The sequence below is a fragment of the Zootoca vivipara genome, chromosome 9 (genome assembly GCF_963506605.1).
Source record: "Zootoca vivipara chromosome 9, rZooViv1.1, whole genome shotgun sequence".
Taxonomy (NCBI): Eukaryota; Metazoa; Chordata; class Lepidosauria; order Squamata; family Lacertidae; genus Zootoca; species Zootoca vivipara.
The window spans coordinates 70958545-71102723 of NC_083284.1; the positions used below are offsets into that span (position 1 = coordinate 70958545).

Genomic DNA, 144179 nt, shown 5'->3' on the forward strand with positions numbered 1-144179 from the left:
TAAGACTATATTCTCTCTCTCCCCCCCCCCATTTTTAAAAAACTTTGAAATTGTGGGTCGTCTTATACACGGAATGTTGGAATTAATTCTTTCTTAATTTTGGGCTCAAAAAACAGGGGTCATCTTATACATTGGAGCGTCTTATACATGGAAAAATACGGTAGTTTGCAAATTTAAAGTTGCGACCCTGCACGTGTTCCTGAATGTATGGAGTCTGATCAGGGCTGGCTCTAAGACAAGGCTGTGTGGCGCAGGGCACCGCGTGGCTGCGCCCACTGCAGCGGCGCTGCGCTCGCCAGACAGCCGCGGTGGGAAATGGGGCGGGGGACGGCGCCGGAGCGATCTTTGCACCACGGCGCCAGGGCGCCTGATATGCTTAAGACGGCCCTGAGCCTGATTCCCAATGCCATTGTGCCAGCTGTTTTTGCTCCTTGACCTCCTCATGGAACATCTGAATGGGGAAACCTGTGTACCTGACAGTTGTGTGTGCATTAGCTATTCCATTCACATTCAGGAACCAAGCAGTTGAGGTTCCCAGTTGTGTGGAGCAGCCAGGGCTGGCCCAATGCATATTGGCACAAAATGGTGCTCCCCTCCTTGCCAGGGAAGAAAGGGTGAGAGAAGATCAACCACAGGAACAAGGGAGGAATAAATATCTGCATTGGGATCTGCTGCCTCTGTGGATCTTACCGTCTGAGGCAGTCGCCTCACTTTGCCTCAGGTGTGGGCCGGCCCTGGGAGGAAATTAAATACGTTCATCTGCACATAAGGAAGCTCGCCATCCAGTTCTTTTGCACAAAGCACGGAGGAGCTGGTGGGAAAGTTGATGCTGGTGTGCGGAAAGTGGAAACCACCTCATTTTCCTCTTCACGTGTTCATAAAAAATGTGAAGGGGGATTCTGAAAGGGTCTATAGTAAACAATGACATGACCCTAAGATAACGCCAAGCTTTTAATTCATTCTAGTAATTGAAAGTGCTTTACCAGCTGCACTGGCTCCTGGTGGAGTACAGGGTCAGGTTTAAGGTGCTGGTTTTGACCTTTAAAGCCTTATGCGGCTTAGGACCCTCGTACCTGCGGGACCGCCTCTCCCGGTATGCCCCGCAGAAGACATTAAGGTCCACAAATAATAACATACTGGAGATCCCGAGTCACAAGGTGGTTAGACTGGCCTTCTCAGTACTACGGTAGCCCCGACCTGGTGGAACGCTCTCTCTCAGGGGACAAGGGCCCAGCGGGAGTTGTCATCTTTTTGTAGGGCCTGCAAGATGGAGCTGTTCCGCTTGGCCTTTGGACTGACTCAGTCTGACCCGGGTGTTACCCCCCCCTAAGGTTTTATCCTACAGATATTTAAAAGAGGTTCCACTTGTAGATTCCTAATTTTAAAATTGAATTTTAACATTGTATTTAATCTGTATTTCAGTTGAATTGTTTCTTTTATCCTTGCTTTGATATTCTTGTTGTTAGCCTTGTTAGCTTTGACTGGGAAGGGTGGGGTATAAATAAAATTAATTATTATTATTAATATTAAGTGTAGAAAAAATGAGGTAGGGTGAAGAGGAGTGTTTATTAGTTTACAATTTGCGCAGAATAAGAGTGTTCTTGTGTACATTTATTTATCTGTAGCAACACTGTAACATCTGGCTGAGTACCAATTACAATGTAACTTCCTCTAAAATCAGTTATTTTTACTTTCCTATCTAACTGGTATGTCTCTACCCAGGTATGAAATGTAACGCACATGGGCTATGTTAAGAAGAAAAGGGGGGAACTGAGAGGAAGACAGTAATAAAAGCTGTGCCCCCCAGGAACAAGGAGTGAGGCTGCAGTTCTATACATCTGGCTGCGAATAGGTAAAGGTAAAGGGGCCCCTGACCATCAGGTCCAGTCATGTCCGACTCTGGGGTTGCGGCGCTCATCTCGCTCTATAGGCCAAGGGAGCCAGCGTTTGTCTGCAGACAGCTTCCGGGCCATGTGGCCAGCATGAGAAAGCTGCTTCTGGCAAACCAGAGCAGCGCACCTTCCCGCCGGAGCGGTCCCTATTTATCTACTTGCACTTTGATGTGCTTTCGAACTGCTAGGTGGGCAGGAGCTGGGACCGAGCAACAGGAGCTCACCCCGTCCCAGGGATTCAAACCGCCAACCTTCTGATCTAGACTATGTGGTTTAACCCACAGCGCCACCTGGGTCCACTGAGAATAAGTACCACCTAATTTAATGAGGCTTATGTCTGAGTTGGCATGTAAAAATTGTTTTGTCTCTTATTGCCACTGAACAGGAAACAGTCACGGGCTGTGAAACACGAGGAAGCTCATAATTAAAGTTATAGGGGATCTTAATTGAATAGGAGGGACCCAGGTGGCGCTGTGGTTAAACCACTGAGCCTAGGGCTTGCTGATCAGAAGGTCGGCGGTTTGAATCCCTGTGACGGGGTGAGCTCCCGTTGCTCGGTCCCAGCTCCTGCCAACCTAGCAGTTCGAAAGCACGTCAAAATGCAAGTAGATAAATAGGAACCGCTACAGCGGGAAGGTAAACGGCGTTTCCATGTGCTGCTCTGGTTTGCCAGAAGCGGCTTTGTCATGCTGGCCACATGACCTGGAAGCTATACGCCGGCTCCCTTGGCCAATAATGCGAGATGAGCGCGCAACCCCAGAGTCGGTCACGACTGGACCTAATGGTCAGGGGTCCCTTTACCTTTTTAATTGAATAGGACTTCTTTCTGACTAGTGATAGACTGAAACGTGAAACGTATCATTTTTTATGTCAAGCCTAGTATCTTTCTATTTCTTAAATGTATAACAAGCATTGGCTACAATCCAACAAAAGTTAATATTTTCGTAATACAAACTGAGATTGCAAATTAATCTAAATTTTCTATGCCTTTGAGCTCTGCATGTGTGTTCTTAGAATTTATCATTACAATGATATTTATAACTTGCCTACCTGAAGCTACAGTTGGTGAAAATGGCATTTTAGTTTGCTGCTGACCTATTGGCAGCTCTCACTACAATGCTTTTCAACCCCTGTCACACTTGTAAAGCTACAATGCACACTAAGCTACTGTATTCCATGCAGGGCTCTGGTATAAAAGTAAAATGCATATTTGGAGAAAGGTCTATGTGGTGGGACTAGAGAGGGGTTAAACTATGCTGTTTTTGGTAGTAGGGAAGGTTGGTAAAATTCAGTATGAATTTTAATTGCATCGTGCTTTTATGTATGTGTTCAGGGACAGATCCTAACCCAATTCTGTTGAACAACAGGGGGAAAGCGTGCCTCTGCACATCACAGTTCAAATTACATACAATTCCTTGAGTTTCCCCAAAGCTTTCCCAGTCCCAGAAGCAAATATTCTCAAAAGAATATTCAACTAAAATGCATTACGTTTTGCTGTGTATCAGATTTAGGCAGCTCACTCCAGGAGCCTCACACGGCTGCTAAAGTTAATCATAGAAACTGATGCTCAGAGGGGCCCCGTCAGGTTAATCCTACGATATGTCAGCCAATCTTAAGTTACTTCTTGTATCAGTAAATCTGCTCTGCGTGGGCCACAGAGGGAATCCATGGGAGACTTTATTCCCCTGCACTCTTCAAAGATAGTGAATAAATTACGCCAGTTGTTTGCCTTTATGTATTAGGCTTCTGGCTTCTAAACCTTTGAGGACTTGTTTGTATATGGCACAATGCAGCATGAATCACATTCTGAGTCCTGTCATGTATAACATGTAACATAATGTTACTGACCACCCCAATCTCTGCTGCATTAGATTCCAGGTTTCTTGGTACTTAACCAGGCTTGGGGTTTCCTTCGGGAATGAGGCACAACAGAGGCTTTAGTGTCTTTATGGCATATGGTTTAGTTACACATATTAAAAGACGCCTGCTTCTTGGGAGAAAAGCAATGACAAACAGCAACGACTAAACAACAACATGATTAATTAGGCAGCTGGAATTGAGGGCACTAGGAGAAGGGGACGACAGAGGACGAGATGGCTGGACGGTGTTCTTTTAGCTATGAACATGAGTTTGACCAAACTGTGGGATTAACAACAACATGATTAATTAGGCAGCTGGAATTGAGGGCACTAGGAGAAGGGGACGACAGAGGACGAGATGGCTGGACAGTGTTCTTTTAGCTACGAACATGAGTTTGACCAAACTGCGGGAGGCAGTGCAAGACAGGAGTGCCTGGTGTGCTCTGGTCCATGGGGTCACGAAGAGTCGGACATGACTAAACGACTAAACAACAACATATACAACCTGAGTCTGCTTATGGAAGGGCTGACAGCAGCACCTCAAAACGCAGCAGCTTTCTCCACAGTGTAACAGCACTGTCAGGCATGTAATGTCCAGAGCAGGCACCCCCAAACTGCGGCCCTCCAGATGTTTTGGCCTACAACTCCCATGATCCCTAGCTAACAGGACCAGTGGGTCAGGGAAGATGGGAATTGTAGTCCAAAATATCTGGAGGGCCAAAGTTTGGGGATGCCTGGTCCAGAGTGAGGAATTAATGCTTTATTTTCGAAAGTACACTAACAAGTTAGGTTTGGCATGTCTATCAGTCCTACATCTCTCGGCTACTACTAGGTTGGCACCCAATGAGGCAGTTGTGGACAGAAAAGGTGTTGAGTTTTGTTTTGCTTTTTGCAAAATCGCAAAAAGCAAACAAACCATTTTTGAGCTGTTTTTATGGGGAAACGGCACTAGCGACATGGCTTGCCATATGTCTGGATTTTTCCAATACTCGCTGAGACACTGCTGCCAACTGCAGTATTCTGGATATGTCCAGGAAAATCTGGCCAACCCTAGAGGTGGGGGGCAGGAGGTAAAAATATAAAGGTAAAGGACCCCTAGACGGTTAAGTCCAGTCAAAGGCGACTATGCGGTGCAGCGCTCATCTTGTTTCCAGGCCAAGGGAGCCACTGTTTGTCCACAGATGCCTTTCTGGGTCATGTGGCCAGCATAACTAAACCGCTTCTGGTGCAACGGAACACCATGATGTAAAGCAGAGCGCACGGAAACGCCATTTACCTCCCCGCCTCCGCAGTACCTATTTATCTACTTGCACTGGTGTGCTTTCCAACTGCTAGATTGGCAGGAGCTGGGACAGAGCAACGGGAGTCGTGGGGATTCAAACTGCCAACCTCCCAATTGGCAAGCCTAAGAGGCTCAGTCGTTTAGACCACAGCGCCACCTGCATCCCAGGGGCAGGAGGAGGAGGTGTGGGAGCTCTTGGCCCTACACCAGCCTGACTTATCTCTCCCTGCTCCTGCAGCATCTCCTGTCTTTGTCTCTCATCTCCTGGCTGCTACCGGTTCCCTCAGTTCACTGATCCGAGTCAGACTCCAACCCCCTTTCTCCTTATACCTACTGCTCAGTATCCAGCCACCCCCTCTAGCTAATCCCTGACAGCCAGCATCCTTTTTCTGCAGCCTCCCTTGCTCTGCAGGCCACATCCCATCTCAAATGTCCCTCTCAGCTTCCTTGTTACAACACTGCACCCACCTTGCACTTACAGAGGGCGGGAGGGCTCCATTCATTTCAATTCTAACACCTATTTCCTTTCCTCTTCCCCCCCCCCATTTTCACAAGGTCTGAGGGACAGTGAACCGGCCCCCTGCTGAAAAAGTTTGCTGACCTCTGCTCAGGAGGAACCAGATTCATCTGCAAGGCCACCTCAGCTATGCCACAGGAGATCCAGCTGAAGGGACACTCCGCTCAGAGGAGCTCCCCCCCCCATTATTTAAATGTTGCAAATTGTCCTGAGGTCTCTCTGGAGTCAGGAGTCAGGGCACACATTTGAAAACAAAATAAATCTGACAGGCATAAAGAGGCCAGAAGAACTTTCAAATCTGCTTTGAAATACGGTTAAATGTTTTTGAGATGTAGGAAAATGAGAATGTCAGGAAGAGGGGGCTTTTGAGGGGCTACTTTGTTTCAAATGGCTTGGCCACAGAGGTCCTTATCACTCCTCACATGAGCATTACGAAATAGGATGGTTCGGTTTTTTCCATTTGGGTCTTGTTGTTCCTGCAGAAACCAAATCTAGCCCTGGTTGCTTCCTACATCTCCTCTCTTGCATCACAAGAGGACATCCCTGCACTGAGAGGGTTTCAGGTCATATGCTGAAGAAATATGCTTGTTATGGCATGATTGGACCACCAGGTTGGCACTAATAAGGCTAAGTTCTACATTATTAAAATATCCATCCTTTTTCATCTCTTCCAGCTGCCCAGCTAGCAAAAACAGACCTTAGAGGACATTGACATCTGGTTTGTTTGCTGCAGATATGCATGCTCCCCCTTATTTAATTCCTATTTTCTCTGTTTCTGATGTACCAATACGTCAGGATGTCAAATCCTGCCGGTAGAAATAAAAACACAAATTACCGAAAATCACGAGGGGAGAACAACTCACAAGAGCGTACATGCGCCATGTAATCACTTGTCATTTCACATCTTTATTTAGCTGGGAAGCCTGAAGAACAAGCTGCGGCTTTCACCGAATATGAAAAACAATGGGTATCATTTTAAATCTTCCATGATGAGTTGTCATTTTTATCTTGCCTGGCTCTGAGAGGGCAAAGAGAGCCCAGCCTAAAAACAAGGCCCAAGTGGGATGACACACTTCCCAAGGGATTGCAAAGTGATATTCAGCTGGGTCAATTTCACTCAACTTGAAATCATTCCTTGTTTGTGTGCGTGTGTTTTGACACAAAGTGGACAAATGAAATGCCTACAGCCAAATGCTGTGTTCATTTCTCCGTCTGAGGTCAAATGAGAAGCTGACCTCTTTTCTTCTGCAAGTTTCCCTTTCCCACCCATTTTGCACTTATTGAATTTTCCATTTTTAACGAAAAGGAATAGGATTAGAAAGCTGGAGTTGTCTAAATAGAATATACCTATATTCATTCTGCTACAGTACTTCAGTTTATTTAGTTTATATATTATTTCATTTATATTCTGTAGACTCTAGACCAAGGATGCAAGTTCATTCAGATGGTCCAGGGCACATCTGTAAAAAAAAAAAACAATTTAAAATCATACAGCATCTAGCACAGTTCATTACAACTTCTACAACAGGCAAAAAAAAAAATCATCGTTGTCTGGTTTATCATGCGTGGTGGACATGTAAAAAAGCCACACACAAAATTGTCCAATAAGCCTTTAGATTGGCTAGCCTGGGAATACTGAGGGAGTCTGCATTCTGCCCTTGAGATACAACAGAAGCACAATATACACAGTAAGTCAATCATCAATATTTTTGTCAAAATAATACAGTGGTACCTTGGTTCTCAAACTTAATCCGTTCCGGAAGTCCATTCCAAAACCAGTGTTCCAAAACCAAGGCATGCTTTCCCATAGAAAGTAATGCAAAATGGATTAATCCATTCCAGACTTTTAAAAACAACCCCTGAAACAGCAATTTAACATGAATTTTACTGTATAACAAGACCATTGATCCATAAAACGAAAGCAATGAACAATGTACTGCAGTCACACCAGGGCCGTCTTACGCATATCAGGTGCCCTGGTGCTGTGGTCACTCTAGCACACACACACCCCGGTTTCTTACCACTGCGGGCGGGCGGGCGCAGCCACGCGGCGCCCCCCTGGTGGCCCGGCACCACCCGGGCTTGTCTTAGAGCCGGTCCTGAGTCACACAGTCAATCAATCAGTGGCTGAACTGGGTTCCACACAGTCACACACAAAAAAATGAGAGCCTCAAAAACAAAAATGCAAAATAAATAGCAAAAACAGACAGACCTCAGTGTAACGCTCAAATCGGAAGTGTGACACTCAAATCGGAAGCATCATACTAAAAACGGAGCACGTTCGGCTTCCGAAAAAAGTTCGCAAACCATAACACTCACTTCCTGGTTTGCAGTGTTTGGGTTCCAAGTTGTTTAAGTACCAGGGCACTTGAGAACCAAGGTACCACTGTTTAGCAAAATAAAGTATCCAAGAGGCAGTACCAACACAGTGAACCCGCCAAAATGTGATAGGCTGTTTCGCCCAACCCAGGCACCACATTTTACCCCAGCGTTCAGCTCTGTAGTCTAAATTCCCCTCTCACTACATCAGGGCTAACAAACAGTGAGCCATCGCTGGTACCCCCTGCCCAACCAAAGGATCTTTACAATGCAGTTATCTCAATAACAGGATGCAGGAGCTTGCTTATTTTTACAAAATAAAAACGAAAACCTCTAATGCCGCTCACCAATGATGCTAGGTGAGTGTTTGTGAGCGGCATTTGTGCTCTCATCCCAGGTGCAATTCCCCAGCATCCCACCTCTCACCTGGAAGCCAGGTTGGCTCAGTGGAGCAGCACCTCTGTTTCCTGCCACTAAGTCCCCAGCTTTCATTCCAGAAGCAGGCACAAGGGGCTCTGGGTTCGAATACACCCATTCTGTGTTTCGATGTTTCTGAGTTTGGGCCGTTCTCTCTTTCCCTCTCTCTCATGAGTAAAGATAAATATATGGATGTCTTAAGCACTCAGATACTATGGCAACCAGTTCATAGAAAAGCCCATGAGGAATCTAATAATTTTTGTATTTAGAGCAGTGTCAGGGTAGCATTTGCAGTACAGAAGACATGGAAGTGAGGACAGGCTCACAATGGGAAAAAGCAATGTTCAGTTGATGGGCACTGGTGATGATTTTTATTTTAGCAAGTAAGAACATCTGTGGAAATAATAGCAATGTTACACTTTGTGCTGGATTACTAAATTTAAAAAAAACTGAATTCAAATTTCAATTTGACACCTTCCCTCGATAGCTTTCAGCTACTGTCTTGAAATTAATTACGCTCAGTCTTTTGTTCCTAATGTGAATCAAGGTTTTCAATGAATGGGTTATTGCTGAGTTTATTCCAATAAATTAACAATGAGCGTTTTAAACATTATTTCTCAGACAGCTGCAAAGTCTGCTCCCTAAGGTTCTTTCTGCTGATATTCATTACATGATAAATGCTAACCCCTTATTCAAGAGTCAAGGAGAATGTAATGTAAACCTATGAAATGATTGTGTAAATTGGCATATTGCTGAAAGCTTAGAGGCCTGGTTTTTATGAATTATTGACTGAGATTCCAATCCGAAGCACACTTGCTTGGGAGCAAGCCCCAGTGAACTCAGAGGAATTTATTTCTGAGTAATGCTCATGGCTGGGCTGTGAGGCTACAACCTTAAGCACACTTTCTAGGGTGCAAGTCTAACTGAACGCAGTGAGTCCCAAGCAAACTCAGAAATGCAGTGTAAAAACCTTAAAATGGAAGATTTGTGACATTATTTATCCAGAATATAATAATAATAATTAAATAATAATTTATTATTTATACCCCGCCCATCTGGCTGAGTTTCCCCAGCCGCTCTGGGCGGCTGCCCAGTATGTCCTCTGCCACAACATCCATCTGTCATGGATGCTTTAGCTGAGATTCCTGCATCACAGGAGGTGACTAGAACACCTTTGCGCCCCCACAATGATATAAAGGATAAGTTAAGAACCCAGCATTCTGTTCCCACAGCAGCCACCCAGATTATCTACCCCAAGCCCACAAGTAGGTCATCATGAGCTCAATAGTATTCCACATTGTTGCTCCACAGTGACAGGTAAAAATTATTTTGTATTTTTTTATAAATAAATAAAAAGATAATGGACCTTAGTCAAATTTACCAACAACAGATTTTATTATCCGCTTGGTAAAAGAAATAAACCAATTACTCAGAAAGTAACCTATATGTATTCCTTAGCCAAAGCCCGTGCGAGTTAAAATGTTTTGGATTGTGCACCATATCAATGTACATTTTTATTCGCAAACTGTTTATAGGGATAAGACTGACTTCCCTTACAATATAGGTAACACTGACCTAGCTTATAGTAATTGTGCAATGTATGTAAAGCACTCTGGACATTTAAAAGCAGCATCAAACTATTAATTTTACCAAAACCACATTGTGATCGTCCTTTGCCTCAAATGTAAGACCTAGCCTACTCAGATGTAACACCAGCTCCCTAAAAATCACTGTGCATAGATTCATGTAATGTATACAAACTTCCTCCCTTCCTGACCACTTCCTTTCAAGGGTTTCAGCTTTAGCCCATAGCTGCCAAGTTCTCCCTTTTTTAAGGGAAATTCCTTTATGCTGAATAGGCTTCCTCGCGAGAAAAGGGAAAACTTGGCAGCTATGTTAGCCTGGATTTTAAATTGATGTTTGAAGTGGAGTTGAAGAAAGAACCTGATTAGCATTATCCATTGTCGGCATCAGTGAATGGAGAATTTTGTAGTGGGGAGGGGGACAGCCAGAAGAGAGGGCTGGCTCAGTATGTTCCTATGGCTTGTTTCCAATTTGCAAACCAGGCTATATGTCCGCACGGGCAGCTGAGTGGATCTATGCAGATTTTGTTATGTACAATTACAAGTGCACGCATGTGCCAGCTTGAGCCACAGTCTGCGCATCTCAGTTTAGCAATGATGCAGCAGGCAAGAGTTTGCTACGATGCTGAAAACTAGTGAAGTTGGGAAAAGGAGCAGCATGTTTTAATACAATGTTATTAAAATTTAACTTGCAACTCAATGCTATGCAAAGTTAAGCATGCCTAAACGTATTGAAATCAATGGTCTTAGGCAGGCCTAACCCCACATAGAGTTAAGACTAGGTATGCATTTGCACTTTAGGAAACGGGGGGGGAGGGGGAAACATGCCACAAACTCTTCTGGGTATATGTAGTATTTTATTTTTATTTTTAATGCCATTGTTTAAGGTTTAAAGAAGCACCTTTGTATGCTGGCTTTCAGACCTGAGCAACTTATTTCAAAGTAACTCTGTGAAAGCAACTATCATGTTTGGTTTACAAGAAAAGGACTAGCTGCTCTGATTACCTGTCAAGATTACAGCTGCAAAACTCCCCTGGCTGCTGTTCCCATTTATATAATCATTACTTGAGTTTGGAAATCAGTGTGACTGCCTATAAGGTTGAACAAACAGCCAGGCAGAGATGAACAACTCGCCTCTTCCTTTTCCTGGGATACCTTTGTGTGAAGGACTGTAAAAACACATATTTGTAGCTCCTCATCCATGCTCTGATTGTTCTTTCCCGCGTTTTTTTAAGCTTGGCTGCCTAATAATAATAATAATAATAATAATAATAATAATAATAATAATTTATTTGTACCCCGCCCATCTGGCTGGGTTTCCCCAGCCACTCTGGGCGGCTTCCAACAAAGATTAAAAATACGTTACAATGTCACACATTAAAAACTTCCCTGAACAGGACTGCCTTCAAATGTCTTCTAAATGTCAGGTAGTTATTAATCTCTTTGACATAAAAGAGGGCGTTCCACAGGGTGGGTGCCACTACCAAGAAGGCCGTCTGTCTGGTTCCATGTAACCTCACTTCTCGCCATGAGAGAACCGCTGGACTTCAGTGTCCTAACCTTTACTGGTGTTTGACTCAGGGTTAATCCTGTGACTTAGGTGTTAAAGGAGGTGCAGCCTTTTTAAATTTTATTTTAAGCAGGGCCATCTTAAGCGGCCCTGGCGCCGTGGAGCAACGGATCCCTCCAGCGCCCCCCCCCGGCCCGTTTCCCAGCGCGGTGGGAGGGCGGGCGCGCAGCACGGCTGCCACAGTCACAGCTGCACGTCGGACCGTTGGACCGGCCTGCCAGCGGGCGGGCGCAGCTCGCGGCGCCCTCCTGGCAGGCCGGCGCCGTGGTGCCCTGCGCCACCGGGGGTCTACCTAGAGCCGGCCCTGATTTTAAGGACACATCGTAGTGGTCTTTGGGAGGTTACAAACATCTTTTGGAATCGCAGCATGGAAACCATGGCAGTGGCCAGTAAAAAAGAGTTTGGTTTTTTAATACTATTTTTTTTAAAAAAAATGGCAAATTGCTGTGGGGCAGAGGAGTCATCGGAAAACTTTTGGCACCACCGTATCACAGCAGGGAACATATAGAGGAGCAGGCAGTAAAAAAAAAAGTTTTTAAAATAATAATTTGAGGCGTCTTGGGGGCCAACAAAAAACTTTTGGCATTATGACATCACAGAGGTGAAGAGAGAGAGAGAGAGAGAGAGAGGGGGGGGATACAAATTGAGTGGGGGTTTGTGTGGCCTTCAGTTTGAAAGACCTTGGCTGCACATACAATGGAATGTGGAGGGAGAGGTCAGACACTCTAGGCAGTGTAGTAGTTAGACTGGGACCTGGGAGAGCAGGGTCCGGATCCCCACCTGGCCATGAAGCTCACTGGGTGACCTTGGGCCAGTCACTGCCTCTCAGCCTAACCTACCTCACAGGGTTGTTGTGGAGATTAATTGAGGATGGGGAGAACTATGTACACCACCTTGAGCTTCTTGAAGATGCAAGGTGGGCTACAAATGCAATAGTTACATATTTGGACATCCAAACCTCTCCCATCAGCTTCCCCAACCTGGTGCTCTCCAGATAGTCCAGCTGGTTAGAGCGTGATGCTGATAATGCCAAGGTTGCAGGTTTGATCCCTGTAAGGCAGTGGTCCTCAACCTTGGTCCTCCAGGTGTTTTGAGACTACAATTCCCATCATCCCTGACCACTGGTCCTGCTAGCTAGGGATCATGGGAGTTGTAGGCCAAAAACATCTGGAGGCCCAAGGTTGAAGACCACTGCTGTAAGGGACCGCTGCATATTCCTGCACTGCAGGGGGTGGACTAGATGATTCTCGGGGTCTATGATTCGATGAAGATTATATTCAATCTCTGAATAGCAGGGTGTGCCTATTGCAGAATTTCTGGGCATTTGAGAAGATGAGAATGTCAGTTTTCATTTCTTAGTGCAGAAACTATTGATCCGATGTGTAGAGATCTTTCCTGTTCTGCTTAGTTCAAGAGGGTTCTGGAAGGTTTCTTTTCTATGTGAAAGAAGTTTATTGTTTGGGTTATTCCTTCTGAGAAGCTGAGTACAGCTGGCTTAAACTGGTTCTGTTATCTCTTTCTGTCAAGGTCACACTGACTATAATAGCAAGGCCAAAAGAAACCTGGGTCTTCACTTATTTCTCTTTCTATCTCTTTGTTCTGGTGTGATGCTTTGTTCTGTATATAGTGTTTTAAGGTTTAGTCTTATTATAAGTTATTGCAAGTTTAACTTAAGTCTGCTGCAACTGGATTTCTTATGGACAGTGCTAATCCTGAATGTATTGGATTTGTGACCATGATGCTCATTTGCCTTCAGTAGCAGTAAAGCTCTGTGGGTTAAGTGCAATTGCCTCAGGTCTATTTTTGGGAACTCTACAATGCGGCTTTGTCATGCTGGCCGCATGACCTGGAAGCCGTATGCCGGCTCCCTTGGCCACTAATGCGAGATGAGCGTGCAACCCCAGAGTTGGTCACGACTGGACCTAATGGTCAGGGGTCCCTTTACCTTTACCTACAATGTGTTTAAGATTTTCCTCCACATGCACGGCAGAGAACCCACTCTTCAGATGTTTGGGAGCATAACTTCCATTAGCCCCAGCCAGTGTCTTTGGTCGAAAACACATCTGGGGGCATCAGGTTGGGGAAGGGTGCTGCACATGGTTTAAGACTGTATAAGGAGAAGAGCCAGTTGTGAACATGCTACCTCTATCCCCTCCGCAGCTGCCCTCAGTGAGTTGGGAGGCCTGGAGCATCAGCAGTGGGAAGCAAGCTCTGCTCATGGAGCTTTCCTGATGTGCAGCCTTCCTCTTTGTAAAGTTGCTTCATAGAATCAAAGAATTGTGGCATCGGAAGGGACCCCAAGGGCCATCTAGTTCAATGCCCTGCAATGCAGGAATCTTTTGCCCAATGTGTGGCTCTAACCCATGGCCCTGAGATTAAGAATCTCATGCTTTCTGATTCCTGGAAGGTGGTGAAGCTACCAACGGGGTCACACCGGAGGGAGGCAGCAGCTCTATGGACTTGTCCCAGCTCTCCCCCTCACCCTGTAAGGCTCAAACCACCATCACTTCATCCCGCAGAATAGGGATACCATTTGTGCATTCTCATAGAACTGTAGAGGTGGAAGGGACCCTGACGATCATCTAGTCCAACCCCCCTGCAATGCAGGAATACGCAGCTGTCCTGTATGCGGATCGAACCTGCAAGCTTGGTGTCATCACCACCACGCTCTAACCAATGGAACTCTAAGTGTCTGTTAAAGCGCCCCCCCAAAAAAACAATGCAACTGGAAAACTCTGGGAATTATGTAGATACCGGGAGAGGATATATTGATTTAATAGTATCCTTCCTAACTCACGCTTGTGAGTCATCAGCAGAGTGACATCGCTCAATATATAGCAGGAAGCTAGCTTGGTATATTCGCTTGAATCTCTTTACCTAAGCAATCCAATCTGGCTTTGTTCAGATTGGAGTATATTCCTGGTAAGACCCCTTTTATCCCTCCTAAAAAAGAATAAAGACACGAGAAGCTACTTTTAAAAGTAATAAGAAGTTTACTCACATTCAGTTCACAGTTGGATCCCTGAAGGCAGGCTTTAGCTTGTAGTTACAGATACAGTGTGACTTACATCCTTGTAAAGATGGGCCCATGTGCTGCTGGCAGAGAGCCAGCAGTGCAGTACAGTATAAGAGAATAAAAGGCATCAAAAGAGGAAGGTGGTTGCGTGACTGGACCTTTTGTTGTGTCTGCAAGGGTCACATGCAGGGGGAAGGATGCTCCAGACCAGGTGTAACAGGAAGTTCAAGTGGCTGGATCAACATCCCCCATCTGTGTCCACTCTAGGCAAACAAGAAGTGATGTACTTGACTGCTTATGTTACAACCCACAAAAAACGAGGACTAAAAAGCAGCACATTGGATCAAGTGGTTTCTGGTGCTTCTGTTGAGATCTTTCAAGAGGTCTGTGAGACCTCGCTAGACCCTGCAGTTGCTTCTCCCCCTGCCAAGGAAGAAGTGAGAAGAGCTGGCAGTGAAATATACAGCATTCAAGGGTAAATACAGAAACCAAGGAAGGGCAAGGACAGGAAATCGATGGATAAATTAATTTACGCTCTATGTTAACATCTGCTCCCCCTCCCAGGTTGAGCGCACAATAAATGAACTATTTATTGCCTTTTGCAGTTAGCCATCGTCCTTTGTGCAGATCTCCAGGGGGATCAATCCTCTGAACTGCTCCTTGCTTGCTTTTAAGCTTGCATTCCTGGCTGGGGTTTGGGACTGGACTCCCGCAGGGCTAGGGCTCCCTTCTGAGCAAACGCACACAGACGCAGCCTGCCACAGACCCATCCCCTTGCAACCAGTAACGGACCTACATTTTAGGAGCCCAGAAATGATATGGGGCTTCCCTTCGCAACCAGCAGCAAGGTCTGGGGAACCCCTGGGGTTGTTCCACGACAGATTGCCACATTTATTTTTTAAAGTAAAAAATTAGCTACTACGTCTCAGATTTTGATTAAAATGGCTGCACTGGATTATCTCACATGTCAAAGTCACTGGTGTTAATAAAAATGTCCCATGCATTATAGTTGTTGAGTTATGGGGATGGATGAAAATTATGGAAAATTAGCGAAAGGTAATATACATGCATGAGGCATTTTCTAAAGCAATTTTTTTAAAGCAATGTGGCTAAAATTAATCTGGGGCCCCTCTGGGATCAGGGGCCCTGAAGTTTAAGTTTCTGCCTATACTAGCAAACCCCATGCACACTTGGGAAATGTTTGGACTCACCTCTTCCCAAGAGAAGCACATATAGGAGCCAACTCCTAGGGACTAAGGCCCCTTCAGCCCCCCCCTAAAATATTTGAGGTGGTCACCTCCCCCCCCCAAAAAAATTGATGGGTATTGCCATTCAAATGGTGTGTGGTCGAGTATGCAGGGGCCGGAAGTTGGCACCCTTGATAGGAGGCCGTGGCGGCTTCACCCCCCACAAGAAAATATTTGAGGGGGCCTGGCCCCCACAAAGTTGATGGGCATTCCCATTCAAATGGCGTGTGTGCATTGCATCATGTGGTCCATTATGTGGGGCGGGGCTTACCTGGGTCCCGACAATATTTTATTCAAGTTGGCACCCCTGGCATAGGCGTAGCCAGGGGGGCAGGGAGGAGCATCTCCCCCCCATCAATAAAAATACTGTACATAGCTAACTGAGCTTCTCCCCCACCAACAAAAGGCCTGGTGATGTAAAGAAACACTTAGAATTTGGTTTCAGGGCCCCAAAGGTGTCTGCTAGGGTTGGAGAAGACGGGTGATGTCCAACCAAGAAGAGAAAGAAGCAAGTGGCTTTTCAAAAGCACAGATCCATAGCTGTCAAGTTTTCCCTTTTCTCATGAGGAAACCGGTTCAGCATAAGGGAATTTCCCTTTAAAAAAGGGAGAACTTGGCAGCTATGCACAGATCCTTTATTCGGTTGCAACTGGGTTCCCTACACAAAGATGAAAAATGGTATGAGGGACCCCATCCAAAGTTAAGTTCAGAATACTCGGATACAATTATAAAAATAGAGATAGGGTAAATTGAGGAAATAGGGTAATAGGCAGCGCAGGGAGGAAAGAAAAATGCTTTCTTTGACAGAAAGGGAGGGAAAGGATTGGAAGGAGGGGAATAACAGGAGAAGCGAATTAAAAGGAGAGCAGACTTAAGGCAAAATTGAGGAAAAGGTTTATATATCTCCTTCTTAGGTTGTCTTCATTTGGTTTATTTAGCGTCTTTCTACATCACTGGCTACTCCCACGACCCCTGGTATGCAGCCTGCGCCCGCAGGGGCCCCAATCCCGCTAATTTCCCACGAAGCTCCTGCTCCCTACCCAGGAAAGCTGCCCGCTTTGCGCCAGGACTTGCGCCCCACGGGCTTTAACTACCAAGCCTGCCCGGCTCTCGCTTCCCATCCCTCGAACACCCCCTCCCACCACCCCCAGCTCGACCCACCCGCTTTCCCAGGCGCGCTCCCTGCGCAGGTGGTTCGAGCCCGCAACGCATCGGAGAGGGGCGGGATCGCGCTGAGGCGAGCGCGCGAGCGCGTAGCGGGGAAGGGAGGCCCGGAGGCGAGCAGATGCCGCGCGCAGGGGGTGGAGAAGCAGCAGCAGCACCAACGCGGGCGCGGCAAGAGCGAGTTTTTTACGCGGCTGGAGCCTCTCTCGCAGCGAAGGGGCGGGTGCCTGCGGTCCGGGTGAGTAGCCTGCGCCGCGCCCACCCTCCGCTCCGGATTGCGCGCTCGGGTTGGCTGGGGGACACCCCCCCATACCCAAGCACGGGCCGGTCCCGGGGTTCCTAGGGCGGTAGATCCTCTCCTGGGGGAAAAGGCGCAATCCTCGGGACTTTGCGCACGCACACACACCCCGAAAGAAAAGCGAAGCTGTGCAGCCCCGTGGGAAGCCTCGAACTCGGCGGGGCTTACTCCCGAGTAAATGCATGCGAGGCTCGTGCTGCAAAGGCACGCTTCTTCTTGGGAGATGGAAACAGGCGCAAGAGCGCGCTGCACGGCACCCCGAGGCTGCCAGGGCGCTTCTTTTCTTCCAAGGTGTGCAGCAAAGGGGTCCCGGCGGGAGTTAATGTCCCCGGGCAGGGCGCGCGCCGCGTTGCAACCCGAACCGCTGCTCCGTTTGCTTTAAGGCGAGGATTCCCGCAGGGCTCGCTTGCCCAGGAGGTGCTGCTGCGCTCTTAGGGGGGCTTGCGCTGCGCAAGTGGGCGCCGCCGTCGAGGGAAGGACAGGGACCCAGGTGGAAAGCTCCATGGCGAGGCTCCCATTTCCCCTTGCGGGCTGAAGCCTCGCTCAGAGCCTACCCTGGGCATTGCGGTAAGAAGGGAGCTGTTTGACAGCGCAACTGACTGGTAGTCCTTCCTTGGCGGCTTTTAAACAGAGGTTGGATGGCCATCTGTCACGGATGCTTTAGTTGAGATTCCTGCAATCCAGGGGGTTGGACTAGATGACCCTTGGGGTGCCTTCCAATTCGACACTTCTATGATAATTTCCTTTCACAGCACCTTTTGTACCGCATGGCAAATGTGTGACCGCATGCCTTTCCGTGCATATTTAGAAGATTGCTGTAGGTTGCGATCCACCAGCAGTGCATGCGTGGTGTTAAATTAATTCAAAAGGTTGGGACTCGCTGCCTGATAAGGGTTAGATTTGAGCTGCTATCACTTAGTACTGGAACAAGCTCAGGAGTGAAAGGGAGAAGGGAAGGGACTTTGAGATCTGGCCTCCCTTTCTGCTCTGCAAATTGTTGCCTCTAGTGAGCTAGTCAAGAATATTTGGGTTTCATAAATTCTCCTAGGTGAACTCCCCCCCCCCCCATCAACCTTTACCTATAAACACAACTTTTCACTGGCTGCTTCCAGGTGACCTGTTTATTGAGCCTTCCTGAAATGCTGGCAGGGAGATTAGAGGGCAACTGCTGTTTAATGATCATTCACTCTCATTTGTTTGTGGGGAGGTTAAACAATGTTGCATCAAAGCAAGTCCATTCCCTTCACTTTCCTTACTGCAAAAAGTTCGATCTTTTGAGGAAGTGGGTTTGTTCCGCGGGGCATTCAAAGCCACTTTAATTGCACAACCTGAATTTGCCAGTATGTGATTGAATCTCTCCCCCAAATTGTGACAGTCACACTACTCGGTTCACATAATTTTTAATCCGGACACTCTTGAGTGGCATGCAGCAAGGTTGCTTGTGGGAAAGGAATTTTGAAGTTGAGCAATCTCCAAGGCTAGTTTAGGTGAGTGTCTTAAATGCATAAGCCGGAGATAAGGTTAGTAGGGTGCTAGTCTGTATATGGAGTAACTTTCGGGAAGCTGTTGTTATTTAGATGGGATATTTTCAGTTATGGCTTCCACTCAGATAGTTTTTGGAATTGAAAAACTGGGTGTAGGAGCACTGGGTCAATCTGAAATTTAGTAAGTACACATGAAGTAGCTTTAGATCAGGCATCCCCAAACATACAACCTGAGTCTGCTTATGGAAGGGCCGACAGCAGCACCTCAAAACGCAGCAGCTTACTCCACGGTAACAGCATCAGTGTAACAGCACTGTCAGGCATGAAATGTCCAGAGCAGGCAACCCCAAACTGCAGCCCTCCAGATGTTTTGGCCTACAACTCCCATGATCCCTAGCTAACAGGATCAGTGGTCAGGGATGATGGGAATTGTAGTCCAAAACATCTGGAGGGCCGAAGTTTGGGGGATGCCTGCTTTAGATCATATGTAAAGGTAAAGGTAAAGGGGCCCCTGACCATTAGGTCCAGTCGTGACCGACTCTGGGGTTGCGCGCTCATCTTGCATTATTGGCCGAGGGAGCCGGCGTATAGCTTCCAGGTCATGTGGCCAGCATGACAAAGCCGCTTCTGGCAAACCAGAGCAGCACATGGAAACGCCGTTTACCTTCCCGCTGTAGCAGTTCCTATTTATCTACTTGCAATTTGACGTGCTTTCGAACTATTAGGTTGGCAGGAGCTGGGACCGAGCAACAGGAGCTCACCCCATCACAGGGATTCGAACTGCCGACCTTCTGATCAGCAAGCCCTAGGCTCAGTGGTTTAACTCACAGCGCCACCTGGGTCCCTAGATCATATGTAGTCCTCTGCAATAGATTGACACTGTTTCAGCACCACTGTTATAGGGTAGGAGGACTGGCTTTGGAATACAGTGGTACCTCTGGTTACGTACTTAATTCATTCTGGAGGTCCGTTCTTAACCTGATACCGTTCTTAACCTGAGATACCACTTTAGCTAATGGGGGTCTCCCGCGCTGCCGGCGCACGATTTCTGTTCTCATCCTGGGGTAAAGTTCTTAACTTGAGGTGCTACTTTGAGTCTGTAACCCGAGCTGTTTGTAACCCGAGGTACCACTGTAGATTTGTCTGCTTTACGGGAGCTGCCAGCCACCCCTAGCTCTCTGTGGGATGTGAACATTTACCATGTTCACAAATATGGTAAAGCTCTTGGAAGCGGACATGAACTGGTTAATACATAATGGGCAGTTACATCTATTGCTTTTCCTTGGCACCAAGGAAGACTCTCCCACCCCTACCCACCTACTCTGTGTACAGGCAGGGCCGGCCCTACGGCCAGGCTGGGTGGCGCAGGGCACCACGGCGCTGGCCCGCCAGGAGGGCGGCGCAAGCTGCGCCCGCCCGCTGGCCAGCCGGTCCGCCGCGCAGCTGCGCCCACGACAACCGCACTGTGCCTGCCCGCCCGCCGCGCAGCAGCGCCTGTGGCAGCCGTGCTGCGCCCGCCCGCCCACCCACCACGCTGGGAAATGGGGCGGGGAGGCGCCGGAGGGATCCGTCGCTCCACGGCGCCAGGGGCGCTTAAGACGGCCCTGTGTACAGGTGTGTGGTGTCCCTTCTGATCTTGGTGGAAAGAGTGAAGAGATAAGCCTTTTCATTCCCTGGTGCTGCCTGCACAGTGAATGTTAAGCTTCCTTGCCCTTGTTAGCAGTTACGAAAAAGTAGATAGGCAGTTGCCTGCTCCTTATCTTAAGCTTATGCCTTTTTGGCTCTTAGAAGATGGATCCAGTGTATAGGTCAGCCACTCTAGCATCTATTTTCTATTCTCGGTCTATTCCAGCTGCCCAATTAATCATACCAGTGATCAAATCTGGGGCCCAGGGCTTGCAGATAAGTGCTGACCCTCTTAGACAGGCATCCCCCAACTGCGGCCCTCCAGATGTTTTGGCCTACAACTCCCATGATCCCTAGCTAACAGGACCAGTGGTCGGGGAAGATGGGAATTGTAGTCCAAAACATCTGGAGGGCCGAAGTTTGGGGATGCCTGCTCTGAGCTATGGTCTCTCCTAAGTACCGTTATCCAGTTTGGGACTTGATAACAAAGAACATCTGCTTTCCATGTACAACCTCATGCTGGATTTCTCAAGTTTGCACCTCACTTGTTATGAAGGAGCTAACCTTTTAGCCCAGCCACTTGTTTTTATTAAAGGACTGTATCCTTTCTCTCCTTGTTAAATGTATATTTATTAGAGTGTTCTCACCACCTTAAGTGTTCCCATTTCTCCCCAGCTCCAAGGTTATTGAACTTGGTACTTTTCCTGCTCTTTACCCACCATAATTGTATAAACAAAAGTCTGGGTTAAGCTTAAGTGATAATAACTAATTTAAGTTCTTAGTTAGAAGCACAGTTAAAAATGTTTCCTAGTTTAAAAGATAAACTACATAACATTTATGTTAACCACCCCTCTTACCTGTGGTACAAAAGAAAACAAAGATTTCTTTTTTACTAGCTCTAGAGAACTAGTGGAATACTTATTACTGCTACCAATGTAGTTGCTTAGTCTCGGTGATATATTTAATTTTAATTTTGTTATGTTTATGGTGAGGGCTGTGACTTTGTTACAACTTGATTATTTCATTGAACTGTCAGAGATGTAGCTTTGGGTCTTTGTTTTATTTCGTTTGTTTGTTGAAAAGCTCTATTTAATACCGCTTAGGCTTAGCATACTTACAGCAACCAAATTTGTGTCATTGTGAGAGCGCTATTGAACTTTTGTTTTGCCTATAATTCCAAAAATTAAATTAAAATTGTGATTTTTATTTTATTTTTTAAGTGAGGTGGCAGTTGCTGTGCTGCTGACTGGCCAAAAGTACTGTAGTCCATAAGAAACGCCAGATCTTCTCTCCACTCTTCTGAATTGAATTGTATGCATGTTACTTCATTATCCAGCTTCAGTGCCATCTCAGCTTGTCGGACTGTAAGATACTTGCAGGGCAATGACCTCTCTATTTTTGCCTGAGATTAGCACACTGCCTAATTGACCAGGCAAGTGTTGTCAATTGGCCACCTGTTATTTAACCATTGTCACATATTCCACAATGCCAAGAATGCTGCAGTCTTAATGGCAGATCCCCCCCCCCTTGTAATGCCACACGATAGCAAGAGCGAGGGCTGATCCCCCATAGTCCTACAGCAGTCATGCGAGAGCAAACTTAGCAGCCAAACTATCCGCAATAACAGCAGTCTTCTCCAAGCAGAAACAGAAACTTTGAACGACCAATTCTTTATAAATTCAATTAAAACCATTTCATACTTTTCCAATATGTTAGGCTAACTGCAAGCATACGTGTGTGTTTCTGTTTGTGCTAATAAAATTAATACTTGACCAAATCTTTCTTCACAAGTCACTTGAACAAAACCCTATTTTGACTGATGAAATGCCCACTCCCAGGGCTCCCCCCCCCAGGTGGAACTCAGTTCTGGCACCTCTCAGGTGGGCACCATTGCCATTATAAGAGAACAAGGGAGGCGTTCATGGTGAGCTCTGGCACCTCTTTTTTCTAGAAAAATAGCACTACACAATACTATTGTCTCTTTTCATCCGTCAGACCCTGAGTTTAAAGTGGCCCATGCAATGCAATTCCTTCATGACACCTAAGTCAAGCAGAAACTGAAGCAGGAAAGTGGAGGGTGCCCTCAAATTGCAAGGCCAAATTGGGGGTAATAAAGTGTTGTAAATTCCCCAAAGTTACTAGCCTATGATTTTGCTTTTTCTAGCCAGCCTGCCACCCAGTCCATATAAAAAATGGTAGGTCTGCCTGGCTGCCTGGAGGCATTTTTTTTCTTTTCTTTTTAAAAAGTTTTTATATTTATTTTTAAAAGCAGGATAAGCAACAACAATGCCTGGAGGCATTTCTTACCGCCAATTAGCACTGGGCACCTTGAGAAAGAGGAGGAATGATTCACACAACTGAATTTGTTTTCTCCTCGAAATCTTTATAGTCATACCTCGGGTTACAGCCACTTCAGGTTGCATCTTTTTGGGTAGCGCTCCTTGTCGAACCCGGAAGTACCAGAACAGGTTACTTCTGGGTTTCGGTGCACGCGCAGAAGCACTAAATCATGCTTTCCGCATGCGCAGAAGCACGAAATCATGCTTTGCGCATGCACAGATGCGCAGATGCGGGTTGCGAACGCTGCGGGTTGCGAACATGCCTCCCGCACGGATCACGTTTGCAACCTGAGCATCCTCTGTCGTTTATTTTCTCTCTCTCTCCGCCCCATCCCTGCCCCCCCCAAGTGAGTTGAAAGCCCTCCTCCTGTTTTTCCTCTTGGCATTTTCTAGGGGTGGTATTATGTTGCTTATTAATGTTTCCTCACTTGCTTTGCAGGGCCCTCATGGGGTGTGCTTTATAAATAATAATTGACTTTATACCAATTAGCAAAACTATAATCCCAAGAATTTTGGAAGCTGACTGCAATTCAAACCAGCTGCCAGTCTGGAGATGGCTGAATCTTGCTTCTGGAGATTATCACTCTTTTGATGCTTTTACTGTGCTTTAATAAGCCAATTATAGCGCAGCTCATGTTTTACAAAGAGGGGCTTCCAGTCTTAACAGAGACTTGAAAACCATTTTTTAAAATGTCACCCAACTCATAATCATTGTGTTAATTCTTCTAAAGTGATCTCCAGCAATGCTTGATCACTCACGTACCCTTGATTATTGTTTGTCATTTATTTACTTACTAGCTGGCCCGGCCACGTGTTGCTGTGGCTCATCCCTGTGTTTCTCCCCTACCCTGTCCCGATCCATGACGCATCCCATCTCCTCCCCCACCCCCACCTCGGGTCATCCTTGTGATTTCCCCCACCCTGACCCATGACCTATCCCGTCTCCTTCCCCCCCCACCCCCCGGTTCATCCCTGTGATTCCCCCAACCCTGTCCCAACCCATGACCTATTCCGTCCCGTCCTCCTCCCAACACCCACCCAGGCGAGTCCCCACCTCCGTTCGGCTTAGTCTGTAAAGGCGAATCGAGCTGCTGTGGAGAGGAAAGGTTTTCTAGCTGCAGTACCAGAGTAACAGAGTGCTGTTTTGCAACCTCTTCTGGCTTCTTTTACCCAGCGTGCACTTTTGGGTGAGTTGTGTGTTCTGAAACACGGGGTTTTGGGGTTTTACATTGCGCAGGTGTGACATCTGTCTACGCAAACTTTCCTATAGCCTTCAGACTTCCGAATGTGATGTTGTGTCAAAATTTCACCTCAATCGGTCAAGCGGTTTTGGTGAAAAGTGGAAACACACCCACATGCCCAGTTTACATTTTTATATACCATATATAGATTTGATTTGTATTCCTCTCTCTTGATAAATTCCCCATGGCCCAGGCTGATGTCAAAAAGTTAAAGTTAAACCACCACAATACGAAAGAGCAGTAAAAAAAACAAAAAACCCAGTGCTACTGTGCACCCCCCTACACACATTCTTGCATTGTTTTCAAGGCTAAATTCTCCTTGTATTCAACAAGTTGCAGCTTCTTGAATCTTGGGCAATCCCAGGAAGAGGTTCCGTTAGTTCAAGATGCATGTGTGTGTGTGTGTGTGTGTGTGTGTGGTGATTTCCCAGTCTACATATTTATTTTACTTCTTTATTATAAATGAGTGCATAGTAACAAGTAAATGGAGTTGTAAAGCCCCAATTCTTCAAATTGCTGATTTCGTGGTGTTGTTACTATATCGTCCAAAACCGGTTTTAAGTCCATATCATGATATTGGCTTCATAATTTTTGACCTGGCAATATATTGTGAATCTTGGTGTGTGTGTGTGTTTGTGTTTGTGTGTTTGTGTGTGCATATGTTTGTGTTTGTGTTTGTGTGTGCAAAAAACACAATGTGGGGAAAACCATGAAGCCAGCCAATGTTTCTCTCGATTCCTCCAGCCCCCGCTAATTCTGCCTACTCAGCTCTCCCCTGCCTCATGCAAGGGGGGTAGCCAATCACAAGAGCAGGCACCGGCAAAAAGAAGGATGCAAGGAAAATCGTGAAGCCAGCCAATGCCTCCGTCCTTATTTCAGACATTTTGATGCTATCAATATACCACTGTTTAGCTGGTGGTGTATCACGATGTTGAAAACCAGCTATCATCCAGCCCAATTGTGATGCAAACCAGGAAGCCCCTGGTTCAAATCTTGCCTCTGCCATGAACTCACTAGGTAGCCTTAAGCAAGCTGCTCTCTTTCTGCTGCCCCCTTCCATGTAATATGTTGAAAGCTATGTGAATGTTAAGTGTGCCTCAGTCTGGAAGGGAAGGCAGTGTGGTCCTGTGTGGTGTGTTAAGATTATTTACATGCTTTAATATTTCAGAGGACTTGTCTGATATTATGGAATTTAAAATTGGCAACTTAACCTTTGCTCTATAGCTCTGTTATTAAGACTCAGTGTGACTCTGCAGCTGCTAACTTTATTCTTAGGTAGGGTTTCTCAGTTTGTAAAACAGTGTACCTGCTATGCCCTCAGATCTTTTGAAGGTCAGTTAATGCCTGCTGGTATGGATCGAATGTGCTATGCATCTAGAAATGAGTAAACAGGAAGTGTTATCAGCATGATGTATAAAGAGCAGTGGAATGTAGGTGGAATGTTTGTAGCGGAGACACAGGCCCTCCAAGTGTCCCTATTTTCCAAGGACAGTCCCAAATTTACAAAAGTCGTCACAGTTTCTGAGTTGATCTCAGATCCTTTTCCTTAGGACGTCCCTATTTTCATCTGATAAATGTTGTAGGGTATGGTAGGATGTCCCTACCATGTTTCTCCGAAAATAAGACACCGTCTAATATTTATTTTTCCTCCAAAAAAACCCCACGGTGGCTTATTTTCAGGGGATGTCTTATTTTTTATTACGTGTCCAGCCTTGCCTCTTCCTTGGTGCCCTCCAGATCTGCGCCTATCACTATGTCTTATTTTCGGGGTATGGCTTATATTGCGCAAATGCTTAGAAATCCTGCTATGGCTTATTTGATGGGTATGTCTTATTTTCGGAGAAACAGGGTATATTCATCAAATAAATGTCAGAGGGTATGGAGTTATATGACACACACACCCCAAACCAAGGAGATAAGTAGCTATACAACCTTTAGAAGACACCTGAAGGCAGCCCTGCATAGGAAAGTTTTTTTTAATGTTTTATGTTTTATTATGTTTTTATATCTGTTGGAAGCTGCCCAGAGTGGCTGTGGCAAGACCACAGTCAGATAGCCGGGGTATAAATAACAAAATTATTATTATTATGAAATAGGATGTCCCTATTTTCAATGGAGAAATGTTGGAGGGTATGGAGACAATGTAATTCTTTTAAAATACAGTCATACCTCATGTTGCGTCCACTGCAGGTTGCGTCTTTTCAGATTACGGACGCGCTGAACCAGGAAGGCCCGGAATGGGTTACTTCCGGGTTCGGCGCAGCCATAACCTGTGCGCATGTGCAGAAGTGCCCAATTGCATCGCGCACATGCGCAGACGCAGTGCTTCAGAATGTGGCCTTTTCAGGTTGCAAACGGGCCTCCGGAACGGATCTCATTCACAACCAGATGTACCACTGTAATGGAAAAGAATCATTGGAAAACTGCAAGCCAATCCTGTTCACAATGGCATACTTTACTTTTAAAGATTCTAGACGCTTGGTTGCATTTACACATAATACTAAGCCACAACATGTTGTGTAAGTCAGCTGTATTAGGCATTCCCTTCCACTTTTTTCTACTTTTCACATTAGCAGGTTAAACAAACTATGTCTGAGCCGCGGTTCATGGTTTGTTCACCGTAAGAGACCATGATAGTTAGCCAGTCTTAAATAATAAACCATGGCTTGATGTTGACTTGGCAATTGTGGTTTGCTGGGGCGAAACAAACCATGACCATGAGTTTGAATTTCATGATGAACAAGCCCTGCTGTGCTTAGCTTACCCGTTCACATGACGAGAGGAGCAAAGTACTGTAGCTGTTTTGGGAATGTATGCACAGACATGGAAGTAGTGAGCAGTATTTTATGGCTTAGCTTTGCATGCTGAGTTGCTAACTATTCTTGAGGATAATCATAGAATCATAGAGTTGGAAGAGACCACAAGGGCCATCCAGTCCAACCCCCTGCCAAGCAGGAAACACCATCAAAGCATTCTTGACATATGCCTGTCAAGCCTCTGCTTAAAGACCTCCAAAGAAGGAGACTCCACCACACTCCTTGGTAGCAAATTCCACTGCCGAACAGCTCTTACTGTCAGGAAGTTCTTCCTAATGTTTAGGTGGAATCTTCTTTCTTGTAGTTTGAATCCATTGCTCCATGTCCGCTTCTCTGGAGCAGCAGAAAACAATCTTTCTCCCTCCTCCATATCCTTTCATATATTTGAACATGGCTATCATATCACCCCTTAACCTTCTCTTCTCCAGGCTAAACATACCCAGCTCCCTAAGCCATTCCTCATAAGGCATCGTTTCCAGGCCTTTGCCCATTTTGGTTGCCCTCTTCTGGACCCGTTCCAGCTTGTCAGTATCCTTCTTGAACTGTGGTGCCCAGAACTGGACACAGTACTCCAGGTGAGGTCTGACCAGAGCAGAGTACAGTGGTACTATTACTTCCCTAGATCTAGATGCTATACTCCTATTGATGCAGCCCAGAATTGCATTGTCTTTTTTAGCTGCTGCATCACACTGCTGACTCATGTCAAGTTTGTGGTCTACCAAGACTCCTAGATCCTTTTCACATGTACTGCTCTCAAGCCAGGTGTCTCCCATCCTGTATTTGTGCCTTTCATTTTTTTTGCCCAAGTGTAGTACCTTACATTTCTCCTTGTTAAAATTCATCTTGTTTGCTTTGGCCCAGTTGTCTAATCTGTTAAGGTCAATAAGTTTGATACTATTACACTGGCTGTAGCAAAATTCCTCTCAGAGGCAGTAAAAATCAGAAATCAGTATGTACAGACTAAAGCTCCTCTGTTGGCTACCAAGGCCGATCTTATACCTTAGTAATTGTTGATATTTCCTATTGTTGTACTGTGTATTTTGCGTCTACAGACCACAATAAAGCTCTGTGTGTGAACTAAATACATTGTCAGTTAAAAACATTATTTATATAGCAGAACTACCCGCTTTATTTTTGCTGTGATGAAGTAGGCATGCTGCTATTTTCTGCTTCTAAGAATTGTTTACTCTTTGTGCATTGGTCAGACACATTAGAGGAATATGCTCTTTTTATTACAGGTTTATCTTTACGCTTGGGAAAAGAAAGTACAAATTTAATGGCTCAAAAACCTTATTATCCAAGTAACTGGAGAGGCTGGGTAAGTAGGATGTTTATATAAGAAATTAAATGCCCCAAATTGAAGCTCAAAATTACTCTTCTGTTGTGTGGAGGTTAGGTACTGAATATGCTGAGTAGATAACCTTTTCATATGTAATCAAGTTTAAATTCCATTTGAAAATAGTCTGGGCTATGACTATCTTGCATTATATACTGTACATATAAAAAGGTAAAGGTAAGGGTCCCCTGACAATTAAGTCCAGTAGAGGACGACTGTGGGGTTGCGGCGCTCATCTCGCTTTACTGGAGTCGGCGGTTTGAATGAGCTCCCGTTACTTGGTCCCTGCTCCTGCCAACCTAGCAGTTCGAAAGCACATCAAAGTGCAAGTAGATAAATAGGTACCGCTCTGGCGGGTAGGTAAACGGCGTTTCCGTGCGCTGCTCTGGTTCCCCAGAAGCGGCTTAGTCATGCTGGCCACATGACCCAGAATCTGTACGCCGGGACCATATAACACCGGTCCTAAAGGATCTACATTGGCTCCCATTATGTTTCTGACCACAATTCAAAGTGTTGGTGCTGACCTTTAAAGCCCTAAACCGCCTTGGCCCAGTGTACCTGAAGGAGGGTCTCCACCCCCATCACTCAGCCTGGACACTGAGATTTAACTCTGAGGGCCTTCTGGCAATTCCCTCACAGTGAGAAATAAAGTTACAGGGAACAAGACAGAGGGCCTTCTCGATAGCGGCACCCATCTTGTGGAACACCCTCCCATCAGATGTCTAGGAGATAAACAGCTATATGACATTTAGAAGACATCTGAAGGCAGCCCTCTATAGGAAAGTTTAAATGTTTTGATGTTTTACTGTATTTTTATAATCTTTACCCTCTCTCTTTAGTGGAAAGCCCCGTCTTTCAATGTTGAACAGGATCACATCTATCTGTTTAGCTTTCCAACATGGCAATGTGTTAAAACCTTACAGGTGACTGCATGTGTTTCACACTGTTAGGCTTTCTTGTGGGTTGAAATGCCACTTAATAATAAACAGCTGTTTTCTTTCATTGCCAGAGATGGAGCCCTAACCAAGTCCTGTGAAGAGCTGCCAAAAAAGCCTTCGGAAGCAAGAGCACATTCTGGATTGAGGAAAGAGCCGAGGAAAGACTCCAGTTTTGCTTGACAGATCTGTGCAGAATATTTGAGCCCCGCTCCCCCCAACTTCTACCTCATTTTTATGCATTTTGGTCAGTCATGGCTGGGGAACTGTGTCTACTGCTCCTGTTGCTGTTTTGTGGAAGAACGATTTCAGAAGTGCAGCCTTTATACCAACCGCCTTCTGAAACTCTGGATTTTGGGTTTGTTCCTGCAAAGACTTACGACACCGCAGCGTACCACGAACCTGGAGCAATAGGGATTTTGTTTCGATTAGTCCACACTTTCCTCTATTTAGTGCAACCAAATTATTTCCCTCAAGGTAAGTCATTAGTATTGAACTGTCCTAAAGCATGTCTGTTGGTTTGGCATGGCAGCTCTTATCACAGACTATAGTTTGTGAGTTTGTGAGACTTCAGAAAAATAATAATAATAATAATAATAATAATAATAATAATAATAATTTATTACATTTGTATAGCACCCGATACCTGCAGCTCTGAATGGGCTGGAACTGCAATTGCCTAATAATAATAATAATAATAATAATAATAATAATAATAATAATAATAATAATATATTAGTTACCATAGATCAGGTGAAAAAAACTGCAAAGGGAATGTAGACAGACCTAGAAGTCAGCAATTTAGAATCGACACGGGATGGGCAGTCCATTAAACAGGACGAGTGTGGAAGTTTCTTTAGTCTGCTGCAGTTTTTTTTTTCTTGTGGACTTCTAAATATGTAGATGAGAGGGCAGTGTGCTTTAAACTTCCTAAACTGGGGGAGCCCTTAAAATTTATCAGAATGACTCCACCCTCCCCTATGGAGTGGCTACCTTCTTGTCCATAGGTGTAGATCTTTTAAAATAAAAATATATTACACTAATGATAGACTTACTGTATGTATTGTGAAATTAATTGGTCACCTGAAAGCCCATTCTAGAGTACAGACTGTAACTTCTTTTGCCATACTTCAGATGTTACACTTGTCTGTACCATTATATTCTCCTACATGGGTTCTCAGTGATCTCTGCAGCAGGATTGCACTATATAGCAGTAGTGTGAGAATCTTTTGGACTGCAGTTAATAGATACAGAAGATCACTAGTGATGTCTCTTCCTCCAGCTGATTAAGGCTCAGACAAGTGAGAGAGGAACAATTAGATCTCTTTTGATTTCTCTTAAAAGCAATTGTAGGGGTCATGGAATTTGAACAGGATTGTGGTACTAAGGAAATAGTGCTGTACCCTTTTTACCCTTCATTGTTCACCCCCTGCCCTGCCCTGCTTTTTGTTCCACTGGGGGAAATCATGTCCATATGTTTTCCATAAAGGAGCAGCTGGAATTGGAGTTAGATTGTGAAATTGTGGAGAAATGATAACCACCACACAGGCACATTCCTGATCCAGTTTGAGAGGTCCATGTTTCTGCTTTTAAGAGATATCTTGGCATCTCGGCTAACTTGAACCTTAGGTAGTGTACAGCAGCAGCAACAACAACCCAGAAGTTGAGTTTCCCCTCAAGAGTTAGGGGGATCAATATGGCTGATGTTCATCTTCTAACAATGTCAGACCTTCCCAGAGTTGTGTTGGCAGCTCTTTTAAGGTATTGTGCAACCTCCTTCTTCTGCCTGTCCCCCCGCCCAGATTCTGATCCATAGTATGAGAACCATCACATTGGCTTAAAACATAGTTCTGTGCAAAAGAGTCTCTTTGCTGTTTTGGACTGCAATCTCCTCCTCCCACCCATTGCTGGTCAATGGGGCAAGGGACAGGGGCTGCTGTCTGCCACAGATGGAGTGACACTTGGTGTCACTCTGTTGATACAGACCTCGATGGATGGAGCTGAGCTGGATCCCAGGCCACTCTCTCAGCCAACTCTGGCTGACAGAGGGCCAGGGACCAGCTGCTATAGCAGCCTGAAGCTGGTGTTGGGAACTATCCTGATGTGCCTGCCCCACCTGACCTTCCATAGCTGCTGCCAGATTGTGGACGCTACAATAATTCCACTGCTCTGCAGAGTCTTGTTGGTGGTGGCAGCAGCAGGTTAGCATTGCTTTGCCCATTCTTGTGAAAGTGCTTGGCACAGAGCATTCTCAAATTATAGAGCGGGCCCTAGGGATGTTGACATGTTGATAGTGGCACAGGCTGCCAAGGACAGATAGGATCTCACAGCAGGACAGCGCTTGTTGTTGTTTAGTCATTTGGTCGTGTCCGACTCTTCGTGACCCCATGGACCATAGCACGCCAGGCATTCCTGTCTTCCACTGCCTCCCGCAGTTTGGTCAGACTCATGTTCGTAGCTTCGAGAACACTGTCCAACCATCTCATCCTCTGTCGTCCCCTTCTCCTTGTGCCCTCAATCTTTCCCAACATCAGGGTCTTTTCCAGGGAGTCTTCAGCAGGACAGCGCTAGAGACTTCCTAGCAGCAGAGGACTGACGCTGCACCAGTTTGGGTGGCCAACTAGCTAAGCGAATCACGGGAGCAGAAGAGAGGCAGAGAACATATGGGAGGATCTGCCAACCCCGTTCCTTGGCTGGCAGACTTTAGCAGGGAATCTGGGGTGCCCTGTTCCCCTTCCTATGGGATTAGTGCTCCAAGCCAGGATCCTGGACTGCGCGGGGCATTTTCTTGGTGTTTTGCCTGCAAAAGAAATGACTACCAGGAAGTTGAGTTGATGGGTTCATAGGGTAGCATGACTTTTAAGAAAGGGGAGGGGGAATTGAAAACATTTGAGCAGGAAGTACAGCAGGAAGTCGGGGTGAACAAGCTGCGTCCCTCTATTAGAAGTTGGACTCCAGAGTCCCATTAGTTTCGACCATCATAGCTGGTGTTTGAGGATTACAAGAATTGCGGTCTAGCAACATCTGCCAAAGGGAGAGGTTCACCAACCCTAGCATAAAAGGGGGCCTGCCATTCTTGCATTCCATTTGCTGCTTTAATTTGTTTTCCTTTGGGTTTAATTCTCCTTGGCTGATTCAGCTAATATTTAAGATTTCTCCTTGAACGATTTCCCTTGCATGCTAATTACTTGAGCAAGATTTTAATTCATTTGCATCTCTTTGAAGACTTCTATATAATGAGCCATGCAAATATTGCGCAGAGGGCTCCCATTCATTTTTGCTGGTCTTGATCCCGGGCGTTTAGCTCGGCAGCGTGTTGTGTAGAATGTTAGCAGGTGACACTTTTCTAAGGGGGGGATATTAGAGGTGAGGAAAGCTTCTCCCAAATGGCCAAGCTAGGGTTAAGGACATAGGCAGGGTTAGTTAAGATCTGGCCATCTTTACTGCAGAAAGCAAATAATGGCGATTAGTTGTTTTAGCTAGCATCGGCGGCAAACACAATACCTTGCTGCATGTTCCATCTCCCTCGATTTTAGCAGTCACATTGGAAGTAGTGGACAAGTGTTCCCATAAGTAGGTGGCTTCCGCAGCCCTTCCACTTTAACAAACTTCGGGTGCTACGGGAATACAACTGCCACCTGCTCTGATGGCAATTGGGCTACAACAATATCTGGAGTGCGCCATTGTTAGCTTTCTCTAGTGTAGACACAATACTGAGCCAGCAGGACAAATGGTCCGACAGCTGGCCTATTTGATCAGATTTTGTGCATGGTGGCATTCTCAATGTGCCCTTAAATCACAGGAGGCCTTAACTGGCCGTACAAAACACTTGCGATGCATCCTTTCTGTTTTAAAGTGCTTCCTTGAATTATTGGGTTGCTTTTCAGTAAATCATATAAGACTGACTTTAACGCATTCAAAGTGTATGCCTGGATCACCTGCAAATGTTTTCAATACAAACAAGAGGATTTGAAAATATGAGCACTCAAGTTTATTGTGCTTTCAGTGTGACTTGAAGCTGACTTTGTAAATTGTTAATTGAGTGCTTTAATTGCGGTGCAGGCAGATCTCGTCATTCATGGTTCTCAACCTTTTAAACATATTAAGACGTTTATGGTAAAAGGGTTAAAAATGGAAAACCTTCAACTGTGATTTTAAGACCACAAGTAGAGGCATTTATTTGGCAAGGGAGGGGTACCGATGATGAGGTGTGCTTTCTGTCTGCTTCTGTTTAGCTATGCATAACTTTGTAAGAGAATTGAAGTATAATCAACAGAATACGTGGAGTTCTGTGTCTTTATTTTCATTTATCTAAGGTGTTTGTATAAATGTTTTGCAGCATTTTTGTTGTTGTTGTTGTTTAGTCGTGTCCGACTCTTGGTTTTTTCTTTTTAAAAAAACCAAGCAATTCAAGAAGGATGCCTCCCTGAGTTAAGGGCGGGTGTGGAGAAGCTGCTCAACTCTTTCCTCAATGGTCATTTTCCAGTTCAAAAGCTCCTCTTTCATGGCTTTCTTGTATCCTTTCTGCAGTGGGTGAAAAGCAAGTTCAGTAGCGTTTGAATTGAGAAATGACTACAGTAGTGCGTAATCTTTTTTTAAATAGATTTTTGGATATCACAACATTTGCAGGATGAATCCAAGAGTCAGCTGTAACAGCAAGTTGCTAAGTAAGAATTTGACAGACTTCCTTAGGTTTGAGGTTCCAATAACTGAAAGTAGTAAACGTACTAAAAATATGTCATATTTACATCATTCCTTATAGCAAATTTGGTGTGTGAGTCCTGACAGGACAGAAAGAAGAGGGAGGTAATAGTATGCCTAGGTGTGAACTATGAGGTATGCAGTAGTATAAACACAAACAGGGCCGGCTCTAGGTAGACCCCCAGTGGCGCGGTGTGCCAGGGCACCGGGCCAGTAGGCTGGGTGCCGCGCAGCAAAGCCGGGCGGAAACCATGCTACGCCCTGCGAGGGCGGGGGCGCCAGAGTGATCTCCGCCCCTCAGCACCAGGGCGTGTGACCTGCTCGAGACTGCCCTGAACACACACACACAAAATAACAATTCAGTGGTGACTGAGCATGCTCACTGGGCTCTAGAAGCCACAACACGTTGTGTCAGCTGGCAAGCAAACAGAAAACCTGGTTGGGTTGATCAGATTGGCTTTCTTGAGACTTACATATCTAACTGTATTCTGGAGAAGGACCTAGCTGGTTAAAACTCTGAACAGGAACTCTCTTGTTTGTGGGTGAGATATGCTGTAAGTCAGGCATAGGCAAACTCGGCCCTCCAGATGTTTTGGGACTACAACTCCCATGATCCCTTGCTAACAGGACCAGTGGTCAGGGCTGATGGGAATTGTAGTCCCAAAACATCTGGAGGGCCGAGTTTGCCTATGCCTGCTGTAAGTCTTCAGGTTTCATCATCTTGTAGTGGGATCATGAAGTGGGTGAAATTCATACCAAGGTAGCATGGAATTATGCATGGTTGTTCCCAACCGTAATCTCTTCATCTTTAAATTCCTGGCCATGTAGTATTTAGCACCAGATGAGCTTTGTAAGGCACGTTAAGGCATTCTATGTTGGAAGAGATGAGTTTATGTTGGCATGTGACGGCCATGCAAGGTTTAGAGAAGGTAGTAAGTAGGTGGTATTAAAAATATCATTGGTTACAAAATACTATTCAACTATTTTGAACCTTGAACAATCTTTGTATTAAAAAGTCCAGTTATTAATAGCTGTCAGATACAAGTAAGTTGCAAAAGCATTGCAATGTGGAAATGATTCAGGGCTGGTAGGAGCAATTATGGGAAGTCATTATGCAGAAAACTTCTCTAGTTAAAGGGAATCACAATGAATGGTGCAAAGTTTTATTTCATTTTTAAGGAGTGGGTTCTTACTGATCTCCATAGACTCTTCAAAATCCTTATGTAAGTGACTGGCAAACCTTCAGCTCATTTCAGTGTAACAGTGGATAATGTTTCTTCTCCAAAGATCAAGATGTCTCCTATTTATTGTAGCAATTTTGAAAGCAAAGTTTCAATTTTGAGTTACCTTTTGTGTGTGTGTATTTCTTCGTTTTTCGCTTCACTTTTTTTGAGAAACGTGTAAAAAATTGCAGGATGTAAAAGGTTTCAAAACATATTACAGTACTGTTTCAAACTCAGCTAACCGTTATGCAGCTTAGAGCAGAATTATTACAGCAAGCGGTTGAACAGTTGAAAGCTGGGGATGATTGCCTTTGTGCCAGGCTTGCTCTTTCAAAGGCCTTGAGCAGTGAAAAGAGCTTCACCTGGTGCTGAAAAGACAAGCACTGGAATCAGGTGAGCATTATAAAGGCTTGTGTATGGGGAGCAGGTGATAGTGCAGAGTGCAGGCAGGTTCCTGTGAGAGACGGCAACCCCTCAGGTGCCCAGCTTTCAAGCTCCAATAGAGGTTTTATTTTGTAAAGGCAAGCACCTGCCCTCTGAGTTTTTATCAGAGATGGATGAGCCACCAATGTAGTTGTTTTAAGAACCAGCACAATCTGTTCCCACCACCAGTTTGCAGCCAGCAGCCTAGTAGCTACGTTTTGGAAGAGTTTAAGCCAGGCACCCCCAAAGTTTGGCCCTCCAGATGTTTTGGACTACAATTCCCATCATCCCTGACCACTGATCCTGTCAGCTAGGGATCATGGGAGTTGTAGGCCAAAACATCTGGAGGGCCGCAGTTTGGGGATGCCTGGTTTAAGCTGCCTGTGCCTTTCTGCTTCCCAGTTGTACCTCAGAAGTTGAACAGAATCCATTCCAGAAGCCCATTCGACTTCCGAAATGTTCAACTTCCAAAGCGCGGCTTCTGATTGGCTGCAGGAAGCTCCTGCAGCCAATCGGAAGCTGTGGAAGCCCCGTCAGATGTTGGGCTTCCAAAAGAACATTCAAAAACCTGAACGCTCACTTCCGGTTTTCGATCGTTTGGGAGCCGAGGTACGACGATAGTCCATCTAGGCTGCTTTATATTAAGAAAGAATCACGTTTTCTGATGACAGAATTAACAAACCCCATGGAACATATAGTTTTAGCCTTAGGCTTCTATTCTGAATAAAACATTAGAGACCAGGCTTGCTTCCATAGAATTTTCATTCAAAACGAACTTGGAAATACAGGCAATGAATAAGAACTCATATTACAATGCAACAAGATCCCTAAAACCCACTGATTCCGAGGCTTAGTGTATCATGGATATGCTAATTGCTAGTGGGAAAACTAGAGTAAAATGGCGCAAGGAGAAGCTTGCTGTTTATTGAAAAATTTCAAGTAAGTCTTCAAAAGGTTTTATTCATGTAATGATAGTACTTGGTACACTCTGACCATTAAAACATTGCTGATGAAGAATTAGCGAAACAGGGCCTTGTCCTGGGATTTTTCCACTGGAATTCATTTTTATTTGCCTCACTATCATATTGGAATTGATTCCTATTTGAATTCATCCTATCATTACATAAATAAAACCTTTTGAAGACTTACTTGAAATTCATCTTCCTCCTGGCCTGAGTTCTTGCAATTTACTGTTTATTGAAAAATTGGCATATGTAAATTTTATATTTACATATAATATATGTAATATATGGCGCTGTGGGTTAAACCACAGAGTCTAGGGCTTGCTGATTAGAAGATCGGCGGTTCGAATCCCTGCAATGGGGTGAGCTCCCGTTGCTCGGTCCCAGCTCCTGCCCACCTAGCATTTCAAAAGCACATCAAAGTGCAAGTAGATAAATAGGGACCGCTCCGGCGGGAAAATAAACGGCGTTTCCGTGTGCTGCTCTGGTTCGCCAGAAGCAGCTTTGTCATGCTGGCCACATGACCCAGAAGCTGTCTGCAGACAAACGCCGGCTCCCTCGGCCTATAGAACGAGATGAGCGCTGCAACCCCAGAGTCGGACACGACTGGTCAGGGACCCCTTTTTAAATTTTATATATGCCGGAGGCAGTGTTAGAAAATCTACCGTAGGTGCCAAATGACTCCTTAAACCAGGGCTACAGTCGCCAAATCGGAATGCCTAGTTGCCGTTTTTGGTTCCTGAAATTCATTTTGAATGTGCAGATAAACTATAACTGATAGAATTCTACAGGATGTGTTGCTAGTGTGTGAAAACAGTCAAGATCCAAGGATCTCCAGGCATAGCACCACCAGATGATATAGACAACAAGCTCCATCCTTGGTTGCAAGTGTGAAGGTGAAGGGCTTAAACATTTGGGGGCAGGGTAGAGGAGAAATCCAAACTATAGTGTGTGTGTGTGTGTGTGTGTGTGTGTGTGTAAGTAAGTAAAAGGTTCCTTGCTTGCTGCACTTGCATGAATAAGTTAACTTGCCATCTTGAATCCCTTGATATGCTAGCATCTGCAGCCCAAGGCTCCTTCAGGAGGAAGAGTGGGGTATATATTTTTATATAGAATAAATTAATTAATTAAAAATTGATACCAGGCCCTGCAGTTCCTTCCAGTCTATGAGTAGTCCAATTAATAATTTTGATGGCAATGAATAAGACGAGAGCCCAATAAATATTGATTTTTGGAGTGAAGCTTGAAAGTGCTTCACTCCAAAATATCTATTGAATATAGAGCTGGCAGCTCATTCAATAAATTATGTGCTTAATGGCTCGTGGGGAGTAGCAGGAAAGAGAAGTGAATGAGACTTAGAGCTTTTCTTGGCATGTTTTAACATATTTAACTCTTTTAGAGGGAACTACTGGAGTTCTCAGTGGCTTCTGCCTTCCCTTCCCACCCCAGCCCGGATCATGTGGATTTGAGCAACATCACTTAATTGGCTAATCCATAATCTCTCTTGCCATATGTTCCTCTGTTTTTCTTTCTAAGTGTGTTAGTGACACACAGGTATTTTTGGACTGCTTTCTAAACAAAGTCTGATGTCCAACTGGGTTTGAGCAGAATAATGGAGGTCTATTATTGAACTCCCCAATAATAGAGCAATAGACCATGTCGGAGCAAGCAGGTTTCCTCAGCGGCAATGTGAAAGGAGAGCAATCTGAGATTCTGCATGCATTCTTCGGCTGTTAGGTGTGCCCTGCATTTCAGGCTTCTGTGCCAGACTTGGGCTGCATTCTTAACCATGTCTACTCAGAAGTAAATCCCACTGAACTACATGGGACTTAATCCCATGTAGATTAGCAGATCATCGTTCATTTATCAATGTGCTGCTTTTCTAGTAATCAACAAAAGCGGTTTCCAATAGAATACAGCATGGTAAACAAAAATACTGTAAAACATTAAGAAGAAATCAGCAACAGTAGTGGTGCAGCAATAAAACCGCTAGCACATTTGCAAAGCTAAGCAGGGTCTGGTATGACTTCAAATTGGATGGGGAACCACATGTTGAGATTCCTCCATTGCAGGGGGTTGGACTAGATGACCCCCAAGGTCTCTTCAAACTCTACAGTTTCATTTTCAGAATTCTTCCTGATGCTTCTCAGAGTGGCAGGTAGCATTGGCCAAAGGTGTTCTGGATCATGGCAGTGATGAAGCAAATGTATTTGTATGCATGTGACAATTTCAGTAGCCTTCCTGTCTCCTCATTGCAATTTCATTTGCCACGATATAGAGTTGGTACATAAGACAATTGACTTAAATAATTATTATTTGACCATTGCCAAATATTCCAAGAATGCCAAATTTCCTTTTATAAAATGTCATTAGCTCTCAAGGGCTGCTTTGTATGGCCCTGGGGCAGGGTCAAACCTAGCTCAGTTGAGACTCTTAATCTCTGGGTTGTGGGTTCGAATCCTACGTTGGGCAAAAGATTTCTGCATTGCAGTGGGTTGGACTTGGTGGGTCACAATGCCTCTCGATGGGGACATCCACATAAAGCAGGGGTCCCCAAACTAAGGCCCGGGGGCCGGATGTGGCTCAATCACCTTCTAAATCCGGCCCACTGACGGTCTGGGAATCAGCATGTTTTTACATGAGTAGATGTGTCCTTTTATTTAAAATGCATCTCTGGGTTATTTGTGGGGCCTGTCTGGTGTTTTTACATGAGTAGAATGTGTCCTTTTATTTAAAATGCATCTCTGGATTGTTTGTGGGGCATAGGAATTTGTTCATATTTTTTTTCAAAATATAGTCCGGCCCCCCACAAGGTCTGAGGGACAGTGGAACAGCCCCCTGCTGAAAAAGTTTGCTGACCCCTGACATAAAGTATGTGAAGAAATTTCCAAAGTTTGCATTGCAACTCTGTGGGAACTTCTTTGAAGTGATAAACTAATACCTCTGGCATGAGATGTGTTGGAAATTGTCCGTAGGAACATGGGAAGAAAAGTGTGGCATAGGGCACAGAAAGAAGACAGGGATACTGAACAATGTTTCTAGGTTTGTGGGGTGGGGCTTGCTGTGGGTCTTTTGTGGTTGGAAAGGATTTGTGGTTTCATAAAACTTGAGAAACACTATCCAAGCACTTTTAAGAGAATAGCATTTCAGAAAGTGTGGTTTAATCTTCATCAGAGTTGTCATTGGTAAAAGCAGGAGAAGACCTAGATCCAGTGCTTTTTTTCCTTTTAAAAAAGATGTTTAGGGGTACTCTCGCTTCTGTCTGAGATTGAGGAAACACCAGGAAAGGAAATGAAGCCGCCATCAGAAGTAACAATGGAACTGATGATTCACCGTGCTAAAGATGAAACTTTTTTTAAAAAAATTTTTTAGTTTCTTCTCCCATTAGATTCACAAAATGTTTAGGGGTATGCGTACCCCTGCGTACCCCCAGAAAAAAGTACTGCCTAGACCTAAATCTAAAGCAACATCATTAACTAGCGGAACTGAGTGGAATTATTTTGGAACTGGAAATACTTAAAAGGGTACAAGACTGACACTGCTACCGTTTCAGAAAAACTCTTTAATAATGGCTTCCATTTACACTTATGCCTTGGATTGGTTCCACCTCTTCCAGCATCCAGGTGCCAACGGAGGTAGAAGCAGAATCTCTCTGCTAAGTAAATGGTCTCTTTAGTATCCCGTTGCCTCCTGACTGAGATATCAGAGCAGTTGAGCCATGCTGGAAGTGTGCCATGCTGAAAATGTACCAGCCATTTCTTGCCACGTGAGTTGTATTCAGGAAGAGCCACCCTATCTGTAACTCCAGACGATACAGAAATCATAGTTCTTGAATTTACATTCTCAAGATGAAGGATTGCAAAGCTGTTGCCTAAGAGTTGCTGAAATGAATGCGTGCCTTTATACTGGCAAGTTGGCTGTAAGAGTGAGCACCCGAAATCCCTGGTTCAAACCACACCATAGTGGGCCATGAACTCCCTGGAGGCTAATTCATGAGCTATATACAGGTGAAACTCGGAAAATTAGAATATCGTCAAAAAGTGCATTTATTTCAGTAATGCAACTTATTATTTTTATTTTTACAAATGCTTTCTTTTGGAAATTCCGCAGTAATAAAACAAATAGTTACAATAATACAAAAATAAACATCGCTATTACATTTCATTAATTACATTCCATTTATAATTGACCCGCCTGACGACAAATAATTACAACAAATAAAGGCTCGACATATCTTGCTTTGCATGTCATGCATCTATCTCATATATTGGTTTCACCTTTTAAGTTGCGGTTACAGGTAGGTAGCCGTGTTGGTCTGGATCGAAGTAAAATAAAAAAATTCCTTCAGTAGCACCTTAAAGACCAACTAAGTTTTTATTTTGGTATGAGCTTTCGTGTGCATGCACACTTCTTCAGATACTTTTAAGTTGCGTTACTGAAATCAATGCACTTTTGGACGATATTCTAATTTTCCGAGTTTCACCTGTATGTCAACCCAAATTTTTATTGTGTCCCCTCCCCCGGTCATTGATAGTGCTTTAACCTCCCCACCCCCCATTTTCTGCACTACTGGTCACTATTTGCTTTCTTTAGCTTTATGCTTTGGCTGTTCTTTGGAACAATTGGGAGATGTTGTATCTCTGTTAACTCTCACACCCCTTGACCAAAGAACTGAGCACAGCAGGAGAGTGTATAGTGCTGGGGTGGAAGGAAAGGAGGAAAACAGAGGCTGCAGTTGTTTGCTGGTACCACTGTGGGGTAGGAAAGGCAATTGTGTCCAGGGCAGCTGTCTACGCAGGCTGAGACCCTCCCTGCCCACAGACTGTCTCACCAGAGTAGTGCATGCTCTGGTTATCTCTTGCTTGGACTACTGCAATGCGCTCTACGTGGGGCTACCTTTGAAGGTGACCCGGAAACTACAATTAATCCAGAATGCGGCAGCTAGACTGGTGACTGGAAGTGACCGCCGAGACCATAACACTGGTCCTGAAAGACCTACATTGGCTCCCAGTATGTTTCCGGGCAAAATTCGAAGTGTTGGTGCTGACCTTTAAAGCCCTAAACAGCCTCAACCCAGTATACCTGAAGGAGAGTCTCCACCCCCATGAGGTCCAACTCCGAGGGTCTTCTGGTGGTTCCCTAGCGAAGTTACAGGGAAGCAGGCAGAGGGCCTTCTCGGTAGCGGCGCCTGCCCTGTGGAACGCCCTCCCATCCTGTAGCATTATACCCATTCTATTTTATCTACAGAATGAATTTCAGGAACCGAAAAGTCATATTGGAAAACAGGACTTTCGAGCCGTCTGGCTCAAAAATGGCAACTAGGCGTTGTGTTTTGGGGACTCTAACCCTGGTTTAAGGAGTCATTTAAGAAGTTTATGAAACTGAGATACCTTGGTTTTAAGAAGCCTGGTTTAAGGAGTTTATATACAGTGGTACCTCTACTTACGGATAAGTCTACTTACGAATGTTTCTACTTATGAATGGAGCTCCGTCCGCCATCTTGGATGCGGTTTAGGATTTTTTCTACTTACGAATTTTTAGATAGGGTTGCTTCGACTTACGATTCCCCCCCCCAATGCATTCCTATGGGATTAGTCTTACAATTTTTTTCGACTTACGAATGTGCGTTCGGAACGCATTAAATTCATAAGTAGAGGTACCACTGTACCTGAGATTCTAACACTGCGTGAAGCTGAAGTGACCTGCTTTCCTGGAAAGGGGAGGATTTGGTTGGGAATGTGGGGCAAACTTAGAGCTGGATTTGAGTGGGATGAATGCCTGGAAACTGTCCTACAGGGTACACATGGTGGGGTGGGTGTTTGTTTGTGTGGAAGATATGAATACTATAGCCCAGCCCCCTACCTTTTGAGGAATTCCCATTGCAAACTCTCTTGCTGCTAGGGAGAACAGCCAGGACCCTGGCAAACTGTGCATTGATGGTTGGAGCTGGTCATCTCTTTCACAAAAAGCAAAAGCCCATGGGGTACTGGGAGCCTCCCTTCCACAGAAGTGCTTGCTTCTCCTGACTGTATCAGAGGGGCTTTGATGAATCCGTGGGGGTGGGCAGCTAGTGGCGACTGTTGGTGGCATGTGGGAACAAATGCATGTGGAGTCTCTTGTCGCTCTCACTACCCAGCTCTCTCTGTTTGTCTTTGTCAGGGGTCAACAGACTTTTTCAGCAGGGGGCCGGTCCACTGTCCCTGAGACCATGTGGGGGGCCGGACTGTATTTTGGGAAAAATAATAATGAACAAATTCCTATGCCCCACAAATAACCCAGGGATGCATTTTAAATAAAAGGACACATTCTACTCGTGTAAAAACACGCTGATTCCTGGACTGTCCATGGGCCAGATTGAGAAGGCGATTGGGCTGCATCCGGCCCCCGGGCCTTAGGTTGCCTATCCATGGTCTTTGTGGTCAACACACCTGCTGATGGTTTTCAGCCCCCAGAAGGGTTGCATTTGGGCAGTGCAACCCTTAAGCTGAGAAAGGTTAATCACCCTTAGGCTCTATGCCAGTGGTCTCCAAACTAAGGCCCGGGGGCTGGATGTGGCCCAATTGCCTTCTAATTCCTGCCCGCGGATGGTCTGGGAATCAGCATGTTTTTACATGAGTAGAATGTGTCCTTTTATTTAAAATGCATCTCCGAGCTGCATATTCCTGCACTGCAGGAGGTTGGACTAGATGATCCTGAGGGTCCCTTCCACCTCTACAATTCTATGATTCCCTTCTGATTGGTAGAGGAGCTAAGGATGCTTTTAGACAACAGCATGATTGATGAAAAGCACAATAGCTGTGGCAAGAGATACTTCTTATAAATTGCATTTGTTAAAAGGCTTTGCCATATAGAGCCAAATTCACATGTTTGTCATTCCAAGGCTTGACTACTACAGTGTGATCAACATGGGGCTGCCCCTTGAAGTCCTGGTACAAAACGCTGTTCATCTTCCGAAGGCATGCTGAGAGATGCTCATACTTACCTGTGTGAGGCAGATTTCACGAGCTGTGTGTGATATTCTAGGCCTAATTAAATGCTGGTTTTGACATTTTTATTTTTAATGGTTTGGCACCCCGACGTAGGGGGTGTATTTTCATATAAACCAGTATAGCTCTGCTCTAATAATGTTGTGTCAGCTAGGAGCAGGGCCTCTACTGCTCTTAGGCACCAGGTTAGGGAATAATTTCTCTATTGTGTAGAGATTTATTTAATTACGTATAGCCACCCAGGAATAAATATTCCCTGGGCTGTTTACAGAAAAAGATCCTTGTAACAGTAAAGTGTAAAACAATTTTCAGCCTGGATTTAAAATGCAAAACAGTGGTACCTTGGTTCTCAAACTTAATCCGTTCCTGAAGTCCGTTCCGAAACCAAAGCATTCCCAACACCACGGCACGCTTTCCCATAGAAAGTAATGTGAAATGGATTAATCTGTTCCAGACTTTTAAAAACAATGCCTAAAGCAGCAATTTAACATGAATTTTACTACCTATTGAGACCATTGATCCATAAAATGAAAGCAATAAACAATGAACTGCAGTCACACAATCAATCAATCAGTGGCTGAACTGAGTTCCACACAGTCACAAAAACAAAACAAAAAAGCCGCAAAAACCAAAACCAAAATAAATAGCAAAAACAGACAGACATCAGTGTAACACTCAAAACGGAAGGGTGGCACTCAAAACGGAGCACATTCATCTTCCCAAAAAAGTTCGCAAAGCAGAACATGTTCAGGTTTGTAGTGTTTGGGTTCCAAGTTGTTTGAGTACCAAGGCATTTGAGAACCGAGGTACCACTGTATAAAAGCATAGGTGAATGAAAAAGTATTCACCTGGCACTTCAAAAGTCCACAGAGAAGCACCAGGTGAGGCTTTATGTGTGGAACCTATTGTATTACCTGGGTACAATACCAGAAAAGTCTTCTCTATGGTGGTGAACCATAACAGTTCACTTGGGGTGGGGAACGGAGAGCAGGCTCCCCAAAGAGGATATTAGAGTTTGAGTGTGCATATATGGGAAGGTAAACGGTGTTTCTGTGCGCTGTTCTGGTTTGCCAGAAGCGGCTTAGTCATGCTGGCCACATGACCTGGAAGCTGTACGCCAGCTCCCTCGGCCAATAATGCGAGATGAGCGCTGCAACCCCAGAGTCGGTCACGACTGGACCTAATGGCCAGGGGTCCCTTTACCTTTTACCTTTATGAGTTGAAATAATTGTTTAAGAAGTGAGGCAAACTTCATCTGATCTTAGCTTGCTTGGAATGTCTTAGTGGCTTCTGCTTGGTCACTATGGAAACCAGGTGCTCTTCCAAATAAGATGATGTTAATCTGGGATTATTATTTTTTTACAGTAGGATTTGCACAGCAAGTCCTCAGCTTTACTTCATTTCCTGTAGCTGAAGTGTGAAGCATTGTTAAGGGGAGCATGTGACAGAGTGAATGCTATATTCCAAATAGTGATCTCTCTGTTTAATATGTTCCCCCATAATATAATTAAGCCTTCTAGGTCATACATCTGCAGAATCTTGAAGTCAACATTCAGGAGAATTTGCCTGTGTAATCCAACATTAGTTGAACCTTTAAAGGTAAAGGACCCCTGACAGTTAAGTCCAGTCACGAACAACTCTGGGGTTGCGGTGCTCATCTCGCTTTACAGGCCGAGGGAGCCGGCATTTGTCCGCAGACAGCTTCCGGGTCATGTGGCCAGCATGACAAAGCCGCTTCTGGTGAACCAGAGCAGCGCATGGAAACACCGTTTACCTTCCCGCCGGAGCAGTACCTATTTATCTACTCGCACTTTGAGGTGCTTTCAAACTGCTAGGTTGGCAGGAGCAGGGACCGAGCAACAGGAGCTCACCCTTTCGCGGGGATTCAAACCGCCTTCTTTCAAAATAAATGACAAAATAAATTAAAATTCTTCGAGTCAACTAAGGGTGATGATTCGAAATAATGAAGTGTTTGTTTTAGTCAGTGTAGTTTACACATTAGTATTAGGAATGCCGTTTTAAAAAGTTGTAATAAGACTTGCATTAGAAAATATCGTTAGCCTAAGACAGGGGTCCCCAGACTTACCGAGCGGCGGGCCGGTGCCCGCCGCGCCGCCCGCGCGGTGGGTCGGACGGCAGGGGAGTGCGCGCGCAGCGGGCCGGAGGGCGGGGGAGTGCGCGCCCGTGCGCATGCGCACACGCACACGGGCGGAAAAATATAGCCGAAAATCGCTTGTGCGCATGCGTATGGGCCTCCCCCGACCCGGAAGTGCACCAGAAATGACCTCTTCCGGGTCGGGAGAGGCCTGTACGCATGCGCACAAAGGATTTTCGGCGATTTTTTGCCGATTTTTTTGATTGTCGCTGCGCCGCGCGCCGTGAGAGCGGGCGGCGGCAGCGGGCGGCGGGGGTCGTCGCGGGCCGGATTGGAAGGCCGAGTGGGCCGCATCCGGCCCGGGGGCCGTAGTTTGGGGACCCCTGGCCTAAGACTTTGAAGACTTATTTAAACAATCAGTATTCAACTGCTGTTGCCTCCAGCATCTTAACAAGGGATATTTCCCTAGCTGTTCAACATTATTGAAGGGAACACAGTCATCAAATTTACAGGTGATAAATATCTTGAAAGGAATGACAAATACTGAGTATGGTGCAATTTTAGCATTAAGATTAAAATTCTGAAACGATACCCAACTCAGAAGATAAATCACAATGAAACTTAATCAGAACAAAAATACCATTTGGCATGCAGGAAAGAAGGGGCAAAAACAGAAACACCACATGCAAAGCAAGATAGTTACAGGTACACTCGGAGCGGGGGAGGGGAACATATCTTCCCCAGGGGCTTTCATTCTACACAGGTGAGATAATAATCTCTTCACTTCATTGGAGGATACTGGGGGCCTGCCAGGAGTATTCTTAATGTTGGGGCATTGAATAGGTGAGAGTGCTCTTGACATCACGAATGACAAAATTTAAATGTGAACCTACATTGCCAGGGCAAGAATCGCCGGTGTTGCTTTGGGTTATATTAATAGATTTATCATATCTGAAACTTAGAAGCATTGACTCAAAGAATTGTGGAGTTGGAAGGGATCCCAAGGGTCATCTAGTCCAACCCCCTGCAATGCAGGAATCTTTTGCCCAATGTAGGGCTTGAACCCATGACCCTGAGATGAAGAGTCTCCTGCTCTACCGATGGAAAAAGAAAACCTACATTTATATACAGTAAGCCCGCAACTTGCGCACATTTAACTTGTGCACATTCAGCTTTGCGAATGTGGCAAAAAAAAGTAATGGAAAGGGGGCCGAAAGGGGGCGGGGTTCCAGGAAAATTGGCGTTGGCAATCCCACCCACCATGGAACCCAATGGGTTTTGACTATACGTGATTTTGGGTTTAGAACACAACCCCCGCATAAGTTACGAGCCTGCTGTACCAGCCTTAATCAAAAAGCTGCAGGGTGCTTTATAGAAAAATAGTGTAATAATAACAGAATGTAAATACATGGCAGAATATACACACATATATAAAAAATTAAAACAGTTGTATCAATGGAGTTCACAATAATATGCAATGCACAGTAATACATAATACAGTGGATGTGATCTGTGTGGGAAGCACATTTGCAACCCTCAATGTTTGCAACCCGTGTCTGCGCACGCACGGGTTGCGATTAGGCGCTTCTGCACATGCGCAAAGCGCAATTTAGCACTTCTGCAAATGTGCGCATGCCAAAACCCGGAAGTAACCCGTTCCGGTACTTCCAGGTTCGGTGCAGGACGCAAGATGAAAAGACGCAACCTGAAGCAGCTGTAACCCAAGTATGACTGTACAGTGGTACCTTTGTTGTCAAACTTAATCGTTTGACTCCCAAAACCATTCGAAAACCAAGGTGCGGCTTCCAATTGACTGAAGGAGCTTCCTGCACTCAATTGTAAGCCGCGTAAGCTGTTTCAGATGTTCGGCTTCCAACAATCGTTCACAAACCGGAATACTCATTTCCAGGTTTGCCGTGTTCAGGAGCCAAAACATCCGAGTACCAAGGCATTTGAGAACCAAGGTCCGACTGTATTAGATATTACGTAATGAGAAACAGTGTCATGTTACCTTGATCTTCTGTGAAATACAGCAGTCAGTTATTATATACTCATCTCAGGTACAGCTATAAAACATTATTATTATTATTTATTGAATTTATATACCGCCCTATACCTGGAGGTCTCAGGGCAGTTCACAGAAAAGATCAACATAAATAACACCCCCCCCCAAAAGAGCCACATTTTAAAAGGGTATAGGATGTCAATCAGATCAACTAAAGGCCTGGTTAAAATATAATACTGCTTCAGCATTATGAAAATTAGGGGGGTGGGGAAATAGGCAGCAGTATAAGCTACATAAGCAGCAGAAACCACATGCAAAATGCACATTCCTCTCTGTGTACAAGATTAGCCCTTAATCACACCCTCCCCTCCACAAAATGTCAGGCGCTTCCAGTTCTCAAGGGAGCCGATTCCCGTCTCCCAGTCTGTCACCTCGGGAGATCTCCACTTCCCTGCTCCTTTCCCTATCGATTTTCAGCCCCTGCCCCCTAATGACTTCCAGAAGGTAGGACACCAAAGTCCTTCCCCACCCAACATTGGCCGGCAACTGGGTGGCCTGCTGCCTGAAGCATGCCTCGCTGATCTCTCCTGATCCTGAACCATGCGCTCAGGGTCCAGTGGGCTCACAGCTTCAAAGGCGTTAACTGCTACTGCCCTACATACCAAATTAAACTGTCTCACGCTGGCGTCGCACTTGTGAAGGCCAAGGAGTTCTAGCCTGAGCAAAGAGATGGACACCTCTCTGCTCCCATCAGCATGGGGATTGGGCCCCAACACCCCCACCTGCTTGCCATTGTTGTTTTAAGTGGGACACGGCAGCCAAATTTTCTGGGAGGCTTTGGGGGTTGCCAGAAATCACTTGGGGGGGGCAGATGTGGCCTGTGGGCATTGAATTGGCCACTCCTGCTTTCGCGAAAGTGCAAACATCTCCAGAATAGGTTCACCCCATCTTCTTGAATGAGAGTAACCACCAACACAAAAAACTCTATTTTGACAGAATGGAGTTTTAGTTTATTGGGAGGGTAGGGAACTGCTGGCTGTATCGATTAAAAATCGTTTTGTGGTTCTGGAGAGAGGACCCAGGGCAATGAATAGTGAAAAATATGCTTTTTGAAACTTTAACCAGTTGAGACTGGGCATCCGGAGACTGGGTACCCTCATTTGAACTCTTGCCCTTAATCTATTGCAAATCCCTACCAGATGGTGGCTTGCAGAAAGAACTCTGGATAGCCATGATAAGCAAAATATAATGATGGGGGAAACTTATAGAAGTGTAAACAATATGGAGTGGCTATTTCTAAATATGCGTTGGCTGTCTTCTTCAAAATAACTCTTGAAAAAGAGGATGGTAAGGACCTTGTATTTAATGCTATACTTAATTTTTAGCTAAGCAAGCCTATTGTAGAATACAGTGGTACCTCGGTTTATGAACACAATTGGTTCCGGAAGTCTGTCCATAAACTGAAGCGTTCATAAACTGAAGTGAACTTTCCCATTGAAAGTAATGGAAAGTGAATTAAGCCGTTCCACATGGGTCCATGGCATTCGTAAACCGAAAATTCATAAAGTGAGGTGTTCATAAACCGAGGTTCCACTGTACTGGGACAAGCTTTGTCTGTTCTCAGCTTCAGTGGCAGTGGAAAAATAACCTGGGCAGGCAGAAAAGCTTTCACTTTCCACATAGGTGCCAGCTCTGTGACACCTCAGCCCCCTCAAAGTATGTGGGGTTGGGACTGAGCGCCCCCTCCCCAATCTTGAGGGACTGGGCTTCCCTCCGGTGGCAGGCCCCACGGGGCCTCCTTCTGACACACATGACATCACACGTGTGACATCACGCACACACGACAAGGCCCCTCTCCCAATATCGGGAAGGACTTATGTCTTTCAATCAAAGTAAAACACTGAACCATTTGAAGCAGTCTCTCCCCCCCAAAAAAATTTGTAGCTGTCCTACAGTATATTCCTCTAGTACCAAGCTGACACATATTTGCAAGTTCCCCTTTTGCTTTGAAAATTGCTTTGATAACTTTTTATTGAAATGTGGTACAGTGGTGCCTCACTTAACGAATGCCCTGCTTAACGAAAGGATTTTTCGAGCGGAGGTTGCCTCGCTAGACAAAGTCATTTTATGAAAAATTCGTCTAGCGAATCACGGTTTCCCATAGGAATGCATTGAAATTCAATTAATGCGTTCCTATGGGCAAAAAAAATTCAAAAAAAATTCAATGCATTCCTATGGGTTTCGCTAGACGAATTTTTCGTTATAAGAAAAGACCCGTGGAACGAATTAAATTCGTCTAGCGAGGCACCACTGTATATAAATATTGCATCTCAATGAAGGGAGAGGCCTCATGGAAGAAGTGTGGGAGGATACTAGGCTTGGATGTATTCAAGGCCTGAGACGGTTAACCTACATGCAAAAACAGTTGCCCACACCCAGAGAAGTTAGCATGTTAAGAAGAGATCTGTGTTCCAATTCTCCTCCATGTGGTAGCTTTCTACTTGCAGGGGATTATCTGCATAGAGTAGTGTTCAACTCAATGTGAGCCCTCACCTGTACATTCCCAATTTAGTTTTATCATGTAAGAAGTTGGCAAAATTTAAAGTGCAGACATTCTATTGGCTGTTTCACACGTTATATGGTTTGCCATCGAGTGTACGCTCATCAAGGAGCTGAAGGCAATCCCGATGTATCCCAATTACACGCTGAAGTATCCAACAGGTTTGCCATTTTAAACTCATTTTAGATATGTAAAAAGGTAAAGGACCCCTGACAGTTAAGTCCAGTCACGAACGACTCTGGGGTTGCGGTGCTCATCTCGCTTTACTGGCCGAGGGAGCCGGCGTTTGTCCACAGACAGTTTTTTCAGGTCATGTGGCCAGCATGTCTAAGCCACTTCTGGCGAAACCAGAGCAGTGCACGGAAACGCCGTTTACCTTCCCACTGTAGCGGTTCCTATTTATCTACTTGCACTTTGATGTGCTTTCAAACTGCTGGGTGGGCAGGAGCTGGGACCGAGCAACGGGAGCTCACCCAGTCGCGGGGATTTGAACCGCCGACCTTCTGATCGGCAAGCCCTAGGCTCAGTCGTTTAGACCGCAGCGCCATATTAAATATATGAACTGGACCTTTTACCAACCCTTTTGAAATTTTCAGTTATAAAGGCAAAAGGCTCTGCAGGATTATGGGCTGTCCAGTACTCCTGATGACTTGAGGCTGTGCTGATGAGCATTCAAGGGTCTTGTTTATCCTGGACTCTTGCTTTCACAGTAGTGAGTTGTTTGAAGTTTCCACTTCTTCCTGATAAGGTTGAGTGTGCAATTTCAGTTCCATATTTACTGGCCTACCCTTATAAGAATGACTATGTATAGGAAATGCTCCAAACTCTCTAAACCAGCGGTCAGCAAACTTTTTCAGCAGGGGGCCAGTCCACTGTCCCTCAGACCTTGTGGGGGGCCAGACTATATTTTGAAAAAATAAAAAGAAATAAATGAACGAATTCCTATGCCCCACAAATAACCCAGAGATGCATTTTAAATAAAAGGACACATTCTACTCATGTGAAAACATGTTGATTCGTGGACCATCTGCGGGCCGGATTTAGAAAGCGATTGGGCCTGTTCCGGCCCACGGGCCTTAGGTTGCCTACCCATGCTCTAAACTGTAGCATCCCTGTGGGTTTGATAAAGGAATCCATGAAATAATCTGGTCAGTGGATTAATCAAGCAGGATACTCCTGGATTCAAATCTGGTCGAGTAGGGTATCCAGTTTAGATACATGAGTTCTGGCATCTAATTCTACAGGCTCTGCAACATGGTCACTGTTTATAATTTCGCAATTTGCTGTAAGCAGGCACAAGTCATTTGTCTAAGCCAATTGGTGCAAATCAAGCAAAGAGGCATTTTGCATTTCTCCCCCTTTGTAAACATCCTTTGAAGTAGATCCTAGAGGTGGTAAACCTGTTTCCTGATGTTCCCCCTGCCTAATCCTTTCAGGAATTCCTACTGCTCTTCCCGTCCTGTTTATTGTTGTTGTTGTTTAGTCGTTTAGTCGTGTCCGACTCTTCGTGACCCCATGGACCAGAGCACGCCAGGCACTCCTGTCTTCCACTGCCTCCCGCAGTTTGGTCAAGCTCATGTTTGTAGTTTCGAGAACACTGTCCAACCATCTCATCCTCTGTCGTCCCCTTCTCCTAGTGCCCTCAATCTTTCCCAACATCAGGGTCTTTTCCAGGGAGGCTTCTCTTCTCATGAGGTGGCCAAAGTATTGGAGCCTCAGCTTCAGGATCTGTCCTTCCAGTGAGTGCTCAGGGCTGTTTATTGTAGCTTCAGTTTATTACATGCTTTGTAGTGCAGATAGATCTGTAGCCTAGGAAAGGCCTTCCTGGTTTTTCCTCACGTATTCTCTGCTACCTGATCCTCTCCCATGTGATACCCTTTTGGGATGTGCTGATGCGTTTGATTGGTTGTTTTGAATTCTATGACGCAATTCTTTTGTGTGATTAAAGTAGCCTGGGCGGAGGGTCGAGAGGTCCCTTCTCTCTCTCGCTCCCTTTTCGAACCAGAGCTTTGCAGGTCAAAGTGTCTGTCTTTCTTTTCCCCTTTCCCTACTCTTCCCTACACTCATGAGTAAACCCCACGCTAAACAGTGCTGCATAAATGCTAAGATGGTTGCTACTTTTAATTATTATTTTTTTAACGCTTATTCCTGGTTTCATGTCATCCTGGCCATTTTCCTCCTTCAGTTGGTCCATGAGAATCAAAAGTGCAGTGCATCTTAATGCCTCTTCCCAACCCCCAGCTTAGAAGTATCTTGGAATAGAGGATCCTGTTTCAAAAGGGTGACGTAACCTTAAACTCCAGGGCAAGAGGGGTTTAAAAAGCTGCTTTGCTGATGTAAGCCCATTCGACATCCAGATGGGAGAATTTGTATACCCTGAGAAGACATTGTTTATTAGCTAAACTGTTTACCTGTCATCCATTCCTGTAAAGCTCTTTTGGCAGAGGAATGACAAACCAATTTTTTGTTGGTGCTTAATGTCTAGAGAGATTATTGCTAAGCCCTTGCTCTTTCTTCCTATCTCTTAGTCTGTGAGCGATGTGGTGTGGCAACGCAAACCTTTTTTTATTTATTGCTGTCCCAGTTCTTCTGAGTGTTCGAACACTGAGCTGATACTTGAAAGTGCAATTGTTAGTTAAAGTTTTCTTTAGCACTTTATCAAAGAGATTCACACACACGTATGCATATATGTATTCAAAAAGAATAATGTATCTGATCGGGCAGATGGCATCCTTGAAAACGCAAGGATACCAGGAAAGCAACTGAGTAAAGAATTAATGTAATTAGTCCTTCCAGTAAGCTTTAGAAGATAAATCCCCTTTAACCTCTGTTATAAGACATGTGCTGTGTCAAAGCCTTGGATTATTAGTCTTTCAAAACAAGCTCCTGCATCTGCTGTGGCATAGTGCAAAAGTAATTTAGTAAATATATGATGTCATCGTCCTCACAATAAAGCCATTTTTGGTTTCCAGTTTTTCCGACAGACCTGGTTTGATCTGGTTCTGACCTGGTTTGTGCATATAGCAGAATGAGATAGTAAGTAGATTGCAGGTGGAGGGTTATAATACTCTCTGTATAAACACCCTGCTAGGAGAAAAGTAGCTTAACAGGGAGACATTTTAAGCATTTCTCTCTCTGATGAGATAGTTATTTCAGAGAGTCTTTTTCATGTTTACAACCATTCAGAAATGTAGTCTTCTACACATTCCAGCTCAGTCCAAAGGGTTTTTTCCACCTCATTCTGCTACATGTATATTATCTAGCTTCTATCATTATCACCCAGTCAAGTAGTTGGTATTGGCTTCTACCTTGGGGCAATATTATTTATTGTCCTATTCTTCCTTTCTTTTTTGAGTTGCCATGCTAACAGTTAACACTGTTTATTAGCAAATTCAAAAAATTGTGCTTGCAATAGCTAAAGAGCTCTTAACGCCACCAACAACAATAAAAGTTGGGCTGAATCTTTGTACTAGCCAAACTGTAGGGGTTGCTTTTGGATCAGTTGTGATGGGTATGAACTTAGTCGATTCTTCAGGTTAGCCTGCTTCTAGTCACTTAGACCTGGTCTACATATGTGACAAAATGAGCTGGTAAAATCCTGAAGTGAAGTGATAAAACAGATTGTACCATTCTAGATGTCAGGAGCTTATCATCTTTTTGAATGCTCTCCAAGAAACAAAAGGCCTCCCTGCCAATAGAAACTGGCATAGCAGGGAGTGAGTTGAGCCACAGCTTATCTCCGTGATATTTTAATTCTTTCTTCCAGTGTATGTGTGTGCGCACCTTGGGCCAGTCACTGTCTCTTAGCTTAGCCTTTAAATGGAATAAATAAATAATAAATAATGCCTATCTATATATTTCATAAATACAACACACACCTCTATGGTCTGAGTGCTACAGTCCACTCTAGCACTGTAGCCTTTTCTGCTGTAAATAGGAAGTTTCTTTCTCTAGAAAGACCTCCTCCCAAATTTCGACCAAGTCAAACTGATAAAGGCTGGGTAACATGTCCCATAAAGTGCTTAGCTTTGACCTCTAAACATTTTAGCAAAATGTATTTCCCTCCAAGTGTAAAACAACTGCATATGTAAACAGAGACTCTTGTATTTTATCAATAACCACCAACGATATTTGATCAGCATATTTTGTGTGAATGGTTTTTAAATTTACAAAAAAATGATGAGTTTATTCTCTAAAATTTGGAAGTGTTCTTGCTTTTTTCAGATCTTATCAAAAAACTAGCACAGCAATCGTTTGGCAAAACCGCTGGTGATTATCAAAAGGTAACTCTTTCACGTGTATTTATTATGGTTTGCATATGACTGTGTGTCTGTATTTGTGGAGCTGATTCTTTTAAAACAACAACAACAACAACAACAACAACAACAACAACAACAACAACAGAAGAGCACAGTATGTTAACTTGCCCATATCTGCTTCTTGTTTATCTTTTAAATAGTAAGTTTCCAGATGCAAGTGTGTCAAAACTGCATGATAAGGTTTCACAAATGTTTCATTTTGCTTAGCTTCCGCATCAAATATTTTCCAAGAAGATTGGGGGATATTTTTGATCGGTGTAAATAGAAACTTTTGCTTCCTTTGCATAGGGCTTTTTTTTTAATGACATTTCATCCGAATTGCTGATTAAGATACTGATGAGTAAATATTTTTAGGCAAACTGAAATATATGAACACGTTAGTATTTCCCTTCGTAGCATAGATTTTTTTTATGCAGCCCATGTCTTCCAATTCTGGAGACTGGATATTATTAAGCATCTGATATTGGTCCCTATATTGTTCCCCATTGCATTATCAGCTCCAGAAGACACACACTACACATTGCACTTCCCATTTTAAAACAACCACTCTTTTTCAGGGAGCATATTCCAAGTAGGGGGGGGAGAGGTGTGTGCCATAGGCACAGGGAAAGATAGGATAAACTTCACTGAATGGGTTTCAAACTGTGTTTCTTAATTATACATTCAGGAAGGGTAGACGACTGTCTTTGAAAGACAGCTTGCTCACTAACCTTCAATCTTTTCCTGCGATTGCTGGCTACTGGGTGCGTTCCTGAGTCCATGCTCAGTTCATGAAGGGTGATGGCTGTGCACTCTAAAACCTGTCCCTCCATCCTTTGCAATATTCAGGATTGGAATGGAAGATTGCAAAAAAGTGTTCCCTGAAGATGAAAACCCACTGGTGTGATTTATTTAAAAGATTAGTTGATTCTAACTTGGTGATTGGAATAAGTGCTGTGGGTTTATGCACCTCCTTCAGTTTCTAGTTTGTAGACAGTCTTTAGCTAGCAAACCATTGTTTGTTCAATTTTGCCTTCGCAGCAAACTATGGTTATCTCACAGGGCGGTAGGGAGGGGAGGTGCACACAGAGATGGTTCTAATTGCCAAACTATGGTTTTTTTGATTGGCACAGTGACTTCTGAACTGAACCAGTCCTTTTAACTTTTCAAAGAGCATTTAAATGCTTGTTTCAGGTGGAAAACTACCTGTAGAGAGCCAGTGTGGTGTAGTGGTTAAGAGCGGTAGACTCCTAATCTGGGGAACCGGGTTCGTATCTCCGCTCCTCCACATGCAGCTGCTGGGTTACCTTGGGCTAATCACACTTCTCTGAAGTCTCTCAGCCCCACTCACCTCACAGGATGTCTGTTGTGGGGGTGGGGGAAGAGAAAGGAGATTGTTAGCTGCTTTGAGACTCCTTCGGGTAGTGATAAAGCGGGATATCAAATCCAAACTCTTCTTCTTCTTCTTCTTCTTCTTCTTCTTCTTCTTCTTCTTCTTCTTCTTCTTCTTCTTCTTCTTCTTCTTCTGTAATTTTGGAAGCCCAGAGCTGTGGATATATTCACCCATTCTGACTAATCAGAACATAGTAATTATGACTGCAGAAAGGCATGGTCATGAGGAGTGGCTGCAGCTTGCAAACCTTTGAGGGCTCTTTTTTGTGTGTTAATTTGGAAAGAAGGAAACTCGAATTGCGTCATGCAAAACAAAGAGAGAAAATCACTTGATGTACTTAATAATGCTGGTTGTATCAATCACAGCATCATTCAGGTGTTTTTAACCATCAGTGTTTGAGTCAGTAAATCATGGGCTCCTTTTCAAATGTTTTATAGGAAATAGTAATAGTTGTGATTTCTTAGGGTTGCCGTCTTTTTTAAAAAAAAGTATAAAGCAGGAGATTTTTTTAAAAAAAATACAAAAAAATGTGAATTTTCAATTGACTTGCCTAAGATCCAGGACAAAGCACCGCCTTTTGGAAACCCCCCCTGGGCGTCAATTCCACCTTTGAAATCCTGGTAGTGTCCGGACTTAGGGCAGACCTAGAGTTCTCCTTCTTTTGACAGACTATCTCCTGATGAACTCTTTGCTCAAATGGTGTTGGGGTTTGTGCAGCTGGCCAGCAGCAAGCAGTGCAGTGGGACAGAGAGGCTTATCTGACCCCCGGGCAAATGAGTTGCTGCTGCTTACCAAGAGACACAAGGTGGTGGGCAGGCTGACGCAGTATAAACATGCCACCAGGAGCACCAGATTGGCCCTGCTGCTGTGTTTGCACCATGCTGACCCACTGGCTTGCCCCTGCCGCTCCCAGTAAGCAGCAGTAGTTCACCTGCTGGAAAGTCAGGTAAGAACCTCTGTCCCATTGCAGTGTATGCTACTGCAAATAGCTATAATATACTTGTGATGGCTGTGAGCCAGTGTGGTGTAGTGGTTAAGAGCGGTAGACTCGTAATCTGGGGAACCGGGTTCGCGTCTCCGCTCCTCCACATGCAGCTGCTGGGTGGCCTTGGGCTAGTCACACTTCTCTGAAGTCTCTCAGCCTCACTCACCTCACAGAGTGTTTGTTGTGGAGGAGGAAGGGAAAGGAGAATGTTAGCTGCTTTGAGACTCTTTCGGGTAGTGATAAAGCGGGATATCAAATCCAAACTCCTCTTCTTCTCTTCTTCTTGTGTCCTGTGTGGATGTGCTTTGTGGAAAAGAAACCATTATTGAAAGTTTTCCCAAGCCCAGGCTTGATACAGACTTCAGAAATTTGTAAAAGCCTGCATTAAATGATAAGTGAGCTTGTGAAGTCATTGAATTCTTCCTAACTTGGATAAACAAATAGAAGAGGAAAGCTTGTCCCTTTGCTCCTCCCTTTTCTTTTTTCCTGATGCCCTGGGTATCAGTGCTGTGCAGTTTAAAACTCAAGGAACCACGGGAGAGCAACATCTCGCCTGGTGTCCAGGCTTTGTGCCCTGATGCACTATTCCAGAGATAAAAGGGGACAAATTGCCCTTTGTGCCATCATCGCTACCACCACAACAACTGGGAAGGGAAGGGGGAGATTGCCCCAAGCCAGACAATAGGGTCAAACACAAAAGATGCCCTTGATAAAGAGTGACTTTCTCAGAACATGTTGGGAACATCAAGACGTGTGCACATGTGCTCTTGTGTAGGCGCCATGCTGCTTGCACAGCCGAACATCACCCTCATTTCAAATTCTGACTCTTCCTCCTACTTAACACCTCTCCTCATGCAAGGTGATTCCTTCCCTGGTTTGAGGCAAACAGCATTTTTCTGCTCCATTTGCCCAGCTGCTTGGATTAAATACCACAGGGAACTCAATTCCCTAGATATGGTTGTGCAGTTTTGAACGTGGTAAACAACACGTCTTACGTAACCATGTCTATTCAGAAGCAAGTCCTGTTGAATTCAGTGGGACTTGCTCCCAGATAAATGGGGTTAGGATTACAGACTTAAGTGTAATGTTCTTCAGGGTGTTAAAATAAATAAATTCCACCACTTTTATGATGGAAGGCAGTAATCCAAACAGTAATAGAAATTACAGTGATGCCTCACAAGACAAATTTAATTCGTTCCGCGAGTCAATTCATTTTGCAAAAAATTCGTCTTGCGAATCGCGGTTTCCCATAGGAATGCATTGAAATTTCTTTTTTTGCCCATAGGAACGCATTAATTAAATTTCAATGCATTCCTATGGGAAACTGCGATTCGCAAGATGAATTTTTCGCAAAACGAATTCGTCTTGCGAGTCACCATCAGATCGCAAGATGCATTTGTCTTGCGAAAAATTCGTCTTGCAGGGCATTCATCTTGCGAGCTACTACTGTAGTTTTTCTGTAGTGTTCAAGTCAATTGGGAAGAAAATGCAAGCTGTTCTGCAACTGGCCCTCTTTATTCTGGCAAGTGTTAACAGTACACAAATTGAATACAAATAAGTAAAAGCCATGAAAATCCTAAAGCATTTGATTTTGCAAAATTGGCAAGATGCCTCTGGACCCACACTGCATCATGGTTTTGTGTGTGAATACCTGATGTGCTAAATCGCTTACTGCCCTTGTGCATTTTTATTTTTATTTACTTTGATGGGCATCATAAACATTATCTTTGGGTGCTTAATTCATTGCTCATCTGCATTCTTTTTATGCATGCTGCCTCTGCATCATATACATTTTCCATCTGCCTTGACTTCCACAGCCAGAAAATGTTGTCCTGACCCTTCAGGTAAAACCTCTTATTGTTTCTGATGCACACTTTGTTTGGAAATATATATATATTCTCAACTAGGGTTGCCATATTTCAAAAAGTAAAATTCCTGACACCCGCAGTTGTTGAGCTTTTTCTAGGAGACCACCAAAATTTTGGGAGAACAAACCCAAATTGTTGAGCTTTTGAGGGGAAACCTACGCCCCCTAATAGTGATTTTCAGCTTTTTGAGCTGTTTCCGCTGCTTTTTCCATCGCGTTGACACATATCCGGGTTTTCCCAGACATTTCACCAATTCGGCAAAATTCCCCCCCGACACCATTTTTAGATCCGAAAACCAGGACATGTCAGGAATTTTCCAGATGTCTGGCAAGCCTATCTTAACTAACATGTAACCTCTTCTGATCATGGGTTCTAACATTTTAGTTGGAGTATTTTCAGAATTGTAAATTTAGTTAGTTAATATATTTTGTTGTGGTTTTCAAAAGGAACCTAACATTCCCATTTCCCATTATCTAACAAAAATTCTTAACTCTCCTTGTAACTGTAATTAGGTCACTGGTATAAATGGCCATGTGTTGCAATTGTTTTCACTTAGAGCTATTTTCATTGAGGAAATGGGGGAATCTGAAGCAGATTCATTGAGAGTACAACTGGAGCATGAGGGAATATAGCTGGTGAGAAACTGGCTTGCAACGAGCCCTGGAGGAAGGTGTCCGACTGCTCTTCTCCCTCTGTGCTTGTAATAGGCTGGCACTCACAAATGTGTAATAGCAGTGGGAGAGAAGCCACATAATCTACAAAACAAAAATATTTCCCAAGTTGGTAAATTAAAGCAATAAACAGAATGGTCACGAGAGACAAAAAAATGCAGTGCCCAGCTAGCATCAAAAAAGGTACAATCAAGGAACGGTCTTCAGAACATGCAGGTCTCCTGCTGGATCAAAGGTTTGTCTAGACCAGAGGTCAGCAAACTTTTTCAGCAGGGGGCCAGACTATATTTTGAAAAATATACATGAATGAATTCCTATGCCCCACAAATAACCCAGAGATGCATTTTAAATAAAAGCACACATTCTACTCATGTAAAAATGCACTGATTCCTGGACCATCCATGGGCCGAATAGAGAAGGTGATTGGGCCGGCTCCGGCTCCTGGGTCTTAGTTTGCCTATCCATGGTCTAGACCAGCTTCAAGGTTTTCAGCTGTGACCAGCCAGATGCTTCCACAAAGTCTACAAGTAGCATATGAAGGCACTGGCTTCCCCCTGAATTTTGTTTGGTCCCAAATTTTGTTTCGTTCAAGGAAAAATAGGTATATAAAAAGAAGAATTCAGGAGAATAGGTATATAAAAAGGAGAATTCAGGAAAAGTATTCAGCAAAGTGTGAAAATATAGGCCCTTTAAAGTGAGTTCCAAAGCTTCCCTCTCCAAAGGTCAGATTCACATGCTTCAAAACGTTGCACAGGCAGTAAAACTAGGTTTAGTTAGATTGGTGAAAATTCCTAAATTATTGGTATAGGAACTCAAGAGTGGCTTGTGAGAGCCATGCAGTGTGAGCTTGGAGCAACCAGCTCAGACCTCCTCACATGCTGAGCTGGTCAGGTAGACTGAAGGTTGGAAAAATAGGTCTGATTGCCCATTTCCTCCCAAGGCCAGGGGAAGTGACCTCATTAAACCGGGCAGGACAGCTTACTCTATGGTATGAGCTCCTTCATGCATTATTTAGACACAACCATGTTGGTTGTAAGAGGCTGGTTATCCCACAAATTGTATAGTGCTGTCATGGCTGACAGCAAACAATGTCTAGCCCCTTTTGTAAAGCTACCTAAGGCAGAGGTCAGAGCACATCTTCCAGTTGCAAATTCCCCCAGCTAATTGCATCGTGTGAAGTTTATTCTCTTCTGACCTTAAGATGAGTTTCTTCTGTGAACCCCAAGTTCTTCCCAGGCATTCTTATTTATGTGTGCAAGAAGTGCACACCAGTGCTTGGCTTCAAGGCATCCAGGGATATTTCCATTCCTAGTGCTTAAACTGCAGTACTCTTGAGTTCCTATTTCTGTCTCTTACTTGAAATCCCTTCACGCACAGCTGAGCTGTACTAGTGTGGCTCTTGCTACCTCGACAGTTGCTTTCATGCTGTTTTAGGTATTTCTAAAAGTGCTGATCTGGATCCTGTATTTACACACCACATAAGCAGTGGTAAGGTAAATGCCAAAGAACGAGCCGTGTGGGTGGATCCATTTACACCTGAACTGATGTGGGGGGAAACTGCAGAGGTAGCAACACCCATGCTGGCTTAAGTTTATGTTGAACTACATTATTGCAATTATGATTTCAGAGTGGTTTCAGTGTGCAGTTCTGCTCTGTAGCGCTTTTCCTTTCTGGAGCTAATTTACCCTTAACATTTTGCTAATTAACTCCTCAATCACATGTGTGCATGTGGGGTTGCTTCAGAGAAAACAGGCTTGAAGGAGCAAGGGAATGTCCACAAGTATGAAATAAAGCAGCCCTATGTCTTGCATTGGTCCTCATAACCTGGGAGGGTTGCTGACCAGGGTCTCCAGTGGCCAAGGATGGTGCCGCAGTGTGTCTTCCTACAACTAGTGGAAGCAGAATAAATTAGGTGAAATAAGAGAAGTTGTGTTAACTTGAGTAGAGTTGAAAGGCACCCAAGCATCATCTAGTCCAGGCATCCCCAAACTTCGGCCCTCCAGATGTTTTGGACTACAATTCCCATCTTCCCCAACCACTGGTCCTGTTAGCTAGGGATCATGGGAGTTGTAGGCCAAAACATCCGGAGGGCCGCAGTTTGGGGGTGCCTGATCTAGTCCAACCCCCTGCAATGTAGGAATCTCAGCTAAAGCACCCATGGCAGATGACCATCCAACCTCTGTTTAAAAACTTGCAAAACTCAGGCCTTAAATGGAAAGTCTGGACTTTGAAGTCATCTTATTTTACTTGTTATTTTGTATTATATTTACTGTTTTTAATTAGGTTTTGTAATTTTGGATTATGCGGAATGCTTTATCTGAGTGGACGTAGCAACTGAGTAATTTCGTTGTTCCCGCAAGGGGACAATGACAATAAAGATATCTTATCTATCTCTTTTTTTAGTGCAGTATTTTTCCATGTATAAGACTATTGTCCCCCCCCCCTAAAAATAATGTCAAAAATTAGGGGGGCATCTTATACAAGGGGCCATCTGCCCCATTTTCTTAAATCTGAGTCCCCCAACATAGGAGGTGTCTTATACATGGGGGCATCTTATGAATGGAAAAATACGGTAGTCTTGTATCAGTCTACCATAGAAAGCCTTTAGGCATGACTCCCTCTGAGAACTGTTGGTTTAATGTAGGAATTTCCAGACTTTGTCCCTTTTTGCAGCACTACAGTGTGCACTACAAGAACTCCTAACACAGGCGACTTTTCAAAGTGTATTTCGGGAGGGGGGGACGACCACTTAGCCATACTGCCTGGGTGTCCTTCCTCGCCTCCAAATTAGAGCTGCCAGCTCGCTTCTTTCTTGGACTAACAAATGTATTGTTTTTATCATTTTCCAGAACAATGGCCAGGATTCTTCTTTGCAACTCCAGGATATCCTAGTTAATAATTTTCTAGTACCCCGCGTTCCAGTTTGTACAGTTGGAGCTCAAGGATGGGACTATACTGCTAGAGTTTTCCCGCCCCTCTCCTCTGTAGCGTGGGCGGCATCGGGGAATGTGCATGATTCATCCCTTGGGGTGCTGTCGGTTCCTTTAGCTGAGAAAGCCGGATCAATTCTGCACGGTGCCTCTCCAACTGGGCAAAAGTTGTACTTCCATCCAGTGTGCTGACTTAGTTAATCAAGGCACCCTTCAGCCCCTTTCACCGCGCAATACGTTTCCTCCAGCATGTAGTCTTTGAGTTTGGTTTGGAAACTATGTCTTCCATGTGAATCTCAGTTATAATATATCTGCTCTCGCTATTGTTTCCGTCCGCATTGCAGGCAGTTTACTATGAAATCGGGTTTATAGTCTCTGCTGCTCTGGGAGTGCTGTTTCTTCTATTGCTGCCTCTAGTGGGGCTTTGCTTCTGCATGTGTCGTTGCTGTGACAACTGTGGCGGGGAGCTGCACCAAAGACAGAAGAAAAATGCTGACTGTCAGAGGGGCTGCTTTGCTACAGTACTTTTCGTTGCTGCTTTAATAATCAGGCAAGTATAGCCAAGCTGCTCACCGTGTGAATTTTGCTTTGCCATGTAAGCAAGGTGGGTTAAGTCTGGTTTATCATTTACGGGGTTTTTTATAAGGCTGGGAATAATGTGCACAAGTTTAAGGAAGATAAAAGTCACTAGTTAAAAGAGAGCCACTCTGTTTGATGCCCACAGGCTTAACTGCATAACTAGACTGAAAGATTTGCAGCCAAGCTACGTGATCAGCCGGCGCTTCGGATGTATTGAGAATGTACCACTTTGTACTTGTCAGAATGTACCACTTTGTACTAAGGATAGTTTAGGATATAGAATATTCTTACAAAAGTTGGGTGCCACCCCCCACTCTCTGCCAGATTCCAGGGGGTTCCAGGTACTCACCCAGGGTCTGTGTTCCTTTGGAGAATTGAGACGCGGCATAAACTTTCATAGCTTTAAGAAATATGGTTTATTCACTTATTTACACCTTCAGTCTGGATGGAGGGAGTCCAGGTATTACAGCAAGCTCATTTCAAAAGGAGCTTGTCTCCCACAACAGTGAAGCCCTGGAGCATAGCTTCCAAGTCTCCCGTATTCCCCGGGAAACCCCCGTTTTTCCAGCCGTTCCCAGCTGGAAAAACAGATTTATTTATTTCCCCCCCCCGGTTTACTTACCGGCCGGTGGCGGCTCCTTCTGCGCATGTCTGGAGTCTCTGGACATGCGCAGAAGCGATTTCTGGCACGGCGGTCATTTTGGAACTGGGCGGAGCATGCTCAGAAGCGACTTCCGATGCTGCTCTGCCCAGTTCCAAAATGGCCGCAGCGCGACTTCCGGCGCAGCGGCCATTTTGGAACTGGGCAGAGCATGCTCAGAAGTGACTTCCGGTGCTGCTCTACCCAGTTCCAAAATGGCGGCAGCGCTACGTCCGGTCTGCCGATCCCTTATTTTTCCAGCAGGAACTTGGCAGGTATGCCCTGGAGTCCAAGCCATCTTGGAGTCCCAGCCAGCCTTCAGCCAGCCTGCCCAAGATGGATCCCATTCTTTCTTCTTCCCAGAATACCTTACTGAAAGACTCCCCTCTCCTGTCACCTCACACCCAGTTACCCTCGCCCCATCAGTCTCCCCAAGCCAGAGGATTCCTCTCAGATGGCCCATCAACACCTTTTGTCATGTTAAGAGATTTGCTCTTGAGTAGGCCAGCCAGGCTGGTTTGCATAAGTCAGCCCTGGGATTCCTTGTCTGACACAGCTTTAGAGCTTGAACTTTCACCCATATCCTAATTAATCAAAATCCTACAATTTATTAATTTCCAGGGTTTAGTGGGGTCCCCCTCAAATCTATCTTTTTAATACATTCCCACTCTGCAATAGCAAAACTAGCATGCCGAGGAAAAGGTTCTAGGATAGCTAATGTTGTTTATGTAGGATTTGAATGTGAGGAGATGGTAATTCAGTCAGTCCCCCAGGTACAGCCTAGAGTGGTACAATACAGAAGAGAAGAACATCATGTGAGACTGCTGATCGTTCAGCTTCTCTCTGTGATTATTGTTCTGGAACTGAGTACGCAAGGCTTTTGCCATTTTTTAAATAAGAACTGCCTGTGCTAGCTTTTCCACTGCAAAATCAATGTATCATACCTGCGTCATTTTTAATTTTGTATGGCTGCTTCCATTTTCACTCTGAATGTACCCGTTTTGTTGCTGAGGATGGGTAATGCAAAATTTGATCCTGCTTTTTCCTTATGAGCTAGAAGCGGTCAGAACCCCTGGCCCCTTCATGACTAGACTGTACTCTCTAACATAACAAAACATGTTTCCTAAGTGTGGGCATATATAGTGGAAGATTAGGAATATAAAGTGCTTTAGGGTTGATGGAGCTGACTCAGGATTCCAGAATTAAACCCTGGTTTGAACTTGCAGTCACCTTGAGTCATATGGGCAGAAAGTAGATTGTGGTCCACAGGCCATATTCTGTTGGTTCACCTAGCATCCTGTTCGGTGCTGGACTTTTTGTGATGAACCAAACTGTTTACCAGTTTTGGGGTAATGGTCTTGACTCATTTCTCAGCCAGTCCAATAAGAACCAAGGGCAGCCTGGCTGCCTCTAACCGGAATGAGCAGCTCTGCTCATTTTGTCTCTTAAACACAACTGATTTCCATTAATAATGATAATAATAATAATAATAATTTATTGTTTATACCCCGCCCATCTGGCCGGGTTCCCCCAGCCACTCTGGGCGGCTTCCAACAAAACATTAAAATACAGAAATCAAACATTAAAAGCTTCCCTAAACAGGCCTTGAGATGCCTTCTAAAGGTCTGGTAATTGTTGTTTTCTTGGACCTCTGTCCAGAACTACATTCGGGAATATTCCTAAAATGTCCTCTGTTCTTGTCCTTTTGTTCACCAGAGTTTTGGAAACAGATATCAAGAGTTATGCATGTATATGCACACAATCCTCAACGTTTTGTCTAGTTGTAGCTCTTTGTTTTCACCTAAAAGAAGCAAGCGATTTCCATTACCTTGTATGGAAGAGAATAAATGGTACATTTGTGGTTGCATGGACCTATGGAAAGGGGGTCTTTCCAATTGTAGCCCCATAGCCTGCTGTCTTTGAGTGAGTAAACACTCATGTAGGAGCCTTTGGCTTCTGGTGGAAGGGAGGAAACCAGAACCCTTGAACATTAAGCAGGCATATCTAAAATCTTTGGTTCCCCTTCCGCGAGGGCAATTGTTGCCCGAAAAGAGGCTTCTGGGTATATCTTTCCTTCTGAATCCTGCACTTGTGCTGATTTGCGGCAGAGGCAGGATTTCTGTCTCCCCACCCCCCAAGTAATTGGCACCCACCTCTTTGCTGAACATGTACTGTATAGGGAAACATTTTATATATTTAAAGAAATCTTGTGCTTGTGCATGGGCCAGTTGGCTTCTCAAAGTGTGATTGAGTAGCATACTCTCCTCATTTCTGGGAAACCAAGGTCTCTGGCCATCGCTTTATTAAAGAACGTTAAGCCAAAGTTTGTTTTTCATATCACTAAACATGAAGGAGAACTCGGTTTAATAGTCTTCACAAATGTGATCAGTGGGGTGACTGGTTTTCCTCTTTTTTTGTAAAGTGTTTTTCCCACTCTGTTGGAGAGGCTCAAAATGAGAAATTATCAAAGTTTTGCAAACAGAAAACCTTCATGGTGCATTGAGCTACTGACCTTTTTGTAGTGTGAGCAGAAAGACCGAAACAATAGCCTCCAAAGAACATAGTTGTTACTGTAATTCTAGCCATGTGAATTGGAAATACACTTTTCATCTGACTGTCCATTGTGAAATGTTTTCCTTTTTACAGGCAGCCAAGAATAGATAATAACACCCAGTACAGACTGTACAGGCAGGGAAACGGGAAAGCATTGCTTACCCTTGTAGGTGTCCAGTTCTGTGCCCAAGTCTCTGCCTTCTGCCAAATCATCTTGCGATATTGGCATCTGCAGAGCAAAAGCCCCACATAAGAGTCTTTGCTGAATCATACCAAAGTCTGTCTATTTCACCATCATTTCCAGCCACTAGAAGCCCACAAATGGGATAGGACAGGCATCCCCAAACTTCGGCCCTCCAGATGTTTTGGACTACAATTCCCACCTTCCCCAACCACTGGTCCTGTTAACTAGGGATCATGGGAGTTGTAGGCCAAAACATCTGGAGGGCCACAGTTTGGGGATGCCTGGGATAGGAAGTTACATGAAACACTGTGGGGCAGGGCTAAGCAGCTGATGCCACGCAAGCCAATTGGACAGCTTAAAATAAAATAAAACCCTGGGCCCATCCGTGGGCTTTAGTTCATAGCAAGTTGTACCCTGTTAGATTCAAAGTACATATGAGAAGCTATGAAATTATGCCAAGGCTTTTTCCAGAGGTGACTTCTTCTTGCAACTCTAGATCAGAACGTAAGACATGTCTTCATTCCCATCCTGCCAGGCTATATCAGAGAAAGGGGTCATTTCTGTTCATTTCTTGTACCCCTTGACCTATGGACACAATTTTTCCTCTCACCTGAAGATGGGAAGAATCGTCATGATTAAAAATGAATGGGTTGAGTTGGCCTAAGGGCACAGGCTTCTCTGCTGTTCTGTACCTTGAGGGCTTACAAAGGAATTATTAAACTGAATTTGTGGACCACTACAAGTCCATATTATAAGTCCCTATGTCCTTAAAAAAAAATAAGCTTACTTATTACGGATAGCCAATAGTTGAACATTTTCCTCTAATTTTGTTGCTGTTTATGTATAGCTCTCAAGCTTTCCATTTGAGTGAATGCTTTAGTGTGTGCCCAGATTGTGACAAAAGACATCATGGAAAACAATTTTGCAAAATCTTGTTAAATAAATCTGGATATGTGCATGTTGAGCCCATGTTGTGATATTGAGAAGTGACAGTTCATGTTGACTTAGCACAATGAGGGTTGTTATGAGAATCATGGCAACTTCCCAGTTGTCTTAACATCCTCTTTTAGTTTGCTAGTCTTCAGCCCAAGCTTCCTCAACCTTGGCCCTCCAGATGTTTTTGGCCTACAACTCCCATGATCCCTAGCTAGCAGGACCAGTGGTCAGGGGTGGTGGGAATTGTAGTCTCAAAACATCTGGAGGGCAAGGTTGGGGAAGCCTGCTTTAGCCTATGAATTCTTGGGAACTGGAAATATACACATATGTCGGAAAGGTTGAAGTTAAAACTATTCTGGTTAAATAATTGGCACGAATGTCCAGTTAGCTCTTTCTCAGTTACTTCTCTGACACCACATAATAGTTAATAATGGATTGTGTCTTGGAAGTTAGAGTAGGCTATGCATTTTTATGTTCTTCATCAGATGTTGTTCTTTTTGTAGATTGTTAATAGTTTTACTCTGACTTGAAACTAGATTAAGATCTGTTTGGCAAACAGTAAAGTAAAATCTTCGCTTTCCCTCCCCTTTTACACATAGTATTGGTGTGCTTTTTGCTTATGCTGCTAACCAGCACCTCACAAGTCAAGTCAGAGGAGCAAGGAAGCTGGTGAACAGTAATTTCAAAGACCTGAGGATTTTCCTGAATGAGACACCTGGGGTAAAGTAATACCTTTTTTTGTTACAGCAAGTAAGAAAGAAAGTGGGCACAGCAGTAATGCACAGATCAAAATTGCAGATTTCGGACATTATATCAAACAATGGCTTGTGCTCATGGTATGGTAGAACCCAAGCCATTGTGAGTCAGTTTGCAAGTAACACCCCAAGCCAACTGTTTTTCTCCTCCTCCTGGTTCTGCTGCTGGTGCTCTTTTGTGAGCCAAGTCATGGTTTGCCTTAGTGTTCTGTCTGAACCTGGGTTCCCAGTTTGTCTCACACCAGGCAAGCTGTGAGCTCCCTGTGGAAGAACAAACCTTATTTACAGCTCGCAAAAGGGCCCGAGGGAATGTGTGGGTTGGCTTCACCCTCCTGATGCTGCTGAACACACTGACAACAACCCCAAGCCAACAGGTGTACCACTTCGTTTCAACATAAGGATGGGAGCCTGGCCAGTCCTTCACAGAATGGAGGCCACCCTCCTTCAGACAGAGCTTGGGACCATTTCTGGTGTCCACAGGATCATGAAAGGGGTTGAGTTCACCCTGCACAATCCAGGGGAATCTTTGCCAGCAAACACCAGATGCAGAAAAAAGATCAAGCTTTTATTTACCTTTCTAAAAGATTGTACATGATCCTGGCAACTGGAAACCCAATACAGTTTGTTTTGGTGTGGTGTACATATGTTGGATAGAACTATATCGATAATTGAAGCTTACTGCATAAAGCAGTTTTTCTTGGATGTGTTTTAGATTGCAGAATGACCGTTCCCCACACAAAGGGGAGGTGCATTTTGCGCAGTCGCGCACAGCCCCCTGGGATCCTTGAGGCAGCCCTGGAGGTTTGGAAGCCGGCACTGCGTAACCTGGGGCTGCATACTGGTGTTCTCCACCCACGCAGTTAGCCATCCAGTCCAGCTCAGGGAGGCGTGCCGGGGAGATGGGCCAGGTAGGAACAGGTAGCCTTACCTTGCACACAGTGAAGTGGAGACATTCTTGGGAAGCAGTCAATGGCTCCAGAGCTTTCCCACCCTCCACTCCCCAAAAATAAAAAATTAATTAATGATTGCATTACAGGTTATTTTATTCCACAGGCATACACGCACGCAGGCGCTGCTACGACAAGGCTGCTGTTGAAGGGCCAGAAAGGAATTTCCCTGCATTGGCAGGTTTCGCCTTTCCCGTAGCAATTTGCCACAAGTTTGGCGGGTGCAGGCCTTGGGCGGAATCCTTTAGTCATTTGCATAAATGGGCGGGGCATGGGGCGGTAACCCCCCCACCCCATTGCGGCGGCGGTAACAGGGTTCCTGTAAATGGGGCATAAGGGAGGGGCATTGACCATATGCATAGGCTGCCATTGCCCTCCCCCTCCAGCAGCTGTGATCGAGGGGGGGCGGGCTATCTGCTTGAACATATGTTCTCCAGAGTTAGCCCAACCCCCACACATGCTGGACAACCCTGAAAATTACCCCACCCCCGGCTGGGGGCTGGGAGGGATATACGCCCAATGCCTGCGCCAAGGTCTTCCTACATCTGAATTTTAATAAAGTTGTGGCCAATTTTAATCCCATCAAACGTGGTCTTGTGTCATTATTCCGCTCGGGGGCTGCCCAGGGTTTTGGGGGACTCCGCCTGACTGCGCAATGCATTTCCAAGATCAGACTGGTTGTTTTGTGGTACAACATTTTTATAGAAGCCAAACCTATAGTTGTACTTGATTTCTTCCCTCCTCTTCAGGTTTTCAGAAAGCCACTCAACAGAATAATCAAGGCTGTCTAATTAGTACATACATTAGAGAACACCTTGTCCCAAAATGGAATGAAGTGTAGGAAGGAGCTTGCTGCTTATATGTATTGGTGTGTTCTTCTTTATGTTTAAGAGTAACATTTAAACTATTAATCATTTTATCTTGCAGCAAATTGACTATTTGGTGAGTCAGTATGACACTACCAAGAAGAAAGCACTTTCTGACCTTAATAGTAAGTATAATCAACAGCATTTCATTGGAGTACATAAAACTTTCCTTAGGGATACCACTGTTCTCTCAGTCTCAGCTCCCTGAATGAAATATGGAAGCATTACAGCTAAAATACATCGTATAAATTCTAAATACAGTGGAACCTCTATTTGCGACCATAATCCATTCCAGAGGTTCGCCTGGAGGTCAAAACAGGTTGCTGGGAGAGGCACCGTTGTGCGAAGGCACGGGCAGCGATTGCCCGCTTCTGCGCATGCGTGGACGGCGGCAAACCCGCCGGTTACTTCCGGGTTTGCCGCGGTCACGACTTGGAACGACCATAAGAAGAGGCGATGGTAAGTAGAGGTTCGACTGTACAAGTTATACAGTGGAACCTCGGTTTATGAACACCTCGGTTTATGAATTTTCGGTTTATGAACGCTGCGGACCCATCTGGAACGGATTAATTCATTTTCCATTACTTTCAATGGGAAAGTTTGCTTCAGTTTATGAACGCTTCAGTTTATGAACAGACTTCCGGAACCAATTACACCCATGCTTCAGTTTATGAACGCTTCAGTTTAAGTACTCCGCGGACCCATCTGGAACGGATTAATCCACTTTCCATTACTTTCAATGGGAAAGTTTGCTTCAGTTTATGAACGCTTACTCCGCAGACCATCTGGAACGGATTAATTCACTTTCCATTACTTTCAATTGGAAAGTTCGCTTCAGTTTATGAACGCTTCAGTTTATGAACAGACTTCCGGAACCAATTGTGTTCATAAACCGAGGTACCACTGTAATAACTAAGAAATGTTGTTGTTTAGTCGTTTCGTCGTGTCCGACTCTTCGTGACCCCATGGACCAGAGCACGCCAGGCACTCCTGTCTTCCACTGCCTCCCGCAGTTTGGTCAGACTCATGTTCGTAGCTTCGAGAACACTGTCCAACCATCTCGTCCTCTGACGTCCCCTTCTCCTAAGAAATACTATTTCTTCTCCTAAGAAATACTGAAGTATTAAATAGCAGGTTTATGTGTTAACAAAATGAACCTAAGTTATTACCAAGATCTGAAACAAACTTGTGGTTGTAAGTGGATTATGTTAAACACCAAGAAAAATTATTTGGGTAATGTCCAGCTGAGTTACCTGGAGTAAACCCATTGAAAACAAATTGGACATAAAGTGACTTGAGTCCATCGATTCCCGTCAGTCTGTTCTGCCTATGACTAACATTGAATACCACCAATTATAATGAAACAACATTAGCATAGCTTTGCTCTAGTCATGCTCAGGTTCAGCTAGAAATGTACATTCTTAGCTGCTTTTTAAAGAAGGGATTCTCTGTGTGTTCCTTGGGGAATTCTCTAGCACAGCATGAAAGTCATACCTGAGCTCTTGGAATGGAGTGTATGCATGGATATTTTTCATGCTAGATAACAAGCAGAAGAGAACCACTAGCTACTGTATTTTTTATCATTTATTAGAATTTAGAATGCAAACCCTTTGCCATTTTATATGAGCATCTTCAAGGTGACTTGCAAGCGTTAAAAAACACCTATTAAAATAAACAACAATAAAACCGTTGGGATAAAAGCAGCAAAAAACTGCTAGAAACTAGTAAAGAGATTTTCTTAAAACCATTAAAATCACACAGGGAAATCGGGTTAACTCTGACTGATGCCAGGTAAACATCTTTAGGGAGGGAGTTTGGGTTATATACCATGGACAAGAGCCTCATAGTTTGCATCCACATTGCAGGATAAAACAATGGTTCTCCAAATAAAGACATTCTTCCCTAAAGTGGAACATGCAGTTGCCGGAGGAGAAATGAGATCTCCCCCAAATTTCAAGGTGGCAAAGACCTCAGGACAGGGAGGAGGTGTCTGTCTTTATTCCTTTTGATCTTCATGATCTCAAACCTAAAAATAGGGTGACCATGAGCAACTGAACTGCCATGCTTCAATAATATGAGGTCTGTTTGTATAGTTTCTCTTTAGAGCAAAGGCTCTTTTGGACATAACACTAAAAGGAAAATTTGCCTTTGCAACCTACTGTTCCTTGAAAGTCCTAATGTACTGGCAGTTATCATATTCTAGGTGGGTCATTTTAGCTTAGGAGGTCTCTTCAGAAAGAGGAGGAAGAAATGCTTTTCAATGATTTCTATCTCAAAAAGCATGAGGACGATACGAAGGCACCCAGCACTCAACTATCTATCGACTGCAAAATTGTGTCATGGTTACAAATAGCACTGCAACTTTTAAATCCAGTGCAATCAAAGGACAGCGCTCTTCCTGCTTCCAGTTTTTATTCTTGGATTTTTAGGGGGGGGGATATAAAAGACACCAGCTCTATGCAGTGTAAAATGTGTTAGTCCAGTCCACTAGCATTTAATCCTTGCATGCCATGTTGGTGATGCCCAACTGTATCAAGGAGCCATTTCGATCGGATTATTTCTCCCTGTGTCCTTTTCTAACAGATGTTGGGCCATTGCTTGGCAGAAGAGTCCAAGAGCAGCTGGCAAAGGAGGTGCGCCCTGCACTCGATGGAGCCCTAACCATGGCAGGAGGTAAAGAGACCACTGTCATTGCCAATCCATTTGTCCACTTCATAAGTTCTGATGGATGCTTCTGCAGTACAGCAGGGATCAACTCATTTCATGCTCCCCAGGCTCCCAAGTTGGTTGAATGGCAGCCCATGCATGCACTTCGAAATATTTCTTTATGTGTTCGTAATGTAGTCCCTTAGGATTAAAAATCCACAAGGCGGCCATTTATTTATTTTAATAAATTAAACTTTTAATAATAATAATAATTTATTATTTATACCCCGCCCATCTGGCCGGGTTTCCCCAGCCACTCTGGGCGGCTTCCAACAAAACAGAAATTCTAAAATACAGAAATCCATCAAACATTAAAAGCTTCCCTAAACAGGGCTGCCTTGAGATGCCTTCTAAAGGTCTGGTAATTGTTGTTCTCTTTGGCCTCTAGTCAAAGTGTGTGGCTGCTTAACCTTTCCTCACTTCCCCCCCCCCAATGGGATTCTGGAGGTGTGACTGTCACATCATGGGTTAAACCAGGCATCCCAAAACTTCGGCCCTCCAGATGTTTTGGACTACAATTCCCATCATCTCCGACCACTGGTCCTGTTAGCTAGGGATCATGGGAGTTGTAGGCCAAAACATCTGGAGGGCCGCAGTTTGGGGGTGCCTGGGTTAAACCCAGTGCTTTTTTTTCCCCTAAAAATTTTTTTGGGGGTACTCTCATTTTGACTCAAGAAAATCACCATTTTATAGTTCAAATCTGGAAAAGAATATGGACAAAAGTACAGAGATTCACAAAATGTTTAGGCGTATGCAAACACCTGCATGCCCCCACAGGAAAAAAAGCACTGGGTAAAGCGCTCTGAAACCTCTGGGTTTAGGGTGGTATATAAATTCAAAGAACAATAACAATAATGGCAGTTTTGGGGTGGGTGGAGGAAAAGTTAGGGCTGGGCGACATCTGGTTTTCAACACTGCGATTTATCACCAGCTAAACGTTACCATATATTGATATATCACAATGTCTGAAATAAGGATGGAGCTATGAAGAGGCATTGGCTGGCTTCACGGGTTTTCCCACACCGTCATTTTTGCGCAACACACACACACACACAATCATGACTTGTGATATATTGCCAGGTAAAAAATTATGAAACCAATATCACAATACAGACTTCAAAATGGTTTTGGACAATACGCTTTCAAGGTGTTTGGATGCTTATGTTCCTAGACCTGGTTCTGCTGCCAAAAACATAGTTCCAAACATGGTCTGTAATAATAATAATATTATTATTTATACCCCGCCCATCTGGCTGGTTTCCCCAGCCACTCTGGACGGCTTCCAATAAAATATTAAAATACAATAGTCCTTCAGATATTAAAAGCTTCCCTAAACAGGGGTGCCTTCAGATGTCTTCTAAAAGTCTGGTAGTTGTTTTTTCCTTTGACATCTGGTGGGAGGGCGTTCCACAGGGCAGGTGCCACTACCGAGAAGGCCCTCTGCCTGGTTCCCTGTAACTTGGCTTCTCGCAGCGAGGAAACCGCCAGAAGGCCCTCGGCGCTGAACCTCAGTGTCCGGGCAGAACGATGGGGGGTGGAAACGCTCCTTTGGGTATACTGGACCGAGGCTGAAATTAACCTCTTTTCTGTATGAAGGTAATGTCCTGGTACAAGATACCTTAAATGGTTCTGTGTCAATGGAGAGGCATCTCTTTCTCTTTATGATTATTATTATTTTGCTGTGTGTTGGCAACTGTGTTTGCATACCTCACAAAAACCTTTTCTCATCCTCCACTCTTTGCTTTATTTCTCTGTTTGTCTTGAAGTCAAAGTGGAAAGGGCCATTAAAGGTAAAATATCACAAATGACTCGTGTTAAATGTCTTCCTTGCTTAATCCCCCTTGTGCAGTTGCTTCGTGGTCATCTTTCCATTGTGTTCAACCCTTTATTGTTTTGGGTCCATAGGATGGATCCCAGAAGCAAAGGCTAACCAGTTATCAGCTGCAAACTATAGCTAATATACTCTGCGAAATAACTCTGATCTGGAGTAAGCAGGCTGTGGATTGAAGCTATAGGACTTGTATTCTGTGGATAATAACTTGTACACCAGAGCTTTCCAAACTGTATGTCGCGACACTTTTGTGTGTCAGCTGCAGTGTGTGGGTGTGTCGTGTGAATGTTCCTTGCACTCCTCACAGGGCTGGAAAGAGGTTAGTTTAACCTCTGATTTGCTAGTAAAACTGCATTACTGTGTCGCAAAATGATGCATCTCATTAACGTGAAAAGTTTGGAAAGTTCTGTTTTACAGCGTCAGTTCAGCATAGCAGATACAGTAGTACTTTGTTTTTTGAACAGCTTAGTTCTCAAACATTTTGGCTCCCAAACGCCGCAAACCCAGAAGTGTTCCAGTTTGTGAACTCTTTTTGGAAGCCGAACATCCGACGGGGCTTCCACGGCTTCCGATCGGCTGCAGGAGCTTCCTGCAGCCAATCAGAAGCCACGCTTTGGTTTCCAAACATTTTGGAAGTCGAATGGACTTCCGAAACGGATTCCGTTTGACTTCCAAGGTACGACTCTATATGGATAATGAGAGTACCGGAAATGGCAAGCTAGCTAGTAGGCAAGAGTGCTGGTTGTGTTTCTCTTGCAGTAGGAAAGTTGGGTTTTGGCTGGCAATAAATTGTATGAACAGGAATGGGAGGGGGGAAATAATTTTAGGGTAACAAAAAATCGGGGGGAGGGGGGGTGTTGTTTCCCTGCTTCACGTTTTTCCTGGTGCAGACAATAGACGACGCTTAACAATGGTTGATGGCAATCATGGCTTCTTGCTGCTTTAACCCCGATTAATATTGTGAAATGTCCAGTGAAACCATTTCTTTTTGGACGAATCCCAGAGGGCATGCAAAGGAAGTGAGACTTGCCTGTCACTTTGCAACCAGAGAGGCTAGAATGGTTTATGGTGATTAACACAACCATAGTTTATAAACACACTTCAAACCATTGTTTCATGTGTTCAGTGAGTGGTTAATTATGGAATAGATATTAGATATGGATATAAAGGGGTTGTTCATGTTTCTGATTCCAATAAACGTAGCTTGTAATAATATGTTTATTTCAGCGGAAGTAGACATTGTAGCTTGTTTGGCATTTAGAGGCTCTTGAACTTGTTCAACTGCCCTTGAAAAGAGCTTGCTTGGCCCCACTTGGCAAGCAACCAAGAAGCAGAAAACTGCAGGGCAAGTATTCTTGCCAGCAGACAAATTCAGGCGAGGGTCTCGAGGCTCCAGTCTACTATCCCTTACAGTGGTACCTCGGTTTATGAACACAATTGGTTCCAGAAGTCTGTTCATAAACTGAAGCGTTCATAAACTGAAGCGAACTTTTCCATTGAAAGTAATGGAAACTGGATTAATCCGTTCCAGACGGTCCGCAGAGTACTTAAACTGAAGCGTTCATAAACTGAAGCGAACTTTTCCATTGAAAGTAATGGAAAGTGGATTAATCCGTTCCAGACGGGTCTGCGGAGTACTTAAACTGAAGCGTTCATAAACTGAAGCATGTGTGTAATTGGTTCCGGAAGTCTGTTCATAAACTGAAGCGTTCATAAACTGAAGCGAACTTTCCCATTGAAAGTAATGGGAAATGAATTAATCCGTTCCAGATGGGTCCACGGTGTTCATAAACCGAAAATTCATAAACCGAGGTGTTCATAAACCGAGGTTCCACTGTACTTGCTTTGTAAATGGCCGTCCTGGAGAAGCTGGTGCTAAGCGGGGCTCTAGTGATAGAACATGATTAGAGGACTTTGGTAACAAATGTGGCCTGTGAATTTCAAGCTCCTCCTTTTAGAACTGTATTGTCCTCTTAATTGCAGTATTGGTACCTTGATCTGGTAGTAGTCCTTTCTGTGTTGCTAGATGATGCACAAAGCTGGTGCCTAAGCCATCTGGTAGGGTTGCCATATCTTGGAGAGCAAAGAAGAGGACAGCCTGAGTTGGGGGAAAGAGATTTGCAGGCGCGCGGAGCCGCTGCATCTGCGTGCCTCTTTCCCCAGCTCGGGCTGGCAACGGCTGTGCCATGTGGAGCAGCCCCAGCCCAAACTGCCCAAGCCTGAGCCAACACCCCCCCCCCCAATTAAAAAAACCCCAACCCTTACATTTCCTTTAAAATGTAAAAATCCACCCGGATGGGAATGTTGGCCCCCCCAAAAGAGGACATGTCCAGGTTTCCCCGGACGTACGGCAACCCTACCATACCGCTAAAGTTCTTGGGTGTTGTTTTGTTTTGTTTTTAATTCAATCATGACAGCTATTCGTGAAACAAAGGAGGCTCTGGAGAACGTGAGTGTGTCTGTGGAGGTCCTGCAGGAGGGCACCGAGAAGCTGCATGCCAACCTGACGGATGTTAAAGAGCACCTGATCAACACACTCGGGGATTCAGCTTGCACAGCTGCCCAAGCGTCATCCACCTGCAACGTCATCAGGAATTCCTTAGATCAGCTAAACATCAATGCCAACTTCAGCAAGGTAAGGGAGATATTCCATCAACATTCCACCAGTTCTTCTCAGTGGCCGAATTCTCACTCAGAAGTCAGCCTTTTTTCTGGCCATTGAATGAATGAATGAATTTGCACATCACCCTTCGGCATCAAAGTACAAAATAAAAACACAAAATGCTTAATAAAAAATTGGAACAACAAAACAATCCCACCTCCCACAAACACATTTATAAGGCCATAGAATATCAATCAGCCCAAAGGCAAGGCTATAAACATTTTCACCTGGCACCTAAAGATGTATAATGGAGGCATAGGGCAAGAGATGAGCCTTCCACAAGTGCGGAGCCACTGCAGAAAAGGCCCATTCTCATGTTGCTGCTCTCCGGACCTCTCATGGGGCAGGCACATGAAGAAGGGCTTCTGATGATGGTTACAGAGTTCAGGTCAGTTCACTCAGTCTATTCAGACTGAAGGTAGGGCCTCATGTGACCAAGCACCTTTCCAAACAAAAATGCTCATTGGGACGTGGAAAATAAGGTGCTGATGAGTAGGGGTGGTTCTTGTCTAACCTTCTCTCTGGTTACAGGTAGGTAGCCGTGTTGGTCTGATGCAGTCAAAACAAAATAAAAAAATCCTTCCAGTAGCACCTTAGAGACCAACTAAGTTTGTCATAGGTATGAGCTTTCTGAAGAAGTGTGCTTGCACATGAAAGCTCATACCTATGACAAACTTAGTTGGTCTCTAAGGTGCTACTGGAAGGATTTTTTTTATTTTGTCTTCTCTCTGATGTGCAAGTTTTTCCTTGACTGGGGAATGTTTTCTATGTGCAGGAAAACCATAGCTGCCAAGTTTTCCCTTTTCTCGCGAGGAAGCCTATTCAGCATAAGGGAATTTCCCTTAAAAAAAGGGAGAACTTGGCAGCTATGGAAAACTCATGTGAGCCCCTATTTGCAATCTGATGTGGTACACCCCAGACATGGGTTTACCAAATCAGTGAGACCTAGGCCAGCATAGTACCTCCTTAAAAACACTACACCCTTTAGAAACCTCTTCCATGTTGATTTGCCTGCTGAGGAGCCTTTCTTCCTGGATAGCTCAGTCGGTAGAGCATGAGTCTCTTGATCTCAGGGTTGTGGGTTTGAGCCCCATGTTGGGCAAAAGATTCCTGCAAAAGATTCCTCGTGGTCCCTTTCAACTCTAAAATTCTGTGATTCCATGTTGCAGCAGACTTGGGATCGTATTTTAGAATGTATTCTCAGCACATGCAGCACATGAATGTATTCTCAGCTGCCAAGTACACAACATGCCCAATGATAATCAGGGCCTGGATATTGTAGGGGAAGGTTGGTTGTTGTTTGCCATTATTTAACCATTTTTTGCGGGAGAGGAAAGCCCACAGGATGATATTGGGAATTACAGTGAAGCTGAACAAATGATGCAAAGAACAAAGGAAGACTTGACTTTAAACAAATGATGCACAGACTAAAACAAACTTTAACATCTCTTTTCTTCCCTTCAGTTGCCGGGAGTGAATGCTCAACTTGTCAAAGTCAATGAGGTCCTTAAAACAGACCTCTCTAGTCTTGTTCAAAAGGTATGTTACTAGAAGGTATAAATCCATTTACTCTAATTTCAGGATCACACCTGGTGCTCAAGAAGCTGTCGAATTTTGCGCCTTAAGAAAATGTGTCAGCAAATAGATGCTCCGAGTATCTTTGTGTACCAAGGCACATAAGACAAGAGGGGGTGCGCAGCCTTTGTGCCAATGTTACACTTTCCTAAAGTGAAATTGGAGGCATGCCTTATTTATTAAATTTCTATCCCACCTGTTGGTTCAGAAGGACTCCCATGGCGGCGTACATAAAATAATAAAATAAAACTACATTGGGGCTGTTTTACCTGCTCTGATACATAGCATCAGTCCTGAAGTCTGATGCATTTAGATCTCCCACCCTCAGACAAGGGATGTGCAGGGCAGGGCAGACACAATTGTGGATGCCTTTCTCTTGATGTTTAGAGCGTCAGTGCAATTGCTAGGCCTCTTAAGTTATCTCTGAAATCCCCCCATGGGTTGCAACAAGGCATGCCAGCTTGACGGACATTTCCATAATACATATAAGCAAAAATATGCATTCCCAATTGTAAGAGAGAGGGCTTGTAGAGAGCAGCCCACTCTGCTTACTTCTACCAGCTGGGAGAGCAGCAGCGAGAGCAGCAAGTCTGGGAGGGAAAACCAGGAACAGGAAGTGGTCAAGAAGGGTCCAGGGCTCTGCAGAGTCCTGGAGGCTCAGCTCCAGGCTGGGAGCAGGGAAGCAGGGGTGGAGCTAGCTTCAGCAGGGACTGGAAGGGAGGAGGTAGGTAGAAAGGCACCCCAGGAGCCTGGTTTGGGACCACGGAGGACCCATAGAGCAAGGAGGAGGGACGTTTGGATGCCCAGTCTTAAAAGGGGGGTCAGAGCTCGCGAGACGCCATTGTGGGCTTCTGCCCCACGCAGAGCAGACATGATTTGAGACATCTCACCACTGTATATAGCATGCACAACAATAAAACTCTGAAAATCCAGAGGATGTGTGGAGTGCTTACTCGGGAGTAGCCCACCCCCTTCTGTGACACATATAATACACAGGCAGTTCAGGGGAATGAAGCTCATAGATTCTTCAAAGAAGCATGATCCCAGTTCACATGCGGTGGGGAAGAGTGGGCATCTTTGCACACCTCCAAGAATCATAGCTGCCAAGTACCCCGTTTTCTCCGGGAAAACCCCGTTTTTACTTACCTTTTCCCAGTGGTCCCCCGTATCACTTCGTCTCCCATTTTTCTCCGTTATTTTCTCCTGTCGGCGGCCATTTTTTTCCCCGATTTGCCCTTCTATGGGCACCAAAAATGGCCGCCGCCGGCTTCAAAAGCCGCATCTACACATGTCTGGAAGTATAGACGTGACTTCCGGTGTCGGCGGCGGCCATTTTTTGGTGCCCATAGATGGGTGGAGCGACATCGGAAGTTGCGTCGACGCACTTCCTGACATGCGTACAAGCGACTTTCGAAGCCGGCGGCGGCCATTTTTGGTGCCCATAGAAGGGCAAAGCGACACCGGAAGTTACGTCGACGCAACTTCCAGTGTCACACGGCTGCCGGTCCCGGATTCTGCAGTCCGGGACTTGGAAGGTAAGCCAAGAATGTGTAAGCCAAGTATTCCATAATGATGTCTACTCATGTGATACCACCCACGCGACTGTGAAAACGTGCTGGGAGAGCAAGCATGCACATGTCATTTGTGTGATTAGGCATCTGTGTGAGAACTGAGGTCTCCACATGGTTTGAAGTGTCTGATAGGAGAGAGAGGTGTTCTCTCCACCGTGGAAAGGCTGTCACTGGTAGCGTGAACCAGGCATATAGTGAATGTGCATCAGCGCTATGAAAGCTCATGGTACAGTCTAATAGAATAAACCCAGCTTGCAGGTTAGCCCAACTTCCTTTGTAACAAGCTAACTTTAAAATGTGGTGCTATAAACCTTTTGGGTGTGGCCCTTTTAAAGGTAGAAATAAGCATACTGGTCTTTTGTTGTCAAGACACTGTTGGACATCTCAGTTTTTTTATTCCAGGGTTATGCAGCATTTAATGATACACCTGATTTGGTGCTCAATCAGACAAGGAACATTTTATCAGGTAAGGAGGATGAGATAATTGGTTCTCCAACTGGATTGGTTAAAATTATTGACGTGAGCTATCATTTTAGTATCATCTATTTTTTACTTAGGGAAGTAAATCAGAACTATTAAAGAGAAGCCATTAAAATATAGGTTGCTCATCTCCATTTCTAAATACCTAGTGACATTCCAAGGCAGTATCCCAGTTGATTTGGGGTAATGCTTAATCATAATATTGACTACAGTACTTTTTTATTGAATAAGAGCATTTCCTTGATTGCGGTGGGTTGAGGGAGATCTCCACTGCATCAAGGCTATGGCAAAGGCTTCATTCCAGGGGAAGAAGAAGGAAGAGATGGATGGGTGGTTTGTGGAGGAGTCCCTAATCCAGCCATGACTTCTTAGTAGCTGACCCAGGAGCAGTGGAATGCCATGACCTAAAACACTCTCCCAGCTAGGAGAGGAAATCGTAGTCTAATCTACTCACAAGTGAGGCTCTGTTGATAAGATGAAGGGAAGGGGGACCAAAATGTGGCTTAAGAGTGTTGACTGTGTCCATACAATGTAGGGAGAGACCAAGGAACTCTTTGGGTGAAGGCAATTCACCCAATTGGGTGCCAAGTAGCAGAAGGAACATGGGTAATGTGAGAGGGGAGAGAGGGAAGGTTGGAAGAAGAGTACAGTAGTACCTTGGTTTACAAACTTAATCCTTTCCGGAAGTCCATTCTTAAACCGTTCTTAAACCGAGGCGCGCTTTCCCTAATGAGGCCTCCCGGTGCCCTTCCACCATTCGGCTTCCATTCGTAGACCGAGGTAAAGTTCACTAACCGGAACACTACTTCCAGTTTTGCAGAGTTCATATACCGAATAGTTCGTAAACAGGGCTGTTCTTAAACCGAGGTACCACTGTACAGTATAAGGATCTTACTGCGGTGTGGCAGTGGTGAGGTATACTCCCCCCATCTTTATACACTGACATAAGACCCCCCCAAAAAACCCACAATGGCTTAGCACTGGTATTCAGTCTTAGTGTAGGATCCCTTAAATTATGGGTAGCAAGTTTCTACATTTTCACTGGCCATTCTGATTTCTAGATAGTGGTCCAGGGGCCAGAGGTCAACCTTCATAATAAAAATAGCATAAGCTAACCATGAATGTAGATGGGAGGAGAACTCAAAAGTTCTTAATGTGGGGGTACTCAAATGGTTGGGAGTGTAATACGGGCAGACATAGCCCATTTCCAGGAGGTTCCTTGCCTCAATTCTTCTTGCACCCCATGCTGTCTAGCGGCTGCTACCTCTCCTCCAGCCCTCACTTTGGAGAAAATGGGAAGGCGGCAACCCCAGGATTTCACAGGAGAAAAATGGCACTCTGTGCAAAATGGGTAGCCTGCTGGGGACATGCCAATCTTTGTTGGAGCCTCTCTGACACCTCCTATTCTGTTTCTCTTCCCCAAGGCCTAGGGACTTCTTTATTGCTTTGCTCTGGAGAGGAGAGGCTGCCTCAGCAGCAAAAGAGGGCTGGCATTAGCACTCTCTGAGAGTTGAACTGGTGGCAAATGTTCTTTAGGACACAAATGCAAGACTGTTTGTCCATTTCTAGCAAGAGGGGGCTCATAGCTTAGGAACATGGGTGCCATAGGCATAACACTGTTTACAAGTAGGCACGTTTAGAAATGATATACATGTCACAGATAAAACCTGAAGAAATGTAGACTATCTCTTAATAATTGCAGGTGTCTTCCTTTTGAGTTAAGCTCTGCACTAAGCCATAAATGTTCCAGAACTAAGCCCTCAAGCACATTTAAAATAGCTAACATGCTAGCATTTTCCAGATGGGCAAGTGTTGGTGTACCCAGAGTGAGAAAATATTTATTAATCTCTCTCAATTTTTATTCTTGCATTGTGGACCTGTTCTACCCATATAACCAGCTGTACCTTGTAAGTTTGCAAAAAGCAATCCACAGTATGTAACTCATCAAGAAATGCCAAGTGTTTTTTTCAAAATGTCATGTTCTTCCTTAATTTTTCAACCTGGGGGACTTTCAAAGCAAGATCGTTATTTCTCAGTTACTATTAATATGCATCAAGCTTTAAAAAAATCTTCATGCTCCTGTACCTGAGTAGGGGAGTAAAAGCAAAGGGCAGAATTATAACAAAACTAAGCTTGTGAAGCTCCATTGTTTTCATTCTTCCCATTGAAATTATTGGGACTCGAAACTGTTCAGTTCTGGGTGAAGACAGACATAACATGTATAGAACAGTGGGAACAACGTTGGAAGTAGAAAGACCTACATTGGCTCCCAGTGCATTTCCGAACACAATTCAAAGTGTTGGTGCTGACCTTTAAAGCCCTAAACGGCCTCGGGCCAGTATACCTGAAGGAGTGTCTCCACTCCCATCGTTCAACCCAGACACTGAGATCCAGCGCCGAGGGCCTTCTGGCGGTTCCCTCACTGCGAGAAGCAAAGTTACAGGGAACCAGGCAGAGGGCCTTCTCGGTAGTGGCACCCACCCTGTGGAACGCCCTCCTGTCAGAGGTTGACTCCTTGCGAACCCAGACCCAGCACCCCCTGCCCCAGGAGGTGAAAGGAAAAGACACAACAACATATATGTGGGATTAAAATGGCCACAGCTTTGTTGAATTCAGGTGCCTTGTGAGAGGTATTGGGCTGGGGGTCTGAGGCATGACAGGGTCAGTTAGCATTTGATGGGACCAACGCAAAACGCGAGTTTATGCAGCTGGTCCCTCCCAAATCGCTGAGGGTAGCTCTGTGGCCCCTCCACCGTGTGCTCATGGACAGAGACTACCCTCATGACCCCTCTAACGGGGTACCCCGTTATCGCCGCCACAGGAAGCAGGTGAGTCACCACTTCACCCCTTCTTCAGGTGTTTGACTAAAGGATTCCGCCCAAGGTCTAAACCCCAAAGTTCTGATAATTGCTATGGGAGGCAAAACCTGCAGAGCAGGGGAAATTCCTTCCCGGCTCTGAAGACAGCAACCATCGTACGACCATAGCAACGCCCACGTGCCTGGAAAGCAAAGGTTAGCCTGCAAAAAAATAAGATTAGAGGGTGGACTGGGTGATGCTCTGGGGCCAAGTGTGCAGCTGAGAGTGGCTCTGCCCCCCTTTTGTACTCTTGGAGCAGAGTGAATCCTCTTCCAACGCAGTCTGCTCCGATGGGGCCGTCCCCCAAGGCCGCCATGGCATAGCTGCCAAGTCTCCCATTTTCCCCGGGAAATCCCAGTTTTTCCAGCTTTTTTTGTTTTTTCCCGGTTTATTCTGGCGTGGTGGCCATTTTGGAACTGGGCGGAGCATGCTCAGAAGCGACTTTTGATGCTGCTCTGCCCAGTTCGAAAATGGCTGCAGTGCGACTTCTGCTGCGGTGGCCATTTTGAAACTGGGCAAAGCAGCATCAAAAGTCACTTCTGATCATGCTCCGCCCAGTTCCAAAATGGTGGCAGCACTACTTCCGGTCTGCTATTTCCGGCCCGGTCCCTTATTTCTCTGACAGCAACTTGGCAGGTATGCGCCATGGATTGGCCAGAAATTTCAAAACTGGATTTGGTGGGAACCCAGCAGGCACTGTGGCGGCCCGGGGAGAGGTGCCAATGGTCGGGGCAAATATGGCGTGGGTTCAGGAGGAGGGGAAACCCCCATGCTGGGTTGCAACTGCCCCCCACCCCTTTACTGGGTAAGTGGCCGTTTCTGAAAAACATACATTGTGTGCCATTTTCCAGGTGGTTGATTTTTAAAAGGGGGAAACCAGTTGTAGTTGATATGAATATAACTCAGTCCCTAAAGCAGTTTCCCAGTTATTTATGTTGGTTTTTTCATTAAAAGTGACAAATTGAATGCATGTCACAGGTGCACACGCACACACGTGTGTTATACAAAAATATTGGAAGACAGGTGGATTTTGATTGACTGGTGTTCATCTTCTACACTTCTCCTTAAATATGTCTGTCTGTCTTCACACTTGGTCTGACTTGTGTCCCACGCTTACAACAGTTTCAATGCAGTTGAATAAAATAGGCGAGAGCTGTCCCAGGTACTTTACTTCTCAAACAGAATGATTATGGCATGTTATTTCAGTGAAAAGAGATATACCTCGATTTGGGGGGGATGTGTACTCTAAGATTTCATGTAGAGACACTAAATTTTTGAACGGGGTTCATTTTGGCATAGGTTGACACAATGGTTGGATTTTAAAATTCAAAATTACTTTTAATGCATATTGAAAGTCACTGTTGCCCATTCTTTCCATCCTAGGAACTTTAAACAGTGTGCTTATACTCCTTTTGCATGATATTGTTTTCCCAACAAAGTGGCATTAGATAGCTTTAAAAATATCTGCTGCTGCTGTGTAGGCATTAGGGATGAAATTGATCATGTTTGTTGCACAGACCAACTGAAATTGTTAGGAATTTAAAAGCAGCCAGTGTTCATTATTTCCGTTTTCTGAGGTGGGGCTTAATGCAGCGCTCCCTCTATGGGTCCTGATTACTTGTTACTTCCAGATACAAATCTCAGCCCACAGTGAATCTCCCTGTTTTGCGGTCCCACCCAATGCTGGGTAGAGAAAGAAAGCGGTAAACTGGGCTATGCAGTGTTTGCATATGTTAACTGTTTTTATTACTATTAAAGGGTAAAGGGACCCCTGACCATTAGGTCCAGTCGTGACCGACTCTGGGGTTGCGCGCTCATCTCGCATTATTGGCCGAGGGAGCCGGCGTATAGCTTCCAGGTCATGTGGCCAGCATGACAAAGCCGCTTCTGGCGAACCAGAGCAGCACACGGAAACACCGTTTACCTTCCCGCTGTAGCGGTTCCTATTTATCTACTTGCATTTTTGACGTGCTTTCAAACTGCTAGGTTGGCAGGAGCTGGGACCGAGCAACGGGAGCTCACCCTGTCACAGGGATTCGAACCGCTGACCTTCTGATCGGCAAGCCCTAGGCTCAGTGGTTTAACCCACAGATGCTTAATCAGAGATTGTGTGCAAATAAACATGGTACAACCCAGTTCATGTATTACATTCTAGATTGGGTGAGGTTTGCATGCATATCCAGGATGCAGACCAGATAGAGATTTCTCTCTAGAAAATAAGAGGCTTATGGTAAATTGGGATTCAAGTTTTTAACCCGGTGATTGTAATACTGAAACTGCCTAGAGAAGACACTCTAATCTTTGGTCTGGTCTCACTGAAGTGAGAAATCTGTGTCTGGGCTGTACAACCTCAGGAGATACACACACACACACACACACACACACACACACACACACAGCAATCTGACACAGCTTTAACATTAGACCACAATTTCAGTACACAGAAGCAGAAAACTGTGGCTTGCATCAACATGCGTTACATTTAGCACTCGATTTGTATGTATGTATGTTTGTGTGTGTGTGTGTGTGTGTGTGTGTGAGAGAGAGAGAGAGAGAGAGAGAGAGAGAGAAAACATTAAAATGCCATTTTTCATTGAAATTGTATTTGTAGCTTGCTTTTTTCAGTTTCATGCTTCTCTTCATGCCTTATTCTGCTGCCTAGAGCTGCAATCCAACAAGCTTTTTTTTATTTTTAGTATGTGATAAATCGTTTTATCTTGTGCAGTATTATAATAATCATCATAAACACACTCATTTATTTCAGATATTAAAAATGTACTGGAAGCTGTTGGTTCAAATATCACAAGCTTTACTAAAATGCTTCCCATCCACAAGATAATAGCAGACTTCACCCTATATCTAACTCAGGGTGAGACATACGTTCAAGAATATTTTCCAGTAGTGGAGCAGTATGATTTCTACAGGTACGTAATTCATCTGGGTATTGATGCGCAAAGGGCCACACTGCAGTTAGTGTGCCAGCTCACATCCACATCATACATTAAAACACTATTGTACCGCTTAGCAGGAACACACAACCTCCCTCCACCCCTCACTTTCCCCTTTTCTTTTCTGACAAATGAAACCTAGGTGAATGGGAAATGCACATATCTCAATGAGGGTGTGGGAATCTTATTTTGGTGGATTTTTCCAGTGCAATCCAATCACAGTGATTAAGAAGTAGGGGGTGCTGAAGTAAATAAACAAAGTAGGTTCTGTCACCTTGTATATATTTTTCTTCTTCCCATCTCATTTTAGGGTGTGTGACTCCAATATAGGATTTCTAAAGCTGGTTTGTACTAGAAATTCAAGGATGTACCAGTGACATGGCTTTTGAATGTTTAAATATTTGCATGCCTTTCTTCTCCAACACACAACTGCTTTCTAGCCCAGGGGGTCAGCAAACTTTTTCAGCAGGGGGCCGGTCCACTGTCCCTCAGACCTTGTGGGGGGCCGGACTACATTTTGGAAAAAAAATATCAACAAATTCCTATGCCCCACAAATAACCCAGAGATGCATTTTAAATAAAAGGACACTTTCTACTCATGTAAAAACACCAGGCAGACCCCACAAATAACCCAGAGGTGCATTTTAAATAAAAGGACACATTCTACTCATGTTAAAAACATGCTGATTCCCGGATTTAGAAGGCGATTGGACCACATCCGGCCCCCGGGCCTTAGTTTGGGGACCCCTGTTCTAGCCTGGAGGTTTTCTTGTCTTGGATCTGTGTTTAAATTGCCCACTGCCATGCATGTTAATGTTACATTTGTCTTTTTATTGATTTGTCTAGGTGGCTGGGTTGCTTAATTCTCTGCTGCATGGTGATACTGATCCTTGTATTTTATTACCTGGGATTGTTATGTGGTACCTGTGGTTATGACAAAAATGCCACTCCAACAACGAGAGGCTGTATCTCAAACACTGGAGGAAACTTCCTGATGGCGTGAGTCATCTTATTCTTTGTTTCAGAATCTTCCCCAGCCTTACACTGTCTATAACATTAGTGTCTCACATCAACTATAACTAATCTGTAGCAAAGATTCTATGGACGGAAAACAGAGACAGCACATGTACTTTTGTAATAACAAGAACAATCTTTAATGAAAACATAAAAAAACAAAGAATGTCACCAGGTTAAGAGGGCTGCATTGACAAAATTGAGAGCTGGACCATAAAGAAGGCTGATCGACGAAGAATTGATGCTTTTGAATTGTGGTGCTGGAGGAGACTCTTGAGAGTCCCTTGGACTGCAAGAAGATCAAACTTATCCATTCTGAAGGAAATCAGCCCTGAGTGCTCACTGGAAGGACAGATCCTGAAGCTGAGGCTCCAATACTTTGGCCACCTCATGAGAAGAGAAGAATCCTTGGAAAAGACCCTGATGTTGGGAAAGATTGAGGGCACTAGGAGAAGGGGATGACAGAGGATGAAATGGTTGGACAGTGTTCTCGAAGCTACGAACATGAGTTTGACCAAACTGTGGGAGGCAGTGCAAGACAGGAGTGCCTGGCGTGCTCTGGTCCATGGGGTAACGAAGAGTCAGACACGACTAAACGACTAAACAACAACAACATTGACAAAATAAGTTTGGAGACCAAAAAACAAAACAAAAACCAGAAACAAAACAAAAGAAATCCTTTTTTGCACCAATGGATGTTCTCAATGTGGGGTGTGAGCTTTTGAATTCCTTCCTGAGGCAGGATATTAAATTATATATATATAAATTAAAGGTCTTTTAAGCAAACACTGTTGATGCTTTAGAGAGCTGACTGAATTCCTAAAAAGATGGTGAGGGAGCCCTCTGCAGTCTAATGACATTAAAACTTGAGCCTTTCTAAAATATCTGATCTTTGTACAGAGCAATGGAGGATACATTGGAGAAAGTTACAGAAGTGTGGGTTCATGTGTCACAAATGATATTGTTTAGACCTAAACATGTCACATGTAAATGTGACCAATATTTCCTTGCAGGCACTTGTACCAGACAGGTATGCTTGTCTGCAAACTCCAGGTGACTGCTCCATGTACACCTGGTGAGAAAACCAAGTTTGCTGTCATGTGATGTATGAAGGGGCCCTTAATTAAACGTGAAGAATTAGAAGAACGGGGGGGGGGTATTAGAAAAAGCTCTATAGTGTCTGATCTGGCTAATTTCTTTAATAGAGAAAAGAATATTGAATCCTATCGCTGTGATGAAACTGCTTTTGGCAGCAAGCAACTATTTTTAAACCATCCTGGGAATTGAAGACTTCAAAAAAGCTAATGCTAATTAGGGTATAAAAGGAGTGTTTCCCTGCAGTCTCTAAAGCAAACCTGTTTGAAGCAGGCATTTCAAAATCCATCTGAAGTCTCAAAGGAGGAAATCGAAAAGTGGATGGAGGAGAGAACTTTTAAGCTGTTCCTCAAAGTTTATTCTAATGCTTCCCCCCACCCCGAGGGGTCCACTTATGGGAAAGTACTAAGGCTGCAATCCTAACCCCATTTACCTGGGATTAAGCCCCACTGAATTGAGTGGGGCTTACTTCTCAGTAGACATGGCTAGAATTGCACCGTAATGCTGTCTTCTTCACTTGAAAGGATAGATTGTCGCCGATTCCAACACATAGTCTGGAAGTTCTTGGTTCCTATTACTTGAAAGCTACGCTTGCCCCCAACGTTCTGATTTGCCTCCTTGTTCTCACAAATTCTCATTACAGTTGACACTCTTCCCCAAACTGGAATGGGTCTCTGTGTGTGATAGATACAACAAATACTTGCTCATGTGAGCTTATATGACAGCAATCTTTGCTAGGAATGCTATGGTATATACGGTATTTGTGTGCCGTGCTTGTTTGATTAAAAATCACTTTGCTTGTCTTTGTTTTCCTTGTCACGATTCTCTTTCAGTAAGTTGATTTTAGTTGGTCCTTTTCACTTGCCTCTTAAACCAACTCATAAGATGTATTATTATTTCCCCCCTCGTTTTGTTTCAGCGGAGTTGGATTCAGTTTTCTTTTCTCCTGGGTTCTGATGCTAATAGTAGTGGTCACTTTCATTACGGGAGGAAATGTGGAGAAGCTTGTTTGTGAACCATTTGAAGACAGGAGTCTATTCAAAGTAAGGTTCCTCATTTCAAGGCCATTAAGTGATCCACAACAATGAGAAAATACACTGAAGTCAGTATTGCCTTAGAAAGCATAACTTCACTGTTTACCTACACTAGATAATCATTTACATTTACATAGTGCTGTTTTTTTGCTTAAAGCACTTCCTCTACATCTTGTTATCCCATCAGCAGCTCTATAGGGTAGGTTAGTAGTACAATGGTACCTCTACTTACGAATTTAATGCGTTCCGAACACACATTTGTAAGTCGAAAAAAATTGTAAGTCGAATCCCATAGGAATGCATTGGGAGAAAAAAATCGTAAGTAGAAGCAACCCTATCTAAAAATTCATAAGTAGAAAAAATCCTATCTAAACTGCATCCAAGATGGCAGATGGAGCTCCATTCGTAAGTAGAAACATTTGTAAGTAGAGTTATTCGTAAGTAGAGGTACCACTGTATAATCCCCCTGTTGCAGTTTGGTGAATGGACCTGAGAATGAGAGAGAGAGAGAGAGAGAGAGAGAGAGAGAGAGAGAGAGAGAGAGAGAGAGAGAGAGAGAGAGAGAGATTTGTTCTTACCGGTAGCAGAGGTGAGATCTGAACTTGGACTTCCAGGTTCCTACCGGTAGTTCAGTCTCTTTACAGCACCCCTCAGCCACTGTCAACTCAGAAGTTAGACTCATTGAATTCAGTGGAGCTTACTCCCAGGTAAGTGGGTATAGGATTGCAGCCTCGTCAATTTATGCCATCATCATAGTGTAATCTGGTATAAGATGCTTCCTGTTTCCCTAATTGGCCTCAATGCACCTCTTAGTGGCTATAATCTAGTCACTGTCAATTCTAGGTTACACTTAGGATACATAACCGTGAAGTCTGGGCTACAAAATAAATCTAGATTAATAACACATTCCAGAAGAGTTGTTATGGACCATGTCCAAAAGGTGCATTGTTTAAAAGTGCCAGTACAGATCAGATGACTGGTTATAAATTTAAATGGGGCCAAATACAACCGAAACTGAATTTCAAAAGAAGTCTTCTTTCAGGTCAGCAAAATTGCATCTCTCTAGCTCTCCAAGTCCATTCTGTCATTTGTAGATCAACAGCAAAGAATAAATTTGACTTACCAGACTTTTCACCTAAGCTGAGGCTTTTCTCTTTCTTAAATTGTTAAATTTCCTAAGCAACAATAAAATGTGTCTCACTTGGACACAGCAAAGTCTTGCTGGTCTCACGGCCTTCATATCATCTAAAACTTCTCATATCCTAAGACATTATTTTTAATGAGTTCCTAATCAGTCTAAATTAGGTGATCAGATTATAGAAAAGGAGTGTGTTACCTATTTATTTATAAAAGTTTGCAGCCTCAGGTGCTAAAACCAAATTCAGGATTGGTTTAAGTCTATAACCATAACCTTAAGACATGAGTAGATTGTGCGTGATTTCTCTAACCTTAAGGTCCATGGTTTTCCTTGAAACCAAATTAGACTCAAGAAGTCACATGAGATGCTCTCAGAATTGTGATGTGCAGAAAAAGAACATTGCTTATTTCTTTGTGTTCCAGGTTTTGGATACGCCATATTTGCTGAATCAGCAGCTGAAATACTATCTTTCTGCAATCATTTTAAAAAATCCAAACATTAACTTGACATTTGAAAAAGTTTACAGGTAACTCTGCATGTATGATGATATAAGCAAATGCAGTTATGGCTTATTTGAAATTTTGCACTGCTACATGATTGAAGCTAATTGACAAAACTCGTATTTCTCTGGCTTCAGACATAGACATTAACCTCTTTTGCAAGTCTGGACTCGCAAAACCCACCTGACCTCCCTACAATTGTTGGCTACTTGTGTATTCTCTTCCATGATCTTCCATCTCTTATAGATGCCCCCTTTAAATCTCTGCTCTCTCTCTCACACACACACACAAAAGGAAGAAAAACCAGTCAAGTACATATAAGTCAGAAGAGTGTATCAATAATAAAAAATAGATTTATTGCCGAATCTGATTTCCTCGTATTATTTCAATATAAATTAGTAGGACTCCTCCAGGTTTAGATGGGAATAAGCAAAGACAGAAACATGGGGGGGGGGTCTGTAGTGGACTGAAAGCCAGTCTAAGAAAATTATGATTTTTCCCATAATGACTGCTTCTGTGGTTGTTGTTTTTTTTAAAAAAAAAGTTGAATTCATTATTATTATTATTATTATTTTGTGTGCCCCTGCTTTGTGGTGCCCTAAGCTCATGCGTAACCTGCCTCTTTGGTAATCCAGTACCGCTGGCAGACCTCCACAACATATTGCAAACTGATTTACTCCTTTCTGTTTCAAAAAGAGGTGGTATGTGGATTTTCCAGGAGGCCTGGTTGGGTATGTTTGCGATACACAAGTGTTCCTTGGCCACCTGGAAATAGTTCTCAAGGACACTATTATTTCTCACAAGTGAATTTGGCTATTTGGCATCCTTATCTAAAAAGGGGGATTTTTGATGGCAAATGTTGCCAGCTATTTTTGTTAACCTGTTGGTGTTTATTTTACATGTGTCTTTAGTGATTGCAAGGAAAACAAAGGCATTTATACTTCCCTGCACCTGGAAAACCTTTTCAACATCCATGAAATTCTGAATGTTAGAATGGTAAGTTAATACCGGTTGTGAGCATAACCTATAGTATAATGTAGTCTAGTATAATGTTTGCAATCTTCTTTTAAAAATAAATAAATTATGTCTTGCCTGGATTTAGTTTATTTGTTCAGCCTGCCCATCCACTCCTCAGCTGACTTGTTACTTTTGCTGCCCCTCTGGTTGAGCTGAGTGCCTGCCATTTGCATATTGATGAAAAATCAGCCCTATTATTATTATTATTATTATTTATACACCGCCCATCTGGCTGGGTTTCCCCAGCCACTCTGGGCGGCTTCCAACAAATACCAAAATACATTAAAATGTCACAGATTAAAAACTTCCCTAAACAGGGCTGCCTTTAGGTGTTTTCGAAATGTCAGGTAGTTGTTTATCTCTCCGACCTCTGATGGGAGGGTGTTCCACAGGGCGGGTGCCACTACCGAGAAGGCCCTCTGCCTGGTTCCCTGTAGCTTTGCTTCTCGCAGTGAGGGAACTGCCAGAAGGCCCTCGGTGCTGGACCTCAGTGTCCGGGCTGAGCAATGGGGGTGGAGACGCTCCTTCAGGTATATAGGACCGAGGCCGTTTAGGGCTTTAAAGGTCAGCACCAACACTATGAATTGTGCTCGGAAACGTACTGGGAGCCAATTTGCCCAAGCCAGCAGATCAGGCACAGAAACCTCTTTCAGCCCAAGGCCTTCCTTCCTTCCTTCCTTCCTTCCTTCCTTCCTTCCTTCCTTCCTTCCTTCCTTCCTTCCTGGACAGCTTTCCAGGGGCTGCAAGCCTGTAGCAGATGTGGCCAGAGCCAAAAGTGGGTGAGTCAATGGATGTGACTTTTACTGTCCTTCAGGACAAACGATGCATCATCTCAGTCCAAGGGCACAATTGAGCCGGGCAAAATCACTCAAAGGTTGAGAGGTGTGGGCAAGGGAAATAAGAGGCCAGAGACAGACCCGACGGCTCGCAGGAGAGGTTCCCTACTAGAGGACCTCTAGAGCAGGGGTCAGCAAACTTTTTCAGCAGGGGCCGGTCCACTGTCCCTCAGACCTTGTTGGGGGGGGAGGCAGACTATATTTTGGGGGGGGGAATGAACTATTTCCTATGCCCCACAAATAACTCAGAGATGCATTTTAAATAAAAGCACACATTCTACTCATGTAAAAACACGCTGATTCCCGGACCGTCTGTGGGCCGGATTTAGAAGGTGATTGGGCGGATCCAGCTTTGCCTACCCATGCTCTAGAGGACCTAATTCAGTGGTTTCCTGCATGTATAGAAAATAATGGAAGACAAGCTGGAACTCTGTGTTACTCTACAGCCCAGAGGCCAGTATCCTCCCAGAACACCCCCCCTTTTCTTGAGACCAGCCTTCCAGGCAGCAGGGGAACCACTAAAATACAGGGTTCTTCAAGCACAACCCCTTCAAATAACTCAACAGGACACCCATAAATCCAGCAGGGTCGCATTTCCCCACTGTCCACCATCCTGTGTTAGTCGCCCACCAGAGGAAGTCCAAAGCAAACACATTTCCTTCTTTCACCCGTCCCACACTTTTCCTCTGCAGTGCGAATGCACATGCGGTGTTGTTCCTGGATTACCAGACCAAAGAGGAGGGAGGGGGGAAAGCCTAAGGGGTGCAATAGACTGCTCATTCAAGCACCACTCTCTTCCCAGCTGCTGCATCTTCGCCAGAAAGCAAGCTGATTCCCAGACTTCTCTGCCTTGCCGAGAGTCTTCCTCTGCCTTGTGGCGGTTGCCTGTTAGTCTACTGAGTGCAAAATAGGGGGCAACACAGTGCTGTTAAAAAAATGCTGTGCACAGAATCTATTGGACCATGTGGCTTACTGCATCAAGGCAGCTATAATGGAGCACCATTTAAAGCAGGCATGTTTTAAGTCCCCGTTTCGGGGATTTAATCCGGCCCCCATGGCAGTATATGTCCTGGGGTAAAATCCTTTAAAAAGCCCAACAACTTTTTTTAGGATTTAAAGTTCAATCCTAAAAAAAATCCTAAAAAAAGCTCAACAACTTTGGGGTAACTGTGATCAGCTCTCAATGCATGTTTACTTCATCAAATCTGGCCCTCTTTGAAAAAAGTTTGGGCACCCCTGAATTTTAAAATGATGGTCATTTCTGGCCATTTCTGTAAACTGGTTACTCACTGAAATTTGTCCGGATGAGGCAGTAGAGTCCTGATTTAATAGAATAGGATCTGGGTACTTCATAGCACGTAGAGGAGAATACATTTTTACATACAGTAAAGAAATATTCGTTAATAGAAAAGAAGCATAACAGAAGGCCTAGCACAGCACTTTCCTGCAGGAAAAATTTAAAAATAATATAAAATGAAAAGGTCCATTCAGAAAAGATATTTCCTATCTGCAGTCTCGAGTGGTGATACTCTGTTTATTCTTTTCAGAATGTTTTGTCCTGTCTTTCTTCTATGAAACACTCAAGGCAGTTTTTAAAAAAATCCATAGAGCAGAAAATGACAAACAATAACTTTACCACACTAGTTCTGCTGCACGTCAAGATGAAAGCTGTGTGTGTCTCAAATGAGAAGCTGGCAGTAGGGATTGTTCCACTTGCTGTTGTAAATGTTCTAACTTTTGGTGAGAGCTGCTTCCTCCTGCTTTTGTCTCCTATAGTATGCAGAAGATGTATCACTGAAAATCAAGCATATTAATATAAATCTAAGCAATATAGTTTTGCTTGATGAGAGGGGAAAGGAGAATTTGATGAATTTCAGTTCCTCGGGAATAAATGAGATAAACTTTGCAGCGTATCTGTCAGAGGTAAGACACTGGGGAGGTAACTTCTGTTTTCATGTGATTTAGAGAGTTTTTTTCCCACCCACCCCCACCCCAGTAAATACAGGTATTTGACACCAAGGCATGCCTTTTAAAGATATAAGCACTCACCTGTATATACTCATCTCAAACTGCAATGAAATCACCATAAACCTTTGAAGCAGTTGATTTAAGCTCTGTGTACTAGTGCTCCCTAGTGTGGCTTGAGAGAATGGCTAGTGCTCCGTGAGAAATAAATTCAGTATTGAATACACCTATAGGGCTTTGGGTGTGCACCTTTTAGCCGCCTGCAAGGTCACATCTCTCTCACACTGGGAGACCAAAACTTCATGCCCTCTGAGGAGGTCATCCACTGTGTGTTTGCATGCAAGGTGTTGCATGCTTTCTTTCAGCCTTTTCAGTTGTAAGACTCAAGTGTGCCTCCAGTTTAAATTCAGAGAGACAATATTGCTCAGCTACCAGAAGCCCAACAATCCTCATTCTCTCAGTGCTACAATGATGTGATTTTTGCTTCTGTCTTGTGCAGATCAATAAGAGTGTTACCAGAGTGGATCTCTTGTCCTTTGCTAATGATTTGGAAGCACGAGCAGACCAACTGGTGAGTTTTAATTTGATCGAAATGAAACTTTGACGAGAACGTGTTTATTCCATTTTCCATTGTTGAGACACAGCTGTAAATGGAAGAATATACAGCCATCCCTCGGTTTAAGCATGCCTCGGTTTGAGTACTTTCAGTTTAAGTACTCCGCAGACCCATCTGGAACGGATTAATCCACTTTCCATTACTTTCAATGGGAAAGTTCGCTTCAGGTTAAGTACGCTTCAGGTTAAGTACAGACTTCCGGAACCAATTGTGTACTTAAACCGAGGTACCACTGTATTTTTAAAGTAGATATCCACTTAGCCAAGCTCACCTAAAGCATCTTGATGACTTCCCTGGAAGACAGGATTAATACAAGATACTGTGTATGTCCTTACAGTGGGCCATATGAGCTAGCGAAGTAGGATGCCTGCGAAAGCAGAACTTGGGTGAATTTATCTGTAGTTTATTTTGGCATATAAATAATTGCTGGCAGTGGGCATTAATGCGAGTCAGCTTTGCATGTTCCACCTGGCCAGTGTTGCTAACATGAGGCATAACATCTTCCTGCTTGTCACACACAGAGAGTTCTCCCTCCAACAACTCATCCAGGAAAAAGGGGCAAGAAGCAAAAATTTGCTTCCAATAAGTATTTGTCCATAATTAAATACCTCAGTGGAGGGCGCCATTGCACCTTTTGGTCTACTGGAAAAATCATTGTCCTTTATCTTAAAGGAAAATGTGTTTATCCCAATAACTGAATAAAAAATAAAGTTTACCAAAACATATTTTTCAGTATTTGAACTTCGTTTTTTCAGTATTGCAAAGAGAAACAGCCATGTAGGGAAAGCATCTAAATAAAAACGCATAAGAATTGGTAGAAGGGCATACATTTTCTTAGAACTTTAATGGCATTTTGCTGTTTCTGACACAAAATGAGAAATGACTCACTTCTTTGGAAAATAAGACTTATTTATCTAGAATTAGTCACCACACCTACCAGCCAATCACCCATTCCCACCACCCTTCTGAGTAATACCCCTCTCCACCCTCTCACTATATATAAGGGTCTGGTGACTTCTGTTTCAGTGTATCTGAAGAAGTGTGCATGCACACGAAAGCTCATACCAATGACAAACTTAGTTGGTCTCTAAGGTGCTACCAGAAGGATTTTATTTTTATTTTTATCTGGAATTGTAAGCTGTTTAGTAACTTGTTTGTTTGTCTTTGCAGCCTAAAGGAGCATTAGAAAATGCATTAAAAGGACATGCAAATAGTATTCGCGTGATACATAACCAACAAGTTGTTCCATTGGAGCAAGCAATGGTAAAAAAAAAAAACTTTGCAGTTGTTGGGCTAGGACTTGATTGGGAAAGTGTATTCAACAAGCTACAAATCAGTTTGGGAGGCCAGTCAAGATTACCTCCATTCATGCAATTTCTAGATATGGTCCAGCTTCTTACACAAGGATGCTTCTTGTACAAAGATTTTCTGGAGTAAAGTTTTAGTGTCCTTGTTTGTGTGTAAGCTAAACTATGGTTTTGTGTTTAGTGCACTCCCCTCTTGTTCCCTGGCACAGCTATGAGGAAGAAATCTGAAGCTTTCTCTCCCGTTTCTGCTTTTAAAACTAAGCAGAGTTTCTTGTAACATCCAGCATACAAGCTGTGTAAAGCTGAGTTGAGCTGGGGAGGGGCCAGTTGTAGCATTTCATATCTTTCTACATGTTAGGCTTTAATTTGGCTTTTCTTGTGATTTTACTACTGCTTCAGGATGCTATATTTTGTTTTGAAATAATTTCCTTGCTGAAAAGTACTTGTGTTCTTGTTTGCTTGTTTCCTCCCTCCCCCCTCACTCTTCTAATTAACTCTTAATCATTCTCAATATTTCTTTTTCCAAAAACTGACTGTCAAGAAATATGTTAGAGCTAGGGTAAGTGCTTTTCCTTTCTTACACTGCAAGTGGGAGCTTTAGACACATTTCAGATCAGGGACTCCGCATCATTCAACCTCAGTGTGATACTTTGATCAACCTGGTGATGTTATAGCAGGCACCCCCAAACTGCGGCCCTCCAGATGTTTTGGTCGACAACTCCCATGATCCCTAGCTAACAGGACCAGTGGTCGGGGAAGATGGGAATTGTAGTCCAAAACATCTGGAGGGCCGAAGTTTGGGGATGCCTGTGTTATACGGTACAGAGAAACCTAAGCAGAAAACCAGAACAGTGGGGACAGGGAGAGTATAAGACAGCAGTCCTCTTGGTTGTAGACAGATGCTGGTCCTTGCATATGGGTCCATAATAACATCTTGCAGCTGCTCCATTAAATGCATATAGCATGTTACAAGCCAACATTGTAGTACAAAGCTGAGTTGGGTGTAATTACATGTTCCAATAAATTAGGGCTGACTCCATAAACACCAGCCCAGTCCAAGTTTCTCCCCTTCCCCTCAACATGTTGTACAAGCTAAGTACATGCATTGATGAAGGCACCCCCAAACTCGGCCCTCCAGATGTTTTGGAACTACAACTCCCATCATCCCTAGCTAACAGGACCAGTGGTCAGGGATGATGGGAATTGTAGTCTCACAACATCTGGAGGCCCAAGTTTGCCTATGCCTGCATTAATGTCACTAGGTTATTTTTCTTCACCAGTGACAGCCCATGACATAGAGCAGGCACTGTGGAAACCCATAGGGTGTTGATATTGGGCAGCCCATCTTTCTCATGACATGTAATTCTCACCTTGGACTTGGAAAGCCTGGGTTTAAATTGGTGTGGCATCCGTGACACTGAATGACCTCTCCCATAGAGATCTTGAAGTGGGCATGTAATCTTAACAGTGGACACTTGTCCACACTGCAGATTCATGGAACTGTAGGACCACCGAGATAAGGGATGAGGAAGCTTGCGATCCTCATGTGCTGTTGACTACAATCTCTACCATTGGCTGTTGGTCTTTCTAGCTAGGGCAGGTGGAAATTGCAGTTCAATAATACCCACAAGTCCAAAGATTAGCAGCTCCTGGCCTAGAGCTTTGTAGTCTATAAAATGGGAGGGATTTCTTAATTTTTATGCACTCTCGTTTTCCATTGCCTGAACTTTGTAGCATTGAAAACAAGCAGACACCGTAAATTCATGCTCCAGATGTAGGTATTTCAAACTACAGTGGTACCTCTACTTACGAATTTAATGTGTTCTGAATGCACATAGGAATGCACTGGGAGAAAAAATTCGTAAGTTGAAGCAACCCTATCTAAAAATTCGTAAGTAGAAAAAATCCTATCTAAACCGCATCCAAGATGGCGGATGGAGCTCTGCTCGTAAGTAGAAACATTCGTAAGTAGAGTTATTCATAAGTAGAGGTACCACTGTATATAAAACTACACCACAAGAATGGTTTCCATTCTACTTAAAATAGATATATATTTACAAGGCTTTACGTTCAGGAAATATGGCTTTACAGATCAAGCTTTTTCTCTGGAATATGGTATAAGAGGTTTGTGTGATAGACTTCCTTTTGTTTTGTGTCTTTAACCAGAGCACTTTAAACCAGAGCATAAGGTTACTGCAGAAAACATCATCAGAGCTTCCAGTAAGTTTTTGCTCATTTGTTTCTCCTGAAATAAAACCCCTGTTAGGGTTGTTTCTTTAAAACATTAACTACCTATTTTGCGACGCATTTGCTAGGCAGTATTTTGTGTTCATTTTACTCTAGTGAAGAGATGGAATGTTGTACATTAAATTCAGCTGATAACCGAGTTCAAACATTATCAGTTCCATTCAGACAATGCTGAGTACTTGAAAGTCCACCAGAGAAAATAATCTCCACATAGGAAACTACATGTTAGGGGGAAGTGTTAAAATTTAGTGAACTCTCTGATATGCTAGCTTGTTACACAAAGGGAAATTGTTAATACTTAGAAGTATTCAGACTACAGATTAGTGAAAATTAGGCCTCCAGTAGTGATTGGATGATCCTCCAGATTATAGTTTAGAGGACTGGAAATCATCCCTGTGCTCAAGTGCTCCCAACTCCCCTTGTGTGTGCAGTTTATGGAATTGCTTATCTGAAGTTGTGGTTGAATGTAGCAAACCATGTTTTGCTCAAACCAGGAAGCAATTAATAAAGCTGCACAAAGGGAGGGACAGGAAGGGACCATGTGAGCACAGGGCCCATTCCCAACCCTCCAACTGTGGTTTGTCTGCATGCAGCCTTCAAATTTTTAAGTGTACACTTAAAGGGGTAAAGGGGCCCCTGACCATCAGGTCCAGTCGTGTCAGACTCTGGGGTTGCGGCGCTCATCTCGCTCTATAGGCCGAGGGAGCCGGCGTTTGTCCACAGACAGCTTCCGGGTCATGTGGCCAGCATGACAAAGCTGCTTCTGGCGAACCAGAGCAACGCACGGAAACGCCGTTTACCTTCCCGCCGGAGCGGTCCCTATTTATCTACTTGCACTTTGATGTGCTTTCGAACTGCTAGGTGGGCAGGAGCTGTGACCGAGCAACAGGAGCTCACCCCATTGCAGGGATTCGAACCACCGACCTTCTGATCAGCAAGCCCTAGGCTCTGTGGTTTAACCCACAGCGCCACCGGGGTACACTTAAATATCTTCAAAAACACCTAAAAATGTATAGCATGAAGCTTTTGCAACTGGCTTGTTTATCTCATGGTAAGGAACAATCATAGCATTTTGGCAGCCACACACAGAGTTTTCATAACTTTTTGGATGTAATATTATAATGTCATAAGTGTAGTCATTTGCCTGTCTCTCAGGACCATGAGTGATATGGGGAAAATCTATGGTCTTTGGTTAAAAGCAGCTATGGAGGATGGAAGAATTTGAATCAGGGCTGTAACGCTTTCGCTAGCATTGTAGACGCCTGCTTCTTGGGATAAAAGCAATGACAAACCTAGACAGCATCTTAAAAAGCAGATAAATCACCTTGCTGACAAAGGTCCGTATAGTTAAAGCTATGTTTTTCCCAGTAGTGATGTATGGAAGTGAGAGCTGGACCATAAAGAAGGCTGATTGCCAAAGAATTGATGCTTTTGAATTATGGTGCTGGAGGAGACTCTTGAGAGTCCCATGGACTGCAAGAAGACCCTGAAGCTGAGGCTGCAATACTTGGGCCACCTCATGAGAAGAGAAGACTCCTTGGAAAAGACCCTGATGTTGGGAAAGATTGAAGGCACAAGGAGAAGGGGACAACAGAGGAAGAGATGGTTGGCCAGTGTTTTTGAAGCTACCAACTTGAGTCTGACCAAACTGCGGGAGGCAGTGGAAGACGGGAATGCCTGGCGTGCTCTGGTCCATGGGGTCACGAAGAGTCAGACACGACTAAATGACTAAATAACAACAATCCACAAGCTGCTATTAGCTGTGGAGATGGAAAAGACTGCTGCATTCTCCCTTCTTTTGACTTACAGCTCCTGGACAGGAGGTGTTTAAGTCAGGGAAACAGTGCTAGGGAGTTCCTCCCCTGCGGCAGTCCAAATTTTCCTGTCCCTCACAGCTGCTTTCACCCAAAGAAAAACATACTGGGAGACTGAGTTGCAGACCTCCCACATCACATGTAGTTTGACCTACATTAAGGTCTGAATAATTGACTGACATGGCATGATTTCATTCCATTTATGAATGACTTTGTATAAAATACTTTGAGGCTATTTAAAACATCAATAAAAATAATTAACTATATAAAATCAATATACGGCTGATAGAATTGGTTTCTGTTTGATTAGCTACGGCTAAGATAGTTTGGTTAGGAAGTGGAAGGACTCAAATGTTCTTGTAGTATGGGAATGGTCAATGAAATGTATTCAGTTGTGAATACATCAATGAAATGTATTCATTATGAATCAACTGACTGAACTAGCAGGAAGGAAGGAAGGAAGGAAGGAAGGAAGGAAGGAAGGAAGGAAGGAAGGAAGGAAGGAAGGAAGGAAGGAAGGAAGAAGTAGCAGATGTGAGCAACTAGAGAGATGGAACTGTTTTACCAACTATTGGAATCTCAACTATGGTAATGTGAGACTAGAAGGGTATTTATCTATATAGTATATATAAATCCTATGTATTTTATACTTGGTTTTAAAGTATCAGGGGATGCCATAAATTTAGAGACTTCGTATCTGACTGGAAACGATCCTTATTTTATTTCATCAAACTGTTCTTTTATTTTGGAAAGATCCTATGTTTGAATTACTGCTTATCATGTGTGTTTGTGTACACACACACACACATATGAATACTGTGCATTTTGTGTTCTGTATTGTAATCTATATCATTCTTTTTTTGAAATCATTCTCTCTCATTCACACACACACACACACACACACACACACACACACACACACACACACACATATAGAATTACAGTGGTACCTCTACTTGCGATTCTAAAAGTCTGTAAGTAGAGCGCCACTACTGCATGTGCGCAAAGCACAATAGAGCACTTCTGCGCATGCACAAAGTGTGCAGCGAACCCAGAAATAAACACTTCCGGGTTGGCTGCATTCGTATCCTGAAAAGCCGCAATGTGAAGCAAACACAACTGGAGGTATGACTGTACTTGATGATACTGTGAATCTTAGTTCTGGATTTGAAACTCTTACATATGAATGACAAGAGTCTCAAATCCAAAACCAAGATTCACTGTATCATCAAGTAATGAACATGCATGTATGAAGCAGCCATGGTGGTCTGGGTTGTTAGCTTTTCACTCCCCTTTGTTTGGCCATACCCCGATGCCTCCACGGGAGAAATAAAGACACAGGACACATTGCATAAGGTTAATGGCCACAACTTTATTGATTACGGATGTAGAGAGGTATTGGCATAGGCATTGGATCTAACTGACTATATCCGACTCCAGCCCGCTCTGCTGGCAGTCTGTGAGGGGTTAACCACCGTTGGATGAGTCCTGCGATGTACATCAACTAGGAGCTCATCCTGGGGCCACCACTAGGGGGTGTGCCCTCTGGCCCTCACCAATAATAATAATAATAATAATAATAATAATAATAATAATTTATTATTTATACCCCGCCCATCTGGCCGGGTTCCCCAGCCACTCTGGGCGGCTTCCAACAAAACACAAAAATACAGGAATCCATCAAACATTAAAAGCTTCCCTAAACAGGGCTGCCTTAAGATGCCTTCTAAAGGTCTGGTAATTGTTGTTCTCTTTGACCTCTGGTGGGAGGGCATTCCACCACGGCTACCACCTACCACAGCTTCGGACTTGGCAACGCCCCCAGACTCCTTAAGGGAGTACACTTCCGCATTTGGGGGGAGGTGATGGCAGCAACCTCCCCCCCACACCTGTAACCTTCTAGAGATAATCCAATGCCTACCGCCAAAACCAAAGTTGTGACGAGTTGCTACGAGGTAGGCGAAAACCACCAGGCCTGAGCCAATTTGCCAAGTCGGAAAATTCCTACCAGGCCCCTCAACAGCGACCAACCGAAGTCCGCAGCAATGTCAAAGTAGAACCCTGCCTAAAGGGGGAGGTGGGTGGGAGAAACACAATTACAATACAGAACACAGCAGTTGGGGTCCGAAGAAGCGAGGCCGATTCCCTGCCGTGCACTCGCTTAAATCAGCGAGCCACGCCCCACAGTACATCCCAGTTGGATGCGCTGAGGGCGCACCGCGACAGGGAGCCGACCAATGGGCTCACACATGAAGGCCTCGTGGGCCCACAACATCTCCTCCCCTTAGGGGGAAGAGATTTTGTTGACTGTGTGTTGGAGAATTTTTCTTTTAACTGTATAATGATTAGCGGTTTGGGTGGTTCAACAGCTTACAGTGGTGCCTCGCTTAACAAATGCCCTGCTTAACGAAATTTCCGCTTAACGAAAGGATTTTTCGAGCCGAGGTTGCCTCGCTAGACGAATTCGTTTTATGAAAAAATCATCTAGCGAATCGCGGTTTCCCATAGGAATGCATTGAAATTCAATTAATGCGTTCCTATGGGCAAAAAAAAATTCAATGCATTCAATGCATTCCTATGGGATTCGCTAGACGAATTTTTCGTTGTAAGAAAAGACCCGTGGAACGAATTAAATTCGTCTGGCAAGGCACCACTGTACTTTTTATTTCACCACCCCATAATCTTCTTTTCCCTCTTCTTCCAGGGAAAAGTCAGAAGTGTGATCAGTGCTGTTAATGCTGCACAACTTCTTATAAACAACAATGCTTCGTTCGTTATTGTTCAGGTAAGTTTTAATGTTGTTGTTTTTTAAAAAAAACCCACATACGGTGCATTGTTTTTTGGAATTCTTATGTGTGTCACTTAATGTGTCCATTTCTTTTTTCCCTCCCAAAAGGAAACTAAAAAGTATATGGATACTATAATCGGTTACTTTGAGCAGTATGCTGAATGGGTGAAGGAATCGGTAAGATATCTCCCCACCCTCACCTCTTGGGCAATGGCCATTTAGAGAACTTCCAGTTTTGGGGGGAAAGGAAAATGAAACATATTGGTGTATCAACACTGCTACTACGGTAGAAACAACATAGTAAATTAGAACATAGCATTAATTATCCTACCAAATATGATTAATTCAGATTGGGTATCAGAATCATATCTCTATCTTTCCAGCTTAATATAAAATGCTTCTTACTGGGAATTTTCTGTCTCTATTGTTCAGCACTTGAATTCTTTTTCTGATCTCTTGTAGATTGCTATGGAAGTTGCAACTTGTAAGCCCATTGCCAATGTGGTCGATACTGCTATAGATATATTTCTATGCAGCTATATAACAGATTCTTTGGTAAGAATATTTTGCATTCTTCCAAAAAAAAAAATTGTGAAGGAGGGAGGGTTAAATCTTTTTATTTCTCTAAGACTAGAGAACCGGTACATTTGCATAAAGGTAGACTTGGGTAATAGGAAAGGTACATGTGTATTATACAGTAACTCCCAAAGAATTGCAGTTCACATATCTTTCGGGAATTTGGAAATCTCATGTCTGGAAAGTAATCGTGAGGAACAGCTTGTTGCCGATACAAGATTTGAAATTGCCGCTGAAAAGCCAAGCCAATTGACATAATGTGAAATGGAGTGTTCGGCCATTTTTTGGCATCAGATATCTGTGGTTAACTCTCTCCTGGCCCTATTCTCAAAAAAACTATTCAGCCGAAACCTCAATTTTTAGAGGAATGATGCACACAAACGGACCTGCTGAATCAGACCAAAGTATTTTGCTTCCAGTGGTGGCCAGATAGATGACCCTGTTTACCCCCCAGCATGTGATATTGAGAGGCACGCTTAGCCATTAGCATTTATAGACACCACCCTGGAAGAAATATCCAACGGTTAGACTTTTACAACACAACACAAGTGGTCTTATCAGTGGTTCTATCCCTTCTGAAAACCCACCTGACATGGCCTTTCTGTTCTCCTGGCCACATGCTTAGATGTTCTCCTAGTCACATGGAATCTGTTCCACAGATAGGCTGCTTCCATGTGGATGTGGATGGGAAGACATAAGGCAAATGCACTTCCATCTTTCTCAACTTTCTGCTGATTAATTTCATTGAGTGGCCTGGAATTTTAGTGTGATAGGCATGCATAATTTTATAGGAGCCTTGATAACCCCGAGGAAAGACAGGATATAAATCTCATAACTAAATAAGTAAATAAATAAATAAATAAACAAGCCCTTACGATTTCATCCTCGTTCATCTCTCTCTCTTTTTATAAAAGCTAAAAAGTCCCAAAATTTTGAGCTTTAACATGGGTTTTCCATCTGCCCAGTCTGGAAACATATGTTTGGAGCTAATCATTTTATCAAGCAGTTTATAATGAAATCTACAGTATTTAAATGCAATGGAAAACTTTCTTCTGTTGACTTACAGAAAGACATTTTGGGTGCATTCCTGAACAGTGGCAGCGTTCACCGATTCCTTTTGTCCTGAAATGGCAACATCTGCATTTCCTAGTTGCCTTGAGAAATACAGAAGTTGTATATTTGTGTGAGGATTTTTTTTTTTTTTTTTGTAAAAGCCATGGAAAGGAATAAGCTAAATGTTCCTCAGAAATTGCCTGCAGTTACTGCTAATAATTGAGGGTACTTAAAGGACCATGAGTTGTTTTCTTTGCGGCTTAATTTAGGATGGGCCTGGATTTTTCATGCATAACTGGGCGAACAAGTTCAGACTGTCTCCAGTTCTGTTGAAAGCAAAGTGTAAAACCACCTTTTTAACAGCTGGAACTAATTGGGCTAGTGTGTGTAATCGTTAAATTACTATTTCTTGTATAAACAATATTTCCTGACCCAGAAAACTGCACTAAGATACCAAGGAATTTACTCGACTGCAAGCAGGGATAAAGCTACATCTGTTGCTCTTTACAGAAGGAGGAAAGCCTGGCTAGGATATTAACCTTCTGAGGCCTACACATACATTGCGGTTTGTTGTAGGCTGGTTGGAATAAAGCAATGTGCTTGTGTGATTTTTTTATATTCTTATTAAAGTTGTTGTAAGGGTTTCACATGCATTCTGTGTTCATCCCAGCGTAGAGCTAGACTGATGGCACACTCCAGTTGAGTTTAGCTTGGCTTACAAGTATATTTTGGTTTGGCTGCTTACGTTATGGAGGGCGAGGTGTTTCCCTGGTTTATTTACTTTCTGTAAAAACTGAGCATTTGCCAGCACAGGGCTTGCAATAGCATCCTGGTTCCTACCACTAAAACACAACACAGCAGGCAGGGCCTCAGACATTTGGACGCCTGAGGCAGAAGGTCCTGTCACCAAGCACACAATGTGTGTGCCGGGGGCAGATCTCCGCAAGAGCTTCCCTTCAAGGAAAAGCCCTTGCAAAAGACTCACCACCACCAGGCAAGCAAAGGGCAAGCTTCACAAGGGCTTCTGGAAATGCCGCCTCTGTGGGAATGTTCAGGGAGGCAGGAGAGGATATATTTTTAAATTATATCCTTCCCAACTTACGTTAATAAGTTCTATGATTTAGCAGAATAACATTCCCCTTTTAAATTTGCACATCGGATAACGTCTTTGCCAGGCTTGCATAAGCCTCTAAAATAAGTTTCCTGGTAATTCCCCTTTATTCCCTCTTAAAAGAATAGACACGACACAGTCTTGTATAAAAGTATATCTTTTTTAAAAAAATTAAAAATTATCTTTATTTAATATTAAACATATTATCCATAAAATCAACATAACTCAACATAAATCAATACAAATCAACATAACTCAAATACAGGTCAAAATTATACAAAAGAACCAACTTATAATAAAACAGGGAAAGGGAAGAAGAAAAAGGAGAAAATAGAGAAAGAAAAAAGAAAAAATAAGGAAAAAATACCAAAAAAACAAAAAAAACACCAATATACAATAAAAAGTAAAAGAAAAATTCAGTAAACTTCCCAGCATTTCCATATCGATTCCCTGTTATAAATGAGCACTACTATGCTCATTGTATAAAAGTATATCAAATAGTTTACTCACTCATTCTGTTCACGGAAGGATCCCAGGAGGCAGACTTAAGTTACAAAATATATACACCTGGAATGTATCCCATAGGGAGATAGTGCCTTTGTCCTCTCTTGGCTGGAAGCATCTCAGGCTAAGGAGATGTTGCTTCTTCGAGGAATGGAGCCAGAGAGAGAGATGGCTGCCTCCCCTGTGCTATTTTGTTACCTGCACAGGTGAGGTCACGCCCAACTCTGGTCACATGTAGAGGAAGTTTGTCGCAGCCCAGGAGGAAACGGGAAGTTCTGACTGGCTGGTCCAGACATCCTCTTTTTATGTCCACTCTAGGAATGTTGTATTCGACTGCTCTGTGTTTCCCATCCCACAGCCTCTTGCGTTTCTGCCGCCTGAGGTGGCTGCTTCACACTGCCTCACAGGTGGTCTGGCTCTGCAGTACAGGAGCCCTTCTGCATATACTGTAGGGGGCTGTATAGCTTGAAAGCTTCCCTCCAGCTCAGCGCAGCACAACTTGCCATGAAGGTCAGCCCGGTTTCCTGAGGAAAATAACCAGAGGCATGTTAAACACTAAACAGGCCCACAATACATGGCTAGTGGCTTTAGCTTGCTCGATTGCAAATTATGAGGCCCAGTATATGGGATGTTCCAGTGAATGAGGGAAGCTGCCCTATACTGAGGCCGACCATTGGTCCAGCTACCTCAGTATCAACCACACTGGCTGGATTCTTTTCCAGCCTTAACCTGGGGTTGAAACTTTGAACGGCACATTCCGTTACTCCGTTGTTGCTGCACATAGTATCTACTATTGCAGCCCCACAGCTGACTGGTGCTCTGAAGATGGTTAACTATTGTTTCTGTTCAGTTAGGATCTTTAACCACCATTTAAAGTTGATTTCATACCAAAGCAAAACTTAACTATGGTAAAAACCTTGGTTCCAGCACACTGTTTAATGCGGAAGGAAAATTCAGTTCAAACGATCAGAGGGCACTTGTTTTCCAAAACAGTCCAGTATTGCTACGATTCCACATTTGTTAGGAGCCATGGCTGTTGTCGTCCTTACCTCACTAATGCTGACAGGTTTTGATGTTGTATTTTAATCTTGTTATCCGAGATGCCATGATCTCAAGTGACTGAGAATTTGTGAACAGTCCCAAGCAACTTGTACAAAAGTGGCAAAGAGTTGAACTCTTTCCATTCTTGTTATCCATTTTATATCAATCCCAGTGGAAATTTGCTGTACTTCAGGCATCCCGAAACTGCGGCCCTCCAGATGTTTTCGCCTACAACTCCCATGATCCCTAGCTAACAGGACCAGTGGTCAGGGATGCTGGGAATTGTAGTCGAAAACATCTGGAGGGCTGAAGTTTGGGGGTGCCTGCTGTAGTTGATGGTTCCACAGGCTAGCAAGGTCCAATTTAAAAGAGACAACCGGGTTTGGGAAAATTATTGAGCGGACGCTTAGATTTGATTTTATTGGAACTATGTGAAGATGGCGGCTGCCAGCAGTGAAAAGACTTTTGGGTTGATTCAGCAGAAATACCAGCGTGTGAGGAGATACTGCGAACTTATGGAAGGGAATCATAGACATAAAATCCACACAGAAACACATCATTGTTTGTTTTAACTTGCTTGTGGGAACAACTCAGAGACTGCGAAAGAATGAAGGATAACAACAGAAAGAAAAAGAGGAACCACCGGAAATGATTACGAAATGCAGTAGAAATATGATGATGATACAACATCACATCTACACTGGCTCTTGTCCCACTCCCCTTCTGAGTTGGGAAGAACTTTGTAGGAAATCTTGGAGAATGTGTGAGAAGGAATATGGATAACGGAGAATATATTAAGTGCCTCAATGTTGTTTCTTGTCTTCCCTAGAATGCCTTCTGGTTTGGCTTGGGGGGCTGTTCAGTATTTCTAATCCCTGCCATCATTTGTGCTGTGAAACTAGCCAAATTCTACCGTAGGATGGATACAGAAGATGTTTACGATGAGTAAGTAAGCAGAAAGCTCAAAATGGAAGAGTGCAGAAATGCAAGAAAGCACATTATGTGAAATATGTTCATAGTTTTCTTTTGTGATTGCGTATAGTACTGCAAATCAGGGTGTCTCAGAGCAGCTCAAAGGAACAGGTTGCATGGAATTCGTTATCTGGGGCCGTCGACATTTACAGGAGTTTTACAGTTTCCTGGGAAAGTAGCTGCCCATTTAAATTCCAACAGCATATGAGAAGACAGAGGGAGGGGAGATGTAGGCAATAAAGGGGGGGGATGCGAGAACCGTAGGCAAAAAGTAGTGAATTTGAGTCCCTGCAAGGATTTCTGCTTGCACAATAAGACTTCCCTCCTCACTCCTCTCCTCTCTCCACCTGCACCCTACCCAGATCCATTACAAAGAGCTGGGGAACCCCTAGAATAGATTTGGGGGCGAGGGCAAGGAGAGCGTTCTGTTGCACAAGTGGAAATCCTTGCACTGATGGAATGTTCACTTATTGCTCCATTGGATACAACCCAGTGTTATATAGCTTTCATTTAATTCAGCACTGAGCAATCTGAAGGACCCTCTTTCCCTCACAGTACTACAATTCCCTGGATATGCAAAGAACACAGAGATATATTTTTATTTTATTTTTAAGAATAGAATGCAGAGGTTTTTTATATATTTGGTAGGTGGGTATTTTCTGCAATGCTTACTCCCCAGGCTTCAGCTTTGGCATTTACAGTGGTGCCTCGCTAGACGAATTTAATTCGTTCCACGGGTCTTTTCTTATAATGAAAAATTCGTCTAGCGAATCCCATTCCTATGGGAAACCGCGATTTGCTAGACGAATTTTTCGTAAAACGAATTCGTCTAGTGAGGCAACCTCTGCTAGAAAAAACCTTTCGTTAAGCAGGGCATTCGTTAAGCGAGGCACCACTGTATAGTGCACAGACACACAGTAAACAGAGAGAGACAACAGGAATGGGAGGGTTTGCCTGGTACAGAGCTCTGGAAATAGTGGTTCTTCCGGATAACTCAAGACAGTTGAGGGGTGAGGTGTAGATAGGTCCTGTGAATAGTTATTCAGGATTAAAGCTTTAGAGAATAACCTGCACTTAAAACATTCCATAATGCAATAGATTGGAAACTTTGTGGTAGCTACGGTATGAACTAAAAACATATTATGTCTGATCTCATATTTTCCTTTGCTTTTGTCGCGTGTAGTTATTCTGCTTTCCCTAACCAGTCTTCTATTCTTCCATTTGCAGTTCCTCTGTCTCAGGGACTTGGCATTTTACTTTATGATAGCTATTTTTACTTATTTTTCACTTGTCTTCACTTTTACCTTTTTTTAAAAAAAACACACACATTTCCCCGTAAGTCTGTCCAGTGCCTTTTCCTCATTTGTTTATTTTTATTGTTTAGATCATGATGACATTATACTTTTGCTACAATAGCAGTGGAAAAACAACAACAGGGAAATACTGCAAAGCCAAATATTTATCACGTACCATTACTTATTAACACACATGATAACTACTTCTTTTTTATATTTTGTAGTGTTGAAACTATGCCCATGAAAAAGTAAGAGATTTTAATTGATATTATAGCATGTAAAGTGGGAGGGTTTTTTTTTTAATTCGTAGGTGTTACATATTTGATATATATTGTATTTATTTTCTACATTTTTTTGGCATATTGATCACCATACCTATCACAAATAGCTTCATGCAGATCATGTTGAAGTAGAGCTTTCTGTAGAATTAATTCAATATACGTGACATACCGTACAGTCCTTGGTATTCCACAGGCTCCGCTATGGACATGCCTAGTTAACACTGTTTTTTTAAGTATACTGTATATATATATATAATGAGGTGTTTTAGTTGTCTTATATTCTTCTGTTTTTGTTGGCTATTGCCAGCTGCTTTAGGCAAAGAGTTCGGAAAGGAAACTGATAGCATTTAAAACAAACACCTTATTAATTTTTTTTAATTATCATCTTTGTAACCATAGTGTGTATGGAGTTGCATCTTATCATTAACACAGTCCTTTCTTGGTATATTTATTTTATTACAGTTTGGAAAATGGTAATAATGGTTATCATAAAGAGCATTTATATGGTATACACAATCCAATTCTGACAAGGTAAACCAAGTTTGAAACTGCCTGCCTTATAAGTGTATTAATCACTCACTCCTTTTTTTCTGCACATTTTAAAACCACTTTTTGTTTTGCATGATTTTTCATTGCTTAGCTCTCTCTTTCAATATATGCCCTATATCACATTATATACTGGCTTGGTTTAAAAGAAACTATGGTTTAATGTGAACAAGCACTATGCTGGTACACAGTGCTAAAAAAAAATTCCTAGCCATATGTCGCGTTATCTGAGCCCAAGCTTATGATTTGTCCTTTCCAAACAATCGGTGACAATTGAGGTTTGTTCTTCAATTATCAGTCATGGTTTGCTTGCGCGAAGCAAACCACAAACATGGTTGCAAATGACACACAGAGGCAGAGCAAGGTGAGGGCGGCCTGCCCCATGTGACATCCCTGAGGGTGACAAAATCCCAGCGGGCCCAATGCACACACACCCCGCCGGGCCGCCACCCTGGATTGCGTCCCCTGGTCAGGGTCTGGTGTTGCGGGCAGGCGGCCCGCCGTTACCCCATGCTCCCAGCTGGAGAAGGCAGGCAGGCAAGGGAGAGGATGGGAAGGAGGCAGGAGAGCAAACAACAGAGGGGGCGGGAATGAGTGTCATGTGCCCCATCCCATCCCTATGGGCGGTTTGCCCCGCCCCTAATGAGAGTACCCCTAAGCATTTTTTAAAAGGCACTGCTGCCAACTCCCTGGGGCCCAAGCACCCACAGAATTCCCCATGAAGGGGCCGGGCACCTACAAATTTTGGTGCCAGGGCCCTGCACGCTGCATGGCACCCATGGCCCCAGGCACCCACCGTCATGGGGCCAAACTGGCACTCCTCTTGGGAAAGGTCACAGCTGGTGCACCAGCCAAGGAAACGCAAAGGTGCCACTAGCCCAACACACCCCTTGATAATCCATGAGCAAAGTTAAGTCCAGGAGAACCCCCAAGACACTGAAAAGCTGCTCTGTCAATGGGTGTGCCACCTTGTCCAGAACAAGGCGGAATACCTCTTGCCAGTTGGCTTTCCTACCAATGCAGAGCACCTCTACTTGTCTGGATTAAGTTTGGGCTTGTTAGCCCATGTGCAGTTTGTCGCTTGGTCTAGGCATCGGTTCAGGATTTCTGCAGCTCCCCTGGACTTGGTGAGAGAAAGTCCAATTTTGTCTGAATAATTTAAAAGCTGAGAAAAGGTGTTGCTTAAAGCAAATGCAAATAAATTTGAGTCTGGTCACATAAAATTGCACTTCAAGAAAGCACTTGACCTGCAGAAGGTTGTGGTAGCATCCGTGTGAAAGTGGCAAAAATTGATTTGGGAGTGTTTTCATCTTGCAGAGTTCTTCTTTTTGCTGATGAAATCAGGAGTGCTCTACGTTTTATATCAGGCTCCTAAATATAATATCCTGGTTGTTCCCACACACAAACACACCCCAGCCAGCCTCCTGGTGCCCCCATTGGTAGCATTTAACTTGCATAAATGTTGGTGTACCTTGAGAGAGAATAATAAATAACATTACAAAATTGTGTATAAGGTCATTGAGTTAGCGTTTTTTAATTATTTGAAATATGCTGAGAAGCGAAACGCTAACTTTGAAAACACTAAGCTTTAAAAGTATCAGTGAAAATTGGTCTAACTGAAAAGCAGGCATCTTATTGTCTTTTCCCTCTCGAAACTTAAAACTTGCAGAGGAGTGGTACCTGAGACAGAGTTTGAAAAACCATCCCTGAACTGCTTTACCCTGCTTCTTAGTATGACAGTCTGGTCGTCTCCACTTTGTTTCCTGCTTGGCAACACTCCTCCTATGCTTTTCTACTTTCCACTACTGCTTTTAGTTGATTAAAAGGGGCTTTGTCTTCTTGCTATCAATAAAGAGCGACTAAGGTCTAGAAGATCTCCCAGTGGATTTTCTGACTGCAAACGCATGTGCTGCTTGTGGAGAAAGTTAATGACCTGTTTGTATTTTTCAGACCTAACTTAGCAGTTATAAGAGAATTACATAATAATTTATATCTAGCAGCCAGTGAAAAGGTGGAGTAGAAAAGGGTTGGTGATCTGAAGTTCCCCTGCCTACCGGTACAAACTAGTAGATTTCCACTGTCCAGACAATTATTAAAAAGAGCATTCAGAAAAAGCACAACCACCCACAACTTTCTCCATTCAGTCACTTTTCTATACTGAAGTTGCCCCCCAACAGTTTCATATGTCTCTCTTTCTCTCTCTCTTTCTCTCTCGCATATATATATAGCTCTGTGGAACAGTGGTAGTGCATACTGGAAATGTGATGGGTAAGTGTTATTGTTTATTTATCTGCTTTAAAAAATTGTCCATTTTGAAAGATGCGCACCTTAACTCATTTGACCTAGCAAGTATGGCCCCTCATGGAATTGTTGTTGTTGTTGTTGTTTGGTCATTTAGTCATGTCCAACTCTTCATGACCCCATGGACCAGAGCACACCAGGCACTCCTGTCTTCCACTGCCTCCCGCAGTTTGGTCGAACTCATGTTCGTATCTTCAAGAACACTGTCCAACCATCTCGTCCTCTGTCGTCCCCTTCTCCTAGTGCCCTCAATCTTTCCCAACATCAGGGTCTTTTCCAGGGAGTCTTCTCTTCTCATGAGGTGGCCAAAGTATTGGAGCCTCAGCTTCAGGACCTGTCCTTTCAGTGAGCAGCACTCAGGGCTGATTTCCTTCAGAATGGATAGGTTTGATCTTCTTGCAGTCCATGGGACTCTCAAGAGCCTCCTCCAGCACCATAATTCAAAAGCATCAGTTCTTTGGCGACCAGCCTTCTTTATGGTCCAGCTCTCATGGAGTTAACAGTTGTCAAATGTGGCCCTTTAGATCACGAGCCCAGCGGCACCAAGGGCTCTTTTCCGAGGGTCCACAGAGCCATGTCTGAACTGACCCTTAGTTCTCCAAAGGTCACTGCATTTTATTTCCGCTCTCTTGTAAACGTGGTGGTTAGGAGCATATTCTGACTTGTCTCTTGTGGCTTCATTTTCAGCCTTGGGAAATAATGCTGCAAGTAGCTCCTCTGGGAAGCACCTTTCCCGTCAATGCTGAATTCCGAATTCTGAGCCATGTTGTCCGGGGCCTGTCTAGTTAACTAATGTTGAATGGAAAGAGAACTGTGCAAACGTATGCCATGAAATGCCAAGCCACACAGCATCTATTTTGTGTGTGTGTGGATTACCATTAACACATGGAATTAGTGGCTTCCATTCTTGTTTTCTAATACCATTTTCCCACTGGGGGTTCTGTCTCTCATCACATAATATATTTATTTATTGTAAACAGACTGCTCCGTGGTTTATATTTGTTTCTATGGGTTGTTGTTCTTCTTCGGATTAACTGCCCAGTCGAAATTAACTCGGTTCTTGTTATCATGTCCAGAGATGTTAATACCATGTATAAAATATGTGTTTACATGAAGAATACAACCTGTGTACAGACACTTTTTTGTATCTGTGTTTTTTACAGCTGTATTTTAGCGGATTTTTTAATACTGTTTGTTATACTTCACATGCGACCTGTTCCGCATGGCCAGTGTTTCTTCGGTGCTCTTGGGTGGCTGCATTTGACTGTAAAACGTATGGAAACCTGCAATATATTTTGTGTCGTCTTCAGAAAAGTGAATGCCATTTGGCAGATGATTCTTCCCTATTTCTGAATTACTAATTAACGAAGCATATTGTTTTCTTGCAAGCAGTTAGCTTAAAACAAACAAATTCTGCAGAAATGTGCAACGGAAAGATATTACAATTTTTTTCTTTGTAACCTGAATTGTCATAGCAAGAAGTAATAAAAGTGGAAAGGGCCTGTTCAGACCTTCGGCAAATTTCATAGAGGGCATGTGTGATGGATGCCAAACTGCACACTGTGTTGCTGTAACACAGGCTTCCTCAACCTCGGCCCTCCAGATCTTTTTGAGACTACAATTCCCATCATCCCTGACCATGGGTCCTGCTAGCTAGGGATCATGGGAGTTGTAGGTCAAAAGCATCTGAAGTGCTGAGGTTGAGGAAGCCTGCTGTAACACCTAAATGTAGCGTATGCGCGTACATCCCTAGCTATACATGCCTAATATGCATACCGGTAATCATTATTTTCATACACATTTTTTTTGAGAGAGAAAGCTTGTACTTATACGCGTAGGGATGGCACACCTATTGACCTCACTTAGATGTTACAGTGGTGTGGAGATGAAGTGGCTGTGGGGCAAAATCCCACTTTGCAGCTGCTTCACTCAATTTGCCAAAGGTGTGTCTAGGCCTAAAGTTAATACACTATGGCCCTGATGAGGTGTTCATAGGTTTAACTTGTAAACTGTGTTATATCTATAATAAAGAATTGGCTATATTTTGTTAAATAGGTGTAAAGTGTTGAGAGTATATGGGGAAGCTGTTTCACCCCACTGTCCTTTTACTTGTAAAAGTTGTGAATAGGATTGATCTGCACAAAAAAAGCTGTCAAGAGCTATCTAACTGATGATAACTAAAAGCTGTGTGGGGAAATATGGGCTGTTGGGGGCATGGCTGGGGAGGGCTTTTTATCTTTTAAGGCAGTGGTGGCCAAACTTGGCCCTCCAGCTGTTCTTGGACTACAGCTCCCATCATCCCTAGCTAACAGGACCAGTGGTGAGGGATGATGGGAATTGTAGTCCCCAAAACACCTAGAGGGCCAAGTTTGGAAAGTTTTAAGGCAACAGTCAGCACTGGGGAATATGATGGGTCTTCTAACGTTACACATGACTTGCTGATTTCATTAGATGGTCTCCATTCATTTGGAAACCCTTTTGGTAGAATTTCGCGTAAGGATAATTCCTGGCAATCTTAGAATTGCTTAACTGCATGATGATGGCACATCAGTTGCCCAGTCTGCACACTTGGGACTAAATGCATTATTGTGCTGTGTCTCGTGCAGAATTTGTGCTTTTCTCCCCATATCTCAGTGGTGGGGAAATGGCGCACATGAAGCAACCCTCAAACTGAATGGGAATTGGTATTATATAGTTTTTCACTAGGGAAACTGATGATTTCTACTAGGCAATGAGTAGAATATCTTAAAATATGTAAGTAAATTATATCTCAATATCTGACATTCCAAGTTGTAGGTTGTAATAAGTTCCTGTTTTTAATTTGATAACATCCTCAAATCATTTAAATAAAATATCTTGATTAATGTTTGTGTAATTTTTACATGCAAGGAGCTAGTGCATTGCATTAAAATTGCCTCCGACCAGAGGTAAAATGGATTTCTGCCTCTTTCTAAAAGGGAGTCACTTAATTTGGAATGATGTGATTTTGGCCTACAGGTGAACCTAGTCCATTTTAAATAAAGAACTGAGGTACTTTTTGTAGTAACTGGTAAGTTGAGAAAGAACTGCATTGCAACTTAACTTGTAAGCCACCCAGAGTGTCTAGGAGAGCCCAGCCAGATGGGTGGGATATAATTATTATTATTATTATTATTATTATTATTATTATTATTATTATTATTATTTGTGTAAGTTACGCAGCATTTTGCTCTTCCCCTGCCCCAAATGGCAGCCCTGCACTAAACTAGAAGTTGGTTTTAAAGCTCTCCCAAGTTTGAAAAGCAGCTTGCTCCTAAAGGCAGACAACTCACCAGTCTTTGCAATGCTCTGGGGGTGGAGGGGTTTGCAATCTATGGCAGGAACCACCAAGAGAACAAAGCTGGCCTCACATCTCCACACTGTTTACATCACTTGCCCCTCCTGGGACTGTTCACTTGTTCATATGGTATCAGAGTCCCGTCCCCCCGTCCCCCCAGAATGTTTCTGGGGTTTTACTGATTTTTTTAACGGTTAGAATAATCAAGTCAAGTCAATGTTTATTACAGCAAACAGCTAGCATATTAAACCAGAAATTCTGCATAATTCTCTACATGAACAATAAAAGCAACTGATATGGGGTTTTAACAGTCAATATACAATACTTAAAATACAGGTCCAGGGGAATAAAACACCATAAAAGAATAAGAAATTTAACTAAGAACTGTAGCCGCAATATCATCATCGGAGGGCAGGACAAATTGTTATAATATGTTATTCAATAAAAGAGATTTACGTTTTTTAATAGCTAAGGTGCAGAATTTGGCCACAGCGTAGGATACTGAGCTCAAAGAGTCTTCCAGAAGGAATGTGCGTAACACATTCCGAAAACACATTTTCAGGGGGAAATTCCAGATAATATTGCAAGGGTGTGAATTTTGATAATAGGGGTAAAATGAGTCGTGATCGTTCTTCATTATAGAATTCACAGAATAGAAGAATGTGAATAATAGATTCCACCTTGTTGGACATGCATGGACAGAGGCGCTCTTCGATTGGTATATGCAAGAATTTGCCGTATAAGACAGCTGAAGGCATCGCATCAAATAATTTATAAATTTAGAATAATTTATAAATTGCTTGATCAAAGAACCCCCAAGCAGCACACATAAAACAATGATTAATATACAAATGGAAGTCCACAGAATTTAAAAATAGGTACAGGCGGCGACCATTTTAGGCGTGTCCAATTGCCACATGATCACCAATGCGCAGGTCCTTTTGGAGCTGGAAGAGGGCATAACAGGAGCAGAAGGAGGGTGTGGCATAACAGGGCAGGGCATGTTTACGCACACTCCACCAATGCACACAGGGGGGCAGTAGCGGAACCCCCGTGCAAAATGGTCGCCACCTGCATACATAGCTTGATGACATGTCTGCGTAAGGTTTCCAAAACCGAAAAGGTTTTAGCAGAAATGGCACAACAAGGATATCTGCCAAATGTCAATGGGAAGGTACAGTAGTTCCAGAGCACAGGCCTTGTCACACTGAGGACTAGACACCACACAGATGTGGAGTGAACATCTGTATTATCCCATGGTCTTGGTGAAGGACACTTTCCATGGGCAGAGTGGTCAAGGTGAAGGACAGCTCCCCTTCTCACCTGGGGGGGGGGTGTTGTTTGTTATGAGATGGTAAATAGTTGCTGGTTACTGAAGATTCCCACAACATTCATGTGCAAGGAAGCCTGGTGGAAAGGTCTCTTGACTGTGGCCGGCTTTGCATGTCATTCATGTGTCACTGTGTCTTTTTACTCCTCGCGGGGGGCGGGTCCTCGAACCGCAAGACCTCTCCTCCTTGCAGAGGGGAGGCTTTGCGGGTGGGAGCTACACCCTGCCCCCCAGCTGGCACTATTGGCCAGCTGGGAGGCTTGGCGCAGCAGTGGGCATAGGCTGGTGCACTGGCAGGGGGGCGAAGAAACGGCCCCTGCTAGCGTGGGAAACAGCTCCCGCCCGCAAAGCCTCCCCTCTTGCAAGGAGGAGAGGTCTTGGCAGAAGGTTTGCCAGCAGTATAGCATCTCTGCCTCCTTGCCCCCCAGCTGAGCCTATTGCTGCACTCTGTACCCTAGAAATCACATCTGGAAGAGATTTACACTCCCCTTCCTTCTATCTAGGTTTCTATTATACAAGCCAGGTCAGCATCCCTAATTCCTTGACCATGCTTCTGGCTACTTCTGTGTAATCTGACAAGACCTGACATGGAAGGCAACTGGAGAATAGAAATAGTCATCTGTTAAAGATCCAATGTGATGTGTGCATGTTAGACAGAAATATTTATTTTAGTTACACAACTGCTGTGCTGTGTGCTGGAGCAGCAAGATTTGTCTTGTTTCCTTCCTGAATGTTCACAGGTTATTTGGCATTCCCTTGAGCTATAAATTACAGCCATAAGCTTGTTTGTTTAAAAGTAGGCTGGAGTAGGAAAACGATACACGCACACCCTGAAAAAGAAGGGAGACTTATTTCTACGTCAGCCCGTTAAAGCAGCCCATTTCAACTTTCTCTTGCGTGGAGAACTAAGTTTCTCTAAGGAGCTCACTCTCTGCTTTGCTATGAAGACGGCCACAATCTTTTTCGTAATTTTTATCAGTTTCATGGGAGGCTTAGGAAAAAATCCAAGGCCAAAGAAAAGGAGCAACAGTGACGAAATAAATTTTTATACTAAAGTGAAAGATGCCTGCACGATGAATATGAGTGGAAATGGCGAAGTGAAACTCAGAATAGAATGCAGGAGTCAAGGCAAAATTTACTGGTGTGAATATACTGGGAATCCATCACTTTGTCGTTCTTTTAATAACAACCCAAGGATTTATTGGAATCAGATTGCCATGGACCGAAGGAAACAGACCAATGCCTGCCAGCCCAATGTGGTTTTGAAGCCTTCCATGTGCCAGAGGGCTCCTCCTGAAGCTCACATGAAGCAAGTGGCTTCCAGCATAAAGCCAAACCCAGATACTGTCAGTCAAGCAAAGGCAGTCCCGAACCCCGCAACTTCTCCAAAGCAAGTTAAAAAAAGCCAGGCAGGAAAAGCCTTACTTAAAAAAACAGGGAAACCCAAACCATCTCCTTTGCCTCCTACAAAAGCAACCCAAGAAGGTCAGATGTCTGGAAACGATTCTGAAGCTATGAAGTTAGCGCAGAAGCATTGCTGGGAGTCCCTGCACGACATCTGTTCCTACATCATCAGCATCTTTAGAGGCTGAGGAGGAAAAGGTAATTTTGTCTCTATCATTCTGAATTTCTGAGAGCTGGTTCTAGAATTACAGCTTGAACCCAGGAGCATGTCTTAACTCAAAAGAAAGGATATGGCAAGATTGATTTATTGTAATAAGTTAAGAGTACCGGGGGGGGGCATGTATTAGCAAAATCCCACTAAATTAAGTGCTTCTATATCCAAATGATTTTAATGGCAACTATTTGAGCATATGCACTTAATTCTCCATTTGAAATCAACATGACTTAGATTGGTTAATCTTTAGCTGGATAAAGTTGTTTAGCTATGAGCCAGGTTGTTTAGTGACGAACCCCAGCTATTTAGTGATGAAACGAGCACTTTCCAGTGAGATACATTTTCAGTTAATAGTTCTGAGGTGCACCAAAAGTTCTACCCAAGTTATTTCTACTCAAGTTATGCATAAGACCTTATTAACTGGTATTACTCTAATGCTTTTCTTATAGGACATTTCCTGCTAAAGAGCTATTGCACCAGAGTACTTTGAGCTCTGTTCCCCAAGAATATATTATTTTAACTATATTTGTTGGCTTGTAAGTTTGTTTTGTTAGGTCATTCAGCCAAGGCACATGTGCAGTCAAGCCAATTGCACCTAATGGGAGAACAGACAAAAGTTCCGTCTTTCAGTGTGTTGTTTTATAAAAGCTGTTTCCATTTTGGTGTCATACCGTATTAAGGGACAGGGTGGGGTGGGGAATGCGAGTTTCTCTCTGGCAATGGTAACTTATGCTGCTTTTAATGTCTTGAGAGGCATCTAACTACAGGTTGTTGATTTACAAATCTGTTCTTAACTTAGTCAATCAGCAAAGCAGATTATTAAACATCTAAATTTTTTGTCCTAATTTTATGGCTTGAAGTTAAATAGAAGAGGTATGCATTTTAATGTGTAAAATGAATATAAAAGAACATTGTACAGAAAACTTTGCAGCCAGTGGTGTTCACTAGATTGACTGTTGTAAGGTTCTCATCTAAGTTCGACCATAGATTTTGTTGGTAGTTCTTAGCCAGAAATTACCCTCAGCATCCATGCTATGGTTGAAGTAAGAGCCATTTCCTTCAGAAGGAAGGTATACTGGTACCCTGAAAGTGATAGTCCAAGAAAAAAACCCTCTGCTACATGTATGAGAAAATGCAGGTCTATTCTGGATAAATGTGTGAGTCTTTGTCCAGTAAAAGCCTTAAACAACATATGGAATATATGATGGGCGGTATCTAAGAAGCTAACATTCCATACCACCAAGAACGCTGAAACTTTTAGATATAGAACCCAAAACATTGTGCTTGTTGGTAAAGGCTGAAAATGGAACGATAGTACCCAATAGTCAACATTCAGGACATAAGTGTGAAATTCATAATAGGGACCCCAAGGTAGAGCAAACAAAAAACCTTAATTGGAAGAGATGTTCGACTGTTGAATAGACTCCCTCTGGAAGTTATGGACTATCCTACCTTGGAAATTTTAAAGCCGCTGTTAGATGGCCATGTGTGAAGGATGCTTTAGTTGAGATTCCTGCATTGCAAGGGGTTGGGCTAGATAACCCTCAGGGTCCCTTCCAACTCTACGATTCTATGAATTATGTGGCTCCTTGGAGTAGCTTCCAGAAACCTGGGTTTATGCTTACAGAATGCAAACTGAATTTACTAGTAGATACAGTATATGTGAAGCCTCCTTTGAAATCTGCCGCCGCCGCCAAAATGTTGGTAGAACTTATGATAAAATATTTGTGTCACATGAAGTACAATGCAATATTTAAATTCTATGTATTTTTATAGAAAAGAAAGATCCAGTGTCTGCTTTTAAGGAGACAGCTTTCTAAACTATTTATTTCTTCTTGTTTTGCAGGGCAAAAGCCTTACAGTTGCTGAGCTCCCGACATCATTACTTTTTTCAGCTGGGTTTATATAAACCACATTACTTTTTTTTCCAGCTGTTCTTTTTCCCCTGTATCTCTGAGTATTTTAAACTACAGCCCCAAAGATCTCCAGGAGGAGATAGCTACGAGTCATATAGCAGATGCCAATTTAATGACATTGTGCTCTAAATTGTACTATGTTAAGCACACTAATGGCCCGCTGAACACCAGGCTATAAATATTGTTCGAGTTTGTACAACTAATTAAAAAAAATCCATGTGTGTTTACTGAAATTGCATAATATGGGCTAAGAAAGTCAATTTCCATTTAGACGAGTCTGTTAATTGAAGTGGCAGAAAATGTAATTTAAGGTGCAGTTGTAAGCATGTTGATAAAGCTATTGCTGGTGCACACTCTGTCCTTACCCCAATATATCAATGTGGATGACATTTGGATTCTATTGAAGGCAGTAGTTTTGGCCCCACACCCCTAAGAACCTCTTCATATGGTGAAACTGAGCATCTTATTCCTATGCCCAGAAGCAGTGGCAGACCCTGGGGTTTCAAATTTCAGGGGTTGCCCAATTTTAGCATTGCCCAGAGGCTTTGTGCCCAGCATGACCGAACCAGTCACACTTCTCTAAATCCAGTTCTGCCAAAGGCAAAGTTCCAGACCATGCAGGAAGGAACCCACCATGGTGGCTCCTCCTGCTGCCATTGAATTGACAAAAAAGTGAATGTCAGGGGTTTTGGTCGAAACAAAATAAAATAAATTTCTTTGTCATTGGTATGAGCTTTCGTGTGCATGCACACTTCTTCAGATTTTTGTGCATGCACACGAAAGCTCATACCAATGACAAACCTAGTTAGTCTCTAAGGTGCTACTGGAAGAAAAAAAACTTTTTTATTTTGTTTCGACAACGCCAGACCAACATGGCTACCTACCGGTACCTGTAACTAGGGGTTTTGGTGTTTTTGGTTTTTTAAGCAGGTTGCCCTCATCTTTCGCTAGCTAGCAAGAACAGTGGCTGCAAGTGGCTGCTCTAGACACTTCTACATGAGAAAAGGTGCAAAAAAAAGCTTTGGCCATAGATGGCTACGGGTGAATTAAACCCTTGGGCCACAAATGGATAGCCACATGCTGCAAACAATGAGGAAGGGGCTTTGTGTTCATAGAAGGGCAATTTATCACTCTAGAGCAGGGCTGCCAACTTTGAGGAATGAAAAAAAATGGTTTATTCAAGCCCTGAACAACCTTTGGTAAGTATTCTGGGTGGGGTTACGGTGGTGGTGCATAACATTCAGGTGAAACCTCTCATGCTTCAGAAGACAAGGAAAAGGAAAAAAGACATATTTCCCCCGTCTCATTCTCCTGAACTGAGTACACCATCCCAGTACACGTAGCTAGGTTGGGGAGCCTGTGGTCCTCCAGACATTGTTGGGCTCCAGCCCCAGCCAACAAAGCCAGGGTGAGCGGGTTGCAGTCCAGCAACATCTGGATGGCCACAGCTTTCCCATCCCTGATATAGAGCATCAAAGCAACAAAATGCTTCTGTTTGGGGTAGCCAGCTCTCTCTCACTATATTCCACAGTAGAGGAAGATCAGGGGGAAAGACAAGAGAGAGAAGTGCTTAAAGAGTCTGTTCCATGAACAGGAGCCCTTTTCTTAACCCATGTGTCTTAGAGGGTGGGGGATACATTGGCGCGTTTTGATGCGAGTCTCCAGTGAACACAGGTGACACTGAGTGCCTATCCATTTGAAAGCAATACGAGGTCACCCAAAAATAAGGGAGTGGTTTCTGCATACTTGCTTGCAGGCAGGGGTGACACACCCTAGACATGGAGAAGTATACGGTATATGGAGAAGCTTACATGGTACACAATCAACATCAAGGACTTAGAGATTGTTGGTGGCAGTTGTATCAGGGGAATGGGGAAGGGACTGAATAATAACCAAGGAGTTGAGTTACAGGTAGGTAGCCGTGTTGGTCTGACGTAGTCGAAACAAAATAAAAAAATTCCTTCCAGCAGCACCTTAGAGACCAACTAAGTTTGTCATAGGTATGAGCTTTCGTGTGCTCATACCTATGACAAACTTAGTTGGTCTCTAAGGTGCTGCTGGAAGGAATTTTTTTATTTTGTTTCAAGGAGTTGAGCAGACTGAGTCCATCAGGGGTGCCAACTTAAATAAAATATTAGGGGGGGAGGTAAGCCCCACCTGCATAATTGATCACATGACACATGGTGCACACACACCTTTTGAATGGCAATGCCCATCAACTGCCCCCCCCTCAAATATTTTATTGGGAAGGCTGAAGACCCCTCGGTCCCTATGGAGTCATCTGCAGTTCAGACATGGAACATTAGGAACACAGAATAAAATGGAAGGCGCGAGTAGAGCAGGAATTGGTCTGCTGAAACCCCTACATTGGGTTCAATTTCTCTGTCAATAACTCCAGAAATAACACCCACCACAGGGACAGCCTTACTGCTATTCTTGGATGATCAGCCTTGTAAAATGATTGCCCCAAGGTTCATCTAAAGCAGGCACCCCCAAACTTGGCCCTCCAGCTGTTTTGGGACTGCAATTCCCATCATCGCTGACCACTGGTCCTGTTAGCTAGGGATGATGGGAGTTGTAGTCCCAAAACAGCTGGAGGGCTGAGTTTGGAGATGCCTGATCTAAAGGTTCGTCAACCTGGGAAGGAAGCCCATCCAGGAGAAGGAAAACTCTTTATCTTAAATCTCTGCTACCTCATGGGATATCTTCTGGAGAAGAAAAGACTAAGGAGTAAACCGTACACGAACCTTGAGTGGGGACCCTAAGATGGTTGGATGGCACCTTGTACACTTCCTTTCAGCAACTCCTGCAGCAGGTATGATTGGCTACTTCAGGGATACAACTGTGGGCCAATCAGGTTGTGGATTGACTTCTGCCTGCAGCCTGATTGGCTGCTCCTACAGGCCAATCAGGTTGCAGATTCACTTCTACCAGCCGCCTGATTGGCTACTCCTGCAGGCCAATCAGGTTGCGGATTCACTTCCACCTGGAGTTGGATTGGGTAGCTCCTGCTGACCAATCAGACTGCTGATTCTGAATCCTATTGTTCTAGGATTCAGCTGAGTACATAACAGTATTGCTCTGCTTCCCTTTGGACCAGATCAGTGAGGCCAAGCAGGGGAATCATCTTGTCATCTGGGCAGCTCATGACCCTTCATACACGCTGCCCAGGCTTGCACCCCGAAGAGGTCACTTTAGTGCTGCTAGCACAGTGGTTTGACTTCACCCTCAGAGGTGCACTCCATTGTCTCACAAGACAGATGGATGCAAACAACGACATCTAAAGCAGCAGAGCAAAACAGTCTTGGAAGTTTGTGGGTAGAGTGGTCACTAATGGGAGCACAAACAAAAGTTAGGGGAAGTGCCCAAAAGCTAGTTAACACAGCGAGCAGAAACACAGCATTTGCTTGGAATGGATCTGGGCTTGTCTTGAGACTGTTTACTTGTTCTTGGTCATATTCTGTTCTGTGGTTGAGATTAGTACATAACCCAGATGCAAGGATTGGTAAAGGGGACCTTTGAAAGGATCTTGCCAAGTTACTTGGTCCTACTTTTGCCTGCTTTTAGCACTTGCATAAATTTAATGTATGGGTGGTTATTTTTATTTATTGAATTTATATGCCGCCCTATACCCTGAGGTCTCATGATGTAAATATGACATACAACTTAGTGCTACTAATTCTGTTGCTTTATTATACAGCAGATAGTGGTGACTATCATATCCTGACTGGTTGTGATCCTTTTCTTTTTAAAAAAATTGTGCTGTTTTTCAGCCAAAATTTTCTACAAAATCTTCTCATCAGTTAACGTTTAATACAAATAACAAAATTCCATGTGCAAGGGATCAGAGGTTAGGAGACTTCTAGATACAAATCAAAAACAATGCTACAGTCCCTGACTCTAGGCTAACATTCTGGAAAGAAAGCACAGGAGTAAGCAGTGAAGTGTTAAAAGTTAGGGGAAGATTACTGTGACTGATTTGAATCAAGTTGTGACCAAGCTGATCTTCCTTTTGCTGGGATGGAGGTATTATGCTCACCTTTGCAACCACAGGACAGAAACATGGATTTCTGTTTGAGAGAAAGAAGGAGCCCATCTTGGTGGTGTTCTTCCCGGGAAAGAGCGGGCAACATTCAAACAACCCTGGTCAGAGGTTCAGAGGTGGCGCCCTTTGTCTTTTATGAATGGTAGAGCATGCTCATCTGATTTGGGAAGGGGAATCATTCAGGTAAATTTCAATTTCAGTATAAACCTGGAACAAGGAATATATCTGCAGTACACACCGTGCATGCAGTAGAACTGAATGCCTAGGCAGAAACTGCTTTCAGATACTTTCACAGACTGGATCTTTTCAGGTAGCTCAGTTTGCCAGCAAGCTAGTTCAGAAAAGAAAGGCTCTCTGTTGTCCCTTCACTAAAACCACTGTAGAACTAAAGAAAACATGCCACAGCAGGAAAAATACATCATGTTGATTGACTAGCCAAAGGGCTTTTATAGCACATTTCTTCAGATGGTGCTGGGCCCTGGCCATAACTCAAACAGCAGCTTTTTTGCCTGATGCTGTACAATGTCTGTTTTGAAAGCTAATAATGACTCTCTTGTCTAATGCTATGCTTATCCTTTCTGTGCCACATGGGACAGTGGCACAGAACTATAATTGTTTGTTCACTAGGTGACACTGCAGCTGTTGGGAAACAGCCTCCTCATTGCATAGTGTGCATTGCATGGTGACCCTTGCAAAATGCACACAAGATTAGGGGCATCTTTAATGTCAAAGAGTGAGAAGACATGGCAGCTACATGCTAATACAAGAGGACATGTGCCATACTCTTCCTTTCTCAAGAAGTTCATGTTGTTGTTGTTGTTGTTGTTGTTGAGTCGTGTCCGACTCTTCATGACCCATGGACCAGAGCACGCCAGGCACTCCTGTCTTCCACTGCCTCCCGCAGTTTGGTCAAACTCATGTTCGTAGCTTCGAGAACACTGTCCAACCATCTCATCCTCTGTTGTCCCCTTCTCCTAGTGCCCTCAATCTTTCCCAACACCAGGGTCTTTTCCAGGGAGTCTTCTCTTCTCATGAGGTGGCCAAAGTATTGGAGCCTCAGCTTCAGGATCTGTCCTTCCAGTGAGCACTCAGGGCTGATTTCCTTCAGAATGGATAGGTTTGGTCTTCTTGCAGTCCATGGAACTCTCAAGAGTCTCCTCCAGCACCATAATTCAAAAGCATAAATTCTTCGGCGATCAGCCTTCTTTATGGTCCAGCTCTCACTTCCATACATCACTATTCCAAGGTTGTGTGGGGCCCCTGAGCAAAGCAGTCTTGGTTTTTGTGGTTTTATTTTATGGTTTTATGGCTCAACTCGACTTAGCGTAATCACTGAACGCCGAGTGAAGATTGATCGCAGCCCTGGCGATTAACTTGCAGTTTCGTCTTTATTCACTGGCTGTTTTTCCTCCACCTGTTAAAAGACCTGGTTTTGACTCGACAGAACTTTGCTAATTCCTTAGAATGCCTGTTAGAAGGAAAAAACGAAGCAAGAAGAACCAAAACAGCATAATTGGGACTCATAAATCCTCTAAAGCTGAGAAGCGGTCGAAAGCGAATACCATTACTCCTAACCCTGAAAGAGAGCAAACTGTGAGTAATGATGTCGGGAGACCCCCCCCCACTCTTTTCTCCAAGGGAACGAGATGACCTGACTCCTCTCCTCTTAAGGAGGGTTGGAGATGATTCGATCCAGAGGACAGGAGGAGGAGAGACTCCCCTTACTCCAAACGCTGACCCACCCATGTCTTTGGAACAAAACAGCAAAAGAGCTTATTGCCAGCAGATTCCAGACATGCACCCTTACCAAGAAATATGCATGATGTCTGCAGAAACTATGGTCTTAGTTCTCCAAAGACTGAATGAAATTCTCACAAAAATAGTTAATATAGAGGAGAAATTGGATATCTGCCCTCCCTTTACAAAGCCCAGGCATAGCTATGTTAACGATTTGCCAATACAAGTCACGGACCAAATAAGGTCCTGCCAAGTTCTCCAAAAGAACCAGATTATGCTTGAGATTCATCGCAATGTGTACAGGTGGACGAATCGCAGGTCAATTACAACATCCTTATCCCAGCTTTTGAACTGCCATTATAAAAAAGTAGACCTGGAAAACTTCCACTTCTTGCCCAACACAAGAAATGCCACACGTTTACTTATGGCGGTCTTACTCTCTCCACCCGGTAAGGGTTTTCAAAGATGAAGTAGTGAGACAGTTGGTCCCTGACAGAGAATCAAAACAAATGCTGAGAAGGGAAATCAAACTAAACAATAGAGACATCATGAATACGAAAGAGGAAGAGGAAGTCGTGAGCTCAGAAATACAAGAACTGAAGAGAAGATTATTAAGCATAAAGTCGGAGATTTCAATTCAAAGTATAAGGACACTACAGCCTGGAACACAATATTTAAATATGCCCAACAACTTTCCATCCCAAGGAAGGACATCGGTCCAACACTCGGATCTCTTCCTAAGTGATAGCAATGAAGAGGAAGAGCCTGGCGACCATGATAACTCCATGTTAACAACTCCCAAAGAACTTCAGGTTGCTGATAGACTCTTGATCCAAAATACCCAGTCTGGTCCTTTGCTTAATACTCCCAAAACCCACGAAGACAACCGTTCCTCCCCATTCCATCTTTGGCAAGATAGGACAGATGGAGCTCCTCAGCAGGAAGCTGGCTCTCTGTTGGCGAATGATCCCCATTTTACAGCACATGCTTCTTTAATATTCCCAAGGGCCCAGAAAGAGTTAGCAGCCCCTCGGTCATCCCATGAGCAAGAAAGGGATTGACAGCTAGTGGGCCATTGTGGGGCCGCCCTCCTTACATGGGGTGCTGCGGGATGGGCCATACCTAGTGGGGATGTTTGTCCAGCTGATTCCATACTCCATCATTATACCCCTCCGACCCAAGAGACCTGGCCCAGGGATGACTGGTTAGTGAGGGGATACCAGTCCTTTATAGATGAGGCCAACATGGGGTTTGGGATCACCACCGTGGAAGGGCGAGGGAGGTATGGCGGTGGGGGTAGATTTTACAGGCGAAGGGTTTTGAGATGTGGTGATGCTCGAATCCCTTCCAATCTTCGCCCCATCCCGAGGGACGAGGGTAGGGCGAGCAGGGATTACCCACCTCCGTCACTGGTGTTGTGCAATGCCAGGTCTATAGGCAATAAAACCGCCACTATGAGAGACTTTTTCATCTCACTGGAGGTCGACCTGGCTTGCGTGACTGAGACCTGGGTGCGTGAGGGCGAAGTAGTTGCCCTGCATGAGATAACACCCCCGGGCTTCTCCGTCCTCCACCAGTCGCGAACTGTGGGTCGGGGGGGGGAGGGGTAGCGCTGTTAATCCGGGAGGATTGCTCTTTCAGGGCTCTGCCATCACCATCAATCACCGGCATTGAATGTGTTGGCCTAGTGTGGGGCACCAAGGGGGGCTTGGCTGTCTGGCTGGTGTACCGACCACCTAGCGCACCAGCAGCCACCCTGTCGGACCTGCTGGAGGTGGTGGCAGGCTGGGCCTTGGAGTTCCCTAACCTACTGGTTTTGGGGGACTTCAACGTCCATGCAGATGCCACCCCCTCCTCACGGGTTCCAGATCTGGTGTCTTCCATGGCGACACTAGGGCTCTCCCAGTTTGTTTTGGGTCCCACACATCAAGCAGGCCACACGCTGGATTTGATCTTTGGTGCGGGTATAGACGTGATCATGTCCCCAACTGTGGAAGTGCCATGGTCTGATCACTATGCTCTGAAAGCCAGGATTGACTTCCCGCCCCTCCCCTGCTTGGGTGGCGAGCCTATTTGGGCTTGCCCGCATAGGCTGATGGATCCTGACGGATTCCGTCAGGCCTTGCGGGACCCTGCTCCCCCTGGCGGCTCATTAGAAGAGCTGGTCGAGAACTGGAATAACCGGCTCTTGGTGGCCATCGATGAGATCGCACCTAAGCGCCCTTTGCGACCCCGCCGAAACCGGGCCCCTTGGTTTACCGAGGCGCTTCGGAAAATGAAGCGGGACCTTAGACGGCTAGAGCGAGTATGGCGGCGTGCTCACGACGGAGCCTCAAGAACATCTTACAGGAAACTTATGAAAGCCTATGAGATGGCGGTGAAAGCTGCAAAAAAGTCCTACTTCTCAGCTTCCATTGCATCCTCTAGCTCTCGCCCAGCACAACTTTTTAGAATAATTAGGTCTTTAACAACCCTAGAGGAACAGCCAAATTTAAATACGAATTTGACCCATAGCTGTGAGGCATTTGCGAGCTTTTTTGCGGAGAAAGTCTTGACACTCCGCCGTGACCTCCCTGCCAATTTGGATACAATAACGGAACTGGAGGCCCCTCGACTGTCTTCGAGTTCAGTATTGGACCAATTCGATCAGATACTCCCTGCCGATGTAGACAGATTCCTCCGAGCTGGAAGGCCCACCACTTGCTCCCTGGACCCGTGCCCGTCTTGGCTGATTAGAGCGTGTCCAGATGAGGTACGGGCCCCCCTGGGTGAGATCATCAACTTGTCCCTTGGCACAGGGACTTTCCCAGAGGAGTTGAAGGAGGCAGTGGTGCGTCCACTCTTAAAGAAAACATCTCTAGATCCTTTAGATCTATCCAATTATCGCCCGGTTTTGAATCTTCCGTACCTGGGTAAGATAATTGAGAGAGTGGTTGCCGAACAGCTTGGTAGGTTTCTGGATGAAACATCGGCTCTAGATCCATTTCAGTCCAGCTTTCGCCCTGGTCATGGGACCGAGACAGCTCTGGTCGCCTTAACAGATGATCTCCGTAGACAGCTGGATCGAGGTGGGTCGGGACTGCTGATTCTTTTAGACCTGTCAGCAGCCTTCGATATGGTCGATCATGAACTTTTAGACCACCGCCTTGCCAACGTGGGGATTCAGGGCACAGTCCAACAATGGCTGCGTTCCTTCATCTCAGGTCGGGGACAGAGAGTGGCGCTAGGGAGGGAGTTGTCGCCGCGGCACCCCTTGGTGTGTGGAGTCCCGCAAGGCGCAATCCTTTCCCCAATGCTTTTTAATATCTTTATGCGCCCCCTTGCCCAGATTGTCCGGAGTTTTGGGCTGGGTTGTCATCAATATGCTGATGACACCCAGATCTATCTGTTGATGGACGGCTGCCCTGCCTCGGCCCCGGACACACTCACTAGGTGCTTGGAAGCTGTGGCTGGATGGCTACGTGGGAGCCGACTGAAGTTAAATCCTTCGAAGACAGAGGTCCTCTGGCTAGGTCGGGGCGACATGGGGTTGGAGGGCCAACTCCCATCTTTTGCAGGGGCTCAATTGGTACCAGCGCCTTCTGTCAAGAGTTTGGGTGTAACTGTCAAGAGTTTGGGTGTAACCTTTGACGCCTCCCTTTCCATGGAGGCGCAGGTTGCATCCACAGCAAAGGTGGCATTTTTCCATCTCCGCCGCATCAAGCAGTTGGTCCCTTACCTCTCTCGCCCCGATCTGGCCACAGTGATCCATGCGACGATCACCTCCAGGCTTGACTATTGTAACTCGCTCTACGCAGGGTTGCCCTTAAAGCTGACCCAGAAACTCCAGCGGGTGCAGAATGCCGCGGCGAGGCTCCTTACAGGGTCCCGGCCGCGGGATCACATTCATCCAGTGCTTTACCAGCTGCACTGGCTCCCGGTGGAGTACAGGATCAGGTTTAAGGTGCTGGTTTTGACCTTTAAAGCCCTATGTGACTTGGGACCCTCGTACCTACGGGACCGCCTCTCCTGGTATGCCCCGCGGAGGACCTTAAGGTCCACAAATAATAATACTCTGGAGATCCCGAGTCATAAGATGGCTAGATTGGCCTCTGCTAGAGCCAGGGCCTTTTCAGTACTGGCCCCAACCTGGTGGAACGCTCTTTCCCAGGAGACCAGGGCCCTGCGGGATTTGTCATCTTTCCGCAGGGCCTGCAAGACAGAGCTGTTCCGCCTGGCCTTTGGGTTAGACTCAGCCTGACCCCTGTGTTTTTCTCCCTCATGGCTTGGATTTATGGCCTACTTGAAATGAGGCTGCACTTTAAATTTTAATACTGTATTTTAATCTGTATTTTAATTAATTGTTTTTATGTTTTATTGTGGTTCTGTTGGTGTCAGCCGCCCTGAGCCCGGTTTTTGACTGGGGAGGGCGGGGTATAAATAAAAATTTATTATTATTATTATTATTATTATTATTATTATTATTATTATTACTGGGAAAACCATAGCTTTAACTATACGGACCTTTGTTGCAAGGTGATGTCTCTGCTTTTTAAGATGCTGTAGAAATAATTTGCGGAAATAATCAAAACCTTAACGGGAAGGTTTCAGAAGGAAACTAAAAAAACTGTATTTTAAATAAACATCATTCAGAAATAAAGGGTAAGTGTTACAGTAAACTCCAATTTTGCATCTTCAAAGCCTGCAACGCAGGCAGAAAGGGGTTCAAATTAAGCTAAATAGCAGGGGTGTACCCAGGATCAAAACTGGGGGGGGCAAGGGGGCCAAGGCACGGGAGGGGAAGGGCCACAAAGTTGGGAAGAGCGGCCAACTCAACTAAGAGCTGCTGCTGTCGGCAAAACTTTTTTCTTATTTTTCACAAGCACGAGAGGAGAGCCTGGGACTCCCTGCCTGCGCCACGGAGGTCCCAACCAAGTACAGGGTCCTCGTGGCGCTTTCCCGCCAAGACCTCACCCCACCCAAACTAAGCACAGCCAATCACCTCATTTCGGCGTGTGCGCGAGGCGAGGCCGGCCCACCTGAAAAAGGAAGCTCCCTCCACGCCGTGTCTCCTCCTTCCAGGACTGAGGCAGCGAGGGAGTCCCGACGCGGAGCCAAAGCGCCGCCCAGTGGGAACTTGATCTGCTTGCCCGTCCCAGCCCCCGTCACTCCTCCTCCTCGCCGCTCTGTATGCCCAGCGTCACCGCAGTACCTTCGGCCCCACTCCGCTGCCCTTAGCGTCGCCTCCCTGAGCGGCGAAAGGTGAGGTTGCCTCCCCGCGGGCACACGGCCAGATGGCGCTGCGGCCATTGCCATGATGCAGCAGCCACTTGGATTTGCATGCAAAGGGCTGAGCCCTGGCGCCGGAGCAGAGACGCACCTGGTGCCGCCTCCACTGCACCTCTCAGCGGGCGCAGCAGCGCCCCTGGTGGCCTGGCGCCCCGCGCCACCCGACCCGGGCCTAGAGACCACCCTGCGCTCGTCTCGCGCCGCGCGGTGGCTGACTGCAAGTTGCGCAGCGCTACTGCTCCACCTCGGGGAGAGAGCCGCTCGTCGTCACTCACCAGGCTCTCCCGTGCACAGCGGAGAGGTCCGGACCGGCTTCTATGGGGGGCAGCTCCCCCCCTGCCCTGCGGTGGGTACGCCTATGCTATATAGCTTTCTAAAAAACTCAAAGCCTGGGCTGTGTAAACACCATTGAAAGATAAAGGGTAAAAAAAACTCACATTCTGCATTCTCAAGGCAAACAAGGCAAACACAGGCAAACAAGGGGTTCTAATTATATTCTGTATTTTTGTATTCAATCTTCCTCCCTTAAAAATGCTTTTTGGCCTCGCCCATTTTGAGTAATAATATGCCCCCTTAAGAAGTCTTTTACTATGGAGTATATAAACCTGTGACTGGGATAGGCCTTCAGCATTAGATCATGAAGCTATCACAGCTGAGACTTTGAGTTTTTCAGAAAGCTGTATAGCTTAATTAGAACCCCTTGTTTGCCTGCGTTTCAGGCCTTGAGAATGCAGAATCTGAGGTTTTTTACCCTTTATCTTTGAATGGTGTTTACACAGCCCAGGCTTTGAGTTTTTTTAGAAAGCTATGTAGCTTTATTTGAACCCCTTTCTGCCTGTGTTGCAGGCTTTGAAGATGCAAAATTGGAGTTTTCTTACCCTTTATCTCTGAAGATGTTTATTTAAAAGACAGTTTTTTCAATTTCCTTCTGAGGAAACTGTTAATCGCAGTGAAACGAGGTTGTAGCCGGCAACCTGTTAAGGTTTTGATTGTTTTCATAAATTACTGTATTTCTATATCAGTTATTTCTATTAGTTTTCTGATAATCCTTAGTTCCTTAAATATTTTTATCTTACCCGATTACCTCTCATTTCAGGTATATTTCACCTCTCATTCACAGTATATTTGTTTCTGTTATATTTGTTGGAATATCCGCAGGTTGCGGACTTAACATAGAATAAGAGAACAGGAAGAACATACCAGTACATTTAAAGATTGGGAAATGTTTGACTATATGGGGAGAAATTATGTACACCTGGAAACATTGGCAGCATTAAGATGAAATCAACAGTGTAAATAAGTTTTGATGGATTTAATAATGGAATACTGAATGGTATAGTTTATATAAAATCTGCAGGGACTTATGATATGCAAAATGAAACATGATGTTTTAAGGATGTTTAAATGAACATTCTAAATTGTAAAACAGAAAATTTAATAAAAATTATATGTAAAAAAGAAACCAAAAACTTAAATGCTTGACCACAAACTGAGAACTGATTTAGGAAGAGCTGGAACTTCTCTGTTAACTGGTGTGCGGATATAGATCCCTGAATGGATTTCTTCACCGCCTCAATGACAAACTCGGAAACTGCCTATCCAGTCCGCGCGTCTCCTCTACCCACCCCAGCTCTCGGGTTTGTCCATCAAGCACGTGACCCGGCGAGGGAGGCGGCGGCGCTTGCGCAAACTGTCGCTTCGGCCGCGATAGCGGCGGTTGGAGGCACGTGCAGAAGTGGCAGCGTCTCTGGACGCGGCTGCCGAGCGAGAGCGCCTGGCTCTCTTTTTCGGTCTATACAGACGTCTATATATATATACCGTATATATATGGGGGAGAGAAGATGGCTCCCTTCCCTGAGGAGGTGGATGTTTTCACGGCCCCGCACTGGCGGATGAAGCAACTCGCCGGGCTTCACTGTGACAAGGTCTGAAGGGAGGAGGAGGGGGTTTCTGAGGGGGGGGTGACGCGCCGGACATAGCCGTGGGGGGGGGCGGGGAGGTCGCGCGCTCCTCCGAGACACGCCCCTCAGGCCTCGCTCGGCCCGCGTTCGTTTGCTGCGTGAGGGGATGCGCGCGGACCCTCTGGGGAGACGTTGGGGAGGAGGTGCGCCTGCGCAACTGCCACCGCCTGGCGCGCGCCGTGACTCCTCTCGCTCCTCTTGTCCCGCTGCCGGCGGCCGTTCAACCGCCACATTCCTCGGCTGGCAGATTTCCCCTCTTTCTTGGTTGCGAACCTCTTTCCCTCACAGGGGCCCAATCCTCAGTGATGTGCCGAAGATAATGTATTGCTCAATGTGTTTTGGCTATTGCAGCTTCCTGATGCTGATGGCATGTTTGGGTTGACCCAGTCAGTTTAGCCAATGATCGGGGTTATGGGAGTTGTAATCCCAACAAGGTTTAAATTAAAGGCTCAAGGTTGAAGAAAGGTGGTCTCTAGCACACTCTGTAAAAGAGGCATTCCCACACTGTGAATGAGGAACATACCGTAACTGATTTACCTGGCAGCTGCATGCCCCTCTTCCCTCAAAGGTAATTTGCAACTACAATTTTTGTTACCAGTTTTTTCCCACGTAGCAATGCAGATTTTGATTATTGAGTGTGTTCATGCGCCTTTATTTCAAGGTGCCAGTAAAAAATAAATTAGAACAATATAAATTGTAGGTTTCAGGTGGGAGCTATCGAACTGTAGGGCAGGGCAGATTCCAGGCTTGTAGGACTTAGTTTTTCACTAGATTCCTGAGGTCTACTAAGTGGAGAGAGGTACAAAATACAGGTACTGTACATTACTTAGAATTAAATCTCAGTCCATGTGGGGGTTTTTTAACCAGAACTGAATTGAACTCACACACCTTCCAATACACAAATATCCATTTCTGTGTATGCCTCTTCCCCACCCTTACTTCATGTCAGTAGCATAATTGTTGCCGTTGTTAATTATCTGGGAGTAAGAAAGATTTGATCTACTTCAGGTCACTCCCAGGTGTACAGGTATATCCCGATCTACCTCCCCCCCAACCCTGCCCCTGCTCTACTACAGGAAAGCCTTTGTAGAAAAGAGAAGCTAGGGTCAACTTTATTTGCAGTTTTTTTTTCAGGTGAGGGGCCATTTTACTTGGCCATATGCATGTCAAATACACAGAATTTACTGTATATGATCACATGTGGTGTGTGTTACTATAGTACAGCTGTCAACCCCCAGAGCCAACTTGAGATGACTGGAAAATACTGAGGCCCAACAAGATGATGGTGCAGGGCAAATGGTGGCAGATGGAAGCGAGGTTTAACAAAATCAGTGGGCAGTTACGGACATCATTTTCCACTCATATTTAATCCAACTTTTGAATTTGGTTTTTGTCACATTTCCTTGTGGCAAGAAGTTCCATAGCTCAGCTTTTCTCAGGCCAAGTACAGACATTTTCTCTGAAGGGATTTTGACTCAGCCACCACATTTTAGGCAGAACTTTCTGAACCAGAAGCTTCTAGTAGAGAAGGCATTTCCTTTATATTTTCCCCTTTCTATCCCCACGTGCCTTTCAGAGTATTTTTACCCATCTCCTGTGGTTTCTTCTGCTGTCTTCCTTTCACAGTCACATTGAAACATTTTCTTCAGTCATGGGTATTTCATTTTTGCTTTTATGAGAGGCAGGTGCAACAAATAAATGTAAGGCTTCACTGTAGTAATTAAATATTATGATACTGTAGTTAGAAGTTGACATGGTGTACTGGTCATATTTACACTATTATTTTGGTACTACAGTGGACGCTCGGGTTGCGAACATGATCCTTGCGGGAGGCATGTTCACAACATGCAGCACCATGTCTGCGCACGCGCAGGTCGCGATTCGGTGCTTCTGCCCAAAGCGCAGGAACCCGGAAGTAACCCGTTCCGGTACTTCCGGGTTCGGCGCAGTGTGCACCCCAACAATGCGCAACCTGAAGCGTCTGTAACCCGAGGTATGACTGTATATGAAAAGTATCAGTAGGAAACTTGATCTAAATTAGTGGTTTAAATTTGCCTCCCCACCCCTTGGTGTTTTAAATCACCACCTTGCCCCTGCCACTGTGGTGCAGTGGCTAAGTGGTAGACTCTTTATCTCGGGAACTGGGTTCGCGTCTCCGCTCCTCCACATGCAGCTGCTGGGTGACCTTGGGCTAGTCACACTTCTCTGAAGTCTCTCAGCCCCACTCACCTCACAGAGTGTTTGTTGTGGGGGAGGAAGGGAAAGGAGAATGTTAGCCGCTTTGAGACTCCTTAGGATAGTGATAAAGCAGGATATCAAATCCAAACTCTTCTTCTATCCTCTCAAGTTATGTCATTTGTTGCTTCCAGTACTTAGGACACTATCAATTTGGGTTGATGTTTTCCTTTGGAATATGGGAGTGGAAAGAAGAGAGGAGGAAGAGGAGTCCTCTGAAATTCTTAGTCTTTAATTAGTGCCTTTGCAGGGCTTGCACAGTTACATCAGAAAATGCTACATAATCTCTGAAATAAACCTTTGCCCTTAATTGTGTTGTTTGCAATTTGCAAAAGGATTTCTCTGTCTTCTTTTTCTCCCTCACCCAATGAAGGACCCCTGGATTAAATATTTCATGCACTTTTCTACATAAACAAGGACATGTTTGCAGTTATCAAGCTTGTAAAGGGTCTCAATACAGGGAATGATCATTTTGTGTGTGACCAAGGTACACTCACCCGCCCAACGTGCATGGCAATTTCAGCCCTGGAAGGCGGTGGGTTGGGTTTGCGTCTTCTCCACCAAAGCATGTGATGACCCAGAATGCAACCCCCACACAACCCTATTCTGTAACTCTATTCTCAATTATTTTAGCAGTGTTAGCCGAGTCCTTTGAGCTGTATACAACCCATCTCTCTTGGTTCCTTAGCCTACCTCCTACTTGCATGTTCAGCAGCAGCAGCACCTGCAGCTGTTGTTCAAGGTGACAAGCAGACTTTTCATGTCACTCTTGTTCATCTGCACTGTAGAAGAAAAGTGTAGGAAAGAAGGAGGAACACTGTTAGAGGTTATATATTCAGATAGGTAGCCGTGTTGGTCTGACGCAGTAGAAATATATATAAATAATAATAAAATTGTCCAGTAGGACCTTAGAGACCAACTAAGTTTGTTCTTCGTATGAGCTTTCGTGTGCATGCACACTTCTTCAGACACCTGCTATCTGAAGAAGTGTGCATACACACGAAAGCTCATACCAAGAACAAACTTAATTGGTCTATAAGTGCTACTGGACAATTTTATTGTATTTTTTATATATTTCTGTTAGAGGTTAGGTTGCTTCTGAGAAGGTGTTGTCATCTAGTTCCAACAGATGCTCCTATGTCTTCTCTTTCCTGTTGCAAAAGAGAGAAGTGCCAAAAGCTTCATTCTGTAGCTATGCTGTAGTCTCAGTGGGTAGTGGCGTAATGGTTCCCTTTGGTAAATGGTAATGCTTGTGGTGTTTGACAGTTGCTCTTCTCATAGTGTTATTTCTATGCACACCAAATACAAAGCTTAAAGTGATCTCATACTGTCTCCACATTGGCATTCACTTTTGTACATTTTTTAGAACTACTAAGATGGGAGCAACCCCCCCGCCCCGAAGAGTGGGACACACCCATGGAGTGAGAAAGCACAAACTGTTCAAGATAGGTTGTGGCAGCTTGCAAGCAGCAGCCATCTTGGAAAGGGCAGCTGTGGGTGCCAATTGAGAAACGAGTTCTGGATACTAGTGGCAGAGCTTGGGTCCCAAGTAGGGAAACAGTCTTTGATAAGATATCTTTATTGTCATTGTCCCCTTGCGGGAACAACGAAATTACTCGGTTGCTACATCCACTGCGATAAAGCATTCCGCATAATCCAAAATTACAAAAACCTAATTAAAAACAGTAAATATAATACAAAATAACAAGTAAAATAAGATGACTTCAAAGTCCAGGCTTTCCATTTAAGGCCAAAATTGCCTTTGGCACTTTGTTGTCTGGCCAGATGTTCCTGGTCTCCGTGATGAGGTTTGCCTGAATGTTGCTTCTGTGGTTGTTCTGGAGCTTGTCCTTTGACTCTGGCTGGGAACACTGATACCTCAGAATAATCCATAGTCACATATTTCTAGTGTAGAAGGATGGTTGCCAATTTATTGTAGAAGAGCATCGTCCTGGGCTATACTGCTGAGTGTAGGAACTGATTTCCTTGAACTTCTTTTTCAAGACATTTCATTTTCTGCCTGCACTGGTGCTAGCATTATAGCTGCACTGACACATCTTAGAGAGTGAGCTGAATGTGATATCTTTCCTAAACTAATGATTGAGTCTGTCCTGGATGTGTGGAGATGGCAAGAGAGAAGGATGAAGCATCCAGCCTCATCTGTTCCAGTATTCTGTCCTTGTATTCTGGGATGACCTCTGTTGAGAGTCAAAGGATGCCAGAGACTGGATATCCCAAGACACGTCATCAATTGTGGAGGGTGTATCCCAAGACACTTCATCAATTGTGGAGGGTGTCTGTGACAAAATTAATTTGCAATCCATAGCTGAGGGTCACTGATGGTTCCTTCAGCTTAGTGGGAGCATTGTGTGTGTGTGTGTGTGTGTGTGTGTGTGTGTGTGTGTGTGTGTAAGAAAAGTCTCTGAACCTCAGCACTGAACGACAGCACAACCCTAAAAGCACTTTAAAAGCTTGTGCTCTTACCAGATTTATAAGCGAAACCTTTTTTCTATAATTACAAAAAAATGTAGAATACATTTACAGTACTACTGAAGTTAAAACTGAGCTTTTGATATATTTGCCATATGTTAAAATAACTTTAAAGGACTTTTTACCTGTATTAATAATGTGTTGTCAGGTAGGTTTTGTCTTAATCAGAGTTAGAAACACCTGTGGTGGGGAGGGGAAACGCATCTGACCAGGGAAGTGGGATGGTGTCAAATACCTTTTTAGAGGATAACATGATTTATTGAGTATTAGCCCAGAAAGAAACTGATCATATTTTGTTTCTTCTCATCAGCTTTCTAAGACCAACTTCTCCAACAACAGTAACTTCGGGGCTCTCCTTCAATCCCTATATGCTACTTTTAAGGAATTCAAAATGCATGAACAAATTGAAGATGAATACATAATTGGATTACTTCAGCAATGCAACTGGAGTGTGTCTAATGTACACTCAGATAATAAATTATTAGAAATGCTTGGCCTCTGAGAAAGGGTTGAAGAATGTGAAGGTGAGCTTTCAGAAAGAAGAGTGTGTGGTTTCTGGGTGGTGGAATGCAAAATCACATTTCTGAGATCATGTGTGAATTTGTGCAATCTCAGCGTAGTTCTGGTGCCACAAGGCTGGTTGTATATATGCTTGCTTAGAAAGAATCCATGCTATGCTTAGTGAGGCTTATTTCTTGTAAGTGTGCTTTAGAATTTCAAGCTTAGTCATCACTTTATTGTGCATCCTTTATTGACTCCTTCAGGTAGAAGGGAACGTTTCTAAACATATGGTTTACTTCTTAGCAAGCAGCTGCTTTTTGTTGAGAGCAGTTTGGGCGATGTCAGCAGCTGACACTTGTGGCAGTGGGACATGCCTGAATAACACACCTTATAAACAGGAGTCACATGGGATGTGGATGAATAAGAACATCATAGCTTTCAGATTTGATGGGTGGGGAATCTTTTTCAGTGGGAGGACTATGTTTCATCTTGACCACCCCTCTTGGGGGTCGTATGCCATTGGCAGGAGAGGCTAATTCTGGAGTATGTGATTAAAGGGTCCATGGGCAAATCATGCTCTTTCTCTCCTACACCACAAGACTGCACATATAGCACACTCCTCACACATCTATGTATGCAGATTCTTACTCTTTCTTCCCTCCACCACACTAGGGTGGAAAAAGAGCTGATGGAGGTGTGGGTGTGTAATCTTCATAGATACTAGTTAGGAAGGGGAAGTTTAAGCCTTCCTTTCCTAGCTGTACTTCCTTTAAAAACAGCCAATTTTCCCAAGTGGCAGTTAGCATTGAAAACAGCCCTCCATTAGCAGCAGTACAAGGCTTTGTTTTCAAGCCTTACTCTGGCATGGGGGATTCACAGCGAAAAGAGGGTAAGCACTTCCCTCCCCAGATGCAAGCCCTGCCTGTTTCTTCCCTCCCAAAATTAGACTTGAAAAGCCCCCTAGGGTTTTTTTTTAACTCTAAAACTTGTCTGAGAGGAGAAGGGGGTTCTGCAGACTGAATGGAGGGGCTGCATCTGGCCCCTTTACTGCCAATTTCAAACCCCTTTAAATGTATAGGTATATCAGAGAGACCCATGAGTTTATAGGCTTCTGGCTCACTGTGTTATCTTTACAAAGTGGCACATGTAGTTACTTTTCCACGCTTGTGACATGTCAGACGGTAATCCTTTCTAAACTTTTCATTTGTTGAATTCTACTGTTACCACTGCTAGTTTTCAATGCCTGTTAAGTACTTAAGTGATATAATGAAATACTGTACTTCCCAAATCTGGTCACCTGCAAGTTCTTTAAAGTGAATCTGAAGCAGCATCTGGGGAATTATTTCAAAATCTACCTTACTGTATTCAGACATGCTGACAACAAGTGTTTACCTTTGCACTAAAATAACAGCATTTTGGAAATGAAATGCTACATATTTTATATAAGTTGGTCTCTAGGCATCTGTTTTAAGACATCTAAAGAAGAGGTGTGTTGTTTTTGATGGCTTGAACTTATTGTGGAAACTGACACAAACCAATTTGTTTCTTCACTGTCCGCAGGACACAGGGCTCTCCATGGGCCTTGCAGTGAGGTGGTCGAGCAGGGCCTGGCAGCAGTGACTTCCCCAGGGCAGCGGGCTGGTTTGAACTAGAGGGAACAGAGCCTTTCCCACAATCCAGAGCTCCTCTGGCATGAGCTGGACATCCTGCAGCTCTGACAATGCTAGCGCAAGATCAGCCAGGATATAGTCAATGCGGGTGCTGTAGTTGAGCTGCCGGGACCCGGTTACGTTGCACCTGTGTCACTCTGACCAGGGTGCAGAAAACGGAACGTGTTGACAAAGCATTTCCCATCCTGGGAATCCTTGTCTGGCTCCCACAAGAAACTGTCCAGCCAGCGACGCCTGGGATGCTCCTGAAAGGATTGAAGATCTCCTGGGTCACAGTGGTCAATAGACTTGTGTGCTGTGTTGATGTCCCCCAGGATGACCACATAGCCTCTGGCTTTTTAGGGTCTGCATGAGGGCAGTACACATTGATGACTGTCAGCATGGTCTCCTGCTGTTCTGAAGTGCGAATACGGTGACGGGGGGGGGGATCACAGCCTGGCCCTCACTATCCAATGCGCTGCAGTCTAAGCAGGTTTTTTTTCTTAATCATACTTGTCCCAATGTTCGGGGGTATAATCGGGGGGCATGTTGAGGGAGCGGTTAAGGGGGGAGGGGCAGATTTAGGGAGGGATTAAGGAGGGGAGGGGGCAGATTCAGGGAGGGTCTCTTACAGGGAGGGATCAGGGCAAAGGGGCATATAGTGGGAACGTTTCAGGGGGTGACGGGGCATGTGGAAAGGTATTGGGGAGGGGGCATATTCAGGGAGGGATTAAGGGGGGAAGGGGACATGTTCAGGGAAGGATTAAGGGGGAGGGCGCAGATTCTGGAAAGGTTTCAGGGGTGGATGGGACATATTTTGGGAGGATATCGGGGACAGGGGGGCATATTTTGGGAAGGTTTCAGGGTGGGCAGGTTCTAGGGTGGGCGGACCTGGGATGGGGGCAAGGGTTAAGAGGGAAAGAAAGGGTCTCTTACAGGGAGGGCTCAAGGGGCAAGGGGACATGTAATGGGAACGTTTCAGCGAGGGACGGGGCATGTTGTGGGAAGGTACCAGGGTGGGAGGGGGCATGTTGAGGGAGGGTTTAAGGAGGGGAGGGGACAGAGCTGGGATGGGGGCAGGGGTTAAAAGGGAAATGAAGGGTCTCTTACAGGGGGGGCTCAGGGGGCAAGGGAACGTGTAATGGGAACGTTTCAGGGGGCAACGGCATGTTGAGGGAGGGATTAAGGAGGCAGTCAATCATCATATTCTGTCCACATTTCTGGGACATACCCATGGGGCAGGTTTAGGGAGGGACCTTGGGGAGGAGGGGGCAGATTCATGGAGGGATTCAGGGGGGAGGGGGCAGGTTCAGGGAGGGATTAAGGGGAGGAGGGGGCAGGTTCAGGGAGGGTATTTTGAAGGGAGGGCTCAGAGGGCAAGGGGGCATGGCATGGGGACGTTTAAGAGAGGGACGGGGCACGTTGTGGGAAGGTACCAGGGTGAGAGGGGGCATGTTGAGGGAGGGATTAAGGAGGGGAGGGGACAGAGCTGGGATGGGGGCAGGGGTTAAAAGGGAAATAAAGGGTCTCTTACGGGGGGGGCTCAGGGGGCAAGGGGACATGTAATGGGAACGTTTCAGGGAGCGACTGGGCATGTTGAGGGAGGGATTAAGGAGGCAGTCAATCATCATATTCTTTCCACATTTCTGGGACATACCCATGGGGCAGGTTTAGGGAGGGATCTTGGGGAGGAGGGGGCAGATTCATGGAGGGATTCAGGGGGGAGGGGGCAGATTCAGGGAGGGGTTAAGGGGAGGAGGGGGCAGGTTCAGGGAGGGTATTTTGAAGGGAGGGCTCAGAGGGCAAGGGGGCATGGCATGGGGACGTTTAAGAGAGGGACAGGGCACGTTGTGGGAAGGTACCAGGGTGGGAGGGGGCATGTTGAGGGAGGGATTAAGGAGGGGAGGGGACAGAGCTGGGATGGGGGCAGGGGTTAAAAGGGAAATAAAGGGTCTCTTACGGGGGGGCTCAGGGGGCAAGGGGACATGTAATGGGAACGTTTCAGGGAGCGACTGGGCATGTTGAGGGAGGGATTAAGGAGGCAGTCAATCATCATATTCTTTCCACATTTCTGGGACATACCCATGGGGCAGGTTTAGGGAGGGATCTTGGGGAGGAGGGGGCAGATTCAGGGAGGGGTTAAGGGGAGGAGGGGGCAGGTTCAGGGAGGGTATTTTGAAGGGAGGGCTCAGAGGGCAAGGGGGCATGGCATGGGGACGTTTAAGAGAGGGGCTGGGCACGTTGTGGGAAGGTACCAGGGTGAGAGGGGGCATGTTGAGGGAGGGATTTAGGAAGGGAGGGGACAGAGCTGGGATGGGGGCAGGGGTTAAAAGGGAAATAAAGGGTCTTTTACGGGGGGGCTCAGGGGGCAAGGAGACATGTAATGGGAACGTTTCAGGGGGCAACTGGGCATGTTGAGGGAGGGATTAAGGAGGCAGTCAATCATCATCGTACTCTGTCCACATTTCTGGGACATACCCATGGGGCAGGTTTAGGGAGGGGTCTAGGGGAGGAGGGGGCAGATTCATGGAGGGATTAAGGGGAGGAGGGGACAGGTTCAGGGAGGGTATTTTGAAGGGAGTGCTCAGAGGGCGAGGGGGCATGGCATGGGGACGTTTAAGAGAGGGACGGGGCACGTTGTGGGAAGGTACCAGGGTGAGAGGGGACAGGTTCAGGGAGGGTATTTTGAAGGGAGTGCTCAGAGGGCAAGGGGGCATGGCATGGGGACGTTTAAGAGAGGGACGGGGCACATTGTGGGAAGGTACCAGGGTGAGAGGGGACAGGTTCAGGGAGGGTATTTTGAAGGGAAGGCTCAGAGGGCAAGGGGGCATGTAATGGGAACGTTTAAGGGCGGGACGGGGCACGTTGTGGGAAGGTACCAGGGTGAGAGGGGGCATATTGAGGGAGGGATTTAGGAAGGGAGGGGACAG

At 44.4% G+C, this 144179-nt stretch overlaps 2 protein-coding genes and 1 long non-coding RNA gene across 11 annotated transcripts; all 3 read left to right on the forward strand.

Moving 5' to 3' along the window:
* Positions 1 to 16995: 16995 nt before the first annotated feature.
* PROM1 (prominin 1) lies at positions 16996 to 116076 on the forward strand. 9 transcript variants are annotated; one of them, XM_035112683.2, is made up of 29 exons: positions 16996 to 17104; positions 27909 to 27988; positions 29016 to 29418; positions 54121 to 54179; positions 58390 to 58416; positions 62386 to 62591; positions 67533 to 67653; positions 69563 to 69626; positions 72085 to 72174; positions 76456 to 76673; positions 78165 to 78239; positions 80249 to 80312; positions 85949 to 86108; positions 86979 to 87131; positions 89161 to 89284; positions 90836 to 90939; positions 91825 to 91909; positions 94543 to 94689; positions 95231 to 95302; positions 96518 to 96610; positions 98821 to 98874; positions 103420 to 103500; positions 103612 to 103680; positions 103966 to 104058; positions 108618 to 108733; positions 110280 to 110303; positions 110799 to 110867; positions 113111 to 113150; positions 113871 to 116075. In XM_035112683.2, the coding sequence occupies exons 3-28, from the start codon at positions 29196 to 29198 to the stop codon at positions 113127 to 113129; spliced, it is 2610 nt and encodes an 869-aa protein (XP_034968574.2). In that variant the 5' UTR covers positions 16996 to 17104; positions 27909 to 27988; positions 29016 to 29195; the 3' UTR covers positions 113130 to 113150; positions 113871 to 116075. The 9 variants fall into 9 exon arrangements, 8 of the variants coding, with proteins under 8 accessions (XP_034968574.2, XP_060134970.1, XP_034968576.2 ...); XR_009558185.1 differs by having other exon boundaries at positions 110145 to 110867; positions 113871 to 116076; XM_060278987.1 differs by lacking the exon at positions 110280 to 110303.
* Positions 116077 to 118209: 2133 nt separating this feature from the next.
* On the forward strand, positions 118210 to 121837 carry FGFBP2 (fibroblast growth factor binding protein 2). Its single transcript, XM_035113223.2, has 2 exons — positions 118210 to 119431; positions 121294 to 121837. The coding sequence occupies exon 1, from the start codon at positions 118771 to 118773 to the stop codon at positions 119419 to 119421; it is 651 nt and encodes a 216-aa protein (XP_034969114.2). The 5' UTR covers positions 118210 to 118770; the 3' UTR covers positions 119422 to 119431; positions 121294 to 121837.
* A 12274-nt stretch (positions 121838 to 134111) lies between these two features.
* Positions 134112 to 141775, forward strand: LOC132592656 (uncharacterized). The gene is made up of 3 exons (XR_009558186.1): positions 134112 to 134338; positions 139410 to 139623; positions 141161 to 141775. It is a non-coding gene; the product is annotated as an uncharacterized LOC132592656 (long non-coding RNA).
* The last annotated feature ends 2404 nt before the right edge of the window (positions 141776 to 144179 follow it).

Coding starts and splice junctions, on each gene's coding strand:
- PROM1 (XM_035112683.2), top strand. CDS start 29,196: ATGGCTGGGGAACTGTGTCTACTGCTCCTGTTGCTGTTTTGTGGAAGA. Junction 95,303..96,517: donor AAGCACGAGCAGACCAACTG/GTGAGTTTTAAT, acceptor TTGTCTTTGCAG/CCTAAAGGAGCATTAGAAAA. Junction 103,501..103,611: donor CTTCGTTCGTTATTGTTCAG/GTAAGTTTTAAT, acceptor CCCTCCCAAAAG/GAAACTAAAAAGTATATGGA.
- FGFBP2 (XM_035113223.2), top strand. CDS start 118,771: ATGAAGACGGCCACAATCTTTTTCGTAATTTTTATCAGTTTCATGGGA.